At 40.6% G+C, this 127,911-nt stretch overlaps 5 protein-coding genes across 7 annotated transcripts; 3 read left to right on the plus strand and 2 right to left on the minus strand.

The window, feature by feature from the left end:
- The first annotated feature begins 1,567 nt into the window (after nt 1–1,567).
- Nucleotides 1,568–23,791, plus strand: tagapb (T cell activation RhoGTPase activating protein b). The gene is made up of 14 exons (XM_071467910.1): nt 1,568–1,797; nt 6,576–6,661; nt 12,577–12,747; nt 15,503–15,667; nt 17,526–17,567; nt 17,919–18,003; nt 18,130–18,183; nt 18,635–18,704; nt 18,966–19,120; nt 19,685–19,846; nt 20,292–20,401; nt 20,756–20,942; nt 21,193–21,274; nt 21,812–23,791. The coding sequence occupies exons 1-14, from the start codon at nt 1,723–1,725 to the stop codon at nt 22,978–22,980; spliced, it is 2,613 nt and encodes an 870-aa protein (XP_071324011.1). The 5' UTR covers nt 1,568–1,722; the 3' UTR covers nt 22,981–23,791.
- An 8,955-nt stretch (nt 23,792–32,746) lies between these two features.
- rsph3 (radial spoke head 3) lies at nt 32,747–36,836 on the plus strand. 2 transcript variants are annotated; one of them, XM_071468044.1, is made up of 8 exons: nt 32,747–32,988; nt 33,804–33,885; nt 33,986–34,127; nt 34,216–34,361; nt 34,870–35,073; nt 35,644–35,806; nt 36,013–36,099; nt 36,659–36,835. In XM_071468044.1, exons 1-8 carry the CDS (start codon nt 32,879–32,881, stop codon nt 36,736–36,738), a joined length of 1,014 nt encoding a protein of 337 aa, XP_071324145.1. In that variant the 5' UTR covers nt 32,747–32,878; the 3' UTR covers nt 36,739–36,835. The 2 variants fall into 2 exon arrangements, with proteins under 2 accessions (XP_071324145.1, XP_071324146.1); XM_071468045.1 differs by lacking the exon at nt 32,747–32,988 and adding an exon at nt 33,024–33,271 and having other exon boundaries at nt 36,659–36,836.
- Nucleotides 36,837–41,615: 4,779 nt separating this feature from the next.
- On the plus strand, nt 41,616–71,118 carry ezrb (ezrin b). The gene is made up of 13 exons (XM_071467658.1): nt 41,616–41,847; nt 48,847–48,930; nt 55,055–55,150; nt 57,468–57,742; nt 58,835–58,918; nt 59,069–59,215; nt 62,693–62,789; nt 63,362–63,525; nt 65,079–65,209; nt 66,272–66,432; nt 68,000–68,092; nt 68,403–68,642; nt 69,448–71,118. Exons 1-13 carry the CDS (start codon nt 41,836–41,838, stop codon nt 69,610–69,612), a joined length of 1,749 nt encoding a protein of 582 aa, XP_071323759.1. The 5' UTR covers nt 41,616–41,835; the 3' UTR covers nt 69,613–71,118.
- Nucleotides 71,119–73,703: 2,585 nt separating this feature from the next.
- On the minus strand, nt 73,704–80,469 carry sytl3 (synaptotagmin-like 3). Of its 2 annotated transcripts, XM_071467547.1 has the most exons (13): nt 80,283–80,469; nt 79,687–79,902; nt 78,367–78,434; nt 77,913–77,964; nt 77,733–77,799; nt 77,567–77,639; nt 77,100–77,227; nt 76,541–76,663; nt 76,139–76,308; nt 75,933–76,029; nt 75,619–75,789; nt 75,124–75,199; nt 73,704–73,849 (listed from the first exon to the last, which is right to left on the minus strand). In XM_071467547.1, the coding sequence occupies exons 1-13, from the start codon at nt 80,378–80,380 to the stop codon at nt 73,830–73,832; spliced, it is 1,359 nt and encodes a 452-aa protein (XP_071323648.1). In that variant the 5' UTR covers nt 80,381–80,469; the 3' UTR covers nt 73,704–73,829. The 2 variants fall into 2 exon arrangements, with proteins under 2 accessions (XP_071323648.1, XP_071323647.1); XM_071467546.1 differs by lacking the exon at nt 73,704–73,849 and having other exon boundaries at nt 74,728–75,199; nt 80,283–80,468.
- A 3,449-nt stretch (nt 80,470–83,918) lies between these two features.
- On the minus strand, nt 83,919–114,719 carry enpp1 (ectonucleotide pyrophosphatase/phosphodiesterase 1). Its single transcript, XM_071467545.1, has 23 exons — nt 114,441–114,719; nt 109,524–109,596; nt 105,659–105,719; nt 103,322–103,419; nt 103,160–103,239; nt 101,201–101,320; nt 99,717–99,826; nt 99,535–99,600; nt 99,353–99,425; nt 98,283–98,391; nt 97,114–97,245; nt 96,969–97,000; nt 96,703–96,830; nt 95,333–95,402; nt 93,213–93,300; nt 92,136–92,320; nt 91,392–91,431; nt 91,126–91,286; nt 89,215–89,350; nt 88,345–88,419; nt 87,003–87,135; nt 85,586–85,730; nt 83,919–85,423 (listed from the first exon to the last, which is right to left on the minus strand). The coding sequence occupies exons 1-23, from the start codon at nt 114,570–114,572 to the stop codon at nt 85,271–85,273; spliced, it is 2,400 nt and encodes a 799-aa protein (XP_071323646.1). The 5' UTR covers nt 114,573–114,719; the 3' UTR covers nt 83,919–85,270.
- Nucleotides 114,720–127,911: the final 13,192 nt, after the last annotated feature.

Below are 127,911 nucleotides of genomic sequence, written 5' to 3' on the forward strand. Positions count from 1 at the left end.
AGGTAATGGCACAATATTGAACAAAATTAAAATCCATGTGTGCTGAAGGCTGAGTAATTGTATTAGCAACAGTGGCGTTTAATTTACTCAAAGTACTGTACAATTCTGAGGTACTTGCACTTTGCTTGAGTATTTCCATTTTATGCTACTTTATACTTCCACTGTACTATATTTCAGAGAAAAATATTGTGCTTTTTACTGCACTACATATATTCCAGAGCTTTAACAAGCAAGATACTATAAGGATTGTAACACTTCAGTTCACTAAGGCGTGCATCTGCACTGTGCAGGGTGGCCCTTCACCCTGGAGAAAAAGTTGCCCACCCCCAACTGCCATAATATAATTCACACTCTGGCCCTGGCGATTATATGTGAAATCTGTCCTCTGAACTGAATCACCAGGTTAATGAGATATAAAATGTGTGAAGAAGGAGCTCAGATCCTCGAGGAATGTGTTTTCCTTTGTATTCTTAAAAAATATTTTTAGAGTAAAATTCATAAGAAAAACAACAAAGATAAGAAAAAACAAACAATTTTGTGTAGGAGAATTATGATTTCTACCTTTCTCTTTCGTTATTACTTGTCTTCACTTCGATTTATCTTGTGACCCTTTTGTGGTGTCCTGATCCCCGTCCTGAATTTGACTACTAGGAATGTAAATCCATCGATTTATGTGTCTAATTAATATAATTCCCACACATTCATGTCCTGATTGTGACTGGCCACTCTGGGTTAAAGATTTGAATTATTTCAATGTGCCAATTTACTCTTTTAGACTAATGGCGGCTCTCTGCCTCTGTCCAATGATACTATGTTTCACCAATGACTTGATTTCAGCTTTAAGGACACGTTTCATAACCACCAATGTTCAAGAGGCACAGAGAGACTCTCAAGTGTTAAACACTGACACCCCTTCTGTAATGACAATTGAAAGATGGATTTTTAATTAAATTCCTCTCTTTAAAGGTCACCACCACTGCTGAATTAAGCAGAGAGAAATATATTTTTAACATTTCACTCCAGAAAAACTCATTTTATTAATGAAATCACTCCTGTTTGTTGTTGTCAGTCAAACACTTGAAGTTTATGCCTGCAACACAAACCAGCCTTGGCTCAACTCTACGTAGTCTTACAAGCTCAACTCCAAAGGTACATCCCGGTATGTTTGTGTGTGTGCACCTATTCATGTATCTATGAGGGGGATGGGGCCGATCTGTGAGACCCTGTTTTTCGTATGCATTGGCACTGTCACGGCATCTCAGCCTCGTTAGCCTGGAAATGGGGACGAGGCGGCAGCCCCTGATGGGACGCACGGCGATCTCATTATGGGAGGAAGCAACCCAACTGGAGCGTAACAGGACAGGCCCGGTGTGAGGGGTGGATGGTGAGGGTTTTGAGAGGAGGGGCTGGCTCGGATCAGAGTGGCACTGCAGGTCCAGGTCAGGCACAAAAAAAACAAAAAAAAAAACAACCCCTCTCCTCTTTTGTGTGCCAGCCGGGCCTCCATTGTTCAAAGCCTCATTAGCACCAGTTAGAAGAAGTTGTTGTGCAGGACAGGAGGCGTCATTCTGTGGCTGCTCCCTCGCTCGTTCACAGCAGAGCCATCAAACTGAGACACAAACTTCTTTTCCTCTACTCCACAGAGTGAAAACACTGCCGACTGACTACACAAACTGCAGCACCGGACAGCAGGGGGTCGAGGGCTCACTCGGAGACGTCAGCATGGACACTCCAGATTATGGGATTGCAGCAATGAGGAGAGGAAGCTATGATGATGCTGCAGCTTCTCTGCGTCCTGTGAGTATTGATCCATCCTCTGAAGGCAAAGGTGAAAAAGGTCCTGTTGGCGACGACCGCTGAGTGTGACTCAGTATGAGATGCTGCTTTTTAATTGTTCCAGACTCATGAATCCGACATGTAAATCTACACTCTGTTGCACCTTGTTCATTAGGTGCTGTGTGTGTGTGAGAGATCTGAAGACTTGTTATATAAGACAGATGAGAAAGGGACATTAATCATCAAGAACAGGTGGAGAAACACATTTCCAGCCTATACGGTGTGAGAAAACTGATTGGCTGTCAGCCCTGAGCGAGGGTAGTTATTCAGTGGTACAATACAAACCAAAGAGAGCCAGTGTCATCCATACAGACGTGTGGCTTCTGTACGCGAAGACCAGACAATCAATCCTCTATGTGCTTTAAAAATACCAGCGAAAATATTTGGGAAAAAAATGTACAGTTTTCACCCGGGCCAAATTCTTCTTATTAATGACGCGTTTACTGACAGGTCATTCGAGACTGTCCTCACCAGAAAATGACACCTCAAATGGCCCACATGTTTCCCTGGCAACCAAACTCTATTGTAAAATAATGACTGAACTCTCTCAAAAGTAAAGGCACAAGAAGTACAAAATTGTTATGCTGTTGCAAAAACCTCTCAAGGTGGGGTCATATAAGCCTTCTGTCCGATGTGACCGCCAACAGTCAGCCCCAAAAATATCTGTGCGATTTTCTGTTGTTGTCTGTTTCCCCATTGATTTCAGCCAGCCCTCTGTGTGATACCTAACCGTGTACTAACCTCAGCCCAGATGCCAGCCAGTTATCTCTGTGACGCCTAACACCAATCTAACACAATCCAGACACTATTCAAAACAATAGTCTATGACAGAAGCTATCATGGGCGCCTCTGGTTCTGGAAGTAAAAGATCCATTCATTTTTCCCATAGACAGTGTTACGTGGCTCTGATCAGCATGAAACTCTCAAAATTGAATTAGTTCAAATGATTAACTGCATTAGAAAGTATTTGTGTGTGTAAAAAAAACAAACAAAAAAACAGGTAGAAAGCACAAGCTTGTTACATAAAATTCAGGAGTTGTTCAGGAAGGAAGGATACGAGGCACAAAATCTCCACCTCTGACACTGGAGTTCACGGCTCCCATTGTGTCTCCTGCCAAACTACTGTGTGACCACGATCTTTCCCTAACCCTAACCAAGTAGTTTTAGTTTATTAAACCAAATCTGACCCCAGAGCTGGCAGAGCAGGTGCCAAATGATATCATCTTACTGATCGTTCCCACAATGCTGATTAACCCTATCAGGGAAATCTCTGGAATCAGAGAGGAACCATACCTCCCCCTGAGGTAAATTTGTGCACCCAGGACTTAGAGGAGCCGTAGGTAGGTCACCCGGGCCCTTTGTGTCCTGGTCCTGGTCCATCACGAGTCAGTGGATGTTGCGCACCATCCCGGCTCTGGCTGCAGAGACAAAAGCCAGAAAGAGATGCTTTGTCAAGTGTTCCTGCCTTTGTTTGTTTTGTTTTGCTGTTTTTCCCTTCATCTTAAATTCTGCCTAACCCAGTTTCTCAGTTTGTCCAGCAATTAGAACACAAGAGAGGCCACAACGAGATGGAGAATCTGTTTGTTTTCTTTCACACTATTTAACAAAGCAGTGTTGATGTGAGTATGGACGATTGTTCCTGCTGGGAAATTGAAAGATAAATGAAAGTTTAGGATTGATAAAAGAAAGTTAGGTTTTGTTGTGCTAGCCAGGTGGTCCAGACTGAAATATCTCAGCAACTTTTCCATGGATTGTAATTAAATTCCTCTCCAGAGGATGAGTCCTAATGACTCTGGTGATGCCCTCACTTTTCTTCTTTTGCAAAACGAATGACAATCTCATATAGCATATATCATACAGCATGTTACCATGCTAAACTGAGCATTTCACAGTACGGTAAAGTTCAGTGTCACAAAGCCACCAGCATGGCCGTCAACTCCCAGTCTTCAGTGTTATATGATTACATTTTATATTTTCAAATGTCAATCATTTCTTATTGACATATAGTAAGACATAATTTTGACTGTAATTACATAATCAGAAGCTATGAAATACTTATAAACACTCTTTCCCAGCCTTTAAATTCCACTTTATTTATTTACCTTCTTCATCTGCACTGACAGCTTCTCATCATTTTAGAATTACTTCTCAAATTCTCTCCTAAGCCTCTTTTTTTTTTTTTTTTCAATTTACAATCTGATGTATGGCAGATCACACAAAAGCTTTTCCTGAAGTGTGTTGGCCTAGATGTTGCTAGGCAACATGTAATTGGCTGTCGGTCACGTCTGCACTGGCGAGATACTACCTAAACCATCAACAGCTGTATGTTCAGGGAATCAAAATCATATGCTGTTGGGACTCCCGGTGTTATTGTCCTGGCTTCAGGGCGAATCAACCGTAACCCTGTGACAATGTTGCTTGTATCCTCACAGCACAGTGAACACGATTTCAATTTCTGAATCTGTGTTGGTAAATGGAGCGAGCTGAGGCCTGGCGTTCTAAAACTGCGATATCTTTATTTATGGCTGTAATGCACATCCACAGCTGACGTCATCCGTAGCTTCCACTACTCTCAAAATTCAAGACACAACTCTGTGCCTCTGTTTTTTTTCTAAAGAAAATCAATGTGTGGACAACCTTTTGCTTTTGAAGGCACTCAGAAGACTTGTCTTCTCTTGTTTTTTTCTGGTCAACAGTCCCAAACCTAAAGATAATCAATTTACTGAGCTCAATTTACAAAACCGAATAAAGCAGCAAATCCTCCATTTTTTCATATTCATCATTTATTTATATCATTTATATAGACTGTCAATGAGCAGCTATCTCAAGTCATTTCACAGGTGGAATTTCTTATCTGTGTTTCAGTGTAGATTTGGTTGCTGTGCATGTAGTCAGGAATATAAATAATTTGCTTCAGTCATTCGCTTTATTTTTAGTCTGCTTTAAAGATAACCCAGATGTGTGGTTTCAGCATGGTTACTAGGTACAAGGTAGAAGGTACAATATGTCCCTGTTAGAATTTCCCATTACAGCAAAGCAGTTATTCTGTTGTTGTTTTTCCCCCTGACTGACATCTGTCTTGTTTAGTTGTACCCGATAGTCAGACAAACAGCGCAAAGAGCACGTTTTCCTCTTCTATGGCCAAAGAAGAGGAAAACATGGTCTCTCCACTGTAAGTGCTCTGTTCTTCATTGACTTGAGATCAGATCAATGACCTCTGGCATTTGGAAAAGGATCTGAGGACCAAATCAGTGAAAATCCAGTTCTGTATGTACCAGAGTAGAAGTACTTTTCTTCTTTCCATATGCTAAATGAAGTCTTCCCACAGTTTTTGCTTTGCTTGTAGCGGTCTGGAAAAACCATAGATTCATCAGCCTGGGAATGGAGCTGTAGCTGTAGTTTAGGCAGGCTCACCTGTTCCCACACCTTCCAGTCATACATGTCCACAACCTTTTTCTCATAATATGCAGCTGCTATAAAGGGTTGGAAATTTAATTGAAGCTGTATTTTAAGTTTGAATGATTCTTTTAAAATGTGCTCATATTTTAATGTTGGTATCTCAGGGTCTTGCCAGGAGGGTTTATGAGCTCAGGGACAGTGTGTGTTAAGCTTCCAGAAAACATATTGTTGTAAAAAAGAAATGACACTTTCTTCCGAAGAAAAACAACACCACCAGTCATTTCAGTGACTGCCCCGAAACAACATGTGTTTGTGTTCAAGTGACAAATCCCCTCTAGTGGTGACAGGTGCAAACAAGGAAATTGTACTATTACAGTGTGACAAAGACCAGGTGGATGGATGGTCTGACGGTTTCAGAAGGTGGGGGTGGGGGCACAATGAAGCTGAAATCATTTTTACAGATGTGTATTTGCATCTTTACTCCAAAGAGCACTGCAGGGCAACGTGTACCCGTTGGTTTCTCACTGTTGTTCCTTTTATTGTTACCACGACAACAAAGGTCCCTGAATCTTTGTGAAGAAGTAATTAAAAAAAACAAAAAAACATATTAGTGTTAAAACACACATGTTGCTCTGGAGGGCATGTACATGCATATTTTATCATTTCATATGGAGAACTGAATTTGTTACTTCAAGTGGATGAGTGACAGTTCTTCTTCTTTACATTTACATTTACATTTAGTCATTTAGCAGACGCTTTTATCCAAAGCGACTCTTCTTCACTCAGACAACAGGATGAACCCGTCCTGCATCTAGCTGGCTGTCACTGGTTTTGTGCGTCAAGTTTTTAACAAGAGAAACATAAAATCTTATCCTTCAAATCTATTTTCCAGATAAAATTCAGTTGCAAACAGTAGTTCAGTCGTTTGCAGCACCATGCTTGATGCAGTACCGTATACCAAGTTTCAGTAATTATGGCATTTCGGAGTTGGGAGAAGTGCTGCGTCGCATTATCGTCTAAATGTTCCCTCACTGGTTGTTTGCAGACCTGAATCTCACAGTGAAAACAGAGGGATGTGTAGGATGGATATGTGACGCTTTAAAGATCCTTCTGTGTATTATAACGCACCAAAACACTTTGAAATATGATTCATATATGCATATCATGAAAATCTGTGAAAAATAGTATGTGTGGCACAGCATGTGGTATAGCTTGAAGTGTTTGAACAGCTCAAACATTTACATCACATTAAAAAATGAATAATGAAAAGCCCCAGATACATAGGTAGACGTAGATATACTGTGTTTTGTTTCTATTACAAGTCCTCTGCTTTCTCACAGCACCTCAGACACTTGGCTCAGCGACGACGCTCTGCTCCATCACTTGTCTTTGGGAAAGCCTTGGGGATGCCATGGTCTCCTATCAGGTCTGTACATCATTATTTTAAATCTTTTCCCCCTCCAGTGAACATTTTATGAACCTATGTGTCTATTTTCTGTAATGCCCTGTGTCTTATTCATATACTCCCAAAGAGAGGGCTGTAAGTGCAATGACAATCTTTTTCAACTTTCTGCTGTTGACAGCTGAGTGGGCTGAAAGGAGTTGTTAGGCATCTCATCAGGGGGGCTGTTTGTGTTTGTTCACTTGAAGCATGTTATGTTTTCCCAAGCAGTCTAGAGATTGAAAGTGGTGGTGTGTGACTGGTGACTTCTTCATAGTTTTGGCAGGGATTACTTTTTTGATTGACTTGCAAAATGAAACTGGTACTTAACCGGTAATGGAGCCAATTACGATCGTAATGAGAGTCAGGATGTAATTTCCAGTTACAACCCATCAGTCATCACAAACAACATGAAGGATGAAGAGAAGAGATGAAGATAGCAAACATAAGAGAGCGAGAGGGGGAGGAAATGTAGAGATTATATAGGTTTATCAGTAGAATCCAAAAGTTTGATCTTTAGGAACATCAAAGAGGTTTAAGGTCGAACCTACTCTACGTCATACAGACTCAGATAAGGAAAATTTCCTCCAAGATGACGCAATGTCAGCGACCGTTACAGGTTGTTTCACCTTTTTTTTGTCCAGTTGTAATCGCATGTCCAACAATGTTTACTTCTAACCTGAAGACCTCGCTACGCTTCGCTAAGATTTAAAGAACTTATCGGCTACAAAAAATAACACAATTTAGTCAGACATTTCATTTGCTGTTGCTATATTCTTATGAGATACTGTATCGTTTTATCTCTACAGGCCTATTCAAATAATTCTTGGCTTCAAGTGCTCATAGTTCATAGAAAAATGTCACTGTTGACATTTTAATAACATTTTAATATTAAATTATTATTAAAAAATTTAAATTATTATATTTTTAATAATAATTTAAAAAATATTATTATAAATTAATCAGAAACTCTGGCAATCAATTTATCATTTGAATATTTTTTCTTCGGTTGCAGCTTCTATACTGTGATGATTTGCTGACTTGTATTGTCTTATGTGACAGTTGAATATCTTTGGGTTTTGTACTGTTTGCTGTAAAAAAAAAAAAAAAAAAAAACCCAAAAAAACAAAAACAATCATCATTTGAGGATGTCACGGTGAGCTTAGGGTAATGATGACAATATTTATTAGTTGCAGACCTGATTTAAAGAAACTATTAGATATAGTTACAGCTTTTTGTTTACATGCAAAGGAACATTTTTATGTAAACCCTTCTGGCAGGTTCACATTCTCCTCAGCCTACAGATGGCAGCACATAGAAAAACTATCTCAAATGATCCCTGTAACAGAGGAACATTTGGCAGATAAAGAAACAAAAACTTGTTTCCCCACCTTCTGACACGACCACGTGTTAAATGGTGACATGATAGCGTATCACTTGCCATGCGCAGGCCACGCAGCCCACTCGGTTCAGGCCACAAACACAGATGTCCCTGTGGGGGATTTACAGAGTGGAGTTTTCTAACGGTAACCTGCACATCAACTCAAACTCCTAAACCTCAGTCACAACCACACTGAGTGAGGACCAGGCTGACAGGCTGATATGGATCTGTCTTCCAATTCAAGTCATGAGCTGTAGAACTCCTGATTAACTGGTTATCGTGTTCAGCCCTGTACCATAAGGAAATTTGGCATGACCTTTTCAGATTGACTGTAATTGCCTGTTAGATAAATTTAAAAAGAGGTTGTCTTGTGAGCCTTTTACACAAACGACGCCAAACACCCCCAGCAGTTTTCATACAAGTACCTCAATATTTTATAAAGTAATAGAGAGACTACAACATCACAGAGCAACGCACACAAATTCCTACATTCACTAACAAACTTTATACATAAAAGTAGAATGGAATATATTTTTCCCTCTCAGATTGTGTCATTGCAGGGATTTTTAAAAGCCTAAAGATGTTAAAATATCTTGTATCTTAACAAGTAAAAAAGCAAGAAACAGAGAAAATCATAAAAAACATAAAAATAACACATTTTTTTTCTTTTTTAAAAACTCATCTTTCTGATGCTAAGCCATGACCTCCTGGTTAGGAACCACTACAGTACACTATGGTTAAAGCTAAAGAGATCAATCTGCCGCATGTTAAGTGGTATTTTCATCAATTATAATCATGATGATTATGAGACAGTTAGCTTTGTCGTTGTAAGGCCAGTTTTAATTTAGTCCAAACTGATTTTCATTTGCCCAGTATATTTGTTTCTGATGAAATACAGAACAAATAGCAATTCCCATCAGTCTAAGCTGTACTCTGTTTTTACTGCTAATTACCAAATGTTATGCTTACTGAATGCTAAGAAAACTAAACCAAGACGGTGAACATGGCAAACATTATACCTGCTCAACATCAGCAAGTTAGCATGGTGACGTTAGCATTCAGCTCAAAACATCGCAGTGACAAAATGCAGCCCTGCAGAGCTGCCGGCATGGGTGGAGCAAACACAACAGCTTTGTGGTCCTGATTTCAGCCATTGAACTGTTTTCTTAAGACCGAGATTCACACAAGTCTAAAAATGTTATGTTGTGTTCTACATTTTAAAATGATGCTTAGTATTATATCTGAACCTTTAATTTTGAAGCATCCAATATTAATCCACTGAATGTATGGAAAGTCCTTGAACTTGACTTGACCGAGCTTTCAGTACTTCATAAGATTTCAGGTTGTGGCTACCATTGAGAAAGCCGAGGTCATGTCCTCTGGGAGTTTAGGGAAATTTTACTTATAACTGAAACACTGTTGTCTGTATTTCATTGGCTGACACCAGTATTTTTTACACTCCCTATATTTGAATTGTAGTAGGGCAACAAAAGAAATTATTAAAAAAATAAAAAACAACTGTATTTCTCTATCAGAATGTAATTCCTACCAGTGGTGAGAAAGGTTTGAAACTGCATTTTGAGCCTCATCTGTGACATAATGTAACAGTTCACTTGATGAATAACAGCAGCAAAGTCCATATAATTACAAATATTATATATGGTCTCTGTTATTTATGTAGTTCGCAGGGTGGATCAATATTTCTAAAAATTCTTGCACCAATCCCTCAAAATTGCTTTAGCAGTTTGATCAAGAAACAGTTTGGCTGTTTGAAGTTTTATATTCCAAAAAACCCCAAAACATATTATCAACTGTGTGCATAGTTTAAATTTCTATTAAAAACTGTGACGAGATTACCAAAGGTCTGCGTCACCACAGAGCTCAGTTTATTTTTGAAAAACCACTGATAAACCTCCTTTGGAAATCTTTCGTCTCTAGAGAGACAGTTTGCTGGCCTAACTTATAGTTAACGCCCATAGAAAAAGAAAGTTCAGCCGTTGCTTCAGGTTAGAAGTTGTCACACCGTCACAGACGTCAAATAACACACCTACAGAACCTGTAGGTGTGTCAGTGTGGGCTCTTTAACCTTTTACAGTTGTCATCCAAATAGTCGCGCAAAGACCACCAGAGCACCCAGTGGGTGAGTCTACCAAAGCAAAAAAAATTAAAATGTCAGACACAACCCACTTTCACACTTCCACCAGTTGAGCGCTCAAACATTCACACATTATGCATTTCCTTGAGTGGGGGGAGTCATGGGTGTTAGTTTCACTATAGTGGGACTGCTGCTGACATAGACAGTATAGTAAAGGCAGTTAAGATTAGTGGCGGTGTTTCATGGCCATTTTATATTTCAGTTGTTTTATGTCATTTGCAGATACACAGAATGATAAACACCACTGGACTTTTCCCAGCTGTTTTATTTGCTGGTATTTTATGTGTCATCTTCTGTAGGCCAGAATGGTAACAGGGAAAGTACCTCTGTTGCAACCATTTGAATTTCTGCCCTGAGCCCACAGTCAGTGGGAAGAGCAGTGACCAAAACTGGTTTCACAGTCATTTAGAACAAACAACAACTCTTACTTGTCTCAGTTACACCTTAACTTGTTACGCTGAACACTTTGGAGACACAAAAAAGTTAAAACAACATGACCATATTGATTTTTTTTAAGAGATACAGATTATTTTATCATTTGACATAAAAAAAAAAAAAAAAATCAGTCAGGCAGTAAACAGGCATGGTGAAATATCATGTTAGGTGAGAGTTAATCCTTTTAATAATAAACAGCAGACAAACAACATCACTATTTTTTTTTTCTTGTTTCAGAGTAAACCTGTTTTGCCGCTGTCAGGTTTGTGGTCAAAGATGTCACAAAGCAGGTGTACAAATACAGAGAAGAGAGGAGTAACTTTCTTTTCTGTACAATGAAGCTATGTAAACAGCCAAGCTTGAATCAGTTAATACCAGTGCGGCACTCTGTGATGCCTACAGGATAAATAAATCGGATCAGTTTGTTTTATATTGATCCCTTAGGGTCGGTGATGCCTTCATACACTGACCTGACATTTTTGTTCATATTAAAACATTATTCCCCGCTCTCGGTGATATTTTTGCAAAGGATCATCGGTGTTGGACACCATTGATTAGAGCTGGTGAATGTGTTTATATTACAAAACAAGTGGGGTTTTTTTTTCAGATCACTCAATCTTGGCACAACAGCAGTAACACCTTGGGCTGGTTGCACATATCATTGCTGATGTTTGGTAGTTTCCAATATCACATCTAGTCATTTAGACCAGTGTTTCCCAATCTTTTTAACTTGTGCCTCATTTAAAGTCTACCTCTGACTCCACCAACAGGTCATAAAATGCAACTGAGAAATCCATGAGATGATCAATAAGAAAACAAAGAGGGAAAACAGCAAAGGCCTGCTATATAAATATGACTTTTTATCTTTAATATTAGATTTTCTGGGGTAAAACTAGATCATATGACCTGTTTGGGTCTTGAGCAATTATCTGAGTGTTATCAATTATCAGTCTGAGTGTTGGAGTTGAAATCTTGTGAATTTTGAGACACCAAATGTTGAAGGAGGACATAACATCATTGCTTTGAATTCAAATGAGTTATAATCTCTCCAGTCTTTTGTAACATTTCAATCATGAACAAATGTCTTTGAATATTAGTTTGGTGTTAAATTTGTTATGACGGCTACAAGGCAGTTTCATGAATACTAATTCAGTTCTTAAATATCTAGTCTCATTAGGTTCTCATGCAAAATGTATGCAATGTGTTACATATGTATTTGAGACTTCAAAGAAAATGTCGTCTCAGGAAATAGTTAATATTCATATTTTTGGTGGTGCGTGATTAGCTGTGAAACTATATGGTGTTCTCTGAAGTTATATGTCAGGTGTGACTCGCATCGTTTTCACATCATCATTTCTAAAATGGCAAAACATAAAGTTAAGCATGAATAATTTGATATGTTGTAAAGTATGCCACTGTCCATATGTAAAAAAAAAAAAAAAAACATTGTGGAAGATAATTTATGATTTATGTGTTTAGTTAAATATAATTATTTCACAACAATAACCACTGTATTAAAATTAGATGACAGTTTTCTTTAAATGATACACCTCCTTAAGACACTGTGATTGTTTACAACATAGTGTTAATTAATATCATACATCATAGTGATGTGCTGTATGTGTTGATGCTTTGGTTTTCAAATCCCACTGTCAACCAAGAAGTTGTTAAGTTTGGTGGTTTCTCATCAAATGTAAACCTTTGAGATTATATATGTCAGTTACTACATGTTTAATATGTAAAAAACTCTGTAGGAGGTAAGAAAAACTGCCTCTCTAAGTGGTAGAAATACATATTTTAAATACTCCAGCATGTAAACCTTCAACTTATCCATAATAGACATAATGTACAGTACTCACCAAAAGTAGACGGGTGTGGCTGTGGGAGGTCCTTGTTATCCACCCTTCTTGTGTGTGTCCACTGGCTCAGAGAGGAGACTTCCTGCTGGGTGTCCGTGGAGCAGAGTCCATTCGTCCTCGGCCTCACCAGCGAGAACGGAGAGCTGCTGCTGGACGAGTGTGTTCAGGTCACCGAGGGCACAAAGACCAGGGACAGACACCTGTTCCTCTTCAGTGATGTCATTGTCTTCGCCAAACTCAAGTAAGTAATGTAGATATTGATATATACTCAGAGGCAAAGATGGTGATCACCAGTTATTTCCAGTAAAAAGGTGAAGAAAATCAAATATATGAGCATGGAACAAAACATAACCAGTGGAAAACAACTGAATCAACTGACAGAAAATATAAAAACAAATATGGGAAATGCATTTTTAATGCTGATGTGGTATTTCTGAAACTTTCTGCTGAAAAATGACACATATTTGTACAGTTGGAATGGGAGAGTGAAAGAGGAAGTTGAAATAAATGTATTTTTGGACTGCACACACGGGCTTTTGGGGAATCTCCCAGCACACAGCCAGTTTGTGTTTAGTCACTTCAATAATAGAAGAAAGTGTGGTGGTTCCCACAGTCACGTGAGGGGAAACTCAAACGGTATTATTTTTATTATTATTATCAAAATATTTGAACACACCTTCAGCTGAAGTTCTCTTGTCTGAACAACAAACAAAATACATCAGTGAAATGCTGGTTCATAAGCGATAGCATCTTAAATCTAACACCATCAATCATGACACATAGAGGCATGACTTTATCATGGGATCATTATTCTAGGATCAAATATCCAGTTTTCATTACTTTCTTTGGCTTGTTATTTTTATTATCATTAGTGGGTATAATGAAAATCAACCTTTCCAATGTCCCATTTTCTCGCTTTACCTGATTTCAGCATAAACAAACGAATGTGAACAAGCTTGAAGTTGTTGCTCAGCTCCGTCTGATTCGAGCTGTTTGTCACAGCCGGTGGAAGTTTTATAGCTTTTGAGTGGGAGTAATCACACTCATCTCTACACTACAACCTGCCCACTGTTCCAGTAGGTAGCACAACTGGGACTACAATACAATACAGTAAACACAAATTAGAGTCCTCAGAGTCTATGCGTATGATCTTTCATTACTTCTAGAAATGAGTGTATATGGTGCTTTTCAGTGTTGTTGAGAAGCATTTAAAAGGCACCACGTCATCGAGTTCAGTTAACAAAGCTTTCTGGAAAAATATTCTTCACAGGGCTGGATTATCAACCAGAGGCCACAGAGCAAACTGGCGCTGGAAAGAGATATGTTAACAGCCTTAGAGGAATAGTTCAGCCTTTTGTTTTTGCTGAGAGTTTGATGACAAGATTGATTCCGCTGCCATGTCTGTACAATAAATATGAAGCTACAGGCAAAGAGCTGTCTCTCCTAGTTCAAAAGATGCCTATCAACCCCAGTAATTAACACCGTGCATGTTGTTTGTTTCATGAGCACACAAACAGAACGTGAAGTCATTTAAGTACAATCTTGGAACACACATCTGACTCTCGGCCAGAAACGGGGGAAACAGTTAGCCTGATTCGTTCCAGAGAAAAACAAATCTACCTCTAAAGCTAACTTATTAGCATTTTGTAGCTTTTTTGTTTAAGCTGTAGACAATTTACACGACTGAAAGTCTAGTCTTAGAGGTGGTAGTAGGAGCATTTTTGAACTTTAGAGAGAGCTGGGCTAGCTGTTTCCCCCTGTTTCCAGTCTTTATGCTAAGCTAGGCTAAAATGCAACCTGACTCCAGCCCAGATCAGAGATCCTCTCATCTTACTCTCAAAAATAACTCAAATAAGTGTATTTTCCAAAATGTTGACCTATTCCTTCAAGCAGTTGTTTTTACCTAAGTTTGTGGCCTTGTCTTGTATGTTACAAAATATAACTCTTTATTTGACACTATGCAGGCGGTAATGGTAAATGGTACATACAGCATTCCTAAATAAATGTATCTTTAATGAAGTAGCTATTCAATAGTAATAGTAATTGACCGACTTGCGTACAGGTAGTAGCCTATTCCAGTACTGTATTGTGTTGAGTATTGGCTGTAATCTGGAAATATGACAAAGCTATCCATAATCTCCACACTGTCTCATACAGGGCTCTCAGTTTGTATTGTTCAGTTCATAGCCCCAGTGTGTTAGTCCATCCGTGATTTTTTCTCACAGCCATATTCCATATTACCTCTGCCCTCTGCTTCAATTCTCTATTTCTGTACCGTAACACCCCCTGAATACCCAAGATCACTCCCTCTGCCTTCATCCCTCTATGACCCCCCCTATTTTTTGCCCCTCCAATCTATCAGCGCTCCAGGATACAGTCAGCACGCCTCTGCTGCAAACACGCAGAGGTCAGTGGGGTCACCCTCCAAATGCTGTTGGTACCTGAAGTGTGTCTTTATGGAGGTGTAGTGGGAAAAGATGGATTCCCCTTATTTACTTCACCAGTTACCTTTTGTGAAAGTTGTTTTTGAACCACTTATGAAAGCTATTCATCCACCACTGTTCAGGAGACGAAGAGCGAGGTCTTTGTCTCGTCATCCTTGATAATCAATGTTAGCATTACAAACTATTGTTGCCTGGCATGTTTTCATGTGTAGTAATCAATTTTCCGTTTAGGGGGGATTGTTATGTTTTTGTATGTATAGATGATTTCTTTACTATAGATTTTTTGAGAGTGCAGGTTCTTACATGGTAAATCAGGCCTCTTATTTCTATATTCAGCTCCAACTTTTTCACAAATAGGATAGACAGGTTTTACTTTTTTTATGACAGTATTCAGAATCAATAATGATTTTTTTTTTTTTTTTTTTGAGGGGGAAAATTATGGAACTGAAACCTTGAGCTTGAACTGTAATCTTGAAAAAAGGCAGTCAGAGAGGGAAACAGAACAGGACAATTAAAAGGACCGCTGCTTTTCTTTTTGCTTCTTTTCTACAGGTCGACTGCCAGCTACCGTCTGAAGCACAGAGTGAGCCTCGAGGACATCTGGCTGTACAGTTTTGAAGATGAAGCGGAGGAAGAAGAGGGATCAACGGGGGATATTGACCTCCGGGTGACCCTCATCTTGGCCTGGGCTTTCACGTTTTGTTTGGTGTGTTTTCGGTGAGCAGCCATGCAGCAGATGACTCACATACAAACAGCAGCACATAATGTGTTTTGATTCACCTGTGGACTGGATACATGCTGAGGAATGATCATGCATACGTGTTTCTTCACTTCATTTGATTAGTGATTAACTCTTGAAGATGTAAAGAAATAGTTTGACATTTTGGGAAAATCACTTATTAGTAGCGCTCTGTGTTTTCTTTCAAGGGTTGGAGAATGATTCACAATTTTAATCAAAATGTATTCTTTTAGTTTTTTCATGCACAAACAAGCAGGACCTGCACCACCAAGGCTGTCATCATAATGCAAACTGCCACACAGATTTTCCCATGAAGATACAATACTACAGACTGTCAGTACCACATACTTCAACTAAAAAGACCACACTTTAATTTGCTGTATAGTCTGCACACTATTTCATCTTCATGCTGTTTTTGTTTTTCCATGGTACTCTGATGTCAGCTGGCTAGCATCTGTTGTCGGTATTTATTCATGCCATTGTTTATAGGACTTTGGTTCTGACCAGAATAACATTAACTAAATTTAATTTAATGTAATTTTTTCTGGTTGTACAATAAGGATAGAAATAAGAGCGGTGGCAATCTTCACATCAAACTCTCAACAAGCTAATAACCAAAATAATTCCTTTAAAGGAAGTATTTGTAAGTTTTGCTACATAGTGAGCGTTAGCATTAACAGCTGTTTACCAGTCTAGATCCTCTGCTCACCAAGAGCTGTCTCCAGCAGTGGAAAACAGCCAATATTAACTCTTGTCTCTATTAAGTCTTTTCCTCTACTGAAGCTAGAGAAATAATACAAATACAAATAGCCCCTTTCAATGTGTTAACGTAAAACTGGTTCTCATATGAATGGAAGAACAGACACAGTGTGTCATTAATGTCATCACTGAAACCTGAGCCCATTCAAAAAATATTCACAAATGTTGCAAATCATCATTTGTGGCCTTCACTAAAATGGGGAAGCAGCAAAGAGAAAGTCCTCCTGACAGCATCACAAGACAAGAGGTTGCAAAATAGGAAATGCGAAGCTGGTTGTTAAACCAGTCCTCATGTGATGAGATCTACCTCAGCTGACTTTATCTAAAAGGACTGACTTTTACAGTAAAGATGAAATGCAGGAGGAAGGTCTCATGCTTTGCAAGTTATTTTTCTCTACAGTAAATGATATGTCATCAAAGACATTGAATTGCAACCAGTGGGGAAATGGCAGTCATTTTGTGTCAATCATTGACACCCACACTTCTTGCAAAGTAATCATACCATGAAGCCATTTTAAATATGTTATTATTCCAAGAAGATGATGAGTCCCTCAAGGGGTTTTGAGTTGTTTTGTCTGAAAATGAGATGCCACTGTCTGATTGGTTGTTTGGCTCTTGTAATGATTCAGTGTGTGAAAGTTTCATTCCTTCTCACTCACATGGAGGTGATCATGGACCCTACAAGAAACCGTGTGCTCACTTGTTGACACTTTTGTTGTAACCCATATGTTACTTCAAAGGTGCCAGGCATTAATGAGCGCACAGCATATTAAAGATGTTCAAAGAGGTTAAGCCTACAGGTGTATACGTAGACACGCGTATCTGTGTCGTCGTCATGTTTCCACTGATGGACACAAAGCCACAGCAAACCGAGTCTAGAAGGAAGTGGAAGGTGTCTGGTCGGGGGCACGCCGTGACGCAGCTTCCTGTTCCCATGACTGAGTTACAGTTTCCACCAGAGTTGTTAAAAGAGGCCGTGGGTGCACATTGCTTCTCATTCCTCCCTCTGAACCTGTTGGCCTGTTTGATTTTCTCTGTGGATTAGTAACTCGTACCATGCTGTTATTTTGCCCACAGTTCGCCTGAGGTGAAAGAACGCTGGTTAGATACTCTTCACAGGTAAGAAACAACATCATTATTTATGTCATTGTTTACACCGATAAACATAATAAGCATAATTGTAAGAGTTGGACAGTGCTTGACCTAGATTGTAAAGTCTTTTTGTTTGGCTTAGTAATGCTGCACAAATTCCAATCAAAATAAACTCTTTAGTCATGTTTTAAAGGATTTTTGTCTGTTATTTTTTTTTAAAGTGTGTAAGAGTGTTACATTGATCCACTGTAAGATTGATACACAGTAACTTCAAATAACTCACATTGTTTTTGGTTGTGTTACCCAAGCACAGAGCGCATAGAGTTGTGACAACAAAGTAAATCTATTATATGAATTTTATTTTTTTTCTTATCACAGAAAAATTAAAGACGCAAAAGAGAGGGCTGGTTGTGCTTTTTCACGTCCAGACGTCCTCATGAAGGTGTTGAGTGGCAGCATTGCAGTAAGTCTCTCATCCTGCCCACTCTACTATGTCCAATTGAAAACAAAATATAAATAAAAAAAAAGAAAAAAGAAAAAGAGCGATTACTAAATAACATCTCTCACTGTTCCTATTTCTCTTTTTTAGACTAAAACTCTAACAGGAGGTGGCATGGAGCAAATCATTGAGTTTCCACTAGATGTGAGTAAAACCCCTATTTCACTCGCTTCTTGAGATGAAAGATGTTCAAGTGAAACAGCTGTTGGCGAAAGACACCTGCACCTTTCCACACATGCTGAAAGGAGACAGCTTTTGCAGGATATGTATAGCTTTTGCAAAGTAATTTAGCTGCAAATCACACAGTTAAACTGCACAGTTCAAAGGAGCGTACACAGTGATGCTTAGAAAGGGTCTTAATGGTTGAGGACAATAAGTAATGGTAGATCCGATTGATCTCAGGCTGCTATTAGAGTCTTTTGTAGTCTGGTCATATTCACTCTGAGTCAATCACGTGTTGGTAGGCATGAAGAGTGAAGAGGTGCGGTGCATGGCAGTTGAGAATAAAGCCCCTTCCTACTTTCCTCTTCTTTGCATGCTCATGTTCCTCTTGCTTAATAATAACCACATCGCTTTTTGTTTATTTTGTTGCCAGGGCAATGCAAAGATTGCCGCTCCGTCAAAGCAGTTGAATAACCAAGAGGACAAGCAGTCACAGCCCACTGGTGAGTTTGAAAGTCGGCTTTGTTGGAAGGAGGGGCTCATTAATTGTGCCATGTGTAGAGATGAGACTAAAGAGAGCAACCGCAGGAACAGAGGAAGGAAGCCTAACTACTGATAAGAGTGAGCAAGTGAAAAAAGTGGCACTGTGGCCTTGACTCTTGCACTTGAGGTCTTGTTCTGCAATGTTGCAGAAGTATAAAATCATTCATTTCAATATAAAATGTTGAACCAGCTAATGGATAAAACATTTTTTCCTCCATCAGAAAAAAAGTGGAACCAAGTGGTGAAGAAGCTCAAAAAAGGCTCTAGTTTCATCAACAAAGGAAGCCGAACAGAAACAGGCACCAAAACTCAGCTGTTTGGACAGCCCCTTCGCAAGATATGCCCAGATGACTGCTCACTTCCCAAACCAGTCATGGTAAGCTGCCTTTCAAACCCAAATGTCAGATTTAATGTCAAGTTGTTTCCGTCTACCTTCCTGTCAAGTTGCTCTTTTGCAAGACCAAGAACAAAACAGCTTACATCCAGAAACAAGTGTCATTATTATTATTTATATTATTTATTAGTTCCTAGAGTTATGTCACTGTTTTGTTAGGGTTTCTTCTTATTTTAAACAATATAACTAACGAAGACTGAATGTAATCCTAACCCTGTTAAGACAGAATCTTCTGTGAGCATGAATAATAAACAAGCACCTACTTAGCTGGCATTTGAAAGCAGTTCTCAGAATTTTTAATGACAACAGGAAACCCTGCGAGTCTCTGAGGTGCACGTTGCTTAGTCTCAGCCCAAAAAACAGCAGCCTACACACACACACACACACGCACACACACACACACGCACACACACACACACACACACACACACACGCACACGCACACGCACACGCACACACACACACACCCACACCCACCCTGCCTATTTTTGTTTATTTACTATCAAAATCTCACCTCTCCTTTCCTCTGTCCCGTCCTCTCACCAGGATCTGCTGGTGTTGCTGAGGAAGAAAGGCCCGTCCACAGAGGGAGTGTTTCGGAAGCCGTGCAACAACAAGAACATGAAGGACATCAGAGAGCAGCTCAACAGCGGCGCGGAGGTGGACATGGAGGGCCAGCCGGTGGTTCTGCTCGTCGGGCTTCTCAAAGTACTTTCCCATACTTGTTCTGTGTGATCACCTCCTTAATGTATCAGACTATGTTAAAGCAGCATTTACTGCATCTTACTGTTAGCACCACTATTAATATTAAAACTATATTATAATCACTACTGCACCATTAGCATTACTTACAAAAAAACTATTACAAATGATTCACCTACTATGTTACTTCAACCATTCCCACTAGTACTGCCACAACCGCAACTACTGCCATACCACCACTACTGCAGCTGCTACTAGTCTACAGTATCTTTTATTTAAGTAAGAGAATCTACAGCTGTTCCAAACAAAATGGAAATGCTACAGTGAAACTGCAGTTAAACTCAGTACTTGATTAACTGTGCGAGACGCCACAGTTTGGTGTCACACCCAGCTATTTCTATTACTCACAACTCGTCACATCTCATCACCGTTCCTCTCCTATTGATTGCAGAGTTTTCTGAAGGAACTTCCTGGCAGCCTGCTGGCATCTGAACTTTATGACAGCTGGATGACGGCTCTGGGCAATGAGGACACTCAGCAGAGAGCTCTGGAAATCAGAAAGTAAGTAATCAATGCCTGCTAATTAGTCTAGAAAGTGCCATTTACCTGCAACGGTCACCTTCAGCTTGCATTTATATATGACATTTATATATAAAGAGAAATATGTTGTGGTATTTGAATGAAAACTTTTGTGGTTGGATTTAAATGGGCGGGTTTTTTTGAGGGGGGTTTTGCAGAGAATTCCCAATGTCCTCCGCCAGTAGGCTGAGTGCAAACACTTCTCTTTTTTTAATCAGTCTTCTGTTTAAAAAAAAGGAAGAAACTTCAACGCACAAAAAAAAAAAAAAAAGGCCGCCAAGCTAATCTTCCTGTTCTCATTTTTCTTCCTTCCCCTTTTTGCTACCTGCAAATTAGGGTGATAGATGAGCTCCCGGGGCACAACAAACTCCTCCTGCAGCATCTAGTTTGCGTCCTCCACCACATCCTTGAGAGTGCTGACTTCAACAAGATGGACGCCCACAACCTGGCGGTGTGCATTGCCCCCACGCTGCTGCAGTTCGACGACACCCCGCTGGATGAGCAGAAGGAAAAGATGGAGAAGGTAGAAAGTCTTGATATGAGTGCACTTTCTCACTTTGGTGCTTTGAAGCTCTGCGGTTCACAGAGCAGAAAACCTCAAAAGGTTTCAGAATCAAGGGTACACAGAGACGCTTGTTTGCTGTTTGTTTAGTCAGGTGCCACTAAGAAAATACACCATGTGGACAGAGTGAAGCGCTGAGCTGTGTGTGGAAAGTGTTTGTGCTGAATGTCTTACGATGACTTATCGTGTTTGTTTTTATGATTTGCTGCAGGTCACGGAGCTAACAGAGTTCCTGATCAAGCACTGTGAGCTACTTGGAGAGAATATCCCACATCTGCTCGATACTGATGAAGGTACATTTACACATCACTCAAATTTCTCTTATTATCTCCCTTATTATCTCCCTTTAGGGACATAATAGGAAGTTATTATATCTCCCTTAAGGAGATAGTAAACCTCAAGTCTAATATGTTTATGGAACATACATGCAATCATGATAATCATGATCAACTAGAAGAAAAAAGCCCTGCTATACAAACAGGTTCTGAAATCGGCAAAATGTGACCACATGATGTAATGATGTTTTTAAATTTAAAATTAAATTTGTATTTGTAGTAAATTCTGCAAATTAAATATAAAGATGGGGCATTGAAAAATTTATGATATTTTCTTGCTCTCCCAAAACTTTTAGACAACCCTCTCCTCAGCAAATAGATAAATAAATAAATAAATAAATAGGCCCTTTTTTGACTGCACCTCCCATCCTAATAATTTCTTACAGTCCCTTACTGGAGTTAAAATCAATTTGTATTTTCACAAATTGAGTAAGTAAGAATAATTATTGTAAAATTCAGAGATCCTAATCATGTCTTACTTTTCCCACTCTACAGACTCTCTGTCCTCTCAGCATCATGACTCTGCGTATGACAGCACCGACCCAGACGGAGATGGGGAGGCAGGGGAAAATACCAGCTCCACACTAGGAGGCTGTGGCTCATCTTCCTCTCTCACTCCCTCCACCACCGCCTCTTCCTGGGCGTCTGACGCTGCCTTCAACACAAAGACACCATTCAACCGTCGCTGCTCTGAGCCCATCATCCTCATCTCGCCTGATCTTGAGAACCTGTGTGGCCACGCCAGGAGCCACGAGGACTGCTCCTTGGAGAGGAGGGACTTTGTGGAGCAGCCCCTGAAAAAGCAGATCTCTGATGACTCCTTCTTGCTCAGGGGACGGGGGGAACCCAGGCCAATTCAGTCTTTTTCAAAACTGAGCAGCAGCGCCAACATGGACCCACTGTCCTATATGGATGGTAATCATGCCAAGGACTGCTCATGCTCTTCTCTAGAGAGCGCTGCCTCAAACCAATCAGAGGGCTCTGTTTTCACCAGCTCACCAGTGGGGTCACCAGCCTGCCCCAGGAGGGCAAACACCACCAGCCAGCCTTCAGTGGCTGCAAAAGCTCTACAGGACGTTGCCAGGCCGAGTTCAGATGAGAAGAAGCGTTCACAGTCCATGAGAGTAGCCAGTAAAGTCCTAATGAGGACCAGGAGTTTAGGAGCCTTCAGCAGGAGCAGCATGAAGAAAGACTCCCAGAAGGAAAACTCCTTCCCATGTGAAACGCTCCAGGAGGACTCTCAGAGTGAAGCTGATCCACCAGCTGAGCTTCACAAACCACGCCCCCTGTCGGCCATCGAGGTATTTAAACATGTGGACAGCAGGCTGCCCTGCAGGCCTCCATCATACGAGCAGGCAGTGCAGAATGCTGGTCCCCCTCCACAGTACGGAGTAATGACTGTACAAGACGCCATAGAGCGAGAGAGGAGATCCCGCCCATCCTCTGTAAATTATGACTTCCCGCCTACCTGCTCTGTCACACGGCACGTGGACGGTTTTGCTGAAGCAGCACAGGACAATGCCAGCGTCGTCATGCGGCATCAGCCTTTCCGCCAGAGAGCCATGTCTGAGTGTGTGTCTGCCGGCCGTCATGAGGCCCTGTTGCGGCGATGCAGCCAGCCTGTGTTTGAGGAGTTTTCTTACGCCAAGGAGTCTTATGTTTGATTTACCGTGCAACTCTTTCATAAACCGGATTATAGATATACAGACATTTCTTAAAGGCAGAACTGCAAGTTAGCGACTCACCAAGCTTCTTTTTCTTTAATTCTTTAATGCATGGTTGGCAAAGTTGACTTTCTAACCTTGAGAACTTAATATGTTGAGATTGTATGTTTAGATTTAATAGTAAGAATGCTTAGCTTTATAAAAGCAGCTACTTCCTACCTTAGTCCGCACCTTTATCTGTCCTGTGGTTGGTTAGACAGAGAAACTGTGTTTCACTGAACAACTCTGTGCCAGAGCAATGTTTGTATAAAGACGTCCAATCTATTCACTTTTCACTGTTTCACTTTGGATGAATGTCAGCTATGTGCTGCCTCTATGGTTGCACTGTCTACGTAGTACTGTTTAGAGTACAAATCTTATATGTTATCATGATAGATATTTAGTCTATCACAATGAAGCTATGAAAACACACTTTGCTGTGAATCAAATATGCTATGAGTTTCTATGTTTTGTTCGAAGATTTGTTGATATAGCGAGTATGTACAGTATAATACATTGAGCACACTTGTGTTTTATTTTTTGCTTTTTGTAAATCCTCTTCAATTTGCATGGTCTCCTTCTTCCACTACATTAAAGCACTTTTCTGATGATAAACTATGCTTTGTTGACTTGGATGCTAAAAATGTAAATAATGTGACATAGATATAGATTGGTAAACTTTACCAGGGGCTCTTCCAGAGTGTAAATGGCTTTAGGTAGAAAATGGAAGAAAAAGCATTTCAATAAAAGGAAATGAAGTTTTAAAAAAAAAGTGTCCTCTTTCTCTGTTTCTATTAGCCCCTTTTAGAAAGCTAATCTGGTTTAACTTCTCCGTGCTAGATGTGTTGCATAACAGAGGCTAGCAAGCGTCATTGAGAGAACAGCATGTTCTGGCACGTATGCTAAAACAGAAGGAAACCAGACGTGGTCACATGGACGGATTTGGTTTTTCTCTGAATTGCTGCTCTTGTCTCTCACTGCAGGATGAGCTGATGCCACCTTGTCTTCCTTCCTCTCTGAAGTATTTTAACACATTGTTTCCTTCCTCAACACACTGATTCAATTCATCCAAAGATTTCAACCAGACTGACTGAGTCTGATTTGGCAGCATTTTATGGTTGAAAGATAAAGACGAGTGTTACCAACAAACCCTGATAACACCTGTCTTAAGGAATCAATTACACATGGTAGACACAAAGACAGCAGCATCTAGGGGTGCCCCGGGGGCTCACCTGGTAGAGCGCGTACCATTAAAGCCTGGTCCTAACCACAGCGGCTCAGGCTTCGAATCTAACCCGTGGCCCTTTGCTGCATGTCATCCGCTCTCTCTCCTTACTTTCCTGTCTCTCTCTCACTGTACCTATAAATAAAGGCATAAAAAGCCAGAAAAATAATTTTTAAAAAAAGCAGCATCTACACCTAGAAACCCATTTCAGTAGGTCTGCTGGAATGACAGAGACGCTTGTTAAACTCTGTACTCACAAAAACAACAATTGTTGTTTTCTTCCCCAAAAGGGAAGAAAAAAACAGGAAGATCTTACAACATAATGTAAACACAGCACCACTACAAGCTTAATCAGTGCCTGTCTGATATGATGTCAGCAAAAATGTCAGTTCATACCTACCTATACTAAAGTTGCTATTCATTGCTCAAATATTGCTTTCATAATTTTCCACCGTCAGCAGCCTCTGACATTCATTACTGCATCACACTTGCAAACTTCTAAGTGAAGCGTAAAGGGAAACCAAAGATGTCACATGATTTTAATCATTAGCAGAAGTATGAGCCTGTAGCATCAGGTCAACAGCTTGCACTGCGGTCTGCTGTGATAGCACTGCCATAATTGTTCAAGTACCACATTTGCAAATCCTGTTTTCTTCTCTGGAAGAAAACAACATCACACCACTTATCATATCCAGCAGCAGATCTGAAGGAACTTGAGTCATCAGCTGTTATCTATGATCTATCTGACTTTGTGTATCTGTGAGGATAGCGCAGGTCGGGTTGCAGGTAATTTCCAAACTGCAACCTAAACTCTGAGAAAATCTGAACGTCAGTGTATTATGAGGATCCAAAAGATTTGTTAGCAAACTCCTGCGGAAACCAGACCTTTGAAAAATATTTTTAAATATTTAAATGTTCTTTTTCAAAAGATTCTGTATTATTCCACCATTTCTGGATTCACATCTCCTTCTAGATGCTTCAACAACTGAAGACCTTTTACGACTCCGTGGTGGCATCAACCATCTTTTACGGTGTGGTCTGCTGGCGCAGCAGCATCTCCACTGCTGACAGGAGGAGACTGAACAGGCTGATCAGGAAGGCCTGCTCTGTCCTGGGATGCCCCTTGGACTCAGTGGAGGTAGTGGGCGACAGGAGAATGGTGGCGAAGCTATCATCCCTGCTGGAGAACACCTCCCACCCCATGCGGGACACTCTGACGGCACTGAGCAGCTCCTTCAGTGACAGGCTGCTGCACCCACGGTGTGTGAAGGAGAGATACTGCAAGTCTTTCCTTCCAGCTGCTGTCAGACTTTACGACAAACACTGTGCTCAGTAACCACACACACACACACACACACCAGAAACGGACAACTCACCACCGTAACAACCTCAGGCATTAGCGACTGCTGTTGTAAATATGTAATTTTTTGTCTCTATATATTTAGTACATTGTTATGTTGTTATTATTTATCGTTCTAAATATCTGTTATTGCAGTTTCTGCAGCTTTCCTGTTCTCTGCACTGCCACTTTGCTGCTGTAACACTGTGAATTTCCCCACTGCGGGACTAATAAAGGCGATCTTATCTTATATTCAGCGTTTTTCTGACATTTTTTTCCATTACGATGATTGGACAGAATGTTCAAAACTTCCAGTTTCCACAACTTTTCATGCATTCTTCAACCCCTTCTACTCATTCATACTTTCAGCTAAAAACTCCATTCAAGACTCAAAATGTTCAGAAACTTCACTTTTGGTCATTTTTTGTATTCAACTTTGAAAGTGAATGGTGAGCTCATCCAAGTGGGCCAAAAGCTGGAAAACACTGGCAGTAGATTGTGTACTACGGCATGGATAACTCAGTCATGATGACCAACAAGAGTGTCCTGTGAAGCTAGTGCTTGGCCGATTGAGTCTGTGTCCACTGGGTTCATATTGGCCAGACTGGTCTGTAACGTTTGTTTTAAATATCTGGGCCCAGAAGTAGACACAGAAATAGTCACCGTAGAGCAGGTGAACTCTTTCAAGATGAAATATCAAACAGCTTTTTAATTTTCATTTTGAAATGGTCATAGAACACCCACATGAGTATTAAATAAATTAAATATTTACTTAAATAAATAAATGTGGGAAGTGGGGTCACTGGACTGCTGGGCTGAAGGGCAGCAGGTGTGCTGACTCCTGACTCACACTCCTGCTTTGCTCATATTCATTAAGTGTAATCCTAGAACATGTGTAAAAATTACATTTTCAAGTTTACATGATCATTTTAATAACAGTCCCCTCTAGGCTTCTTTAACATTTCGAATTTTAGTCTTATTTTTCTGCACAAGATGCTTTGAGGATGGAAACCCAATATTATAATCATGGATTACGGTGCATATAAAAGAGAACCTAACCCTTTTTAAGAATTCACATTGCAATGCAGCAATCTCCACTAAAGTTGGAAACCAAAGGGAGAACCTATGAAATGTATGACGTTCTATAAAAATGAATGGGGCTCTGGCGCTGTGAGGCTGTGATGTTTGTGTAATTTCTCACACCAAAATGAACGTTTCAAATCTTCAACTTTATATCTCATTTAAAATCCGGACGAGACCTGCTAGGAGGAACGTGACACAGCTACTATAGATGATGCGCCATGTTGAGCTTCCAGTGACCAGTATGAGAGAGTGTGAGAGCGATAACACCAAATTTAACACACCCATTCACACCTGAGACCTTGCAACACTAACGAGTCACATGACACCGGGGATGGAAGATTGCTAATTGGGCACAATTTGGACATTTTCACTATGGGGTGTACTCACTTTTGTTGCCAGTGGTTTAGACATTAATGGCTGTGTGTTGAGTTTTTTTGAGGGGACAGCATTTACATTGTTATACAAGCTGTACACTGACTACTTTACATTGTATCAAAGTGTCATATCTTCAGTGATATAATCGAATATTTACAAAAATGTGAGGGGTGTACTCACTTTTCAATTCAATTCAATTCAATTTTATTTGTATAGCGCCAAATCATAATATACATTATCTCAAGGCACTTTACAGGGTAAGGTCAAGACCTTACTTTGTTACAGAGAAAAACCCAACAGTTCCCACAACGAGCAAGCGCTTGGCGACAGGGGGGAGGAAAAACTCCCTTTTAACAGGAAGAAACCTCCAACAGAACCGGGCTCAGGGTGGGCGGCCGTCTGCCTCGACCGGTTGGGTTTAGGGGAAGATAGAAAGAGGGGGAGGGGGAGGAGAGGGGAGAGAAGAGAGAGAGACCAGGAACAGCTGTGTCGGTAATGGCGTTATTAATAATAAAGACAGGTAATAGTAATAGTAAAGATGAGTAGTGGTGGATCTGGATCCTGCTGCTCCCGAGGCAGAGATACCTGCAGAATGAGGACAGAGAGAGGGAGAGAGAGGAGAAGCACAAAACTACGGGAGAGAAAAAAAAAAACAAAGTTAATGGCATGAAGTCATTGAGAGAGAGCGGGGGAGAGAGACAGAAATAGGGAGAGAGCGCCCAGTGAATCATGGGAATCCCCCAGCAGTTTAGCTCTATAGCAGCATAGCTAAGGGATGGGTCAGGACATACCCGAGCCAGCCCTAACTATAAGCTTTACTAAACAAGACAGTTTTAAGCCTGATCTTAAAGGTAGAGAGGGTGTCTGCCTCCCGAACCCACACTGGGAGCTGGTTCCACAGGAGAGGAGCCTGATAGCTGAAGGCTCTGCCCCCCATTCTACTCTTACAAACTCTGGGAACCACAAGTTGACCTGCATTTAGAGAGCGAAGTGTCCTATTGGGAAAATAGGGAACTATAAGCTCTCCAAGGTACGATGGTGCCTGATCATTAATGGCTTTGTAGGTGAGGAGGAGGATTTTAAATTCTATCCTGGAGTTTACAGGGAGCCAATGCAGAGAAGCTAACACAGGAGAGACGTGATCTCGTTTCCTCGTTCCTGTCAGTACTCGTGCTGCCGCATTCTGGATCAATTGGAGGCTTTTTACTGAATTTTTGGGACATCCTGACAATAAAGAGTTACAGTAGTCCAGTCTTGAGGTAACAAATGCATGAACTAGTTTTTCAGCATCCTTTAGACATAGAATGGGTCTGATTTTAGCAATATTGCGCAGGTGGAAGAAGGCTGTCCTAGAGACTTGCTTTATATGTGAAGTAAAGGACAAGTCCTGGTCAAAAATGACACCAAGGTTTCTGACTGTAGCACTGGAGGCCAAGGTGATGTCATCCAGAGTCAGTATATTATCACATAGTGTATCTCTGAGGTGTTTTGGGCCAATTACAATAACTTCAGTTTTGTCTGAATTTAAGAGTAAGAAATTACTGGTCATCCAGATTTTTATGTCCTTAAGACACACCTGAAGCTTGGCTACCTGGTTAGTCTCACCTGGCTTCATGGATAAGTACAGCTGGGTGTCATCTGCGTAACAATGGAAATTCATCTGGTGCCTCCTAATAATGTTTCCCAGAGGAAGCATATATAGACTGAAGAGCATTGGTCCTAGCACAGAACCTTGTGGAACTCCATGACTGACTTCTGTGATGATAGAGGAGTCATTGTTAACAAAAACACTTTTGTGAGATACTGTATAATCTTTTCTAATATAATATTGTTTAAAAAGGCTGTTATTATTGGGATGTGGCACCTCTTCACATCATTTACTTGGGTATTAATATTTCCCCCAGGCTGTCAGATCTGCTTGGTCTCAACTTCAACCCCTTACTTAAAACAATAAATAATGACCTCCTTTGCTGGATGGACCTCCCACTATCCATTACAGGAAGAGTAGCCTCTGTGAAATTGACAGTCCTTCCCAAAATAAATGATCTATTCACCGTGATTCATGATTGCTAGCTAACTCGTTTTGTGTTTTTTATTTCTGAATACCCAAATTTGATATTTTTGAGCTGACATCCTATATCATATATGGCTGTAAAAGCACTATCATGTATGATGTTAAAATGGCTTCAATCATTCAGTCAGTCACTCAATTATGAAAAAACTACTTGATTAAACAACTATTTGAATTCTACTTTTAATGTCTGTCTTATTGTGTACTATGTATCTTAAAACGAGAGTCCTGAAGAACTACTGTGGGTTTACATTCATATATGTACAGTATATACTGTGGTCATCAACAAATATCCAGCCGATGATGGGCAGCATCTCTTTACCTGTTGTTTTTTTCATCCATCGCACATTGTTCCTGCTCAGCCCATTGTGACTACTCTGCTATTATGAGAGCGAGAGGATGCCAGCGTTTTCACTGTAAACAGCTCTTCAATAATCGCTACTTATTGTGAACTGATGTCACAGTACATGTGTCAGGTGTGGATTTATTAATAAAAGAGTATATTCACCTAAACAGTTGGAGGACATCATATAGGGGATGAATTCAATGACATGGACGCCTGTGCAGTACAATGTAGTATAATGTGTTACTTGCTTATAATCATTTCTGCTTTGTGTAGAAAGTGTTGTACAAGCACTGACTGAACATAGATGTCCTTAAAAAAGAACATCACAAACTTCTCACACTGACGTGAATGTTTACAGATCATTTACTGACATGCTTCCAGTAGAAGGGATGGGCAGACAAATTTCATTTTACTATTTTATTTATCTGAGGTCAGAGGTGTAGGTTTGGTATCAAAAGGGTAGACAACAAAGTAAAAAATCTAAAATATATGTTATATATCCTTAAATTCATCTATTATCTCCTCTTCTGCATGTTTCTCATATTTATTTCATCTGCATTTTTAGCTAGTTACACGTAAATCAATGAAAGGAAAACAGGAAATTTTGTTGGCTTAGTTTTTCAGAAGTTTTCAGCCTCATCTCATCAACCTCCCTAGCAGATGTTGTTTTCTCAGTTGTCATGGAGATAGTTTAGTTGTCATCACATGATCTACAGATGCAATTTCAGTTGCGTAATGGGACTCTTGACTTCAGTGAGCTTACCTGATTAAATGCTATACTGTATATTACCATAGACTTGAATTAACAGTCTCAGCAAAAACTTAGCATTATAAACTTCACAGAGGTACTTATTTAGGCCTGTTGCAATGGAGTCCTTTAACTGTCCGTGTTTTTGTGTCCACCCCAATAACATTGTACATTTCAACATGACTATGTTGCCAGTCCTGTATGTTGCTCTTGTCTGCAGTAATTGCCTCTGTTTCAACCTCGCTGCTTTAGCTCCTTTCACTACCACCTGTTTACCTCTTACTGTACATGTACATTAGTGCTTCACTAACAGCTACTTTTTTCCACTTGACTGTCTACGTTTATTACCACCCAGCTTCCTAACTGCATGAGTTGCCACCTGCTGTTTTTAAAAAGGCTGAGTGTGTGAGTCAGCATGATGACACACTGAGGAACTGTGTGATGTTTCCTCCTATACGCTTTGTTTCAATAAAGGTAGAAAAATACTTAAAACTATACCAATGAAGTTAGGGGATGGTGTAAAAGGGAATCGAGGCTACAAGTCTGCAATAAACCCACAAAAACAAAAAAAAAAACGTGGTGAGTATATTACTGCACTGAAGAAAAGATGAATGTGTGGAAGCATGCCCTGATGGTTGCATAATCTCATGGCTGGCAGTCAACACTAATGAGAAGAGGCTAACACAGTGGCAAGCTGAACAGTTTTCCCTTCAATAAAGAGTAATGATTTATGACAGCTCAAGCATAAACAATATAACATGCAGAGAGGAGAGCACATCCTAGCCCTTTATGACACAGAAACCCCTACACTCATCTGAATAGACATTAATTATTCCTTTTAAAAAAAGATCAGGAACACGTGACATAACTCCAGCAGGGGCTTCTCTACAACCATGGCTATATTTGGCTGTTTGTGTTATGAATAAAGAGTAGTTTTCATGGAAATGTTATATAATAATCCTTTGTTTGGCTATTTTAATAGCCAGTGGTGCCTTTTACATAACAAATCAAATACGCTAGTATGCAAAACTGTGGCACAATCATCTTATTAAAGGGTGGTAGTAGTAGCAGTAGTACTAATAGTGGTAGTAATAGTAGCAGTGGTAGCATTAGTAGTAGTGGTAGCCATAGTAACAGTGCAAGACCAATAGTAGTAGTAGTAGTAATGGTAGTGATGGTTGTATTAGAAGTAGTAGTAGTTGTAGTAGCAGAAGTAGTAGTGGAAGAGGTAGTCTCAATGGCACTAGCAGTGATAATAGTAGTAGCAGTAGGAGTAATAGCAGTAATAGTTGTAGTAGTGGTGGTGTGGTAGTACTAGTAGTATATCCGGTTGTTTGTGATGTGAATAAAGTATAGTTTTCGTGGAAATGTTATACAAGCATGCTTTGGTTATTTAAATAGAGCCATCTGTTATGTAACAAAACATGTAAATATGGAAAACTGGGGAACAATCATTGATATAAAATCTGTTATATGCAAACAACAAAGGTGCCTGTTCAGCCGTCACTCTGACCCCCGGGCCTTCACCTTTGTCTGTACAGACACAGTTCAGTGCAAATTCCGGTCCCCTGTTTTCTTCTGACGCTTCAGGCTTTTCGTAAAGAGATGAAAATGCTCTTTGTGGTTAACATCGTCTTCAGTTGAGTTTCAGCTTTCCTTTACTAAATGCCTCGTGCCACCCACATTTCAGCGTCGCCTGTGAGCGTACAAGCAAAACAAAACTGTGCCAGATTTGTTTTGCTGTTTAAGTGTGCAAAAGTGGCGAAGGTGTTAGCAGATGTCAGGCCTGCAGCACATCCCACAACAACAGTTTGACTTGTTACTTCTTGCTCTGCGATCAGCATGGTAGTAGTATCAGTAGAAAGTGTAAATGGAACATCAGCTTTTTAAGTTGTTGTTTTATCTTCGTCTTATGCTACGCTAGTGTTTGAAGAGCAACACATGGTAGACTTTGTCACCTTTTGACTTCTCTGTGCAGGAAGTGGCCTTTCCATCAATACTCAGACCTTCTCAGATGTGCTGTGACACAGAATGAGTTGCAAGAGATGGTGAAAGTTTTTTCAACAAAATCTAATAAGCTCCAGCACTCTTGTGATACTATATTACATGTCTGCTGATCTTTCTGGTTCTTGTACAGTTAAAAGGTTTGTGTGTTGTGTGTGTATTCATTTGTTTTGTCTGTTTTTTTTGAGAGTGAAAAGTCATTCTTGACTTTGGAAACAGCATTTGACAAAACAGGCTCATTACAAGGTCAATTAATAACTATCAAGTACTATTTACTATTAGTGGTGTTATAGCAATAGTGGTACTTAAACAGCAGTTGTAGTCGTGGTGGTAGTAGTAGTAGAGGTTGCCACTGGTAGGAGTAGCAGCATTAAGTACTTACAACATTACTCGTAGTAGTAGTAGTAGTAGTAGTAGTAGTAATAGTAGTAGAAGTGGTATTGAAAATACTGGTACCAGCGGTTCAATGGTCAGAGAAGAAATAAATGCTTTTACTGGTCAGTTTTTAAAGGAAGTGACGTAACGGCCGTTTTCTTACGTTACCTGGATACGGTTGCTACAACAGTTTGTTTCCCCCTTTCCCTTAACTTGCTAAAGCAGCTTGTCCGCCACCAAATATTAACGTTACCCATCTCAGCTACAGATGGTTTTCCGATAGTTTCCGACAGATGGCTTTTGTTTCGCAGAGCCACAGAGAACCAAACGGAACCTACACGTTCTCCAGCCGCCCCAGACCTGTCGAGAACCGCCCCAAGTACAGAGAACCTCCGCCGGAACAGTGAGTGCCGTCGTGGAGCCTGTGCTGTTAGCGTTAACACTGATATTGTTTTGGCTAAGTGCTAACGTTGCCTCGGTGGAAATAACTGCTGATAAACTCTTGCTAAACTTGAACATAACCCATCCAAACCTGTGTAATGTCTACAAGCAGCGACATGGCAAGAAAATATCAAGAAAATGGTGAAAATATTTCAAATTATCCAGCTGAAGAAATATTCAATGCAGTGGTGTAAAGTAACTGAGTGCATTTACTCCAGTACTACACTACACTACACAGTTCCCAGGTATTTATCCTTTACTTTAGTGGGCTACTTTCATGTATGTAAATTTAGTAGGGAAATATTGCACTTTTTACTCTATGATATTTATCTGACAGCTATTACCAATGAAATATGATGCACTGTTACAGTGTTTAAAGTAGTAGGTCAAAGTTAGCTCCACCAGCTCAGCCAGCTACATCACTGATAATTAACATAGAGTTTTACAATATATGATATATAAGACTGCATAACGAGTAGTTTGTTACTTTAAGTACAATTTCCTAATAACACTTTTGTACATTAGTACAATTTGAATGCAGGATATTTCACTTTAAATTGTGCATTTTTACAATGTGGGATCACTACTTTTACAGAGTATACTTAGTACATCTTCTACCTCCAGACAGAAGGAAAACCCCTGAAAAATATCAAAAATACTGCCTTGTTCAACAATCAAATACTGGCTTAACATGGAGAAGCATTTCACCTTTGAAGCTAACAAGTGTCAGGAACAGGTGCTACTGAGCTGACTTTTCTTTTTGTTTTGACAATGCAGAACACACAGTAATTATGGAAACATTATGTATGACCGTCGTGTTGTCAGAGGAAACACTTATGCTCAACACATCATACCAACTGTAAGTATGAAACATCCATTTCACTATGCTTTATTGCTGACAGGTTTGCCCATAAATACACTTAGTCCTTAAAATGTGTTTCATCATGCACTGTTGACAGACAGCCCACCCAGACCCTGCTGAAATACAAAGACAACAGGAGATCAGGAGAAGAGCCATTGCTCGAAGACGTGCCAGAGAGCAGCTCAGACCCAAAACTCCCGAAGCTCTGCAGGGCAGAAAACATATTGACGTACAAACAGGTCAAGAATTTCTCTTAACGACTTCAAAACTTTTACCTCTTTGCCTTTGGAAACCAGAAACACTTTTTTAAATACTCTTTATTTTCAGATCTTTATCTTGAAGAATTGAGTGATGTTATAGTGGCTACAGATATTGAATGCCAGACTGATGCTTTCCTGGACAAACCAGCGACTCCACTCTTCATACCTGCCAAATCTGGCAAAGACGTGGAAACACAGATAGAAGAGGGAGAGGTGGGTAATTCATATGGGAGGTCTGGCCACTTTACTTGAAGGGATTGCTCCACCAACTTCACACATAAAGCCAGTTTGTAGTTGCATAATAATCTCTTGTTGCTCGAGAGCTGCCACTACCAACCTACAGTAAGTGTTATTACATCATGAAGGTTATCGCAACTTGGGGAACTTTATAGTAAACAGAAACCCAGTGTTGTGGTGTTTTAAAGACATTGGTGATTACCAGGTGGAGAGTCTACAAAAGGATGTCACTTGTTTCATTATGGGACATGTTGGAGCCAGTGTATTTTACTTTGACCCATACAAGGAACTAAAAGTCAGAATATGTTAGCATCTACTGGTTTTATTCTGTCTCTTGCGAGTCCCCTAAATTTATGCAAGTGAAATACTAAATTGCTTTCAGATTAGTGTTGTCATGTAGGATATTAATGGAGAATAAAATGCAAAATGTTTGCAGATTTGATCAAATTTAATGTAATGTTTTAACGACTAGTATTCTCTGCAGTTGTTTGACTTTGACAGGGAGGTGCAGCCGGTGTTGGAGGTCCTGGTGGGTAAGACAATAGAGCAGTCTCTGCTGGAGGTGATGGAGGAGGAAGAGCTGGCCTGTCTGAGGGCCCAGCAGAGGGCTTTTGAGGAGCTCCGAAATAATGAGCTGGCAGAAGTGCACCGACTTCAGGAGCAGGAGAGACGCCACGTTGAAGAGAAAGTAGGCAAATTAGAAAAAATAGGAATAGGTCTTTATCAGTGTGGGAAAATCAGGAAAAAACAGTGATGCCATGAACACATCAGTCCGGAAGATGCAGCTGGGACTGGGCTTAAGCTTAATCTAAACCCAGTGGGCAATGATCTAGACGTGTAACCAGGCTACTGAAAACTCATGTCCTTAGATTCTTATTACAAGTCACATGACCCTTCGTGACCACACTGTTATCTGGCAAGGTTAGAAGTGTAATGGTTTTTTCACAAGAGAGATTTCTGTATTGATGTGTTTCCGCTGTGCACTGTGAAAAGCACTTCTTTCTGTGTGGGGAAAAAGGTCATATTAAGTGCATCAGTCAGACTTTAACAGTGAAAGAATCATAATGCGATAACAGTTGATAGGTTGGTTTGCTTATGTTGTCAGGAAGACAATGTCAACAATCAAATCTTATCTAACTGTGACTAGAGTATCTGCATTTTTGAGCATTTCATTCTTATTCATTTATAAGTAGGGAAGCTTTTTTGTGACTTCAAATGAGATTGTTGGTTATTTATTAACAAATATTTCATGTTACAGGAGCGTAGAATTGCCCAGCAGAAGGAGGTGCTGAAGAAAGAAAGAGAGACTGCAGAGAAGATTGCTGCACGGGCATATACTCAGCAGTACTTGGCTGATCTTTTACCTGCAGTCTTCACCTCACTGAGAAGCCATGGCTACTTCTATGACCCTGTGGAGAAAGGTCAGCCTCCCTTCACTGCATTGTTTTCCTGCACCGTTCAAACTCAGCTAGCCCTTTCTGACACGATGCATGTACAGTGACACTTCCTCCTGATAAAAACTGATCTGTGAATAGTAGCCTAATAGATACGCTCATTCATACTCTGTGTGTGAAAGTCTTGATATGAGTGTTTAACCTTTTTATCATATTTGTGGTTTGATTTCCAGATATTGAGACCAATTTCTTCCCGTGGCTGATGAATGAGGTTAACAACAGTTTGGAGAAGAGATACGCAGCAAGAGAACTGCTGGACAGTAAGGGAAGACAGTATAATATTTTAAAATTGAGGCACTTCTGTGTTCAATCTGAACAATTATCTAATTTTGAAAGCTGTATTTTTGAATGTTTGTTCCATTTTCTCACTGAGCAGTACACAAATCCAGTGCTGTCCACCAGCAAGCCGTCACACCAGGACAAACCATTATTGTTTGACGGCAAAATCCAAGATATGGGTCTCCACAAAATATAAACATCTCATCCTTATGTTAAAGAATATCTGTTTTAAGATTAAGCCAATCCATTTGTAGCCTCTAGAGAGTTCCTCCTAAAAAACAAGCATGAGATGTGTTAATATAACTTTCTTGTAAGTTGTTTCAAACTAATCAACACGTTCTAGTTGCTGATGCTTTTATCCTTGACAGCAAAAAGGTATTTCCCAAGTCCTCCTCCAGGGGTCATCAGGTCATAGACATTGTTGGAGTACCATCTAGTGGTTCTTTGCACACATTACAGAAGTTACCATTGTCAGACATGGAGTATTGTGCACAGAGCAGAATGTGACTGAAACATCTTCATCCTGTGTGTCTGTTTCAGCTATCATCCATGATGTTGCCCAGAAGAGACTGGGGGGGTACAAGGAGTTGGACACACAACCTGCCAAATCTGACATGTAGCACAGTGATAAAAAAAAAAATCACTGAGATAAGTCAATGGCATGAATGTATTATTAACAATAAATTTTTGCTGACAAAACTAAAAGTTGTTTCTTTGATAATATAATACCAGTGTGTGTGTGTGTATTTAGCTCAGGGTGAATCATTACAAAGACAATGTACATCAAGGACACCAGTGTAATGAGGATTATTCTGTGAGCTCAAGATATTTGCTCCAATCTTATAATCAGCAATATGATTGTAATGATTCAATGCTGCATTTTCTATATTTTCACTCCCTCTTGTGTATTGTGAATCAAGGATTTCAGTTTATACAATATGAAGAGTTTATATACATGTTCCTTGAAAGGTGACCTTGAGAGTTTCGTCAGTGTTTCAGTGTTTTCAGTTTTCTTCATTTTGCTGCACATGGATGAGTCATTAGGAGATAGTTTTTCTGAAAATTTCAGTCACATATTGCGGCCTACATTAGCTTTTGGAGATTTTTTTAATTAGTTGGTAGATATTTCATGGTTGTAATCAAACCAGAGCAATGCAATTATGAAATGAAATGAGGACATGTTTTATATCCTGAGCCATTCTTGGTAATCTTTAGAGTCTTTATCGTTTTCCTCATTTTTGTGATAGTCAGTCAAAACAGCCTGTTTTCTGTCAGTTGTACGTCTTACCGCTTATCAGAAGACAGTTCCTGCCTGTTACCGGGTTTTCAAAACACCAGCCAAAGAAAATCTGACCAAAAGAAGTTTTATCTTAAAAACGATAAGTCATAGAGCAGATGAGCAACAGTTTTTAAGGAACTCTAAATATTTGAAGGCCCATTCAAAGCGGCTTGCTGTCACTATCTATTTGCATCTGGCATTGCTCTGCAAACAGTTCATTCAGGTGCCCTAAAAGGCAAATTCAAGGGTATTTTGCATTGCTCAGACTTCAGACTTGCTTGTGTTATCATCTTCATGTTGTATTTATTACGGCCCACTAATATTGTTTGGTGTTTGTTTGGCCGTATTTTTATATTTTAAACATGATTTTAAATTAAATTGGCTTGATGATAAATGCAGTGGTTGACAATGGCCATGATGATAAACGTCATGGCTGTTAGGTAACACAAAGTGTTTAGGCGCGACTGTCACATCACTCTTTGCTTTCGTATTATGGTGTGAAGTAGGTCTCACCTCCGATATATACGACTCTATTTTAATCCTGTCTTCTCATTGGTCAGCTCACTTATGACGCCTCCCCTCTCACTTCCTTGGTTCAGCGAAGGGCGGATGACGCTCATTTCCCCAGTGAAATACTGTGCAACAAAAAAAAAAAGTTTCTGCAGCGATGCCACTGCAAAGAAAAAGTCTTTACACAGCGGATAGATGAGGATTAAATGTATTTATTCAGTATTATAGATTGTAACAGTCACTGCTCAAATAATTGTACTCACATTAATTTATTTTCCTCTGCTCAAGTGGCTTACACACATTTTTTCCCAACAGATTGTTGCCAGGTAAATACAGAAGCATACAAAATTGTCTTTTTGGTAAAAGAAAGTAAGTTCATAACACCCAAAAATACAATTATCTTTAAAGGTGTGATTCCTACACATGTAGAATATCTACAGTATGATATACGATTATTCTAGGGAGCAGGATATGTACATTATACCCCTGGCCTGCAAATTGTGTTATTGTATGTAATTTGAGTGTAATGTCATGTTATGGTTTATCATTAGTTGTGTGTTAAAATCAGAAAATAAGAATAACAATAATAAAAGGAATCAAACAATAAAATCCTTTGAACTACATAATGATAAACAAATATAATAAAGAAGTATTAAAATAATAATGGTCTAATAAATAAATAATGGGTTTATCCATTACACCGACAGTATGTAAATACAAATGAAAGAAAATAATACATGTCCATCATGTGTAATATACATCATTAATGTACATTAAACACAGTTTGATTTGTGTACCAGTGATTAATCATTGCCTTTATTAGCTTGAAACAGCAATGGTATGTTTTCATAATGGCAACCTCACAACTTGGGTTGCAACCTTAACCTCTTTATGAGTTTTATGGGCCCCTAAAACTATCTTCTAATGATGAGCTGACTTTCATTTTCCTGTTTTTTTTGTTTTTGTTTTTTTTTTGTAATTCAAATTTTTATTACTTTTATCTTGGGCAAAGGACAGTGCATTGTATCACGCTGCGAGAAAGTTCCTGTTGTGTACAGTTCCTGCTAACATCAGTGGTACAAATTAAAGCAATAAATACAAAATGAATAAAAGTCAACAGGATAAGGAACATTATTATGACTAGTAAGAATATCCATGCTGCATACAGTATATTAACTACTATCAGGGGCCAGTGTTCATACTACAGGCTTATTGGTGAGTGGGTTCTAGGTCCGAAACAGATCCCAAACTGGTGCCTTACTCTTGTTTCTGTCATCTATCTTGTTAAGCATCCACTGGAAGATGAAGCTGTTGTAACCATTGAGTCTTGGGTGTTTTCCAGTGTCTAGATATTATCCCAGCAGCCTCTGTGATGCATACCTCCATCTGATATGTTGTATTTTGGGTCCTGTCCCCTAATAAACTAATAAACGCAGCCTACTAACAGAGATAACAGCATTGCCCTTTCAATTGGTCAAATATATGAAACTTTTCTCTGGCGGGGGGGGGGTAATTGGCCATTCCAGTGTTTCAGGTTTGATTTTCATTTTTCCATGCCAACGACCCCCCACCCCCCCCAAAACATAATTCTCTGTTGTGGTCCTATTCAAAACAACAAAACCCTGCTGCAGGTCGGGGAAAGACCCTATTCAGTTCAAATGTCCCCTTCATAATTATGAAACCGTCTTAGGTGTGGTGGTAAACCCCCCCCAGGAGAATCCCCTGCGGGTCGGACCCTGGGGTTTTGCGCCCTCCAGCCTACCGGCGGCGGCAGGAACAGGCTCCGCAGTCGGATGTGTGAGCGCCATATTGCGCCTGGCTGAGCCGAGGGAGGGGAAACCTGCGGCTGCGACCTGAGGCCCGCGGCTCGACCATCACCTCTTCTCCCGGACCTCACCGGCTCCGGTAAGACTTCACGTATGTTGCTCCGACAGCTCGAAGCTCTGCAGAATAAACGCACTTTTCGCACTTTTTTTTTTTTTTTTTTTTTTTTTCCGCGCACTTTCTGCTGCTCTGCACAAAGGAGACAAATCTCACAACAGGTGTCTGTGGGATTACAGCGAGGATGTGGCTGACTGCAGCACGGAGCCGGCTCCTGCACGAAGGGCCCCCCCCCTGAGCTCTAAACCTTTTGTTTGTTTTTTTTTTTTAACAATTTAACGAGTTGTGTTATTGTGAAATCTTTGTCTGTGTCGTCCGAAGCTGGAAAGGTGGAATCGCTGGGCTCGACTCGTTTCCCCGTCGCTGTGGGTGTGAACTCATTTCACCCACGGAGGAAACACACACACACTGAAAATCATCACTTTGTTGCAGGTTCTTACACTGTAACAGCCTCTGGAGGTGACGGCGTCCTGGAAGTTACCTGTATTTTTTTTTTTTTTTTTTTTTAATTCAACGTTGTTTTCTGCATTTCTAAAAGCGACCTCATAAGCGACTCAGATAAATGTCTTCCGTTCACCTGACTCGGGGTGTGGGTCTGTTAGCGATGAAGACGTCAAAAGAAAAGGCCAAAACAGAGCAGGGTGGGGACTCCAACTTTATCATAGCTAGTGGGTGAGGCATGTTGAGTACCATATTTAACCTGCCTGGTGCCTGGATGTTCAACTATGTTAAGGTAGAATGAAAATGTAGGATTTCCGGTGTGAAATTTCACAATAAGATTATATAGACCCCCATATCAAAAACTATTAAAAGTGTATTGAACAACATTTGGGCCTCTCATCTCAAATGTAGGGATTTGATTTTTTGTTTTGTATAATAGTAAATTAAATATATCATTGTGTTTTTGAGTATTTGTCAGACGCTATTTGAAGACCCCACACTGGGTTCTGGAAAATTGTGACTGTTGCAGCTATAAAGCTATAAATGACTGAGTTGGGTCGAACAAAATACTGTTGTATTTATTTTGTTTTGAAGAAATGTCAAACAGAAAATGGGAAACAACGTGCACATACCTGAGCACTTTATTAGGAACACCTGCACGCCCGCATGTTCATGCAGTTATTCAATCGGCCAAACATGCTGCATTTCTGAAACCGCTGCTCTCCTGAGATTTCTATGTGCGACAGTCTGTAGAGTTAAATCAGGAGATGTGAAAAAACAAATTGCATCCAGTGAGTGGGAGTTCTGCAGACAGAAATGTTTTTTGATGAGAGAGGCCGGAGGAGACTGGTTGGTACTGACAAAAAAAAGGCTGTGGTTACTCAGATAACCACTCTTCTGAATCCAATAGGACACCTTTGGGATGTGATGAAACAGGCAGCATTAGTATGCAGCTGACAGACCTGCAGAAATGATGTGATGCAATCATGTCAACATGGAGCAAAACCGCAAAGGAATGTTTCCAACACCGTGTGGAGTTCATGCCATGAAAAACAGACTGTTTTGGAAACAAATGGAGACCTACCCCACTATTAGTATGGTGTTCCTAATAAAGTGCTTGCTGGGGGCATGTAAGCAAAACTGCAAGGAAGAACAAAGACAACAATACAATACAATGAAAATGATCAATGGCTCTCTTTTCCAGGAAGTCCATAAATGGTTCCCATATCTTTTCAAAGTGTTTAGTCGTAAGGAAGAACATGATGAGTTACTTCAGAGATTTTGAGAAGACGCCCTGACTGATCAGAATTGACCAGGCTCTTATTTTGAAGGTCGGCCGGGCGGACTTCCTGTGCTCGCTGCTGCCAGCTTGCTGGTGTGCGCGCTGATCCACCCTGATGACTGTCGCCTGCAGGAGTGCCGAGCTGCCCTCAGCCGGGTTTAAGTAACGCTGAAGTGGCTGAAACTCGTTTCTCCTCTTTCTCTGTTTTCAGAAAGACACAGCGAGAAGCAGAGCTACACGGAGCACAGGTCTCTTCTTCTTTGGAAACTTTTTTTTTTTTTAATTTAACAGCTCCTCGCACAGAGCCAGGAAAAGGACGGAAAAATGCCCAAAGCGGTAAGCAGCGTTTGGTTTACTGATATTTTCACTGACTGCTTGTTGTGCCACAGCTTTATAAGTTGCCAAGCTTGACTGAAACAAGACAGGGGGCGAGAATGGAGGGTTAGCTTCCTAAAGTCAAACGACTTAATCCTCTTTTTCCACATGAATCATCTTAGGTTGAAGAATACTTAGGTTTTTGTGAACTCTAATATGTGGCACAGTGAATGGTAACGTTAATATAATCTCATCACACTAATGCCAGAGTATTTCATTTTGTGTACACATGTCATAACTCTGTGAAAGCTCTGGCAGTCTTTGTTTCAAAAAGGATCTGTGAGGTGATACTTTATAGGATTTTAAATAATTTGACATTTGACACAAAATCTTAAATCACCTCTTGGCAGGGGCAGATTCAGTGTTGAAGGGGATGCTATGTTTGGTTAATTCCACTTACTTTAACAGGTGGCTTCTTTTAGACTTGAAATGAATGGGCCAGAACTGAAACGTGATTTAGAAATAAACCTTTTTATAGAGTGAATCAGAACCAGAGCTGTACCCCGTCACAGAAGGACATGTGATCCTGACATTGACACTAATAGTTACAGTAAGTCTCTGTTAAAGGGAAATGCCACTCAAATCACACACTCATCCTGTATCCTGGGGGTGGGGGGGGGGTGGGGGGGGGGGGGGGGGGGTGTGTCCCATATGTATGAGAACATCATCCAAGCAAAGGAACAAGAAACACACACAGATGAGCATCATTATCTTACACTTGTGCAGCATGACACGATAAACAACGGGGGTGGAAACTCTCTTGTTTGCATCGACAGGAGGTTGTGATGAATACAGGGTTGTCTCTTAGTCATCGGAGGTTGTTTTCCAGGCTGAAATTTGGGATTGCTCTCCACTCATAGTCATCTTGACTAGGAGACTTGCAAAAAAAATGTGAAAGAGTGACTTTGAGTCTTTATGACATCGGTAGCTTTTCATCATCAGAAAAACAAACAAACAAAAAAAAAAATTCATTATTTGATGAAATTGTCCAATATATTTGAGCATTTTGCTGCCTTCAGTTACTCTGGACTCATTATGCCCCACCCCAGTTATTACATACTGCACAGTGGCACATGGCACAGGTCCCTCCCTCAGCTCACTGTTTGGAAATTTCTGGTAGGCGTATAACAGCCTACGCATATATGTTTTACAGCATTAAGGAAAATATGATGGAAATTAATCACACATCACCACTTTTTTTTTAAATTTAGCACTAAATACAACTTTTTTTCTTCTATCCTCTGTTCTTTATTTTAAAAAAAAAAGCAGGACAGAAAGTCCAGAGACGCCTGAAACATACAACTGCTTTTAAAGTTTAATGAGCAACATATTTAAAATGGGGAACGATTTTTGTCATAAACAGACAAAAGCAGAGTCAGGAGTTGGCGCCCGGTCAGATCATGACAGAGACACGTTACTGTTGAACAGAGTAGCGTGTTGTGCTGACAGTGACTAAAGCCCCGGTCAGTGTCATAAAGTGTGTTGTTGGTTTGTTTAGAGTAGCCTCAGGGTTGTCATGAGCGTCGCCGTGGAAATGACATCACAACAGTCTGATAGCAGCTGCTCAGTTGCCACAAAACAGCCTTTTTAGATGGTAATGTCAGACTGTTTTCTTTTCCATGATATCAAGAACCCCCGAGCCTAAAGTTAGATTTTTTTTTTTTTTTTTTTTTTTAATCCTCCAGTTTACAGACTGTTCAGTATGTGGCCTCATGACCGACCCAGCTTTTTACAACATGGCATGAAGGATATGAATAGGACACTAAGTCTGTTTTAATGAAGTTATTCCTTCGATGCTGTTTGGACCAGAAAGTGGCGAGCCTCCTACTCTCAGATTAATCCTGCAAATGCAAAGTCTCACTTCTAGCATTGGCGAGATATGTAAATGAGGGTTTTATGTTTTGTCTTCGGTGAAAAGTGTGAAATTGGATTTCAAGTTTGAAGAGTGTCAGTGGCTCAAGCCTGTAGCCAGGAGTGGGGAAGGCAGGGGATGGTGGGGTGTCAGGAAACAACCCCCAAAAGCTACAGAGAGATGAGCCTCATGTTACACACGTCCTGCAGCTAATGATTATATTCATTATGGCAGAAATAGTTCATCAGGCAAACACACCCAAAGATATTAAGTTTACTGTCACGTATGACAAAGAGAACCAAATTCTCACATGAACCAGAAAAATTGTTGAGCATTTTGGCTTGAAAAACGATTAATTGATTATCAAAATAGTTTCCTGTTGATCGATAAGTCAATAAATTGAATAAGTGTTCCAGCCCCAGTTTAATTCCCTTCTGATTTGTATAATGTTATGGTAAAGCATTATAAGTACGTGGAAGAGAGATGTTCAATAGACACATACAATTCAAGTGTTGCTTTCATGTCGTTTTTGTGCGGACATGCCCAGCGCCCCCTCATGAGTTCCAGTTTCCTTCTTACATTATCATAGTGATGTTAGTTTTTTATGTCACTTTACATCTTTTAATTGTAAATGATATTTTAATACCAAAGAAGCAAATCAAGGACAAAACAGTGTAGAATACAAAAAATGTGTAGAATAAAAAAATGAAAACTAAATCTCTTTAAAAAAACTCCGCTCAAGTTGATTATTCTGAAAACACATCAAATGTGACAATACTATATCCACAGAGGAGTTGATGTGATATTGATGGGTTTGAACTCAGCATCCTCATCCTACACCTTCTCTCCTGAACTTTTCTGTCATCCTCAAATGCCAGCTCTCGTCTAATACACTGCAAAATGCCCCTAAAAAAATGTTAACACCTTTAACAGCTGCCTCACATCAGACTGCTGTAGCACGGTTGAGAGATTTTATTGTGAAGTCACAGACAATTATTAGTAAAGTAACTGTAGTCAGCCTTGTTATCAAAGATCAAAGAGGGTAAAAGTGTTAACTTGAATTATTACAGTTCAGATACTTGGCATGATATCAAATATTCCAACCTGGTGTGTCTGGAAAAGAGAAACTGGTTTTACTCCAGAGGAGCGAGACGCCCAGCGGCAGGAGGTTGGACCAGATTTGAGGAGCAGTGAAGACTACTGTACCGGTGCTTCTGTGACTCATGTTTCACTTATCTGAATGACACATCGTCAGAAGTGAAGGATAATGCTTCTTAGCTCTCCCAGAATCCTGTTTCCTTGCAGGTCACAGCCCCACGACACAAACCCTTTCAAGGCGTGGTCACAGTCAACATGGATGGGTGTTTTCCTTTTTCATGTCCAGTTCTATTGTTAGTATTTCTTTCTTTAAATAATTGATAACTCAATCATACTTGGAACGCCCGCCAGTCCTGATTGACCGATCCCAAAAAGATCACAAGTCCTTTAACTGTCATCCATCTGTTACATGTGTTTAATGTTTACAGAGCCTGTGAAAAAAAACCAACACAATATATATCACTTTCTAAAGCCAAAATGAAAGACACAATGGGCCTTTTCTCTCCATCCTTGTTATGCTACTGCTCTACACTCAAATGGTAGCAATTCATTTATGGCTATATTGCTTTCAGACCATTTTCAGCGGAGTCCCCATGGCAACTCCCTCTGCAAAAAAGCTCCTCTAAAGCCATGCAAACTATGCAGAGGGTTAAATATTGAATGGTCATCACTGAAGAATGCAGTGCAACCTATTCACATTTTAACCACTGAAGTGATGACCGCCTCAGTTCTTTAACTTGACCCAGAGCAGCTCCTTAACCTCACCATTGAAAAGGCTGATGGAAAGCTATTTGGTTTATGATCACATATAGGGAAGGGTGTGTACTTCCACTTTGTGGACTGAAACTAGGAAATATGTGGCATTCTTGGCGAATGGCTTGATTGATTAAATTGCAGAATAGTACCCTTTTCTGTCAATGAATCAATGGATCGTCTCAGCTCGAGCCATCAGTCGAAACCTCTGTGGGCTTTCTCTTGTGAAAATCTTTGGGTTTTACACAGTTTGTCAGACAAAGAAGGGATTTTTAAGAGGTAACTGTTGGCTTTAGGAAGCTGTATTTTTTTGGGGGGGGGGGGGGGGACATTAACAATACAATTCTTTCACATTTTAAAGACAAAATGATTAATTGAGAAAATAATCACCAGATTAATCAACGATTAAATTACTGGTTAGTTGCAGGCTTAGTTTATTCATATTTGGAAACCTTTTGCTAAGATTAGGACAGAGATCCCACATGAGTGAGTTGGATATAAACATGTAGGTGTTTTATTTTATTGAAAGTGGTTCTTGAGGGAGGGAGAGGAAATGGAAACATTTTTTCTCTGTGGATTTGCTTTTTTATGTTTCTAACTATTAGTTAGAATATATAATCACATGAAGAGGAAACAAAAAGGTAAAAAGATTAATATAATCTGACTTTTTTTTTGTATGAATACAGTAAACTGGTCTGTCTAGCGTTGTGAAGCTTGATACTACTCTCTGTGTAGTAAATATGTAGCTAGAGCCAGCAGCAGGTTAGCTTAGCTTTAGTTACCTGTAGACAGAGCCATGCTAGCTGCTGCCTGTTTTTATGCTAAACTAAGCTAAGCTAATTCACTTCATTTTTACCACACATACACAAGAGAGCATTTATTTCTATCTTTCTTTTAAAAGGACGGTGTATAGCTCAAACCTAAAGGATGCTGTGTGATTGTAGCTACAAGCTAATTTGCACCTGAGAAGTTGAAGCAATTTCCGTGTTAAACTGAGTCCCGCACATTGTTGATCACCTGTATTTGGGTTACATTATTTTAGTTTTTCCTCCGCTTTGCCTGCGTTACCATAGAGCTTGTGTTATTGTTGTTATTGTTACTTGGTTACCAAAGTTTTGTACCCTCCACCAAGAGTGTGAAAGTGTGTCTATGTGTCATTCTAGCAGGTGAGGTTTGGGCTCCAATGCCCCTCAAGCCGAAATGATTGAGTCACTTACTACAGTCATGACTTGTGAAGCAGGGATTTATATGGTTAAAATGAACGCCTGTACTTTCCTCTGACTAAAATCGCTCATTGTGGAACTCTGGGTCCTTGCCCAGTATATTTTTAGCATATGTGTCATGTTTTCTTTACCTCTGTGAATGGTCTCAGTTTATTGTGAGTTTCTGTTGGAGGACCTCTCTTTGAGATCAGATATCACTCACTCAGTGGTTTCTGTTGGCTTGTCTGCTCCACACATTCACATGTTCCATTCTCTGCCTGTTAGGGTGTGTTTTATTTTCTCCTAGGTGCTCCATCTGTAACTGCTGTAAAATATAGAAGCATCCCAAACTGTCAGAGCCGCCTCTACCAATTCACAGAATCCCCTTTTTAAACAAGGGAAGTCTCAAAATATCACTTCTGCCTCAGTTTTGTGGTTGTTTTTTGGTAATCTGGCTCCTCTGGGATGTCGATGATGATAGCGAGGGACTGCTCAGGCGCTGCAGCTGAAAGGGGAGCTTTGTTTTGCTGTGTAAAGTAAATGCAGTGTTTCCCCCCTCCTTCCCCTGCTTTCTAGCTGTGAGTTGAAGCTGGTATAAGTCGCTCTGTTCCAAAAGTTTAAAATTGTATGCACCATGTGGCACTGTAGCAGCGCTACAAATCCTGAGCTACACACCCTGAGGCTCTGAGGGTTTCATTATTTTGATTTCTGTTAGTAAAGTAAAAGTTTGCTGTGCCACGGATCCTGGGCTTGAATTCCCAGTGAGTCATCTCAGCTACTTAACAGCAGCAGACACATGGATGAAAAAAATGGGACATCCTTGAAAATCCACTGTCTAGACTACTTCTGGACATTACAGCGGTGAGGTGCTTTCCATCCAATGCTGTGATAGGATTTACCTTCTCTGCAGCAGGATTTAAATCTGTCAGTTAGTTGTTCAGCCTGTGTAGCTTCACAAGAGTCGATGCGGCTCTGACTCACCAGACGAGTCACTACTGCAGCTCAGACATCCCTTTTGCCGTGGGCATCATTGAATTTGTTCACCGCTGAGGCTCAGCGCTGCTCACAATGGGCTGGAGTTGAAAGATGTCACTGGAGGCTTGTGTTAGTGGGCTTTCTCTGTCTTCACTCTGTGTCCACTAACCTCTTTGTATCATTTTCACTGAGCGCTAATAAGTTCAGTCTTTTCATAACCCCACGCAAATACCAGAGACATTTGACATTATACTCACAGAAAAGAGATTCAGTATCTGCATTACCTCAAAGCAGCTATTGTAAATATTTGTGCATTGTTGCGTGGCCTTTGTATGAAATTCAGATGCCATTTGTTGTTTACAGACCAAACCTACAATACAGAATATTGTTTCTCCTCATTATGGGACGCAGTTGACGTCAGTTGTCATTATTCTGCATCAGTCATGCTATGTGTAATGGTTTTGAAATTGTGCATTAATCACTGGGGTGGATCCCTGGAAGTGGACATTAAATTGTCTACCCATAAGACAGGTTTCAGTGCGATGGACTGCCTCTTTGTGTATGCACAGGTCATTCTGATCAATCATTAAACTGAGAACTGAATGACGTGCCTTTTTTTATTTTCCTGTGAATGGCGGTGAGTGACTGAAAGAGCTGCTGTATTCAGTCCCTTCACTTTGTCTATCCAGAATAACGCGCGTGGTGCCTCTTAGTTGCTTGTGGAAGTAGTGTCAGATATGCCTCTTTTTTTTTCGTTTATATGGCGATGCCTTATTTCCTTTATGTACATGTGTTTTAGACCCAGCACTTCATATTACATCCAAAACACCAAAGATTTTGAGCTCCCTTCAATCAGCCCGTCTGTTTCTGAGAAAGCAGAGATAAACATAGAGCCCTGTGTGTTTACTCTGCAAATACACCCTCTACCAAACACACACACACACACACATACACACACACACACACACATACACTGAAGCAGGGCTCTGCAGTACTACATATTGGTGCTTTCACCTATAAGAGCCTCCCTGTTGCTCTGGGTCAGCTTTTCAACACTTGCTCTCTCATGTTTTTCCACAGGTCAATGTTCGCGTCACCACCATGGACGCTGAGCTGGAGTTTGCCATCCAGCCCAGCACCACCGGCAAGCAGCTGTTTGACCAGGTACAGTGGACATCAGTTTGGTCCTGACCTCCAGCATCATTGGCGCTGACGCAGAAATAATGTTATCACTGTCACAGCGTGGAATGAAAGTTTATGTATAAAGTCACTTTTACAGAGACAATCAATACAAATCAGCCTTGTTGTGGTATTGATTAAAGCAGATATAAATGATATGTACAAGTGTAAAAACAACAAATTGTGATTTTATGGGGGTTAAGGTAATGGGAAATTATTCATTAAACAAACAAGGTATAATGTGTTAATTAGTGAGTTTAGTGGGGCTGTAAGTGGATGTTGTTACTTTCAGGTAGAGCAAGGTAGGTTAGTGGTTTCCTTCTGTTTCCTGTCTATATGATAAGATAAGCTAAGCTAAGCAGCTGCTGGGTCCAGCCACATAATTAAAATAACCATGTTTCCCAGAAATGTGGAGCAATTCCTACAAATGCTTTTTTTTTTTTCTTTAAATTTAACCCAGCACCTGTCTTTAAAGATTTTGTGCTCTCCAATAACAAAGAGAATTTACGTGTTTCAAAATAGAATTAAATTAGTTGGAATCTGTGTTCAAAGTCCAGCTATACTTTGCTGTTGCTTTGAATTTCCGCCGTCATCACTACAAACTACTCACAAACCGCTGCAGCCTTCGTCATCGTGTCAGTTAACTGGACTGACGTCACTGAGAAAGATCTGCGTTAGGGGAAAGTGACTGCCCTTATTATCATCCCCCCAAAGCTCTTTCCATTCGTTACATCCAGGTCTGAAAAGTTATCTCCTACAGACGAGATTACAGGAGCTTTTGGCCTCAAGAGTCCTTATCAGTGTGTGTCTTCCCGGTGAGAGGCAGAGAGGTTAATGGTTTCTGGTGGTTCATAAAGAGAACGGTGCAGACCTGCTCTGAATGAGAAGTGCCTTAAGACAACTTCTGTGGTGATTTGGTGCTGTATACATAAAAATGGACTTGACTGGTGGTTAATAACGTCAGGTTAACATAACCGGAGTGAACAAACAGAACCTGGCATTTATTGAACTAATGATTAATGACATTAGTGATTTTCCTGAATGAAGCCAGTGAGGAAGTGAAAGGCTGAACATTTCTCTTGTGGTTGTTGCTCTCAAGTATAGGAAACTTTTTTTTTTTTTTTTTACCATGGATTAAACTAATTTATTTTCAGGAGATAGTGATCCCCTTGTTCTTATGGTGTTTGGCACCATGTTAGAAAACCTCACTCACATTTTCTTGTTATACTTTATTCCGTGTGCTCATTTAGAGGACAGCTTGTTGTCTTATGTATATTTAAATATTTTGGTAAATGAACGCTGGTATCATTTGACCTTTAATTGTCACCAGGTGTGTGCAACTGTGAATTTTGAAGTCAGTTTACTAATATTTGCCTATTACAGCGGATGTGGTTATGTAATAACAAGAAGTATGTCTCTCTGTATTCATTTGCATATTAATATTGCAATTGCAGTATCGTCAAGCAGGCAGTTTTCTTTTAATTTGCACTGTTCCTCTTGTTGTGCAAAGCTGCTGTGAAGCTCAGTGCCTAAAATCCAAATGTCACTCACATGTCATCAGCGTCAGCTCTCATGAGGCTGTATGACAGCACTGGGTGAGGAAAGGCATTGTTTTAGCCACTTCCTGTATAACTCGTTTTTCAATAGCAAGTTTAGCTGACTGTGTGGCTGCCTGTCAGAGGATTCATCCCTTCATGTCTGCGGCTCTGTAGAGAACGTTTTAGTCAAAGAATACGTGAAAAGAATCATGCCAATCATAATATCCATAAAAACCCACCAGGCTTAATCAGATATTGGTGATATGAATCTTTTGAATCTTTTGGGTAGTTGGGTAGGAATCAGTGTTTAGGAAGAGTTACAGCAGAGCTACTGTTTAAATGTGTAGAGCTTTTAATGTGTGGTTTTGTTAAAGGAAGGAAGAGCTATCACCTGTGACATCTCTATCTATTTATGGGTGTTGGTGAATTCCCCAGCCTACTTGTTAGAATGGCTCTCAGTGAGGTGTGCCACAGATAATCACTCACTCCCTCTATTTCAGTGCAAACATGAAATTTAATAATCTGAGCATGGGAAGCTGTCTACGAAGCTTCACACCCGAGCTGCCGGCCGCAGGTTAATGCTGCTGACATTGAGCTTGACTGGCCCGAATGTGTCTGTCAGCAGCCTGGTTTCTTTTCAAATCGGCAGCAGACACACTGGGTCACAGTGTGTTCGACAGCTTCTGTGGAAATGCTGAGTAACAGCAGTGAGCTCACTCTCGAGGCGAGCGTGAGGTCTGGCATGGCCCCTGTGGTCAGCGCTGATCATAGCCTTAGTCCCTGTCATGGCGCTCTCAAAGAGAAACGCCTGCCACTCCCCAACACACCCTCGTTCAGTTTCACTTCCATATGACTGAGCTGCTGCTCATTTCATTTTTTGAGCTGGGTCCTCTTAACTAATCATTTGTATTATTGTGGCTTCAACAAGCTTTCAGTGTCAGCTGGAGAATGCTTTGGATTGGTTAGAAGCTGGAGGAGGGTTTTTAAAAAAAACAAAAAAACATGGCAACAGTTAATCTATGTCTTGAACTAAATCCAAGTCCAAGTTATGTGGCTGACAAGTGCCAGGAGCAAAATATGAAACTAGTTCACTTAGACACCCAACCCACATGTCAAAGCCACACACCAAAAAAAAAAAAAAAAAAAAAAAATTAGCTGCTAAGTGAAGAGAGGGAACATGCTGCACGATGGCTTTTCTTGTTAGCTGTAGTATTTTAGCTGAACTCTCCTGGCTTTGTAACACTCCCTTTAGTGTTCGCTTCAGTCACAATGAATGTGTGGTCTGACAGCAAGAGACCAGTTTCCTTTGGGGCAGTGCCCACTGCCCCCACCCCCGTCCGGCACACTCCTTCATCTTTGTGCCGGTAGGTCCCTATTTGGGGCCTGACTGGGCGAACCCCTCCCTTCCCCTCCTCAGCCGCTGGAGGACTCCACATTACACAGCCCAGAGGATGCAGTGAGTAATGCTGTTTCAGCCCCGCGGCATTCCTCTCGCTCACCGCAGGGCCCGAGCTCCCCTAAACCAAGACGGGAAACTTTCACTCTCTGACAGAGGAGTGTGAGACGAGGCTGCAGACTGAAGTCATGCTAACTGACTTTTGCCCCTTCAGCCGCTGACACAGAATCTGTAAAGGTTTAGCCTCTTCAACCCGGCTGCAAATGTTTCACTGAGTTTACAGTTTTTTAATCATTGCCAGTATGAAGTTAGACTTGTGCTTCTGCTTATTACAGCTCATAAAAAGCTGCTCTCGAGGAGTTTGGCCTCCAGATTTGATATATATGGGATTATTTTTTCCAAGGCTGGATACAGTCGCTAAGAGATTTTGCAAACAACTGCCCGCAGCTCACATGGTATCTGCAGGTCCTGAGAAGTCTGCGTGAGAAGTGCCTTTGACTGCAAGGTCTTGCAAAGTGTTACATTTAACTTGGTGATCCCTGCAAAAACCCTTTGCATGGGAGAGTAATCTTACGTAGAACAAATATCTGAGGTGTTAATAGCTCTTGACGTACATTGGAGCAAACTAGTGACCCATTAAAGTCGAGGCAGCCAGCCAAACCAGCCTGCTGTGATGTCACTTTACTGAACCTGTGTCCCCAGATTCAGATTTAATCCGCCTCTAATGAAATGTATTATTTTCACTATCCTTTGTCAGCAAGTGTTCATAACGTGCACCGCACCTTATTGAAGGTAGTTTATCTATTTGTCAAGTGAAGTGCAACATTGTTGAAGGTTGGCGAGCTCGTGCAGGAAATTGGTTGCCTCTCAGACAGCGCCAACGTGGTAGAGAAGCCTCTCTCAACATTCATTCATTTAGGTCTCCCTGTGGTCGCCCGCTCTGTCTCTCTGCCTCCCACTCTGAGGACCCCAGAGCGAAAAAGCCACCATGAAAAGGCCGATTGTTTTCAGAGGCCTTATGAGTTTCACTACAGGTGAGATGCAGCCTGAAGTGCTCTCTCATTTCAGGCTCCATTCTACTGCTTGTTGTTGTTGCCCTAAATACAGTCCATCAGAAAAGCCATTCATCTTCACTCCCACAGGTCAGCCTGCCCTGTATTTTGTGTCACCCACTAAGAGAGAGAGAGACAGAGAGAGAGAGACAGAGAGAGAGAGAGGAGGGGGTTTTGATTTTAATTTCAACCTTGGCTAGAGCTTATCATTGGGAATGGGGCTTGGCCGGAGTACCAAAGTGTTGACTCACAGTTTATCCAGGCAACTTAGCACCTCACCTGGTGACTGGGTGGGGAATGTGGCAGGGATGCATTCAGAAAGGGCCCCGGCGCAGAGATTGTACAACTTAATAACACACACACACACACACACAAAAAGATGAATTCCTGCACGATGCTGCTGGAAAATTGCTCTCCCGCTCTGAAGGCCATAAAGAGCCTCTGGTCATTGAGGTTTCTCTCAGAAGCCAGTGGAAAATGGCAGCTCCTCCTGCAGCACAAGTGATTATTCCAGATCTATAACTGGGTTTTCACTCTCTGCCTCGGCTACACAGTCGAAAAAACTGGTTGAAGAACTCTCCAAAGTTGCTGATGTGAAGACATTCTTCCAAGGTTAGATGTTTCCAGTGTGGTTGAAATTAAAACTGCGTTCGTAATCTGCCTTTTAGACGTTAATAATAATGAGGAGTTCTGGCTGGTGCTGTTTGGCCAGAGAGTAAATGGCCTTGTAAGATGGAGCAGACTCCCCTCTCCTCCTCCTCCTCCTCCTCCTCTCCTTCCCCCTCTCTCCAGCCTTCTTAGTGTGTTCCTGGAGTCGAGGACAGGATGCTAGTCATTCAACATACAGTATCACTCCCCCTCGCTGCTCAAACAATGGCACCACTTTGTTTGAGACCTGTTTGCATCAGCTTGCTTTAAATATAAAAGTTAATTTAGCAGAATGTTACAGGGGAATCTGAGCAGCACCAGGAGCCGCTCTGAATGAAATGTGATGATATGGTTTTAATTTAGTTACAGATATGTTGACTTCCTCACTAGATGATCCTCATAATCAAAGCCTTCAGTCTCACATAGCTGAATTTTTTTTATTAATGGTTTAGATGCCAGTTGGAGCTGATGATTAATCATTCATTTGATCCACAGAAGATAAATCTGCAGCTGTTGTTTTGTTCGTGCCATTTTTTAAGCGCTAATGCAACAAACTCATCAGGATTTACTCCTTTTCTTTGTCCTATGTGATAGAAAACTGAAGTGGTTTTTGGGGATTTTGGTCAGAAGCATTTTGAACACCTCACTTTGGGATGTAGGAAATTGTGAAATACATTATTTCCTCTATAATTTTCTTGCATTTTATAGACCAAACAATTCACCAATGAATCAAGAAATAATGAGCAGATTTATCAGTAATGAAAATAAATAGCAGTCTCAGTGACAGTGGTAGCCATCACCTCGCTGTCCAGAGTCTCATCATCTTTAGCTGACTTGCTGCCGACAAGTGCACTTTGTTTATCCTGACAGCAGTTTGTATCATTACCTTGCCAAGTCCATACTCAGGTGTGGGAATGTGTAATACTATGAGGGTAGCTCAGTATTTCACCTTAAACTTAGCTGCTTCAGGCCTCGCCAGCGTCTGTAAAGCCCTCAAAGGCCGTTTTCACAGCTCTTGCTGGAAGAAAACCATCAATGATTCATTTACATTTATTAGAAAATGACCTCATTGAACTTTGTTGGTGAAGGCATGGTTTCTTTCTGTTAACACCTGCGGTTACGTCATCATCCTCTCGTGATCTTTTTCCCTGGAAGAGCAGGGTGTGAGTTCTTTGGGTCATATAATCTTAAATCTGTTGTGAAAAACTGCCTCAGTGTCCAGCTTCTCAAACGTGAGGATTTGCTGCCTCTCGTCATCGTATATCATAGTAAACTGAAAACCTTTTGATCAGAGACAACCAGATATTTGAAGATGTCACCTTGGGCTCTGGGAAGTTGTGATTGACATTTTTTCACTATATCATAGACCAAACTATCAATGGATTAAACTACAGATTAATTGATAATGAAAATAATCTTTTGTTGCAGGCCTACTGTGTTTTAAGACTTTAAGCCTTTTTTTTTCTTCTGTGCAGGTGGTGAAAACCATCGGCTTACGTGAGGTCTGGTACTTCGGACTCCAGTATATGGACAGCAAAGGTTACTACACTTGGCTGAAACTGGACAAAAAGGTAAGATCCAGCTGAAATGAGATGTTTGCTGTTATTTTCGGTTTTGTCTGATAATCCTCCAGTCTTATAAAAGCTCAAATTGTTAAGGCAGGTGTTAAGGCATTTGGGTTGAAGGAAAAAAACTATGACACTCCTTCATCAATCAGTCTTGAATATACTTTCAAAAATCAGACCAGATGATGTTATTTGTTCTTTGAAGCTAGTTATTCAACAGTTACTCAACGAGACTTGTTGATGTCATTAATCTATCGTTACATATCATGACACGTTCTACCTACATACCTCTTGGTTATTTTCTTCAGTGTATTAAGTCCCAACCACCCAGCTTTTGCAACACCACTCTCTGTGGAGGACTGTGGAGTAATAGAGAAAGAATGCATTCTTCTGAAGGGACGATACAATCAGACCTCCACTGTTTGCCTTTCAGTCAATCAGTAGCCACCATATTACAGTATGTACATATTCACATACTGTATTGAGGTTCCACTTCGGACATGGCATCTGATTCTGAATCCCTGTTCTGGTTTCTGTCTGTGCTGCAGGGGTTAGAGCTCGGCATGTAATCAGCTGGAGGTGGATTATTGGACGAGAGTGTGACCTCTCTGTGAACCAGAACTGCTTCTGCTCTTCTGTGTTTTCTCTGAGTAAACACAGATTACCTGGACTTCACTAACTGTTAGTCCTGAGTTAGTCACACTCTAACTAGTCCAAACTGTGTCATGATAAGCAAAGAAGAATAAAGCAATTGGGGGTTGTTTTGGTATCACAGTTTCTATATGATCAGCCTGCGCCTTTTTAGACCAGTTGGTTCTGTGCTAATAATGTCTTAAAGGGGAACAGGTTTTGGAGACGTAAAGCCTGTTGTGTCTCCAGAGGGGAGCTGCATGGAAAAATTGCCTCGCATGATGTCACTTGAGTCGGCGTCGGTTTGGGCTGAAGAAGTTTGAAAATGAAAAAAATCTGGAGGTGTGGAGTTAGAAAGAAATAAAGTCAACACACCTCTGTAGCCTGGCTGAATCTTTGACAGAACTGTCAGTGGTCGAGTTGCATTGTGGGTATTGTAGGTGCAAGGTTTTGACAAAGCTCTAGTGCATTGATTTGATCCCTTCTTTTTTTTTTTCTTTTACTGTCCAACGTGAGTCTGACAGTGTTATAGGACTGCAGTGCCAAATCAGTGGAGTACTTTTCAAAGTATACATCTGACAGACTGTAAATAATGTAGTGTCTAGATCGAGACTGTTTCTGTCTGAAGAGAAATCTTCTGCTGAATGCCTTCCTGACTGAAACAAACGTAGGAAACCATGTTCATCTGTCTAGAGAAACTTCCAAATTGCCTCTTTGCATTTTCTAATAATAAACGAGGTTCACAGAGGGAGAGAAAAGGTTATGCTTGCCTCAGTCAGCAGCAGTAAACTGTACACTGTGTGCTGACACTGCGCTGCAGCTCATCAGCACAATGCAAAGCTCAAACTGGAATATTCCCGGTCGTTCACAGCCCCATTCTCTCTATCAAGACCGCTTGGTTCCTGCTTTGAAATTAGAGGAAGAGGCACATTGTGTAAACACGTACTGTAGCTGGGAGTTGTTAAAGTGTATTTCCACTGAGCGAGAATGGTAGATCCCCTTTTGGAGAGGGCAGGGCACCTATGAAACTGCAGAACTTATTGTTTCCTACTTGGAGAGTGTTGACACACGGTATTTATGCTGCTGATGGTGATTCTATAGTCGCCGATGATACAATGCACAGGTTTAAAAAGAGGACATTACTCATACTTTTTACTTCAGTAATTATATTTTACAGCATCATGACTCTCAGCATCATCCAGACTTTTAGTTTGACATTAAAATAATAGTTTGAGAATAGTCTTGGGTAATACACGTATTCGCTTTCTTTCTAACAGTTAGATGAGAAGATCAGTGCCACTCTCTGATGCAGCGTCATTTGTGGTGGTAAATAAATAGCTGGGGCCAACAGCTGGCTATCTTAGCTTAGCATAAAGACTGGAAACTAGCCTGGCTTTGTGCAATGGAGACAGCTGCCAAACGACCATCTGAGTCTTTAAGAAGTCATTGCTCATGGGCAAGAAATAGCCTAACCCTAACCCAATACAGCAACTTGTCATTTTTTTTACACTTTCTAATTTAAACAATTTTGTGCTGATTACACAACCGAGATATAACGTGTAATGCCAGGCTAGCTGTTTTCCCCTGACTTCATCTTAAGCTAAGCTAAGCTAACAAGCCGCTGTAACCAGGTATAAATGCACCAACTCTCATCTCACTCTCAGCATGAAATGTTGTTGTGATTCATCTCCAGGTGTCGTCCCAGGACGTGAAGAAAGAGAACCCCCTCCAGTTTAAGTTTCGGGCCAAGTTCTTCCCAGAGGACGTGGCAGAGGAGCTGATCCAGGACATCACCCAGAAGCTCTTCTTCCTGCAGGTGAAGGAGGGCATCCTGAGCGACGAGGTCTACTGTCCACCAGAGACTGCCGTGCTGCTCGCCTCCTACTCTGTTCAGGCCAAGTTCGGAGACTATAACAAAGAAGTCCACCGGCCTGGATACCTGCTCTCTGAGCGTCTGCTGCCACACAGGTGCAGGAAAACAAATCAAACGTTGTTGTACTATCATCTAGATCAAAAAGAGAGGCTGTAATATTCTTATTAGACTGAAGCCACTTGGTACCGGCAGAAAATAATTTAGTGGCATAAGGTGGCGTTTGAATAAATGTAAATTCTTTAACCCTCCATAAACAAAATAGGATGTTTATGCAACAAAAAAGAATAATCTGTTTGTTGTTGTTTTTTTTTTTTCAAGCCTCTGGTACAGACAAGCATACATATGCATGTTCAAATTTAAAAAGGGAGAAAACAAAGACAACAAAGTAGCTCATTGCTCAGAGCATTCGAGAGTGAGATCGAAGCTTCATTACATCATTAATCATAGCACAGGATACAAGTGTGCCAAGATATTGGAGGCATTTGTTATTGTCTGTGATTCATTGAACTTGGAGAAGAGAGTGTGGACCTGCTGCTCCTGATGCAAAACTATACGACCTGTCAGGAACAAGCAGAGAGTTCACATTTCCAAATATGTCAGAAATCTGGGGGTCATTGCACTTTCTCATGTGGACCGTGTCTGTCCAGAGGTTGTCCCCATCTCCAGCGTCACTGTTGATCTGCACAAACTAAGAAACCCTTTAGAATAAAGAAGCCTAAATAGTTAATTTGATGTACTGAAGAGGACATTCTTAAAGTGGCTGCATCAGCTAGGACAACCTTTATGCTTCCTTTTGCAAGATGCTAATAATCTAAAGATCATAGCTTTATTGTCATAGATAGTTTTGTTTTTGAGTGTGCATGTAGAAGTATCTAAAACAGGATCAAAAAACATTTCTATCTTGACACTGAATTCCAGTGGCACACCCCCTATTGTGCTTTTCCTCCCACTGTGGTGCATGACAAGTAACCAAAATACCAAACTAGTGCAGACAAGGAAAACACTACACCTCTGGGAAATTACCGCTTTGCTGACATAAAGACGTGCTTTGCATAATGAGCTTGTATGAAAATAGTCCATCATGTTGCTTAACACATCAAAGATATCTGTCTTGTCTGTTGGTGGTTTGTGTGGTGGTCGAGCTGATCTTTGTCGTTTTTTTTTTTCCCCTCTCCATCCGTCTGTAGAGTCCTGGAGCAGCACAAGTTATCCAGAGAACAGTGGGAGGAGAGGATTCAGGTGTGGCATGAGGAGCACGGTGGGATGTTGAAGTGAGTGTCACTGATTAATGCACTACCGCAACGCATTTAAACAACAACTGTGTGTTATGCTGTCAAGATACTCCTAAATCCTGCAGTATTAGTAGGAATGCGGTGGGTTGACCGTGCCACTCGTTTCCTGACCTCTGTCCATTCTTGCAGGGAGGACGCCATGCTGGAGTACCTGAAGATCGCCCAGGACCTGGAAATGTACGGAGTCAACTACTTTGACATCAAGAATAAGAAGGGAACAGAGCTGTGGCTCGGAGTGGACGCCCTGGGACTCAACATTTACGAGAAGGACGACAAGTAAGCCTTGTACTGTGACAGACCCCTGAAGTAAACAGGCCTGTTGTGGGTGTCTGCTCTGGCTCTTGTTTTGTGCGTGTTGCTAGCTGCAGCCCTGTGACACAGGGCTAAACTGGCTGGGCCAGGTCCATGTCTGCACTTAATCACTGTTCCTGTTTCTCAGCAGACAGTATGACAGGAATAACAATGAAGGCCAAATGGATACAGCCTTTTGGAGGATTAGTAGAATCAAACTCAGCAGTTTGCTTTAATCACTTATTTCTTCTTATTATCTAAGATCTGCATATTATTTTTTGCACATTCCCTGAGCTGAAATCATCAGTTTTTATCTTAATGTTTTTAGGTTTTTGGACATGAATTTGTCACTTAATATAGTTTATGATTTCTGCCCCTGCTTCGAGTGAGTGTGTGACAGTCTCTTGTGGGATATATAGGGTGTATTTTGTTCACACCTCTGTTTATATTGGTGCAGTTCTACTCTACACACAGCTGAATGATTAAAAACTACCTCCACAGGCACATACTATATGTTTGTGTGCCATTTACACTACAGATACTTGACATAAAATCTGTGCTGTGCTTTTGCAGACTTAAGTTTTTTCTTAATTTTCAACTTATTGCTGAGGCCAACCTCAGACCAAGAACCACATGCTGAGTTAGCTCCATGTCTGTAGTTAATCACTAGCTGTTCCTCTGTGTATCCACACACAGTATGGCAGAAAAAAACGAATTTTTTACATTTGTATTTGTTTGTTTAGATGATTTTTATTATTTTTTTCAGCATTGTAATCGAATGGAAACCTACTTTTTGAGACCTGGCAGGGTTTTAGCAGTGTCCAGCCCAGTCTGGGTTATGATTGCCACTTTGTTTATAGGACAAGACAGTTGGGGAGGTAATCACCCTCTATTTGGTGAAATGAGTTTTGAGATCTCCTGTGGCTGGTGGCCCGGTCTGTGGGGTTACTGGAGTGAAGTACACTGTGTTAAAGGAACAATTCATCCCAGGTGACTTGCCTTTCAGTCACTGACCCTGTGCTGGAAATCCCTCCAGCTGTCCCCTGGCTAAGTTGTGTTGTTCGCTGCCAGATTGTTGCTCTTCCCGTATTAAAGTGGCTGCACTGTGTCAGCTTTCATGCCAGCTTCTGTTGAAAGCAGTTTGGTCTACTTTGTCTGCCTTAGTGGAAGAAATGAATGCAGTTAGTTGGTGGCAGGGTAATGACAAGGTTTAGCAAGTCAGCTGCCCCATGAGGCCTCTAATTGAACCTTTAATGGAAGAGTCTTTGTCTTATATGAGCACAGGAGGTTCTTTTCAAGTCTAAATGATTTAATTACTCAAACTGCTTTTGTGTGAAAGTTCATCTAGTGTCTCATTTGTCCCGACTGTAATTTAACGGTGGTATGAGCCCTCAGACAAGAGTGGGAAACACATTGTTAAGGAACATACAGGGTTCTTGTGTGAGGCTGTCTCTTTCTGTGCTCCCTGGGATCAGCAAAGAAATGCCTCTCCTCCACGGTGCCCTCTGCTGTAACCATGACTACGCCGACTGGTTTTTCAAGCTGTGCGGCACTTAAGAATGTGAGGCTAACCTACAACATTGCCTCTCCAATGAGAGCAGCCGGCCCACAATGCAGTAGTGCAGTCAAGGCTTTGCCAAGGCGCAGTCTGGTGCTGGTTTAACTCCTTATGCTCTGCTGCATGTCTAACCACAGCGCTGCTCATTTTCTAGGACAAAGTTTCTGGAGGTTTTCTTGAGCCCAGTTTTTTCTTCTTAGCAAAGATGCAGCATTTCAGATTTGCTTGTTCAAATGCTGGATTTACATTTTAGCAATTAAAATGAATCAAACAAAAGTGCATTAGTAATCAATACGATACAACAAAATCTGACTCCAAAAATGTTTTATTTGTCTATTTTGACACAACCATTTAGAGCAGAACGAGTTTAGTAGATTGTCAAAAACAAAAATCTTTTAATTGCAGAAAACATGTAAATAAGCATTAGTTGTCATTTTTCTGGAAAACATTTTAAAGAAAAAGGACCAAACATTGTCTGGTTTCTGCTTCTCAGTGTGAGGATTTGTCACTTTTTTCTGTTTTATATTGCAAACTGACTGTTTTGGGATTTTGAACAGTTGATAGGACAAAATAAGTAATTTAAAGATGTCTCCATGGTCTTAAGAAACAGACATTTTCCAATACGTTTGAAATTTTGTAGAACAAACCAATCAGCAGATGAATCTATTAGCAGCTATCTTAAGTGAAGTGTTTTACTCAGGTATTTAGCCAGACTGAAACAGTACCTGAACCTGAAAAATACCTATTTTAATGCATTTTGACATATTGGTTCCACTAGCCATTGCTATCAAGAGCCTTTACAATACATTATTCTTATACACTAGGGATCTTTAACACAGAAAGTCAGAGGCTTAGTAATGAAGCTACATTTTACACCAACCATAGTCTCTACTTTCTAACCCGAGCTTGAAGCTAAGAGCTACAGTGATATCTTGTAACATGAATCCAAGGATTTACAGCAGCTCAATAAACCACAAGACTCCGATAGAAATGTTCAATCGCTACAATAACTTCCACATTGTTTTCTCAATTCCACAAGCATGTGTCAGGGTGAAATTCCTGTCAGGCAGTACGGTTTCGCAGCAGAGTTTCGCTGCGAGGTGGATGGCTGCTGTTCTAGATTACAACACTATCGACCGTTCAGTGTTTACAGTACTACTTTGTATTGTGTTGAATGAGACTGGCATCCGTTCAGTTCGTCTGGCACAATGGAACGGTGAGCCACACCCCAGATTCATCCCTCGTACTTGAACAGTGGATATACAGAAATCCATGCTCACAGTCAGCCTTTATTCTCTGAAAGGATTCAATTTACTGTCACGTACGGCAAAGAAAAGCAGCAAATCCTCTCAATGAGAAGCCGAAACCAGAGACAATTTGGCATTTTTGCTTGGAAAAAAACCTGAAGTGATGAATTGACATATACAAGTAGCTTGAAGTGCTTGAGTTGAGTCTTAAGATGTGTTTTTTCTTTGTCTTAACTACCGGTCACGGAAGAGAGAGTCGGCTGAGTGGTGCCAAACCATTTAAACCTTTTAAAAACCAGTAATAAAATTTTGAAATCGATATCAAACGAGACAGGGAGCCAGTGCAAACACGCTGAAATGGGTGTGAACTTTTGCTTGTTGGCAGATGTATTTTGTTCACGCCGAAGACAGTGCACTGACTGTTTTGGGTTAATCAGTTAAAAGAGCATTGTAATAGTCCATACAAGAGAAAACAAGAGAATTCACCTTTTTTTTTTTTCTTTTTTTTTTTTATTGGAAAGAGCAAGATATGGTCCAACTCTTACAATAATTATAAATAAGTGTAAAAATGCACTTTTACTGACACCATCATCTGTTTTGTTAGAGTCTGTATCTGTATCACAGGATAACGTTTATGTTCATGTGGTCACTCCTCAGGTTGACCCCAAAGATCGGCTTCCCCTGGAGTGAGATCAGAAACATTTCCTTCAACGATAAGAAATTCATCATCAAGCCCATTGACAAAAAATCTCCGGTGAGTTTGACCTGTGCTGACATTTCTAAAAAAAAAAAAAAAAAAAGACCTCCCTCTTCTTAAATGTTTCCTTTTCTTTGACGGTCTCTTCCAGTTTAGCAGTTCCTGTTCCTCTTTAGGTAGAATTCAGCTTTTTAGAGCCTGTTAAGTCTATATTAAATCTCTCTGCTTCCTGTTCTACCTGCGGTATCATGTTTCTCTGTGGTGGAGAGAGGAACCATTAGACATATCCTCCTCAGTCCAATCTAGCACGCACATTAGCCAGGGCTTGTTTCCAGGTAGTGCTATTAGTGATGGGCCCCAAACACACACACAGAAGTAAGTGGTATGTCTTGGTTCCCCAGGCTGCTTTACCTTTCACTAAAGTGTAAGTGGAGCAGTCTGAGTAGAAGTGATTTTAGCAGTAATCTGTACTGTGTTAAACGTTTCCCTGCACCTCCTCAGTCACCACCAGATTCTTTGTCCTTTATCAGCAAAGCGCAATGGACAGGGAGCAGGAGGTTTATTTAGGCCGGCGTTCACTTCTCGCCCTCTTCCTCACTCCTCCTGTTTGTTTCTTCTCCCAATTTCAGGACTTTGTGTTTTATGCTCCGAGACTGCGCATAAACAAGCGCATCCTGCAGCTGTGCATGGGCAACCACGAGCTGTACATGCGCCGCCGCAAGCCTGACACGATTGAGGTGCAGCAGATGAAGGCCCAGGCCCGAGAGGAGAAGCAGCAGAAACAGATGGAGAGGTACGCAGATGTCTGGAAGTGGAGTTCACTCAGAGGATATCACAAAATATTTACTGACATGGATATAAACCATATTTAAAATTATGATTGGAGCTGCCTGGAGGTTTTTTGACTACAATTGGACAGTAATTCTGTTTCATTGTTTACTGAATTTCAGTTTATTTCAGCTGCCTTTATAGTCAGTCTGATTATTTTCAAATTTAACAAAATAATAAGGAAATGTCAAAAACAACAATATCCAGCATAAAATGTCCAGCAGTGTTTTTGACATTGAATCTCTGAATATTTGCACTAACAAGAGTTTAAGAGCTGCAACTAACAATGATGTTTGTTACCTATAAATTTGCAGAGTGTTTTCTTAATTAATCAATTGATTATTGGGTCTGTAAAATGTGTAAAGTGAAACTTCCATCCACTGGGTAATAATGCAGCATTCCTTTTCAAGTGTGGGAAATGCACTTCCTGAACTGCCTGAACTGAAAGTGAATGGATGTTGACCCTGGTCTCAGCTACAGCTGTCGGCCCACTGTCTGTCCCGTACAGCTGTTCAAACATGGTGATGTAACGGCAAGCAGACAACACAGTAAATACCAGTGGGAGAGCCATTAGATCACCAGGCCGCAGCACAGAGAGTTAGGGTTCACACACAGTAGCTCCCAGTGGTCAGTGCCTGTGGAAGAGGCCGTGTCCAAACACAGTGACAAGACGGTGTCAGATAAGGCTCTAACTCAAATGTGATGAAACTCTTGGGGAGATATCAGCTGCAGCAAAAGTAATGACAGAGACTAAAATAAGTAAAAAAAATACAGTAATAATAAGTAAATTATGTCGAGATATGCACTAAATACAAGGCTAGAAGGTCACAATTGAAGTGCTGTACATAAGACATTAAAAGACATTAAGACATTAAAGAAACAAAAGGTAGTATAAAAAGATTCATGTAAATTGGACGAAATGGATAGAAATCTGATAAGATTTCATTAAACTGAATAAACAGGAGAATAAAAGTCATATTATTTTAAACAAGATTACATCCTTGGTCTTTGGATGAGACATAATTATTAGACAAAAATAATCATTCAACAACAATTTTTATAATTGTGTAATTGACTAATGGTTTAAGAAAAGATTAGCAGATTAATCAATAATTACACAATAGTTGCAGCCATAATTTGAGTAAGAATCTGTCCCTGTTAGCGATGACTGGGCTCACATCTCACAGCTGCAGCTCCAGTAGCTGTTGTCCTGCCACCTTTTTATGGGATCTTGTAAACGGAGGGTAATCACAGGTAATTGTGTTGCCAAATGCTCGTGAATGTGGTGCAGTTTGAAACTGCTCGGCCTCAGCTGCAAATCATCAACTGTACGTGACCATGACAGCAGCAGAGTTAGTGGTGCAAGTGATAATAGAGCAGTTTGTGCTAAATCTCATTTCGTGTGTGTGTGCAAATGTGTGTCGCGGGGCTCACAGACTGTCGTCCGTCAGTGGTAGCTCTGTATCAAGTATGTCAGCTCTCTTTGTTGGCTCACCGGCAGCTGTGTGTTATCTGCAGGGCCCAGCTGGAGAACGAGAAGAAGAAGAGAGAGGCCATCGAGAAAGAGAAGGAGCAGATGGAGCGAGAGAAGCAGGATCTGATGATGAGGCTCTACCAGTTTGAGGAGAAGACCAAGAAGGCAGAGAAAGGTGAGGTGGGGGAGGGGGCCTCAGGGACCTTCAGTGGCTCATCCATCACTTCAACCTGTGAATAGAAAAGTGTGTGTGTGCAAATAATTAGAACATGTGCAATTATGCAGGTATCTGAATGCGAAGCTAACAGGTTTTGTCATCTGGATGATGAAATCTAGTTTTAAATTACACAACTATCAGTAACTTCAGCAGTAATGTAATCAGTATTTTTCTTATTTTTCTGTTTTTATTTTGTCCAAACCAGAAAAAAAAAGCATGTGAGGTTTGACACTTCACTTCTAGTTATACCAGTTTCTGCTGGTGAAAATCTTGTCTACCTGCATTTAAGCAGAAAGATGCACTGCTGTGTTTTTTTTAACTCAGGAAGTAGGTCACTTACTATTGAAGAAATGACAGAGGGAAAGTTATCACACTAGTTATTAAGTGACTATGAGTGGGTTCACTTCCCTGCTCATAAATTAGTTCAAAATGATTCACAGTGTCTGTTTTTAAATGCTTTACATACCAGCTGATTATGGTTTGACACCCTGAAGAATCCCAGTAACAGAAGGTTGACATGTACATGACAGAGAGTTTTGTGGTGTGGGGTGTTGTACTTATCTAAAACCTCAGCTAACCAAAGTATCATCTTCTGTCTCGCTACAGTATCTCTGTTTTCATGGAATTAGATGCATTCACTTTGTGCAGCCTGTAAAGACACATCAACGCAAGCAAGGATCAGGAACCAGTGTTATTTATAGGGTTGTATCTAAAACACGAGCAAAGTCATGGAGCACCATGGGTTTGGTGAAAAGGAGGGGGCAGGGAAATAAAGGAATAAATGGAATTTTTCATGACATTACTTGGTAATCAATAGAGCTGATTAGTTTATTAATTGTTAGTTGATTGACAGAACATTCACTGACAACAACTTTAATGACTGATGAACTGTTTGAACAAGCAATATGATTAATCAAGATAATTCTTAGATAAATCGTAAATAAACATTGGCTGCATAGTTTCGTGGTTTTCCTGTGAGCAGCAGCTGAGCATCGGTCTCATGTATCTTGTGTATTTCAGATCTGCAGGACCAGCTGCAGAGAGCCATGATGCTGGAGCAGGAGCGGAGGAGAGCCGAGGACGAGGCGGCTCGTCTGGAGGCCGAGCGTCAGGCTGCCCTGCTGGCTAAAGAGGACCTCGCCCGCCACGCTGAGGAGCAGAAGAAGAGTCAGGAGCAGCTGGTCAGTATTTCAATGACGGTGCAATTCAAATTTTCCAACTGCTTTGACTTTGCTTATTAATTTAAACTTAAACAACGGTAAAGAGCCTCCAGCAGTAACACAACTGAAACGAGGAAGAAAGCCCTCACAGGTTCATCGACAAAATCTCAAGTAAGATAAATGAAAACCGTCTTTCTCTCTTTACATTTAGCTGTTAATTTGTCCAGGTCTGTACCAGGCTCATTGCAGGGTGGTGTATTCAGCAGTGCCTGGCTACTGCAGCCCCAGACAAAACCACTTTGTAGAGTCCAGCTGGACCACACCCTGTTACTTCAGACTAACCGCCCCCCCTCGCTCCGAGCTGCTCGGCTGTAGACCACCCACAGGAGCGTGTGTTTTCACTTTAAGAGCCCTGAGAGTAAAGCTCTGGTTCCTGTGACACACTGTGGACATTGACTGTTGCACTGTGTCTGACAGACACTTGCTGTGACACCCTTTATACTTAAACCTTACTAAGAAGCTTGTGCAATGGATTAACTTCCACTGAGTGTGATCAAAAAAGACATGAGGGAGTTGTGTCGCCAACATGTTTGAAAGCACAAACAGTAACCCATCAACCATGTCCTTGTGTTTTCACTGAGCGACCAGCCCAAGACCTTTCACATTCAGTGTCTTTACAACTCACACACACACTGAACAACTACAGCAGGTGCAGCGTTCAAACACTGAGCCTCTGGTTAGTTCAGTCTGGTGAAAGAAAAGCTGTTCACATTGTTGTGGTGGTCAGGAGGAACGTACCACAATGCCCTCAGGGGCTGCGCACAGTCGGGTTACATTTCATTGGTAGGCTCTACTCATAACACTCACTTCCTTCTTCTCCTTCATATTCACATTTTTGTGCTTTTTCTGATGGGATTGAAAGGCCACAAAGCTTTTTAAAGCTAAAAACACTGTACTTTCAAATTTAAAATAATTTAAACCACAATTTAACTACAGTGATTGTTAAGCTCAGCTTGGCTTTTTAGCTTTTAAAAATCACTTAAAGTCACAGCCTTGAATGACAGAAATTACAGTCACACAAAGCAACCAAAGCAAATAATTTATCGTTCACTTCAACACTGATTCATACTTATCATTAGAGCAGAAATGTACATATTAATGTTTGACTTAAATGATGCTTGTTTTAAGGTGTTTTGTACATAGATAATAATTTGAAACCTAACCCTAACCCTTATATCGGGATAAAAATGAGTGTTCACATATAAATAGATTTTTAAAAAGTTGCAAAATATGATATCAGCTTTGTTTGCTGCATAAATCAGATGTCACTCACCTGCTGAGCGAGGCGTTTGACACGGCCAAGGTTTCCATAAACATGACATTAAAAATATAGACTAAGAGGAAAGTTCTGCATAGGAAGAAAATGAAGACCATCTCGTGCTATTAGTTAATTTGTTCTTTCCTAGTGCAGTGAAACAGATCAAAAATCACATCGACGCAAAAAAATCAAGCATTCTTGTCATCTTTTTCCACCTGTGTGTATTAAATCTGAACGCTTTAATAATTGTCTCCTGTTGTTTCGTATCAGGCTGCAGAGCTGGCAGAGCACACAGCCAAGATCAGCCTGCTGGAGGAGGCCAAGAAACGCAAGGAGGAGGAGGCTAACACATGGCAGCTCAGGGTGAGAGCTTTAACTGAGTTTACAGAATACTGGGAGTCTTTTCTGCCTGGTTGGAAAATCACAGACAGTCATTTACAGTAGATAATCACACAACATTATAACCACAGGGATGGAAATTAGGTTAGTTTAGATTCTTTCTCTGCTATCAAATTCCCTAACCTGCCAAAACTGTCCAAGAATTAAGGCAGTTGTCAGTCAATTTGTTCTTGCTGAAGAGTTCTTGTAATTGAGGCTCTAAAACAAACACAACTCAGATTTACTACAGAGCGTGACTGGCCTTCTCTGTTACTCATCCCACTGCTCTCACCAGGCCAGGGAGGCCCAGGACGACCTGATCAAGACTAAAGAGGAGCTGCACATGGTGATGACGGCACCCCCGCCCCCTCCCCCTCCTCCCATTTACGACCAACTGGACGACAACAGCGACAGCGAGGAGAACGCCAGCACGCACAGCGCTGACCTGCAGACCGAAGGCATCAACGACCACCGCCAAGAGGAGGACCGCCTGACTGAGGCTGAGAAGAACGAGCGCGTCCAGAAACAGCTGAAGGTGAGGACAGAGCCGTCTGAACCGGAGATAATTAACACCTCACACCATCCACAAGGGGCAAATACAGTATAGAACAGTACATTTATTCCACGTGAATGAAAGAATGAGGACCTGGATGCAGCATTGTGAGATATTAGGCTTAGAAACTAACGGAGATGAGGCGGTCTCACTCCGGTTTTTTAGGTTGATTGACTGTCACACCAGCTCAAAAAAAACAGTTTTAAACTGTGGTTTGTGAACAGTTTAAAACTGCTCTGATCCAGTTAGCTGCAAAAAAAAAACTGCTTCAAACTGATTTTAACTCAAAATCTCACAGAAGCAGTACCTTACATGTATTCGCCCAAAGTCAAATAGTTGTGACTGTCACAACCTAAGTCACGCTGAGTTTAAGGAAGAGTAAACTAAACTAAACCAAAGCAGCAGCAAAAGCTGGAACAGGCCTGTTGCCTAAATTCTGAGTGTGAAATCTCAAAATTTCCTGGAGTGAAAAAATTACTTTCAGTTAACAATCTCACATCTTATAGATGCAAAAATTACAGCAGTTAATGATCGTGCAAAATGAAAATCATTCACAAGTGTCCAAACTCTCAATTCATTAATCACTTTAAAGTAAACTGCCGAGTGTGGGAAGAAGTGAATGAGTGAACAAGGTAGTGATTTAAGCCCTTCAGACACAGTGGAGGGGCGTCGCAGTGTCATGGCAGCACCGCTGGGGTCTGCTTTAATGCTGGAACTGTAGAAGCAGCAGCGTTGTTGGTGTCGTTTGTCCTCTCACCTCATGCTTCTCCTCCTCCTGTGCCCTCAGGCCCTGACCTCAGAGCTGGCTCAGGCGCGTGACGAGTCCAAGAATACCCAGAACGACCTTCTTCACAGTGAGAACGTCCGGGCCGGCCGAGACAAATACAAAACCCTGCGACAGATCAGGCAGGGCAACACCAAGCAGAGGATCGACGAGTTCGAAGCATTATAAGATGCCCTCGGCCCTCAGACACGTACCCTTTCTGAATGGTCACCACATCTCGCTCCTTGGCTGACACATATCAACACACACTCAACACACTCAAACGACTCTCTCTCTCTCTCTCTCACTCACTCACACACACACACACACACACACACACACACACACACACAAGTTGCAGACTTAACTGGAGCAGTATAAGCACAGCAGAGAGCAGAAGCATCACTTACAGAGAGATGAACGCCTGTCATGGGTTCGTCTTGCAGTATGCAGGGCTTTGCAAATCCTTTGAAGAAAACTTAGTGCCAAAACCCCCTCTCTTCTTAGTGTTTCAGATATTATTTGTGTATTTGATTGTGTAATCTGATCAGTTCAGACCAAATCATTACTGTTTTTAACTAGAGGTGTGATGAAGTAGTGGGACTAGCCAAATTTTATTATTATTATTATCATTATTATTGTTATTATTATTTCATGATGTGCACATAGGATATATGTAATCCCAGCCTGGCTTCTTTTTGATGTCTGCCATTTGTTGTGTAGGAAGAAAAGGACAGTTTGTCGTTTATGGCGACCACTCGGAAAGGGGAAAACAGTATACGCAGAAAAATGTATGTTTGTTTTTGTTTTCCATTATATTTGAACACTTCCATTTATGTTTAATATTGCTATACAGTAGTTTAAATCATTCCTAGTTAGATATTTATACTGTATATGGGACATTAAAAAGGGTATTTCCTCTTGGTTTGTATATTTTTGCTATTTTGCTATCCACTAATAATGAAAACATTTAATATGTTTCAAAGGTTTTATATATTGACCAAAATAATAGCAGTCTTATGTTCCATATATTTCCTTTAGATCACTAAATTAAAGAGATTTAATTGTAAATTATTATTATTTTTTACTATAGGAATTATCCAGCTGCATGCCATTTAATCAGTTAAGGAGATTGCTATATATCTAGGTACTTTAGATTCCTTTTTTTTGCCATGTAGTTCACAGCATGCTGAGGAATGTCTTTATCTTCAGAGCACTGACTGGGACACTTAGGTTTAATATATTTTATTTTTGTCTGTTGTCATGTTGCTGTTGAGTGAGAGATGAGCACGTGTTGTGTGCTTTCACCCTCCTAAGTGGCCTTTCTCTCTGGCGGTGCCTCTGCAGGGTGCAGTCCCAGACAGTTGGTCTTTACTTCTTAGCCAAAGTGCATCGTCACAAAAATTATGGATGTAGCTTTGGAAAAACTTTTTTTTTTTAGTGTTAGACCTCCGCTGAGGTTCAGTGAAGGTTGAGGTGAACGTTACAAAGAGTTTTTATTTTGCAGCTTGGTCACAAAGGACTGACCCAGACAGTTTAACACCACATCTCACTCTCCTCTTTCTGGACATGGACTAGAGTAGCATCTACTTACACTGTAATGGAAACACACAGCTCTGCTGGCCTTTGTATATGAACAGGATTTTATAATGAGGTGTTCATCTTATTGGCAATAAAAAAAAATCTATGATTCCACATCAGAGTGTATTTACTTTGTTCAGTTTGTGGCCATCTCTGTCCTCATAGTTTGTTTTTTTTAAACTTTATTTTTATGGGTTTTCATGAATTTTGGAACAAACAATCATAAACAAACAACAACAAAGACAGACATAAATTGGGTCCATAAATACTAATCCTCTTTAACTTACACTTATTGTGAAAAAGCAAGAAGTCTAGGGTTGCTCTGTCAATCTCTGTGCTCACAGTTTTTGATTGTTTTTATGGTTTGGATAAGGCTCCTAGTTCCAGTAACAAAATAGGTTTGCTGTTCTTCTGTATCATTGCCATGCTAGTGACGTGGCTCTAAGGATGGTAATGTCTGTCAGCTAGTCAGTGTACCACTTTCCAGACTTCAGGTCCAGACTACAATTGCCTTTAGATTTTGTACAGCTAAAGTCTGTAGACTTCATTGTCTGGGCACCATGAATGTCTTGATCCCCCGACTTTTCCTGTAGTGACACCAGGAGCTACACACTTGTGGTTTTGAATCAAATATCTCAACAACCACTGGATGGATTGCCATTAAGTTCAGTATACACATTCATGTTCCCTGCAGGATGTACTAAAAATGCATTTCAACTCGTCATATATGACAAGTATTTACGTATTTAATATTTATGACTTGCTGTACATTGTATTTACACCTTCGTGGACCTTAGTTGCAGATCATACCCCAGATATCCCCGCGTGTTCCCTGTCGGCCTCCTCAATGTTGATTCAACGTTGAGGATCAACTGGTCAACTGCTGGGGGAGGATTTTCCACAACCTTGCAACAAAAAAGTTGCTCTTATCACTAAAATGACGTTAATAAAACCATCATAAACAGCTTATAAAGCCTCTATAAATGATGTCATATGATGATGTCAGAAGGTGGTATCCAACAATCACATTAAGTCTGGGTGTCCACATACTTATGACCATGTAGTGACTTTTAAAAGCTTCAAACCTAAACAATTTTAATGCTTAAGTGATTCAGTTTGACAGGGAACTACATTAAAACTTATTTCTGTACATTATAACGTAGCCTATAGTATGAGTTTATTAAAAAAAAAAAAAAAAAACATTAATCACAAAGACAGTTATTGCAATAAATAAATACTGTACTGCAAAAACACATGATAAAGTTAAAGTGCGGAGACTGTCGATGGGCAGAGGCGTTCACTGTCGTCACGTTTTTCCGGATGTCCTGACGCCACTTGTTGGTCATCCGCGAACCCGGTTACCATGGAGACTCTGGAGAAGAGAATTCCAGGTCAGTGACATCACCGTTCCTTCTTCTTCTCCTCCTCCTCCTTCTTCCTCTTCTTCTTCTTCTTCTTCACGGCGCTGTGAAACCGGAGACCGAGCATGTCTTTCACACGCTGCTCGGACCGAGACAAGAAAGGCTTCATTGTGCAGGAGGAAACGCTGGATGGCTCCTTCACTGATGGAGCTCCGAGCTTCCTGTGACGGGCGGGCGTGGCTTCAAGTCTCATTTGTCAGAAACATTTTCCCCGGTAGTTATATTTGCATGGATGTTTAGCTGCTTGACTCCTCTGATGGGACATCACATTAAAAACTGAGTGGAAAGACGCCTTGAATGCAGCAGAAATATTGTTTAAACCGAAGTGGTAACAACTTCACACTTTTACAAGTAAGACTGGCTACTGTATATTCACATAAAAAAATGTTTATAACACAAAAATGTAGTTGTAAGTACATTTAAGTATTAAAGGATTTCTCGGCAATTATAATTTCTACTATGAAGCACTCAGCACTTCATAGTAGAACAGTATAGTTAATAAATGATTCAGGTATCTGTAATTATATTTAAAAGGAACACTTCAATAATCTGGGAAACAAGCTTATTCCTTTCCTTGCAGAGAATTAGATGTGGATTGATGCCACTCTCATGTCTGGACAGCAGTCCTCCAACAAAGTCAAACTAAATAATTTATGGTTATTCACAATTTTACATTGTAAGAAGTTGTGTTAGGAGTTAGTGGAGCTGGCGAATGAAGCATTTAGCAGGTTAAGAGCCAGATATTCACCTCAGGAGATGGTAGAGATCAGAAAAGAGCTAAAAGAGTGTGAATACTGGATTGACGTTCATTAGCGTGGCCTGAAATAAGACTCCAAATGAATGAATTTGCAACTGTTTGCTAACACATTGCAAGTGGAACAAAAATGTCTTAACTCCAGGTCTGATAACTCGATTTCCCACAGAGATTTCAGCAGCATGTCATGGCCTTCATTAGGGGATTGAATTTGCTCAAGCATCATTGAGAGTCAAGTATTTATAAATAAATATTTTATTAATAAATAAAATTGACAAATGAAATAAATAAACACATAATATTTCACGTTCCAAAGCATACAAAGACATAGTCGCACTTATTTTATAATGTAATCATTCATTAACTGTTACAAGTGCTTCACAGGAGGAGTTGTAGGTGTTGGCAAATATATTGCTAATCCCAAAAGATTATATCTGCTTACAAATAAGTTATAGTATAAAGGAAATCTTTGCTGTTACCAGGGTCTCTTTGAGCCCCTCCCAGGAGTCTCTCAGAGAGGAGGAAGGGGGGGGGCTTTGGCCGCAAGGGTCAAGGTGCGGAGCGCCATCCTGGAGACCCTGTCAAACAGCAGCTGGTGAGATGCCTGGTCTCACCCTCAGAAATGGGTGTCATCTGGACGAGCTCTCTGCCTACTCCCAGAGTAAGACACCTAAACACAACACACACACACACACAAATATCTATATAAACACACCCTCAGGCTTACTAAACACTTACACTCTTTAATGCATTCTCAAGCACACACCAGAACACACATAACACACCTCTGCAGACACTGAAATGCGAAAAACAAAGAGACACACAAGGCCACAATGAGGTTTATTTACACTCTGACGCAGGCGCTCTGACTTGTGTTTGCATTAATGGGAAGGTGTTTGGCACCTTTGATAAGGACAGTCGATCATTGCCGTGTAGCTCAGTGTTCACCTCTGACTGTCATGGAAGCGTCCAAAAGAGACGTTCTCCTGACCTCTAGTGCTTTAGTTACAGAACCAAGAGCTGATGTTGCTGACACATGGTGTGTTTTATTCCTTCGAAACACTCTTTTCCTTCATGTCCTTTAAAAGCGTCGTTTATAGTGTGAGTGTTTATTTTTTTGTCTTTTTATCGGTAAAGTTTATCTTAAGATCTTCTCTTTTGAAAAGTGATGAGAAGTTGAATAGCTCTTCTTGAATTGTTGGTTATCACATGTAGCACAACTGTAACACATTAAACCACATGATAACCACACCAGAAAACACTGTATAATCTACTATAATGATACTGGAGTTTAGGAGACTCTAGAGCCAATGCTATACTTCTTGTTTATAAGACAAGATGTATGTGGAATTCTTGAGTGAATTCTTATTGTTTGTCATAAATAATATGACACTGGTGGAGGATGAAAACTGTGCAACTCAAGTTTAAATCAAGTTTATTTGTACAGCCTAATATCAAACATAATGTATCAGTGGGCTTTATAAGACCAAGACATGGAGTCAGTGGATCCAAACCCTGCCCAGGCTCTCTGAAAAAGACATTAAAAAGTAGCTTTTTGTGATATTTATTTTTTATTTGAGATTAAAGATTTAATGCTTCGTATGGTTTGATAAAGTATGGGTAAAAAATAAATAAACAAACAAATAAATAAATAAATAACAAGAAAAGCAAGTTACACATAAGGCTGTTGTCATTTCTCCGTAAAATCTGACATAAGGTGATGTTTTTGTCCTTATCCACAATTGCACAATCACCCATTTGCAAAAATTTGGTGCAAACCTCAGGATGATCAACAACATTTTTACTGGGTGAAAACGGAGATAAGTTCTTAAATTATTCGATTAAATTAAATTACAATAAAATCATATTATCTAATCTGGCAAACAGTCAGATACATGTCTTTTTCTTGGAGACATTTAAGGGAGCTGAGCCGCAGGAGCTCACCCTGGCTGCTGGAGCTGAACTTGACCAGCAGATCTCCTCTGTCCTGCTCCATGGCGCCTCCGTCTGGACTCTCAGCCTGAGTGACAGAAATTGAGGAAGAGGAAGGATTATGAGACAACTTCAGTATTAATGTTTTTAATGATCTTAATGTTCAGTATTAATGGTTACAAAATTACACTATGAAATCATATTAATTATGAATAGAATGAATAATTATAGACAAAATTTATGCGATCATGAAATTATGAAATAATTTTAGGGCAAAGAAAATTATTGGGGTGGGAACGGGGGCTGAAGAAAACAAACCAAGACCATCCAGCGTTATTTATATTTTCTTTGGACTCCTCTATATCTTATGACATTGGTCATGAAACAAACTAGTGGACAAATGAAAATCCTGACTTGATGATAGCACTGGAGGAAAGGCTAAGATATAATCAGAGCCTATGGTTAGGCCCATTACATGTTTTTTACGGTGTGATTCAATGGCTGTACCTTTGGACACAGCGGGTACCAGTTGAAGCACTGGGAAGCTTCGTCCTCAAATCTCCAGCCGTCCAGTGGAATAAGGACCTCACCTAGAAACACCTTCCTTCTCAGGGTTCCTGAATGCCACACAGAGGCCTGCAGCCTCTTTCCAAACAGCAGGTGTCGCTCTATTTGATACTGTCAAAAAAATAAAATAAAATATATATATATATATATATATATATATATATATGAAATATATATAATTTGGCTAAATCAAATATTACACAAGACCAATCTGAGAATCAGATTAGGTGGGTAAAGCATCTGTGTTTTTTTACCTTCAAAAGCTCATTATAAATCGGATCAGTCGTGTTTCTCTTCACGGCCGTCTTCATTTTGCCGCTCTTTTCCGGCAGCACGTAGAGTTTGACATATCTGCACATAGACATAACACATGCAGGATCCTGAGATTGTGATAGAGAATCTCACAGTAAAATGGGGTCATACTGTAGGTGATGCATAACGCCATATTTATTATCCTTACGGGTGACACTTCCTCTTCTTGGTGTCTCCATAAGCCAGGTTTCTACAGCCGCCAACCGTGATCTCCAGACAGGAGGTGCTGGTGTTGTAGGCCAGAGCCAGTTCCAGCTCTCCTGACACGCTGACGCCCTCAAAGAGGCCGCAGTCTGTGCTGATGCTGCTGTTACTGCCCTGAGGGGGGGGGGGGTAATACAGGCTGTAACTTAATATTTCATGTTTAAGAGGAAAGACAGACACAATATGACAGACTTCAATTCAATTAAAGATGTACAGAACGTACAGAGGAAGGGGATTTTTTACATGAGCTAGGACGCTGAAGTGATCGCAATCTGTGATTTGATATTTCAACCACAGGATGTTGTTTGGGGATTTTTTTTTTCTCTCATTATCAGATTCTACTCACTCTCTTTCCTCCAGAGTACTCAGAACCGAAGGATGTTTCTTCTTCTGCCCCGGTGGAGGAGCCTTCCTGGTCACTGTCTTTGCTTTTCTTGAACAGGTTTGGAAGACTTGGGACTTTGAAGAGCTGCAAAAAGAAGAGAGATCGTTTTCTTTACTGTGCTTTTACCCACCAGTACAATAGAACCTGTCATAGGGTTGATAAACAATACTAACTACGTTATCACTTAGACAGGTGCTGGCATTTGTGGTGCAAAAAAATCACAGACTGCGACAGACTTGAAGTTGTTATTCCTTCTTACCACCAGTAGGGGCCACTAAAGGTCTTAGATTACTACTTAGAACAGCCTTGTTCAGTGATGTTGTCGCCTTGATGGTGAAATTTCTCGAAAAAAGTAACGAGTGAGGAGGGAGAGTCAGGCAGCCTATGTGTGGCTGTGTCTGTTGCAAATGGCAGGACTTCACAAGGGTGGTGGTGGTGGTGGTGGTGGTGGTGGTGGGGGCTGTGCTCTCACAGCTTCTTGATTTAGGTTGGAGTGTATGAAGTGTTGTAGCTGACTTACACGGGAAGACTTGTTGATGTCGGTGTCAGATAGGCTCTTTTGGGTGGTGTAGATGAAGCATGACCCCTTGCGGCCGTTGTCAACGTTCAGCAAGTCTCCTCGCACGTCGTTTTGAGAAGTCGAAATCTCTGTGTTGAGAAAAGAGTGAGACTTCAAATCTCAGAACATGTAAATAAAAGACAAGTCATGCCCATTATCTAACAACTTCTCCTTGTGATGGCAGTGTTATGAGATCAGAGGGGACTTTTTTTATTGCGTCATGTTATTACAGGCAAGCTTCCTTTGTGGTTATTACTCTGCATGTATTCAGCTCATTGAGCGAGATCAGATTATGATAACCATGACATCCAGAGGAAGTGATGTTTCTCAAACACGCTAACACGTCTTGGTGTTTATTATCGCGCTATTCAGGAGAGTAATCCCTCACAAATGTTGACAATTTATCTGATGTTTTCATGACAACTTACTTCTGATATGACTGGTGAACGAAACCATTAGATCTTCCACAGATTTGGTGAAGGGTTTTGCATTTTTCAAATCCTGCAGAACAAAACACAAGATTATTGGCACTCACTTCATACATTTCTACACTTCTACCACAAAATAATGCTGGAATCATATCAGACACTTTACCCCAGATCTGCTCAAAAAGTGATAATCCATATGTGGTGGAGGAGTGGGTGGCACAACTGATATATGACTGTGAGAAAACAAGAACAAACAAGTTACTCTATGTTTCATTTTGATGGATTGAATCGAATGAATCAGAACAGCTCCACACACTTAAAAACAACATTCAAAGATGCATCATACCTCAGCACATTGTAGGTCTGTAAAAGCCTCTCCCCAACTGTTTCATATTTGTCTGTGAAGAAGGGGCATACGATGAATGTCACGCAGCAGAACGTGTGAAAGCCAAATGAGCAGGGTGAAGTCTAGGGTGTTAGGACGACTTTTATTGCAAATTGACGCTAAGAGCAAATATATTTCACATGTGACCATCCAAACAAACTGAAAGTGATTGTACTCACTTATGTGGCCAATTTTGACGCATAAAAGCATTTAAATGTTCCTATAGGTAAAAGACCGCCAGTGTGTCTCTTATACTTCCACACTGGCAAATGGTCATAGTGAATAATTCAGCAACTTAAACAAACAACTTGGATCATCCATATTTTATTATTCAATGTTTTTAACTGGGTGATAGCAAGGGAGTATTAATAATAAATAACAGTCAATATGAACAGTCCAACTATTGTCAACACACCTGTGATGACTGGAAATTTCTTTGCCTTCTCCTCTAAGAACCACTCTCCAGACCTGATCTTCACCTCCCTGTGAAGAGGAGAAACATGGTGGTGAGGAGTGTACTCATACTGAAAAAGAAGAGGTAGCAAGTACAACTATTCTCGGTACTGTAACTGCAACTTATTTTAGCTTATACCGTCTTTCTTAAGTTGATAGTTGATAGACAGAAACTATCTTTCACACGCTTTAGTTTCCAAAGAGAGTAAAGACAGAGGCAGAAGCCAGACATAGAGAGTCAAAAGTCAGAGGCAGCTTTTCAGCAAGTCGCCGATACCAACTTGTCAATCCCCTCAGACCGCAAACTGTAGTACTAAAATAGGCCGGAAGTTCTGAATGTAACCTGACCACATCATTATTTTTAGGTAATGCTATTCTTCTTGATGCCTCTTTTTACTATACTGTAAGTTTTATTTCTTATTATAGATATTTCAAGTCTTATTTTGGAAGAAGGAATGTGTGAAACCTGCACTAACTGATTTTTAGGCATTTAGACGTAGCAGAAACAAGCTGTATGACATGTCATCATTTTTTGTGTTGACATAGTGAAGCTGTAAGAAAACAGCTGCATATTTCCACATCAAGCAGTTACAGAAAAACATTAGCTTTCATGTGGAGCCAAGTTTCTGGATTCCTACTGAATGAAAGTCCAATTTTTAGCTCTGTTTTTGGTCTCAACCAACTCCTCAAAGATATATTTGGATTTTTAGGTGCCAGATGCTCCACTAGTCGCTAACTGTGTCTCTCCGCTGCTTGGTGCTGAGCAAGCTCAGTGGGTTTTAGAGCCTGAGAACATCTGCCCACAGCGGCAGAAAGCCACACCATGAGAATGCTCAGAGTACATCTGCAACAAACCACATCATAACATCCAAAAACCAAGGTGAGGTCCCCAAATTTTAGAAGCTGGAACAAAAGATTTTCCCATCAGCTTGATCAACTGTTGCAGCTCTGAGTGAGAGTGAACCAAAACAGTAAATTTGGTGGACTGGATAAAAACGATGAGCCGAAATTTGCGGTGAAGCTGAGGGGAGCTGCAGATTCAGGTGATAATTCCTGCCCTTTCCCATTATTTTCAAATTGTCATTTGATATCTTGTTACGATAAAAAGAGAGTAAAATCCAAAAACTGATCTTCAAGAGTCACAAACTGCAAAGTTAGAAGTTACAGTACAGGTCACTAACTGTCAACCTCGTGTTTCAGATACTCTACAGTCATTTTGTGCTGTCTCACAAGCTTCAGGTCTGTTTGCATGAAGCAGGGGGTTTAAACACTGTTCCTGTACCTGTAGGCGTGGCAGACTGTGCACTTCCAGTCTGTTGATCCCACACCTACGCGGCACCTGCTGCAGATGCGGTGGCTGCAGCCGCGGCAGACTGCACCCGAGTTCCAGAACTTTCCCAGAGGCCTCTGGCAGCGGGCGCAGGTCCGCTCGCCGTACTGCCGGGTGAAACTCTTGGCACCTCTCCTGCGAAGCTCCTGGAGCTCGTACTTCATCCTCCTGAGATGAGAGAAGAGGCACCTTTAACTGCCAGTGTTAAAATAAAAAAAAAACCTTCAGCGCTGTCAGTACTGAGGTGTGAAACCTTACTTAGGGCAGCGCACAGAGAGGGAGATGAACTAGTTTCCGTTTTATTTTCTTTTTTTGCATCTCAGGCGAATTAAAATCTTATTCACACATCTAAAAATATTAGAAACTAAACTCACATAGGTTTTGGTGACAGAGGAAAACAATATGATCACTTTCTGTTTACATTATTGGCTGCTTTCTCATTGTGAGAGCATGATCGCTGAGAGCAGGTAGTTCAGCCTCCTTTCAGCATCATTAAGACAGAAGAAAATTTGTCAGAGGGCATATGAAAGAGGTGTGAAATGACTCACCTGATCCTGTCCTCTTCAATAATACGCAGCTGCTTGTCTCTCCGGAGAACCTCCAGGACTCTTTCTTTCTCCAGAGCTTGAAGCAAATTTAAATCCATTTTTTTCTTTGTCTCTGATGATCTGTCGCTATCACTGCTTCTGTTCTCTCTGTCTGTCCTCTCTGCTTCACTGTCTCCTTTTTGTTCCTGTCTCCTCCCCTCTTTAAACCCTCCCCCTTCCTGGGCTCAGGCTCAGACCTCCTCTTTAGTCCTCTGGAGCTGAAAAAAAAAAAAAAAAAAGATAGTGATGATTATTCGACATGCTGCTAAGGCAAGATCCCCTGTCCTGATTGTGATCTCCTCAGAGTCTCTACCTGCGTCAGAGCAGGATGTAGACCTCCTGAGCAGATATACATGTAGTTGTTAGTATTTCCACTTGAATGATGAAGCCTCACTCTTCCCCAGCAGCCGTGGAAATGCCCTCTTTTAACATTCGTTTCTCTAAAGGCAAGTGAGGAGCTACAAACCTGCCACCTGATGAGGCAGATGGTTAGTCAGCCGCAGTCACGGTGGACCCAGGATCTGATCACATTTGCAATATTTTAACCTCTTTTCCCACAGCTTTTCTCACGCTACCCATATGTCATCATCTTCCTCTCCTCTGTCACTGTCTCAAAAAAACACCACTTCCTCAACTGCAGGAAGAGCAGTGATGCTTCACTGAAGGCACTGCTGCAAAACAAACCAAATGCCAACCCTTGCATTATTGATGGCTGACGTGCGTCTGTGTTCTAGTCCCTCCACCCCCCCCCCCTTTTTTTTTTTGAAGGTCAGTAGACATACTTCTAAATAAGTCTATTATTTATTCATAAATCTTATTCAAATGACTAACAATCCATTGTGAAAAAAAGAAAAATGAATATGGTGAAACTCATCATTCTGTGAATAAAGAGGAATGAATGTCTCCATCCATCCATTATCTACATTGCTCATCCAAAACGGAGCCAATCCCAGCTGACACTGGGCGAGGGCGGGGTACACCCTGGACAGGCGCCACTCTATCACAGGGCTGACATGTGGGGACAAACAACCAACCATTCACGCTCACATTCACACCTACAGCAGTTCAGTCAGCAATTAACCTAATGTGCATGTGGGAGGAAGCCGCAGCACCCAGAGGGAACCCACGCAGACACAGGGAGAACATGGAAACTCCACACAGGAACGCCCTGCGGCTTGGACCCAGAACCTCCTCGCTGTGAGGTCACAGTGTTAACCACTGCGGGGGGGGGGCAGTGTTAACCACTGCTGGAATGAAGTTCTGGTCTCTAAAATGCAAACACCGTACAGACTGATAAGCTAAGCTTTATTTTAAAGGAATAGCTCAACATTTTTGGAAAATTAGCTTAGAATGAGATGAGAAGGTCGATGCAAAGTCTGTACAGTAAGTATGAAGCTACAGCCAGCAGGTGGTTAGCTTAGCTTAGCATAAAGACTGGAAACAGGGGCAAACTTGGCTCTGTCCAAAGGGAATAAAATTCACCTACAACTGCCTCCAAAGCTTGCAAATGAACACGTTGCATCTCATTTGTTTAATCTCTGCACCAACTGTGTTTGTGGCCAGGTGCAGTGACCTCCTGTCTAAGAGGTCAAGTGTTTCATGAGCAAGATGAAGACTGCGGAGTGTGCGCCTGTGTGTTTGCGGTCAGCTTCTGACTGAACTGAGAACTCAGATCAGGAAACAAATCAAATCCCTAAAAATGTCAAACTATTCCTTTAAGTTCCCATTCAACCTATAACTGGGTCCCATTTCTAAATAGTGCACATCTTAGTCCTAATCTTAACGAAGCACTGGGAGTACAGAGGAACTGGGCTGTTGAATAGCTGAATGCCAGCCTGTGTTGGTAGATAAGAGCCTGTCCTCGTCACTATCTAGAGGCTGCCAGGAGGCCGGACAAAACAATCAGCTGTAATTAGGCCTCACAGGGGGACAGGGCTGTTATCCGTCCTCTGCTGACGTGCACCATGCCCCAGGGGATTCTTGTATCAATGAGGCGAGCTGTGAAATATGCTACTAGAAGAATGTTGTGATGCAAGGGGCATTTCTTCACACTTGTCTGTGATTTGATGTATCGTTTGATGACTAATAGCCCTCCGGCTGACAGTTTGATAGGAGGCTGATCATCATTTCAGCAATGCAAACACAGTCATTTCACACTCGCCTCTACTATGCAAAGGACCATAATGATTCAGGCTGTCCATGGTTTAGTGGTGAGTGTGAGTTAACATCCGAGAAGGGATGGTGGGAGCCCATATCAGCCCACCACAGCAGTGACAGTAAAGGACACCTGATTGATTACACAGGGACCCAAATATGGTGTCTGAATGGCTTATGAAAGACCGAAACAGTCACACGGCCTCTGACATGTTTCCCACCCAGAGCAGCATTTCCTGGAAGACCGTGTACCTTGAGTCAGCTAAGACTGATCACCACAGGCAGATTTCAACTAAAAACCCATGTCACGACCACACACACACACACGCACTGCCATGGAAGCTGTGGGTCTTTTATTTTAAAAACAATGACCTGTTCCTGCCAAACCTGATGAGGTCATGCAAACCATGCAATGAACTAAAAACCTCCAAGAATACTTTGTAGAAATTCATCTGTGCCGCATTGGTGGTGGTTTCCATATAGTTTTGAGCAGCGTGAAGTTCTATATAGTATTTCTGTAATTTAACGTCAATTTAAAAAAAAAAAAAAACACTGCAAAGTTGGAGATACAAGGAAACTCCCTTGTGACATATATGCATTTCATTTTCACTGTACTGCTCTGAGACACCTGCTTTCAAACACTGAAGTGCAAAAGAAAATAATAATTGAAGTATGTTAAACACGTGAACTGAAGTTATGAATGTTATCACGTTTTCTTCCACGTGTACAGACTTATAAACGCTCTTGTCACGTGACACAAGGACGCAGGATGTCACTGCCCCTTTTGCAGCCAGCACAATGCATAGGGAAGCAAAGAGTAAAGAAATTTTCCTCTTAAACATTGCAAATATACATTGCAAAAAAAAAAAAAAAAAAAAAAAAGACTTCAGGATTTCTCCTTTGTCAATGTGTGATGTGATTACCAAACATTTTACTCAACTCCCCTCCTTCATTGCTACATCTGAAAATGTGACAATGGAGCCCCTTACAACAGCGTCAAAAAGAAAGCAAGCTCTGGTTTGTGACATGAGAACTAGGTCACTGCAAAGATAAGAGGTGCACAGCGAAAAGCTGCAAGGTCTTACCTCCAGGCTCACTGCACCGCCGGTTTGGTCAGCCTGAGGAAGTTGCTGCTGCATATACTGAAGGTAATGTACAGAGCTCAGTTTCCTTCCTCGTTGCGTTCACACATACTGTTGCAGTCTGGAGACGGCCAACATTGCAACTGCTGGTTGTTTATATCTCAGAATTTGCTCTCGTCTGAGAGATTTCCTCCGCTTTGTGCGTGAACAGTGTGAACAAGTGTGTGTCTGCAGTCCTAATCTGCATGTATAATGTTATAAACAAAGAACTGAAGCCACAGAGTCAGTGTAGAAGAGTTTTTATATGAAAGTGTGTATTTGTCAATAGCTACCACTTTTTTTTTGGGGGGGGGGGGGGGGGGGGGGGTGGGGGGACTAACACATACTAGAAATATCTAAATCTGTTGAATTTTTCATTTTCTACAAATAATTTGCCAACTTCGACTTTCAGGCAGTGGCCGTGAAGTGGAAAATCAAAGACCGAACAAAGAAGTGTGTTGATCCCACAAATAATAACGACAAACACACATTTGCACACACAGTCATGGACAGATTACTGAACAGGCCTTGGTGGGCACAGACAACCTCTCTTCATCTCCAGCTACACACGAACACCTGAGAGTCCTGCTTCATCTGCACAATGTCACTGAAACAGACTAACACAATGAGGAGATGCAGAGCGACTCCAAAACGACCACAAGGAGACACAAACCACCACAGAGGCAAAATGACAACAAAGCTCAAAAGCACTACAAACAGAAGTGAATGTCAAAATGAGTAAAATGACAACAAATGAGTCAAGCTGTTTGTAGTCATGTTGTGTCTCTTTCAGTCTGGGGGGGGGGTTTTACATGTCTGTGCCCAATTTATCATATAATCCATCCATACATATAGTATACACACACACACACACACACACACACACACACTCGACTGAACAATTTTCTCGTATTAAATGTCATTAACCAAAGCAAAATTTACAAAATACGAAAAACAACATTAGTGCTGTATAAAGGAAATACAACAATAACAACCATGGAAATGCAATGTCAACACTTGGCAGGTGAAAACTTGAAAACATTTTCTTTTGTTTTCTTTTTTTTTCTTAAATTCTCACGTTGGGTGTTTGTCCTGCAGCTGCAATCAGTTCTCCAGATGTGCGGCAGGATTCCCACAAAATAAAAAAAGTTTTTAAAAAAAACAGCAGATGTAGATGTTTCCAGATCATCACGGTGTTTCCTGAAATGCTCCCAACCAATAAAAGCATCTGTGGTATAAATACTTCTTCCATCGATAAGTGTTCCCTTTCCCCCGTTTCGTTTTAGTCCCTGCTTTGGACTGAGGAGAGACGTTCAGCAGATGTGGTGGCGTCTTTGGTTCGAAGCCTCATTTATAAAAACACCTTCTGACCTTTCTCTGTACAGCTGTCTTTAAAAACACAATCAAAAACTAATGCATGGTTTTCACACTTTAAACAATTGTAAAATTTGTTTTGGAATCAGACATTTTACAAAATTTCTCTCTTAAAAAAAAATTTAAAAAAAAATGGATGGGATTAACGTGGTCTGAAAACAGGAAACGTTTATGAGTGAGGCACCTGTTAAACCCGCTGAACGCAGGGTAACTGTGTGTCCACGTGGACAGAGACCTGCAGTGCAGACCAATATGGCTTCCTTTCGAGATTAAAAACTTTATTTGATGATGTCTCTGATTCTAAGCAATGTGTAGAAACGTCTTGAGCTGTAGCGTCTCTTCCACTGATAACCTATCGTGGTAGAAGCTCATTCCAGTCAGGAGTTCGATGTCTCGGACCCGAGCGGTGTGAAAGTGTAGCCATTCCTCCACCCACGTCAAGTCTGACCCAGTCTGAAGAGAAATGAAAAGAGGAAGAGAAATTAAGAACAAAGAAAAATCTATTAATGTGGGTGATCTATTTAGAAACTTATCAGCTCTGGTCATGTTTTCCATTGTGGGATTTGACAACCGGTCTCTACAGAAGTAGACTGACGTGGTTGTGGTGTTACTCACAGCACAGCTCTCTGTGTGGTCAGGCCTGTGGGGCAGGATGAAGGACTTAGCCTGCAGTGGGCCCTGGCAGTTAACAGGGCTGAAGGTCACGTTGCCACAACTGGTCAGAATCACATAGAAATGTGTTGGGATGGGAGCCTCGTTCCTGTAGAGACGAGAGATCACAGTGTTATCTCTTTTCTAGAAAGCAATTTTGACTTGTGGTGAGTGCAGAATGTACAGCTATAAATACAGCATTGATAAAACCTAAGCCGATGGTGAAGTGGTCGAAACTGTAGGTCTCAAACCGATGGTTATGATAAAGCTGCTGATAATGTGGTTTCGAATGAAGTGTTTTGTGATACAATCAAATCTTAAAAAAACCCCTTAGGTATAATGACATCATCATCATCATTTTTCCAACGAAGTCCCACCCATTTCGAACAGCAGAGAAAAATTCAGGCAGAACAAAAATTACAGAGAACTTACGGGTGAAATAACTGAAACTGGTCCAACTTTGGCAGAAAAGTGTTCGTTCATGTAGGAACTCACTGTTCAAAGTAAGAAGCTGACTGAGGAAATACATTTCCAGGGCCTTTAAGGGATCAGAGTGGACAGTGTAAATGCAGCATAAAACAGAAATATAATGGCCTAGTTTAATTCATCGTACAAGTGAATACGTCTGAGAAGTTTACTGAGTTCATGACACAATACTAAGTAGACCTCAGATCTTGAGAAATTAAGGCTTCTTACACTTCAGCATTGAGTATTTTCGAAAAAATAATATCTTGACAAAATCCTCCATTTCCAAATGTGTACGTGTGTGTACGTGTGTGTGTGTGTGTGTGTGTGTGTGTGTGTGTGTGTGTGTGTGTGTGTGTGTGGTCTATTTGATGTCATCATAAACTCTGAGATTGAAGCGTTCATGGGAGACTGAAACCTGGAAGAAGTTTCATTATCAACCACAATTTACTGAAGACAGACGACTTAAGATTCCTCTTTCCTCTCCAACCCAGACCTTCCACATCAAAGCATTTTCAAAGGACAGAAGATGCTGGGCTACATTTGCAAAATAAATGTTAACTAATATTGCTGATTGATCATCATAAGGGCAATGAACTGCAGACCAGATAGCAACTGAAAAAAATAATCAGCAATTACCTGCAAAAGAGCAAATATTAACTGTACCTGGCTTCTTAAAAGTCAGAATTAGAAACTTTTTCTTTTTTATATATGATACTAAACTGAATATATGTGGCTTTTGTATAGGTAGTTGAAGAGAAATAATTTCAACATGTCACCTTGGGGTCTGATGGTCATTTTTTGAAAAAGTTATCATTATTAAATCAAGAAAATATCCGACAGATTCACTGACAAATGAAAGTGATCGTTGGTTGCACCTTTCATCGACTGCCTGGAGCGTGTGCCGCTGACTTACTGTGAGATTGTTTTAAATGCATCAACGTTTCCGTCAAAGTCTTCATCAAATATCGGCCCACTCATGACGTTGACTCCGTTCAGCTGTTTTGAATATCCTGGAAGCAGGACCTCATGGAAATGGGTCCAAACATCTGTGGTTAGAAAGAATACACAAAAAAAAACTTAAAAACTCTAATAAAGTTTTCATGCTATAGAGCAGCCACTGACTTAAATTTAGAAATAAAAGGAAAATATATTTCAATATGGAAATCTTCATTGCTGTGTATAAAAAGTGATGTGCCACCAGGGGGCAGCATCTGTTAGCTGATTGAATATTTAGGCTTCTAACACAACTTTCAGCACTTGGAGGAGTTTTTCTTCCAGTGCTCACTCATACAAGTGAGAAAGAGTTTCCATTTGCAGCATGTGTGGCTCCACTGGAAACACAACCAGAGCTGTGTTGGCTGAAACTCCTAAATGAATCAACCCCCCCCCCCCCCCAACACAATCAACAAGTTTCAACAAACGCATGGCTCAGTCATGCAGCTTATGCAGGCCACAACATTATCATGTTGAACCTGCAAATTCTTTCACAAATGACACAGGTAGTTTTGTAATGGTGCGTAACACTGAGAGTGCAGGTACAGACACAATCCTCAGGGGAGTTAAGGCAGAATTAAGCACTTACATGTGAATGAGCAAAAGCACAAAGATCAAGAGTGAACCCACGTTCATCCCAGTCCAAGTCACCTAGATCCAGTCTACTGTGCTGCTCTAGCAGAGTTTGGTGAGTCAGCTCAGCCACATTACAAACTAAACCACCTTTAAACTGGATCTTATTGTGAAGAAAACTGCGGTGGCTGCAGCAGCATGGCAGCAGGATTAACTCTGGAAAAGATCCTCTGACTAAACCTTTAATTGTACTTTACAGAAAGCGCTTAACTAAATTAAAGTACAGTAGTCCCATATAATCACAGCGGTTAGATCTTTGGACTCCTGTTATGTATATTTAAGAACCAATTGGACTAAAATATAGCCTGTTTTTAGAAAATCAGCTTTGTAAAGTATAATATTGAGCAATAAAAATTGGCTCACGAGAGCAGGCAAACCTCAGTACCTGCTCTCGGAAAACTTGAGTGTTTAACGATTTCACAAAACAAAGCGTGATGTCATGTCTAGTTAGCATCCACAGTATCACTTCAGTTCATTATTTAATTGTTCGGCTCAAAAGCTCTTTCACTCAGCTGGCAGGTGAACGGTTCTGACAACCCTGGAATTTAATTTTAAGTAATGCATCACCAGGACTCACATTTACAGCTTTGGCTGCAGCCAGAAAAACCAGCAGACAATAACTGACTCACCTTTAAAAGCGGGGAACATTGGTGCCATGTTACTTGTCAGCAGAGAGTCAGTCTCAGGTCCGTTGACGCTCAGATCTACGAAATGAGAGATGGAGTAAAAGAGAACATGTTAGCTACTTGGAGATGGATGCAAAAACAGATGGCATGTTGCAAAAGCCTGCTGTGGAAATAAAGAATAAAAAGTTGCTGGCTAAAAGCTTAACATGTTTGTGGAACTTAATAGAAAGAGGTAAAGTCAGTCGGGCTGTTTATCTTTGTGATTGATTAATCTGCTTATTATTTTCTGGATTAATCAATTAATTGTTTTGTCTAAAAAATGTCAGAAAATACTGAAAAACATCCATCACATTTCACTCCCATGTCTTCAAATGTCTTGTTTTGCCAATTAACAGTTCAAACCCAAAGATATTCTGTTTACAATAAATTATAACAAAGAAAAGCTGGAGTCACAGACTTGTTTGGTGTTTTGGTGTCAACTACTAACAGCATCACTGAACTGCACAAATCACACTCAACCAGAGTGACGATCAAAATAAAATGTCTGATTTTGGTGAGTGTGACTTTCAGACGGCTGTAAGGGAGCTTTTACTTCTCTCTTCCACTGCACTCTCACTTCCTCCTGAGGAGCCACCTTTAACCAGAATATCATTAAAATTACATTATATCTACAGTGTCTCAATTATGGGGGATGGGACTCCTCCTCTGCTGCAGCCCTACAGCACGGGTGCATTTTTACATGAGAATGTGGCTCTGAAAACATGTCAACTTGGATTCAACACCCAGCTGGGGATGAAGAGCCGTGACCTCCACTACCACACGCATACACACACACACACACACACACACACACACACACACACACACACTCACAGGGGGGATGCAGCAGGCCATAAGACAGATCTGAGTTGTTTCTATAGCGAAGACACAGCTGGCTGGCGGCCGGTGGGATGCGGACGTCAGCACGAACACACGCCTCCAACTCTGGGCTCAGGGGTCGGACTCTGGTCTGAGAGAGAGGATCAGTCAGTGATGGACAGTGTGGAGTGGGACTTCAGGCCAGCACTCTGGGCGTTGTGTAAGATCACTTGGCCTGATTTGGCTTCGCCTGTGTATGTGGGTCAGCAAGGGCATTGCACTTTCTGTTTGCAGAGCTCTCTAACAATAATAATCTCATCTCACTCCTCTTACAAGAGAAAATGTTGAATTTTTTTTGGAATAAAATGTAACACTTGTGAATTCAGTGACACTAAGGAGGTGATTCGGTAGCAAAAGGAAATCCAGAGTGTGACATGTGGCTTCATTCATTCATTTTAAAAAACAATATAGCTGTTTATTCAATATTGCAGATTTTAAAGCGGCTGTTTGTTTTTTCTCTGCTGCCGGATGTAGTTTCTTGCCGGCGTTGCTTTGCACCGCTGGAGACAGCTCTTGGCGAATAAAGGAATAAAGTTTGATGGTGAACTCCCAACTCCCGCTTCTTCTAGACTGTTGTCATTCGATCTGCACTTGATCTAACGCTAATGTTAGCAATAGCAAAACTTACAAAAAGGTACTTTAAGGAACACCATTTCACATGAGCCCTAAACATTCACAGAAACAACAGGACAGAGAGGACTGAATGATGTGGAGGTTTTTTGACAGCAGAGATAACAGAATAAAATTCTGGAAAGTGACTTTAGAAGAGAGTGTCGCGGAGGATTTATGGATATGGAAGAAACCAAACTATCATGATGTAAGTATCCGCACTGCCTCGCTGATCAATTTTCATGGCAGCTAACAAATTAACTGTTGTAACTTTATTCAAACCATGACGGTTTCTGACAGCAAGTGCTGTAGTTGATGCAGGTGTGAGAAATCCACCGTTCTTTCGGAAAGGCAGATGAATGAAAAGGTGAATGAGGAAATGCATTATGTCACAGAGGCAAGCCTGGACATTCAACTTACTGTGACAAATGAATGATGAAGGACTATTCATTTTTTGCAACTAAACTTTATTATAAAAAAATGTCTTTCCAGAAGGAAAATATTTGGAAAATATTTGGAAAATATTTGGAAATTATTTGAAAATGACAGATTGGTACAATAAAACCTTGTCAAATTTTCTGTCCCTGATTACAGGCAGAAAAACAATGGAGCATTTACAGCTATGCATATTTCAAACATCCTGCACGTACAAGAACAGAAATACAAGCTTGTTCTGAGGGCAGATCAGCAGCACGGCCTCACGCTTTTCATTGATTAACTGGTTTTGTAGTAGGCCAACTAGCTTGAAGCAAGATTTATATGGAGATGTTAACTTCGACAAGCTGTGAAATGGAAGTTTTCTGTGGGTGTACAAGTGGGCTCAGCTAAATACTGTATGTTATAAAACAAAACACAATCTAAACCATGGCTCTTCCAAGCCAAAATGAATACACTACAAGCCATATTTAGCTCGCACTGTATTTGAATAGAGCTTGAATAAAAACAAATCTACATTCTCACTTACTCTATCATTCTGACAGTAAAGTACAACAGTGTAAGCTCTCCCGGGAATGTATCCCTCTGCCTGAGGTCATGATTTACGCTAAAGTTCAACCACGTAATGAGAAAGACAAGAGCTGCTTGAGCCAACATGAGCACAGAGGATGAGTAACAGCTGCTTAGAGAAAGGTTTCAGATCCTAAACAAACTCCTCCAATCTGCTGCCAAACCCGGACCACAGAAGAAATATAGCTGGGACAACTCAAATGAATGGGCTATGTTTAGAGAAAGAAGACAGCTCCCAGCAAGCAGACTCACCGGAGGCTGGATTGTGTACGACACCCACAGGGGCATGAGGCGGTCTTTGCTGTATCCGCTGAGGTAGTCAGAGTGGTGCAGGAGACAAAAGGTGGCGTCTGCTTGGACGACCCGAGGGGTGCCGAAAGGGTGGTGGAGACGACGCAAGCTGACTTTAGTGCCTAAAGGGAAAATGTATATATATGTGTCACACAAAAGTTTCTCTAAAAAAAAATAAAAAAAAAAAAACATTAAAAATGCAAGGAAAAGTAAAAAAATATTCTCACTGGAACTGGTTGTCATGAAACGTCTGTTCCATTCTTTCTCCTGAAAAGAAACACACACACTTCTTGTTAATGGTTTTGTCTTTGCACTTTTACCTCTTATTCATGAACACCTGCCCCTTTGGCAGATATCACAGGTTAAAACAACTTTTTGTAGCCAGCGAACAGTCTTTCTCTTCTGCACGCAGTTTTAGATTTCATCGATGTTCAGGTGAGAGGACTGCGAGAGCTGTCCCAAACGCTTCACCGTGGTGGACTGTGAGGTTTGCTGTTGCAGAAGTCGGGCTCTGCAGGACATTTGCCTCCAGAATCTGCTGATATTTAGTGGAATCCATTCTTCCCTTGCTCTGTGCAATGTATCCTGTGCCACATCACCCCAAAAGCTGAATATTTCCACACTCAAGCTTAACAGTTGGCAAAGTGTTCCCTCATCAAATGCTTTTTTCTCTCTGGTGATTGTGGCTCACATTTAACTTTATCTGTCCACAGCACTTGTTTCCAAAATGACTCTGGCTTATCCAGACTTCAGAAGTTGACTTTTGTGATGAGGTTGCAGGTAGGGTTTCCCTCTAATGACTCTTCATGGCAATCCATCCAAAATTGGTTGAGACCTTCTACTCTGCAAACTAGTAGTTGAGATTTTTCTCAAAAAATGGTGGACTGACCAACCGACACTGAATCCCTGGACCTGTGAAGCTGGTGTGATGAAAAATAAACGCGTGACCTCAATAACTTGTTAGCACATACCACTGCCTTGGTTTTGGATGCACAGGTGCACTGCAGGTCGTCAGCAGGGCTGGGGTCACTGGCCTCACAGGGGGTTTCATGGGAGAGCTGCGCTGGGTGAACTGGAAGGTGGACTGGATGCTGCAGGAGGTGGTTCAGACTGCCGTGAGTCCCGTTGTTTGGAGCGGGACGGATACCGAGGAGATCTGGAGGAAGACGAGAGTTAAAAAGAGGGGATACATTTCAGACACTACAAAGGGACGGTAATACAGCCCGTCAGTACATTTACTGTAAAAAATAAAAGTTTTGAAACCTTTTATTATCAATTTCTCAGTTAAAACAAGGCTTTATTCACTAACATGAGTTTCAAACTATTCAAGCAAAGGAAAAGGAAGGAACAGGTTCTGCTGGTGGCCTTTTTATCAAGTCTCTTGAAATCCTTTAGAGTCTTAAGAGGCGAGCACTTACTCATTTCCTTCTTATGTTTTTCTTTTTATTAAATCATTAACGACAGTCCACTGAACACACACACGTTTCGGTGCCAGCCTTGCGCAGTGTGTATGTCTGTGTGCACATGTCCTAGTGTTGGCTGTAGACTGGCCCTGTGTGTTCTCACCCTACATGTGAATTTATACTATTTTACCATAAAACCTACAGAAGTTATATGGAAGTAAAAAGAAGAACAATGATCTTTGCATCTTTGATCTTTTAACTTTGTTGTAAACAATTCTATGTCCTACTCTACTTACTGTAGTTGTGCGCAGGTCTAAGTAGATTTTCTACGTAACGTGATTCAAATTATCTGAATTTCAATACATTTTGACATTTTTTTATGCTTAAATCTGGTTAATGTGGTGCCCTGTTTTGCTGCAAGCACCAAACTGAAATTTAGTTCAGTTCAGTTCAGTTTTCATGACTGAGAATAATAGCACAGCTAAAACTACATACATTGTGAACAGCGATGTCGTGGGCGTCATTTGGTGATGAGCTTTGCGTGGGTTAGGGCTGTGTTAATATATCTGATGCTATACACTTTGTTTAGTTTGTTTGAATAGAAATGAACAACAAAGGCAAAATGCTCTAAACAAAGCAACTTACCACACATGACGTTATATAGTTCAATGTTTTCAAAAGGGGGGACAACAGTTTTGTTTTTAAAACCGGGACCATAGCCAATGAAGATCGCCTGGAAAAATCAAATACACATTAATATACTGACACTCATTCATGTATGAGAGAGGACAGCAAAGTATTCAAACGACATTGCTCAACAGTTGTGAACTGTGAACTGGAAACCTTTAACTTTAAACAGCAGGACGTCAAACACTCAATACCATGATTAGGCTGTGTGCAAATATTTGAAATGAACTGAAGCAGTAAAATGACCTCACGTAACCTTGAATTACGGCTTTATAATCTAGAATAGTCACTGGTTGGGTGGGACCCGGAGATATTTTCAGGTGAGTAAACTGTCTATTTTAAACCCACTTTGCTGTGCGTGAGCAGGGTGAAAGCAGTTGACTTTCCTCACTCAGACACATTTTTTTTATGTCAGCTAATTATACCAAGTCAAATTCTGGTGTGAACCACATCCGGAGACATACACAGACTTATTGTAATGACTAACAGGAGGGTGGCAGACAGACGCACACAAACAAACTCAATCCAAAGCCGAGACTGTGGAGGTGGAGAGTGACTTCCCACGAGTGTAATCACTGTACTTGAGCAGCGTTTTAGAACTGCACAGTATTTGGTTTGTTTGTGTTTAGGTGTTTTTGCTCTTATGGTTTCATTTGCAGACCTTAGACAGCAAACGATATATATTGCCTTTACACTCAAACATTCATTCCTAAATCTAGAGACAAGACCAATCAACTTATTTTGATACAGATTTTGAAGCATTCAGAAAATGTCACTGCTGTATCCACCAGTAAGAAACCCAGATAAATAAAATCTATAAACTGGGGATTTATATAGAACCGTGAAAAATGTGAAGAAACAAACATTAAAGAGTAAAACTGATTTAAATCCTGGAACTGTGTGGTAAAATGCAAATGAAACTAAGTGAATTAAAAGTGCTCTTCTTTGTTCCTCAGCTACCAAGAAGCTGCTCTCAGGCAAATCCCTTAACCCCACGCTGAGCCTCTGAACGTAGCAGCTGACAGCGGAGACCTGTTGTTGAACCTGTGAGCTCAAATATATGAATGACTGAAGCAGTAGTGATGTAATTGAGAAGTTACTAAATGTACTCAGCAGACCTTCTCTACATTAAAACATATCAATGGTTTCTCTTTGCAGGAATTTACCCTTTAGTTGAATTTTTGAAGCGGAATTGGGAAAATTATTCCTTTTCCCTTTAGTGATGGAAACAGCTGCTAAAACTTTCTCATGCCTCGGGGAATGGCTTACACAACTGGTTCAGAGTTTTCCCTAATATTTGCTTTGTTCTTGTGGAATCCTGGATAGTTTTGCCTCTTCAGCCCAAACTCAAACTTAACAACCAGGAAAAGGAAAACATCTCTTTAGTGAGACTGCACACAGGTCAAACACATTACAAACCCGTGATGGGGGTGACAAGTCCACTTTGCTTGCCCAAATGGATCACAGGAGTTCTGTTCCTATGCGTGAGAGAACATTGTGGCCAAGTGGCCGTGCAAAGTCTCCTGCTGGATTCTAGCTTTCAGCTCAGCCAGTCAGAAAAATGACAGGCTGGAAGGTGTGTGGAGCAAAATCTATTTATAAACAGCTCATTAACATTTACTGCTGCAGATTTCTAATAAAGATGGAGAAACCCATGGCCCTTTACTAACATTTATAAGTGCAGATCTAATGATTTATTAGTGAGTGAGAAGCAGTTACTGGGTGCCTGCTGGGGATGCAAAACGAAGCAGGATTTTGGAGCTGCACAGCAAATCTGTCACCTGCAATTACTCCGAACTGATTTTATTTTCAGACAGTTTAGGACTTTGTCTGCACTTTGTCAGAATAAATATTTTTTCTGACACTTCCTTCCTTTCTCTGGCTTGGATGCCAATGAAGATGTTATCTGAGCCGTGGAATCCACCTAAATATTTTTCTTGATGGGTCAATGACCTATGACACTTCTTTTCTTCTTTTTATACATAAACAGGATATAGTTATATAGCATTTATAACTGCTAACACACATACACACACACACACACACACACACACACACACACCCTTCCTTCCTCTGACCTGCATGCTGCTGAAGACGTTATCTGAGCCGTGGAATCCACCACTGCAGTACTTCACATTGCCACTCTCACTGAGGAGATCAGAAAAAAATATTTTAGCTTAAGAACCAAAATCAACACACAGACATAAAGATGAAGGGTGAAAGTCATTAACGCACCACTATGGTAAATATCAACATTGACATTGTCAATCATCTTATTTTGATGGAAATTTAATCTCAAATAATGTCAGTTTTAGGTTCTGTTTAATTCTGTATAACCCACAGTAAACACGTGTCGTATTACGGTGCAGCTACACTCTGATGTTTTTTCTGTCCGTTATGAAGCAATTTGAAACCGAAGAATTTAGTTGCTTTCTTTGCAAGATCAGCACCAATATCACATCTGTACACTAAATAAGAAGTTAGATTTGCTAATTACATGCTCGCTGTAGCTGCATATTTAGCACACAATGGTTTTGGTCTTCTCATTTAAATCCTTCAAACAAGCGAATGAATGTATTTCCCAAACATATTTCACTATTCTTTAAAAAAAAATCTATTAAGTTAAAGGATACAAAAGACACTAGCTATTTTGACATTATGGCTGCTACAAAGAATTACTGGGAAATAGCTAGGAGATGCTAACTCCAGTAGCCAAAACAAGGAGAGCTGCTGAGGTTGCTTTCAACTTGCCAGCCAATTACAGAGCTTGTTTTACTTGCCTGCCCCTCCCACAACCTCCTCCATTCAATTATCAAGTCTAGTATTTGTTTTTGGAAACAGCTGAATCCTACAATAAAATAGCATATTACATTAGCTGTCAGCTTACTGGTCCACAGTGTTGTCTTCTGACTGCCTTTTATTCTGACACATATAATTTGAAGAATACATAAGGACTTATGAAGCCTTTTAAAGACTCTTTGGGTGTTTGGTGGCTCTAAAAACTCAAATGTGTTTGGTTGCCATCATTTCCATTTTTGACTGAACCTTGCCTTTAACAGGCTTACAACAATACAACAATACAATTCCCTGACACCACTGAAATTGACAAGTCGTCCTCTCTCCATCGTCTTTCTTCCCTTCTTGCACAGAGGTAATATTAAGGATAATGGCAGTTTATCACAGCAGCTTGGGTCTTATTTTTGTAGTTTTGGCTTTCAGTTTTATCAGTTAGCAATTGACCTTTATTTTCTTTTCCAATTGAGTTTGGCTCCTGCAGGGTTTGTTAAAAAGCAGTGATGTTACTGCGCTGCCAGAATTTCTTTAGGTAAAAATGATTTATTACTACCAAACAGGAACGATGGCAAAACTACAGAAACACACTGTTCAGACCGCAGCTGTAATGAACCAGAATTATGGTTTGAAGACAGTAAACTGGTCCTTCACTTACAGTGCTGCCTGCCAGCCCAGCTTCATGTAGAGATGTCCTCTCTCAATGCGTTTGTTGTTAGCAAAGTGCATCCTTTTGGGGAGGTTTTCTTTGAGGTACGGCCTCATTGGCTGGTTAGGGGCCCTGCACTTCAGATCAGACACAGAAGAGGAGAATCAACACGCCGCAGAGCGAGGAATGGCTTTGTTTGACGTGAAGCTAAGCAAGCAGATAATTTTTCATTCTTCTTATCAATACAAGAGTCGCATTTGGAATACTTTGCATACCGACAGGTTCTTCACCAGGCCATCGTAGTCGACTGCAGGAAAGAAACAGGGCGGGATTAGCCACACTGGTTACAAACAAACTGACACTGAGTGATACTGCAACTCCGGGAAGAAGGGAAGTTGGATGTTATCAACAGGAACTCACAGGAGAAGTACTCCTCTGGGAGGCGAGTGGGTCTGATGCGAGCAGCGGGGCCTGGGATGACAGTGAAGTCATCAGTTTTTTCCTGGTAGGATGACACATAGGCTGCCTTGGTACAGGAAGCCTCCTCCATGCCTGTTAGGAAAGAAAATATTCTCAATTTATATTTGAATTTGTAAAGACTTTGAAAATGTGGCCACGGTAGCATTAAAAGGTGGAGTTTGTGCACCAGCAGTAAACTTTTTTTTAAAAATCCATGGCTGTGTGTGATGATTTCTCCTGTCTTTGTCTCTTGCTGTTGTTGCTTAACTTCTTTCCCCGCAGTGTTACAAAGTTTTATCTTCTTAGAAATGTGCCTGAAGACGTGAGCACTTACATTGTCATTTCCAATATTCCCCCAACTCTTCAAATTTACTACACATGGGAAGATTTGTACATTTGTATTTAGTAAAATATTTGTCATCACTGTCTTGCACATGGCCCGATCCATGACGAATCCTTCTTTCAGCTACCAACAAATAACCAGCACAGTACATCAAATTCCTCTCCTGGAAATGATGCCGATGTCTTTGATGAGGACAGCTGGGCCACTCCCATTTTCTCCCGCGCCTTAATCTTAAATATAGCAAATTACAAGCCTAAACATCAGGTCTCCAGATGTCCACTGGATCTCCAGATGTCTCCTTACAAAATGTCCTCCTCACACACAACTGAGAACAGTAACTCCCAGATAACAGACTAATTTTTCATCAGATTGCTCTCTGGCATGGTCCTGCAGTTTCCCCTGCAACAGGTGCAGTGACTCAACCAAGTCAAACATTTGAAGCTGACACTAAGCCTCCAAAGTCTCCCTCAGTGGCACACAGGCTCCAAAACGATGCCATGTCTTACTACTGTGATACCACAGTGATTTAGGACGGAGGCACCAGGTTTGTTTGTAAGCCAATAAACAGCTTTTAATGAAACCCAGAGAAAAAGACAAAGAAAGGAGCAAAATAATATTTATACTGGTAAAAGTTTTCATTTCTTTTTCACTGTAGTTTTTAAAGACTGTTTGTTGATGTAATTTTAAGCTTTTCGAACAGTATTCCCTCCTCCACTATTTATCTTTTGGCTCATTTCTTTAGTAAAATTATACCACAAACTGGATCACAGCTATGTGGATGTCTCACCGTGGTCAGAGATGATTAGCAAGTTGACACATTGGTGCAGGTTTCTTTCTGTCAGGCCATCCATCAGCCGGCCCAGAATCCTGTCCACTTTCTCCAAGGCCTGAACAACCTGAAGACACAACGGCAGATGAAGTTAATATGTCACTGTGGCAGGAAAACAATGTTCCACCTTGCTTCAGCAAATAAATAATTAGCAAATATTGTGAAATAAAATGACTTTGTCAGCGCTGCTCATAATGTTGACTTTATTAAACAGCCTTTGGTTTAAAATTGGGAGTGGAGGCAGCACGCTATATGAAAAAAAAAAAAAAACTGTCTGCAAATGCTCAAACTACCATTCAATATGAAATGTAATTATTACATTAAAGAGATCACAGAGTTAGTTGTTCATAACTTAGATGTTTATTTAAATGGTTGCATTGATATATAGAGCTGGAACTATAAGTCGATTAGCTCATCAACAGAAACTTGAAGATAATCGATTCATCATTTAACACATTTTGAAGCAGAAATTAGCCCTCAGATGTAAAGATTTGCATTTTTCTTTGTCTAATGTGACAGTAAACTGAATATCTTTATATTTCATTACTGATGAACAAACAAAACAAGCAAACTGAAGATGTCAACTTGGGCATGAGGAAATTCTAACGATCATTTTCTAGACTAACCTGCTGAAAATAATCTGTGGAATAGTCAGTAATGAACATCCTCGTCATATCATACAGAATTTTACTTTGACAAAATACTCCGAACTCAGTAGACTTCACTAACTTCTGAAATGAGCTGTCTTATCATATGACTAAAGGTTCGCACTTAATGTGATATTAGGAAAAACAAACTCCGTCTGCTGACGAACACTGTGGTATCGCCTACACTGTGAGGGCGCTGGAAAAAGCAACACTGTGAGATGAGATTATTTTAAAAGTCAAAGTTAATTTTACTCTTAAGACTCTCACTTGTTCCATCTGGTCTGCTGTTCTTTTGGGTAATGAACAAACTGACACTCATAGCTTAGCTTATATATACTACAAGCTTTTAGTCGCAGATTCATTGTTTAGTCAGTAACTAACCTGAATGCTTCCTGGCCCGTAACGATGTCCTGCCGAGTCAGGTTCATCCAGGTACAAAGTGTAGAAGTCAGGTCTTAAAAATGACAAAGGCAACAGTTTAAGTGTGATGTTCAGTATTTTTTGATGCTGACTCGCAACATGTTCTTTGTAATGATAAAAATAAATAAATAAATAAATAATACCTTTCTCCCTGAGGTAAACTGAGCCACTCAAACAACTTCGACACTCTGTTCTCGAATGAAATGCTCCTGTGCGCCAAAAAGACACCATGTGATTTATAAGCACGTCGATACACCACAGTGTTACGACGGGAAATTTCTTGTCATGAACTTAAAAGTATGCAACATAATGGCATCGTTCTTACTTGTCATATGTCACGTAGAAATTTGGGTAGGTGCCATTGATGGCTACATCTGAGCCCGGCCAGAAAAAGGTTCCTGTTTTCAGTTTTTGACGCATGGCAGTGATCCAGACCTGAGGAGAGGAGAGGAGAGGAGAGGAGAGGAGAGGAGAAGAAAGGAAAAAGAAATAGAAGAAAAGGAAAAAGAAGGAGATAAGAGAAGCAAAGAAAAGGAGAGGAGATGAGTGTCATCTTTTGGCTCATGATTAATTCATACAGACTAAACTGTAGCGGAGTAATAGCTAACTCATTTGTTACAGTGTTCAGTCCATTAGGAGAAAAGTGTAATTCATCACAGCCCAGTCAAGTCTGATGGAGTCTAACTGCACATTTTTATGCTGAATCGATACCTATTAGACTGATCATATGTGTTTTGTATTCATGCAGCAGGCCTATAAGCATATTTTGGCAGATGCACTTAGTTGTATTGGATCAAATGTCATTACGTAGGAATGCATTCTCTCAGTATAAATCACCCAGCGGGGATCATCTATTTCTCCTTCATTCCATTTCTCCATCACATAGACCGCTGCACGGTGCATTTTCAAGAGGAGCAGCCTGTCACGCAGTTGAGGGATGAGATTTAAGAGGCCTCCCATTTAAACGGAAACCCAAAAGCGTCTAAACAAGCACAACTCGCAGCCCTCACAAGCTGTCATTTGCAGCACAAGCAGAATCCATAATTATAATCAAGAAGCTCATTACGGGGAGAGCTGATTCTCGACTCTCGCGCCGTTCATAGACAGCAAATTATAGCATGATTTGAGAATGATCCATCATATTTCTTACACAGAATCAGGGTGTGTTAACTTTCACAAGTTGAAAGTGGCTCAGAATCTAAGATGTGTGTGTCATGCCTCAGCTGGATAGCTGAGTTCTTTTTTGTTTCCCCCAGTGTTCTTTGTCTTGTACTTCCTGTTTTATTCTGATACTCACCTCTTATCTCGTTTCAGGTTCTTCACTTCCTGCCCTCATGTGTCTTCCCCTTGTGTGATTACCTGCCCTGCCCTAATGTGTTGCACCTGTGTCTCACTGTCTTCCCTCTCCCAGAGTATTTAGTCTCAGTGTTCCCTTCCTTCTGTGCCAGTTCGTCTTGTTCCTTGTGACTACGTTCCAGCCTTTTTTCCCCGTGAGCCTGATTAGTTCCTTGTCTTGTTTTTGGTTGTTGACCCTGCCTTTGCCTGCCGATTTGGATACCTTTGCTTTGCTGACTGATCACCCGTGTACCTACTTTGCCTTTATTAAAGGACTTATTGTGAACTTGCAAACTGTGTCTGTCTGCATCTGAGTCCGAGCCATGGTTCAGACCTGACAGTGTGGAGGAAATGTTATGAAATTACTGTCCTGGGTGGCCTTTCGCAGCATGGACTAAAGTCTCCTGACGTGGTTCAAACCATTTTTACTAGGTCTTGATTTTGGGCTTTGTAGGTTTGCACCGATTCACTTACCGGCTCTCCTTGGTACCATCTTGGGTTAAATTTCTCATCAGATTTCAAGCTGAAGACAGCGTTTTGGGTCACATCGTACATCTTGTTGTCCACGATGCCGTGAGACTCGGGATAAAGACCCTGCAGGAAGCGGAGGTAAAACAAACACACAGTCGAGGTGAGCTGCTTTGATACTGTGGCTGCAGGGATTTACTGTGATTACCTCCTCTCTTCGATCTTCCTAACCTAAATATTACTGGTAACCACAGCAGTTCATTTTAATTGAAGGGTCTGTTTTCAACCAACAGAGGTGAAATCTGTGCAAGCGGCCCCCCTCCCTCCCTAGTTCTGCTGCGGTTCATTTCACAAGCACATGTTAGCAATTAGGCCTCAATGAAGACAAAGTGAATACACAATCACACGCAAAAGCCTCCACATATAGAAGTTCACTATTGAGCTGCTGTCTACTCACAGTAATGGTGGAAAGTAGTAATTACATTTACTCAAGTAAAGTGTACTGGGCTTTAGTAGAATTTTGAGGTATTTTTACTTGGATAATGTATTTGTAACCCTACCATACATATTTCACAGCTTTAGTTACCAGTTACTTTTTAGGTTAGTTTGAAAAAAAAAAACAAAAAAAAAAAACAAGATATTATTAGAAATACAAATTTGTTTCACAGAACTTTGTTTTTTCTTCTTTCTTAACCTGTTAAAGCTACAATATGAAACTTATCTGCATTAAAATGTATAAAAATGACTAGACCTGTCTTATATATTTTGTTGAGTTGTTGACATTATCTCAAATATTTCCATCAATTTTCAAATCTTTAATTTTAATCATTGTAGAGGTCTGTTTTATTTGGTTGCCTGTCAGTGGCGTTGTATCCCTTTTGCGCATTCATCAGTGCTGTGGTTTGCAGCCAGAAGCAGTCAAAATTGACTTTTTATCCAGTTTTAAACCAGATTCTTACCAAAACTTTTTTTTAGATCTGGTCGTTTTTAGCCATATATTTTAACTGGATGAAGGATTTTAGTCATCGGACGTCTGGATCATAAGTTATCAGAGAAACAAGCCGAGCAAACATTAGCAGCATCTTGGCTCCCAGCCCCTCTGAGACAGTTTTTAACAATAACCTGCTTTATTCAGTGTTTTTACTAGTTCAATCACCTGGTGCGTTTGTTTTGGAGAGGAGGAGACCTTGGATAATTTGGATTCTTGTAAAAACCTCCTGAACGATTGAGGCTGAAGGAATCCTAGCTGAGAGCAGCTGACTGCAATCAAGACACCAACTCCCATGATCTCATGCTACGTCATGACATTGCTTACTCCATCTTTTGTTATTGTTTTGATTGAAAGACTCTTAGCAGCAGCAGCCACATATTGTGCGTTTAATCATCTCATGACCCCTCAGATTTATTCTGTGGTTGTTTAGAGGGAGCCTGACCCCGAGGCTGAGAACTAAGCCGGACCAATTTCAGATGTCTATGAGTATTCAGCAGCTCCATAAAAGAGACGTTTCCCTCCTAAACGTTTCCAATGGCTTCATTTAAATAACTGTCCAAAGAAGTAAAATTAGATTTGAGTCAGAAAATAAACACAAATGTGTAAAGTTGAATCATCTCATGACCCCTGAGATTAATCTTGTGACCTGTTGAGGGGGCCTGAGCCGCAAGATGGGAACCACCACTAGCTCCACCTCAACCAGCTACGACAGTAATATTGCTTATGTTGCTGCATCAATATAAACTATAAATACCACTTTCATTATGTTATATATAATTATAATATATAATATATATCAGCAACGTGGGCCATTTCTCTTTGACTTTTACTTGTGATGGAGTATTTTTACATTATTGTATTGGTACTAGTACAATGAATTGTTGTCTCACCACTAGCAAAACAAGTCAGACAGTCTGGCCATTTGTACCCAATAAATCAACCTCTGGCTCTGTCAACAGAGCAGACAAACTTACAGTCACAATGCTGTAGTGGTTTGGGAAGGTCTTTGTGGGATAAACAGGCCTCATGTATGGTGTTGTTGCTCCAGCATTTCCTGCAACACAGTAACGTTCAGTCACACCAGGACGCCTTGTAAACCGTAAAGAGCTGAGGAGTCAACAGTGTCGGCGACTTACGTAACTTGGTGATGATAGGAATGTGGCTCCCGTGATCTTTCAGATATTCCGCTCTGAAACCGTCCAAGGACACCAGGATGAGAGGGGGCTTGGAAAAACTGGGCGGGAAGACAGAGGGAAAGAGTGACACGTTGAGGGGACACTGAGGTGTGTCTGCGAGTGGGGAATTACCCAGCAGGAGACACGACTATCTCTGGCACCAGCAGTGCAGAGGTCATTTTGTACAGTAAGTCTGTGTGTCAGAGAATACAAAGCAGCTCTTTGTCTCAGCACTAAAAGAGGAGAAATGAAATCAAAAAAGAGACCACACAGACGCACAGAGGAGGAGAAGAGGAACAGAAATGTGACTCTGCTGATAATGAATAAAGACAAAGAGTTCTGACAGTATCAGCGGATTTCTTTGTTACCTGGGGTGACACAAAGTTCGTTCAGTGGGAGTATTACATTAATCATATCTGTTCTGCCACCCTTTTCTCTTCATGCAAGAGTTACAGGTTATTGCAACATTACCCATGATTATTTGTACACTTATATATACAGCATCATAGCAACATACAGCACTGACCAAACAGTGTCAAGTATCCAAAGCTGACACTGAATGCTTGGTCATATTCTTAGACTTAGACTCATCTAAACCACATATTGTAACTTTAGACTATATATTACTTTTTGGCATAAAGAGTAGAAAGTAGAAACAAGAAAGTATTGCTTTGGTATCAGTGCAGAAATTCAGGTAACATATCAGCACCAGTATTTTAAATTGTCAAACAATACCCAGGCCTATAGTTTAATTATGTTGTTCAAGACACAACAGGTAAAGCAGATTTTTTTGGGGTCATTTGGGAGCATAAGAACAAACTTAAACACCAACAATGACATGTTAACACCACCAACAGTTGCCTATTTACACTTTCAGCAGACACAGAGTAATGTATCATTCAGCTGGAGTCATGTTTCTGCCCAACATTCACTCTCTTTAAACTCTGTTTTGGGTTCCACCAACTTCCGAGAAGAATATCTGACTCTTTAGCAGCTCAGTGCTTCACTATGTTCACCAGCTAGTTGCTAATTTAATATATAAATACTGATTAGTGCAGATTTTATAATATTGCAGCCATCAAGTGGAGGAAGTGTCATGTAAAGTATTCCATTAATAGATATCTAATTGTACTATAGAAACAGTTATTAATAAAATATTTTACCTAAGAATTCATCTATAAATAATTCATTCATATTTACTCATTAATTGATCTTGGAATAGAAAGAGAAGAATGAGAGAATTTATAACAGATTAATCCATAAACAAATAGGTCAAATAAAAAGGTATTTACAAAAAACAACTATCAACTAAACCACTATCAATAGATACATCATGTAAAAGTAGATGAATGAAAACCTAAATAAATAGAAGAATTTACAAATCAATTTGAAAATGCAGTTAAATCACTGAATTCAACTGAATTAACAGTAAAAGTTTTAATTTGGAAATTGGAAGGACAATTCTATTTTCCATTTGCTTTTACTTTTACTAGTTTTCCATTTTGTGTTGTCATTTACAATTCATGTGACACTTTGGTCCTTCCCAAATAATCTGTATATTTAAAAAATTAACACACAAAAAAAAAAAAGTTTGCTATCAGCATTTTCCAGATGAGCTTCCTCTTTGCACATAGAGACCAAACCACAATTCAAAATAAAAGTGTGGTTTACCAACAGAAACAATATAAACAAACCCAAGAGAATGAATAACTTTGATATAAAAAAAAATACAGACAACATTCATTTCTCTAAATATATTTTCAAACCAAAAATAGCTTCATTTGGAGCCAGGGGTTTTCTTTTCCATAGTCTAATGAATGTGTCTGGGGTTACTCCCTTACCAAAGCAGAAACACACACACAGATATGACCACACTCACAACACTCACCAACACATGCCTGATTACTCAGAGTTATTAGCCCATTTTCCATAGGAACAGTTTACTTTCGTTCCACAAACCATCACCGTCATCAAAAACAAGACTCATGTGTTTGGGTTGTTTATGCGTTTCTAAAAAAAAGTCAGATGAAGAGACTGAACCGCCAGACTGTGACTTTACGTTTCTCTGTAGTCACAGTTTAATTTCCAAGAACTGTCTCCTGGCAACAATGTCCCAACTCAGGGTTCAGTGTTTGCGACACATCTGAATAGCTGCCTTTTGCTGAATGATATCACACAAAGAGGAGGACAGGAGCTGTTGTTAGCCAAACTGGGCCAGTCAAGTTTTGAGGTTATCATTTTCTTTTAAAACATCATTAAAGTTCACATTACAGCAGTGAAACGAGAGCATTGCATTACCCAGGCGGACACTGGAGCTGTTGGATTTCCTCAGGGCCCCCGTGCAGCCAGATATCCCCTTCTGCAGGAAAACAAAAAAAAAAAAAGCTACATTAACAATACAACTGTCAGAGCTAATGTGTGAAAACTGTGCTCAGAAACATTTGAAGTGAAAGGGTTTGCTTGTAATGACGAACCAGTTAAAGAACTATCACAGGAATTCATGGAGCTTTACAGATTTTTTTAGCTGTCTTCCTGCAACACCTGTTCTCGTGGTGTTGTTTCTGACTGCAGGAGGCAGCTGTTTTCAGCGCCCTAAAAAAAAAAATCACACTGTACACTACCTACTCATCACCAAACAGCAGGCACACACTGCTTCGTCAAGGACTGTGTGAGTGTAGTTAGACAAGATTTTATAGATTGTTCTGGCAACATAACCAAACAACGCCACACTCTTTAATTCTCTTGTTCAGCTTTCACTGGTGCGTAAAAATACATGACATCACCTTTTTTTCCAAACAGTGGGAAAAAACCTGTTATGACCCTAGGGGCAAAAAGGTTTTCAGGGCCTTAACAGTCAAATGAAATGGGATTGTTAAATGATCTGGCGTAAAACAGGATGTGAAAGTGCGCAACTGCACAGGAAGGCAACTTTGCCATCCACATATACGTACAGATAACAGAAGACAGAAAGAGGCTGAAGGTTTCCGGAGTTTCCCGACCAGTGAGCATAACTCTGTGAACCACATGGGTGTGTTGCATGAAGGCACAAGTGGATAACAGCGCAGAAAGACCCCATAAACAAAGAGAAAACACTCAACCATCAAATTCCTACACCAGATTTTCTGCTGAACCGCGACAGAAACCATCTGGACTTTGTTCTCATGGAAACAAAGCACAGAGATAAAAACAGTTTTTTTTTTTGTTTGTTTTTTTTTTTTAAAGAGGTGTGATCATTTAATTTGTGACCATCTCACAGACTCATTTCATTTACTAAATCTGAGATGATGAAAGTGAAATTAAGGAGACTAAAGCATCAAACAACATGTGCAGATTTTTTTTAAACCTACATTAACAGTTTTGGTAAAATGGGGCCGATGCAGCCAGCTGTGAACACAACACTGACATTTGTTATGATGAATATCTCAGCAAAAACAGTTGCTTATTCACATTTTTGTGTCCAACAACTCATCAGGGAAAATATCCACATAATAATATTTAGCAGCTAAATGCTCCACTTTGTTCACAAGCCCTTACCAATTTTGGTGCACACACACACAAAATCTTGCCGGCTGTCAGCCAACACTGGCGAATAACAGCCAGAATCAGCCCATATGTGGACAAAGCATTTAACGATCATGGTGCGTAGGTGGGTCAGACTCAAGGCAATGACTGAGGTGCATATTGGGCCAAAAGAAACACAAATATGTAGCCAGAATAATGTTGCTTTCTGGGTTGGTTCTGGGTAAATAGTGTACAGTAGGCGCGTTGGAGCTTTTTCACTGAAAACTGCTGCCTGCAGCTGGAAGTGATGGTGATGAAGAAAGAGTGAATTAAAAAAGGGAAGTTCGCTAAAAGACACTCAAACACTCACTCTGTGATCCATTCTAAATATAAAAATATTGATTATGGCAGCTTTAAGACAAAACCCTCCACAGAATACAGGATGTAAACTGGTCAACATGTTTTTGGGGAGAAGTGATTGTCTCATTTTTGTGTTGCAATGAAATGCATGTTGAAACTAAATCTAACTATTTGTCAAACACTGTAAGTTGGGTTGGGGCTATTGACACAACATCTAAAACAAATAGAATACATCCTCTATTGAAACTCTATTGGAGCATTTGAAGAAAACTGCGTTTTGCTAGAGGACTTTCCCACGGACAAGGTAGCTTCATCCAGGAAGCTTCAGGCCACCTCTTTCACCTTTCAAGCTGCTGCCTTCCCATCACATCTGTCAAGTCTGCTGTTGACTGGACACATGACAGAGGGAGTCTTAGCGTGTCGGTGAGAAAGCCCCTCCTTGCTGCCTCTCGAGGCCAGCAGTTGTGGTTTGGACCGAACACGGGGATGCTCCGTCTCAGGAGACAAGTTGCTGTGGTCTGTAATCCACGGGAAAACCCGCTCTCAGCATTTTACACTACACTCTGTTGGCCTTGAGGAAGAAGTCGAGCCCTGGGTTATTTTCATTTCTTTTAATCTGTTTCCAAAGACTTTACCAAGAAAGCAGCATTATGAAAGATGCAGAGGTTCCAGCAGCGCTGCACAGATGTGAATAACACCAAGTCTGGGTCAGTGAAAAACTCAAAATTTATTCTTCCCATATGGCTTTCATGTTGAAAGGGGAGGGAATATAAGTTAAAGGGGAAATGCCACAGCAGAGAGAGAGAAAGAGCACCCCACCCAGACTTGGGACGGCTGCCCACACTCCCCACTTCTGCCACCGAAATGGAAGAAGGGTGTTTTAGCATGGCGGTTTGCAGCAAAGTGCACACTGACGCCACTGCCCACGTCTATAGCTGGAGAAAACATGCCAACCCTGGGTGAACATTCCTGTCTCACTCAAATGTGTGTTTATGACATGTTTGGCAACAGTGGGCAAAAAAAAAAAAAAAAAAAAAGTCATACTGCACCAGGCTGAGAGAAACATATCCTGTGAATAAATGCAGGCTCAGAGGTTACCATTCACCTCTCTGTCTCACTTTCACTCTCACCTCTTTTTCTAGTAGGTGGTTGGTAACTTGAGCCTCCTCCTGAACCTCACCGCTGCTCTGAATACTCCCACTTTAGAGTTTCTGAAGGAGCTGCTGTGGGACGTTAGCGGGCTCTACATTAGCTACATGTAGACTTTCTGGGAGCCTGGACAGCAGATTTGTAGCCTCACAGTAGCGGCATACAGGCTTGTTTGTTCCTCAGCCCGCTGATGCTTTGCAGTGTGTATTTTCACCAGCCTTTACTGAATAAGTCTTCTACAATGTAATCTGAGATGGTTATTTCTGTCTGTCTCTCGCTGCTGCTGCAGCCAAAGTATCTTGATTCTCTGTCAACAGTGTGTTGAGGAGTGAAATCCATACCTCACAAAAACTACATCCGAAAAGCAGTATGTGGTATCTCTTGCAGTACATTTACCCGTGAGTGAAAGGATGTGAAGCTTGCTATTTTGACATCTGTGTAAGGACTGTTGCATCACAGTTTCCCTTGTTTTCACATTTCATGTACACGCACTACACAGCTTTTCCAACTTAAAGCACCTGTTTGTAAGTTTTTCCTATGTTATTATCTTTCAACTTAGTTTGATGGCATACGTTTTTTTTTCTTGCAGAAAAATGAGACAATCCCAGTGCACTGAATACTCAAGTTGACAGGTTTTCTGGGGGTATTTTATGCTTTAAAGGTACACTGTCGAGGGACCACTAGTAGTGCACTGGAGCAGTGTTTATAAGAGTGGGTCAGCGAGTATTTTGAGTATGTCAACAACGACACATGCAAGCTGGTGACTTGTTTCATAGTCCTGCCGATAGTTTCACACTATTCCTCAGAGTAGCCAAAACACACTGTTTGTGTTAGTTAGTTAATATTAGAGAGGTGACAGGAAACTATAGGAGAGAGATGGAGAGTCGGGCCTGTCTGGATTACATGTTCAGCACCTACTTCCCTAGAACACCGGGGCGCTTTAATAATGTATGTAATCTTCATTGATATTTAATTTCCTTTATACAAAATGACAGCCTAACTCAAATGAGTACTCACTGTCCTCATACAGCTGGAGACTGTGGCGATTGACTGAAACAAGGTGTCAAAACTTTCAGGAAACACACTATAGCTGTAAAATGAACACACAAAGAAATACTGAACTGCACATAGGTTAATTAAGAGTGATGCCCACCTCTTCCATTACTGCTTTTTCTCAGAGATAACACCACAGCCAGGATGACCGCCAGCACGCACAGCAGCAGAACCTGAAGTCCAGAGACCAAATGTTAGGATATTTCTTTTTTAAAGTTACTGAAGATAAAACACATACAACAAACATGACTGAGGTGTTTAGTTTGATCGGCTCTGGCGGAAAGAAGGTAAAAGCAGCAAGAGGTAAGAAACTGCACTATTGCGACAAACGGTGACAGTAACTAGTGTAGCTTCAAATTTTCATGTAATGTAAGTGAAAAGGGAACAGAAAAGAAAGAAATTTCAACATGTTGATATTGTGGTGAAAATATCCTTTAATTTGAAGCGCAATCTAGTGGTACTCCAGGCATACTTCAGTGTCAGCTACATGCCTTTGCAACCATAATATAAACATACTGCAACAGACTTCTGGCTCCTTGAGAGAAACGCCATCAATCAGGACATTCAGCAGAGCCATAAAGACTTCCTTCAATCAATACAACAGAATGTGTGCTGTAACTACACTTCAGACAGACTGTTTTCATCCGTGGCAGCAGCCTTGGCTCTATGGATGGTAATGACGGTTGGTTGGTTGGTCCACCATTTTGGTCCTGAAATATCTCAACAACTGTTTGTAATTTCTGTAGACTTTCATGCTCCCCAGCGGTTGAATCCAAAAAACTTTAGTGATCTCCACTGGCAACACCACAAGCTTCACGTTATAGGTTTTTAGTGAAGTGTCTTGACAAGCATTGGCTGCATTGGCATGAAATTTGGTACAGATATCCATGGTGCCCAGGGGAATCCTAATGACTTTCCTGATCCCCTTACTTTTTCTCTAAAATCACCAGCAGGCCAATCCTTTCACTAACCCACTAAAATATTTCAGCATTTACTGGATGCATTGACTTAAAATGCTGCATAGACATTCATTGTCCTGAGAGAAAGAACTGTACTGACCTTGGTGATCCCTGACCTCTGCCACCATGAGGTCGGCTCTTGTGGTTTACGAGGTAAAACGTCTCGTCAACTATGAGATGGATTGTCATGATACACATTCATGTTCCCCTCAGGATGAACTGCAGCAACTTTGGGGATTTTTTGACTTTTCACTGGAAAAACGAATGACACTCCCATTGGCATTTCGCTCAAAGCACTGCTGTGCATGACAGAGCTACCACCCTGGTTGAAGCCTATTAGTCTTATCATTTGTTTATTCATCCAGTCTTTGATCTACTCTATTTTTTTTAAAAACTTGAATCTTTATTTATGATGGGATCAAGGTCTTGCAGTGCTGCGCGAAGGGGGACTGTTATTTATTCTTCAAACCTGACTCTAATCATTTCCACCTTCCCTCATATACCATCACCAACTGTCCAAATGTTGATCTTGGCCCTCTGTAATTGAAAAGTTAAACGAGGACGGAGGCCTGCTTTCTTCTTTATCTGCTGCTCGTATCTATGATAGCATATGACTGGGGGTGAGGGCTTTGTAATTAGAGGGGCATTTTCAATGAAATCTGAATAGGGCTGGGTGATATTTTAAACTATTTTTTATGGTCAGAAGACGACAAACACTGGGTAAACAGCAGAACACGTCAAAAATCTGAGGTAAGATAAAATCTAATCTAGGTAAAGGTGGAAAATTATACCGTGATAATTACTGTTATCGTTTTATATCGTCTGGCCCGAAATCTGAATGTTTATTTAGACATGGGGTTATTCAGAAGTCTTATCATTGCTGCTTATTTTTCACCCACACCAGGCCTGCAGTGGTTATCATGGTTGTTTAATTATAATGGAGTATGAGAGCTGGTTTGAAACCTTGATTTAAAGTGTGCTGAGTGTTTTAAACACTCTGTAGTCCTGTAACTCAGTACTTTTCAAACTTTTTGGCTTGTGACACTTAAACTTGTCAGTTTATTGAAGATCGATTTTATTTTTATCATTTTAAACCATATTGTGACGCCTGATCTGGGGACCACTTGCTCCTGGTGACCACTGTTTGACATGAAACCTTAAATGCTCTCACCACAGGACACAGACATCCACTACTGAAAGAAATAATTTAAGAGTGAGCCTCTAAAAGAAACATTAACTTACTCTGCAAAAAAAAAAAAAAAAAGCTTCCTGCTTCTGGCAGAATCCCATTTCTTCACACAGGTCATAAGATTTTAATCTTATCTCACAGTTAGGGAGTAGCAAGAACCATTCAAGTTTCATCTTATTTATCTTTAAATTTATCGGTTTTCAAAAAAGTGGGGAAAACCTTCTGACAAATCTGACAAAAACATATTTAGAGGAGGCTTTTTAAACCATGTTGATATAGACAGGGGGCAAAATTAAGTTCCCGGTGATAATATTATTTTTTAAAACAAATAAAATCATATGACTCAGCACTAGTCTAGATATTTTCCATGCTTTAGTCATTCATTCCCTCTAATTATTCCCTACTCGGAGCGCTGTAGTAGTGTGCAGTTAAGTCTCAAAAGTGCTAGGAAATGTGGGAATCATCCACCACAAGTAATCCATTTAGTGTGATTCACATACACAAGACTTGGAATTCCTAGACAGGTATGAAAATATGCTGCTGTGTGTGCACGGCGTCTGGGTATGTGCGCTTACTTTCTCCAGCTATAGGTGAAAACAGAGGTGAGAGAGAGAGAGGGGCAGACGGAGAGAGGGGGGGGGGGGGGGGGGGGGGGGGGAGAGACCTGGCTTCTTGGGAAAGCCTTTAGACGTGGTCTTTGTGGGCTGTAAAAGTAAACAGTCTGTCTGGTAGAAGCCTACTCGTCTGACTTTGAAAACAAACCCTATTACTATTGTCTACATAGTAAAAATCTGATTAGACTGCTGGGAGTCAAACTAGGCAGCACGAGCTGAGGCCACAAACATAAACACGTCTTCTCAGGGACTCAGGGACTATTAATCTGAAAAACTCATGAGTAAAGCTCATATTAGAGTAAAAATAGCCCCGCTTTTTGTCTTTAGTCTTTAAATAACACAGCAGTGTGACAAGTACCAATGTTACAACTACTAGCAGATGTATAGTGGCTGATATATGACAGGACACAGCATATTGTTGTCTAGACAGCGACACATGTGCATCTAATCAGTGCCAAGCAGACAGCAGCTGAAAATGCCGCTTCATGTGGTTTTAACTGGCAAAAGTAAATAGTTTGAAAGGTGTGTATACTGAGAGATGATTTTCCCATCTGCACTGTTTTATTTCACATAATCTTAACCCATCACTTGCCATTTACTGTAACAAACATCATCGTTTTCTGACGAATACCTGACCACAGTTACAGAAACGCAGTATTTAAAACATACAATCACATTTTTCCGAGCAATTCTTTCAACTATGATTTTAGTCTTCATGTAAATCCCAAAATGTGCCCCAGATTTAGCCGCCATCTAGAAGATGTGTGGTTAGTCTCAATGCCACTTGGAAATGTGAACAATAAAAGCTGCTGTTCTTTTCTGAGACTTTCCCTCTGTGGTGAGAATACAATTCTGGGTGGGATACAAAGGGAATAATCATTCAAATGTCCAAACAGAATCTCATTCAGGTCATAAAATGGCTAGAGGTAGTAAATCAGAGGGTAACTGGGCTTGTTTTTTGGCCTTTACGTGGCACAAAATAGAGATGTTCAGCAGATTTCAGTCCAAAAGCAGCTGTATTTGCCTTTAAAACCCCACTAACTACAAGATAAACAGGATACGTTTCATATGAGAGGACAAGCTTGCCGTGCAAATATACCTTCAACTCAAATATGTCAAATAAAGAAATCGTTGAATGATAGAGAAGTAATCTGCAACTATTATTCAGACAAAAATAACAAACATTTCACGGTTCCAGGTTCTCAAACTTGACGAAATGTATAAAACGTGTTATTTTCATGCGTGTGTTTGGGATTGTTGGTCACACAAAACAATCTATTTGAAGATTGTTCTCCAGGGTAATGACAACTCCATTTTTCATTGTCCCAGTCAGCATTATGGTCCTGTGTGTGCTTTATACCAGCAACTGTAGATCATCCCCACCTGTAGAGACACCTCTGGCCTCTGTGACTTTGCATTGGAGTGAAAACATGTAGTCTCCACTTTCACACCACTGGTCACGGCTGTGTGTCAGCCGTGGACTCATGGTGCTCAGAGTAAACAGTGTAGAAATCCAGACTGAGATTAGGTGAGATACAGTCACGCGGGCTGCAGATCGTGGTTACATAATCGTGGTTATTGATTCATCTGCTGATTATCCTCAAGATTATTTGTTTATTTTTATATATTTGTCGTTTAGTATGTGAAATGACAAAGAAATCGAGATAACGTGGTCATCGAAACTTCACAGAGCCCAAAGTGACATCTTCAGTTGTCTTATTTTGTTCGACCAAAAGTCCTGAAATGAGAGACATTCAGTTTTCAGTCAGATTTGACAAAGTAAAGCAGCAAATCATCTCAGTGGAGAAGCTGGACCCAGAGCATGTTTGGCATTTTTTCACTGTTTCTGCTTGAAAATGACTGAATCTATGAACTGATTATTAAAACAGTTGCAGATTATCTTTTCATTTTTCAGTCACTATAGACTCAATATCTAAGCAAGTTTGGACACTTTTCAATGACTAGACACATTTTAAGGTCCCACAGGAACATTACACAGACATATAAATACGCAGAAGATAAAAAAAAAAATGATATTAAGGTCACTAAATAGAGTCTAGTGAGAGACCAACTACTGTGGAGAATTTTACAGGAATGTTTTGTGTTGTTCACTGCGCAGCAAGACCCATTTAGTTTCAGTTAAAACGGGATAAAGGCGCAATGACACATACACACACTGCTTGTTTTGTTGAGTCAGAGAGGAGTTAGGTGGTCAGATGCAGGGGCAGGTGAAGTATTAGTGCCTTCAAACATACCACAGCAATGATTACACACTGGTTGCTCCACGTCTTTCTGCGTCTGGTGTTTCTCCCCTCACTCTGCAGCTCTGTCCCAAATAAAGTGGCAGCCTGTTCATTCGACCGCTCCTCTCCTTTGCTTACTTCCATGCTGCTGGACGCCAAAAAATAAAAATAAAAAAATAAAATAAAAGAAATACTCCGGCCTCTGTTTTTTTAGCAGCAGGGACTGAGTGAGAGACAGGGCTCCGCCGCTGAGGAATAAACCCTCCGCTCCAGTGAAGCACCGCCTCGTTTCCTCGACGTCCGCAGGTTTTGTGAGGCAGCGGCGTGAGGTTGACCTGAGAGAGAAGGAGGCGGCGGACCTCGGCTCTCCGGCGCAGGAGTCACTTTCCACCCGAGGTCTGCTCATCTGTAAATATCTGCAGCCACTTTAGAGACGGAGGTGCAATTTTGAAATGTAAAAAAAAAAAAAAAAAAACTTACCCTGAGTGTTTGTCCTGCGCGTCTGAAAAGTGTTTATCGGGTCTAACTTTTCTCAGCTGCAAGACAGTGATAAACTACCAGTCAAAGCAGCTGTTGAGGAGCTGAAAGGAGTCCAGGGTGAGGGGACTGAGCGCTGCCGCCATCTTGTGGCCAGACTGCAATGGTGCGGAATGACAAACCTCTGCAGCCTGTTTACTTTTGCACTAATATTCATTGTGTGTTTTGAATCACTTACAAGTAGATCTCTGCGTCGGGCTTTATGAATTGTGGCCCTTTAATACAAAAATTAATGCAATATTGAGTGTTATGTTTCTGATAGTTCAAGATAACCATGCTAGATAGATGAACGTCCCATTGTGAGAAATAAGATTCATTTGATTATTGTTTAAATCTCACCCAGATATATAGTTGTTTTTTTTTTTTTAAATATTTTTTAAATGAATGATCTCAGTGCAAGGATTTCTTGAAAGCAGTAGTAGCTAAAACATAAAACAAACAAAAAAACATATATTTTTTAATTTAATGAATTGCATTTTGACATGATGTGTGAAATTTTGGTGGTTAAATGTAATTTCATTTTCTATTTTTCCATCAACTAAACCAGCGTGAAACTGGCCTATTATTGAACCCACCACAAGATGGTAATGTTGCGACATTTTTACTGTACTGCGGGGAACAGTGACGCTTCCTCCCTGCAGGAGAGATGTTGCCATGTCACTTAAAGAAGTGTCATCATTATAATTTAATGCTGCCCCTCATCCCTGACAGCCCTAACACAGGCATATTTCAGCTCTGTGAGGTCCAGGTTTCCTTCAGTTCCAGTATTTTCCCGCAGTGTGATAATGGAGAGCGCATGTGGCTGGAACTCCTGACCTTTGACCTCCTGCCTTGCACTCATAAACAGCCCAGGGTGAACTATTCTCACTGCTTGTTTAACTTTGTCTCCAAGTGTATGTGTGTGTTTCTGTGGACATATGTGTGTACTATACACAGTGTATATGTGCATGCCTGAGTATGAAACTTAAACTGGTGACACTATGAGGGTGTCTCTGCATGTCTGAGTGTGTTTTTTCTGGTTGTGGGTAATGTGTGTGTGTGTGTGAGAGAGAGTGTGTGTGTGTGTGTCCTGCTCAGTGAACTGTGTGTCTCTCAGCAGAGTGTCTCCCTACAGCTGTCCCCAACCCAGCTGGACATTACAGTATGACCTTTAATGTTGAGCTACACATGTAGCACATACTGCCCTCATGTTCTTGCCTGTTTCTTTCGGTCTTTTCAAGGCACTTATTTACAGTACATGATGCTCCTAAAACTCTGGCAAAATCATCCAAGTGCACCTGTTTCTTTGGTTTGTCATTACAGCAACATTGCAACAGCGAGGCATGATACAACAAATATTCCCTACACATCTTCTTATATTTGAATTTTCAGCATACAGTATGTATTTTATTGTTTCAAAGATTTTATTTTTGGAACAAGTGTAAAAAAAAAAAAAAGAATATGCTACGTTTGTGACAAAAAAGTGTTTTATCAAACTTAAAAGCTGCTGTATATAAAGTAGCAACACCTTCAACTCTGTTTTCTCCATCGAGCTTCAAAGGTAGAAAAAAAGCATTATTTTTTTCCTGCACTGTATATGACGGCGGCAGATATACTGCATATTCTGCATCTCTGTTTGTTCCAACACTTCACTGAAAACGGTATATCATGCTAACATCCATTGAAAATACTAACATATGCAGTTTTTATGGCTGCACTTCCACATCAAATGGAGACCTGCTGAGCATGACTCTAAACAATGAGATGAATCTGTGGGGGGTTGAACAGACAAAGGAAACATTTGCTGAAATAATTGAGAACATTCAAGTTTAAGAAGTTGAATATTGTAAAAACATGAACGGCTTTTAGATTTATATTGTATTTTATAGCGTGGTGCATAATTTAGTTTTTAGCGGTTCTTTTGTTGTTCTTGAAACACTTGCATTTTTTTGCATTTGCATTATTTATTTACTGTGTATTCAAAAATACACACACTAGTGATAATATTGCCCATAACAAACATAAAAAGTTAACTGTTCTCATCCATCTGCAACAAGCGATAGCAACAAGTGCTGCAGCGATTCTCAGTTTTTCAGTCTCTGCCTTCTGAAACTGTAAAATCAATCGAAGACGTCACTGTTGGAACAATTCAAAGCCGCCGGCAACACTTACAGTGAAGTGGAGAGGCTTGAGCCCAGAGTGAGCCGTGACTTATGTATAATACATCAGGGAAGAGCAGCAGTAGGTGTGCTTAAAGAATTCATCAGCTGATAGTTATGGGCACATCTTCCCCATGAGATTTACTGTAGGCGCTTGTAAATCTGCCATGAATTATTCATTCAACATGACACAGTCCTCAGCACATTATTTTGAAAGCTTCTGTCTTCTCAGACGTATCTGTCACTGACTACCTGTCAGCCAGGGTTTACAGACCATCTGAGTGTCTTAGGTCTGCTGTTTGCTTTGTTGTTGTCCTGAAATAATGAGCACCTTTCAAAGGTTTTAATATATATACTCACCCACAACTGGAACATGAAATAGTGCGGCCCACCCACTGACTTTCTGTGTGTATATGTTGATTTATTTTCACCGTTTCTGATGCTGATTGAGCTCTTGATAGAAGGACTGACAGCATGTGACAGTAAAACAAGAGTCTTACATGTGTTTCTTACAAAGGTGTGTTTTACTTTTCTTTTTTTTTTACATTTTAAACAAATTTACCTGTATGTTTAATATTTTTCACACAGTTACTGTGAAACAGGCGAAAATGTCACCGCAAAGAAGCTTTTTTTATTCAAGCCGACATCAGCCTGTCTGTCAAGAACATAATGGAGGAGTGACTGCTGGTGCTTACAGTTTACAGCTCTGTGCTGAAGCCTCTGTGAGCTTTGCTCTTGCTAATGATGCTTTGGATATGCTGAGGTGGCGTGATGCTTAAAAAAAAAAAGACAAAGCTGTGGAGATGCTGCTCTTTTTGACCGTGAGAGCTTTTACCAGAATTAGACCGAGCAGTTTGATGCCAAAAATATTTTTAGTTAATTTTACCACTAGCTAGCAGCATGGCTTCATTTCTAATATCTTATTATTAGAATTAGAATTTTATTTTACATAAAGCAATGGTGAGAGCACAACTTGAAACTAACAGCGATGAAACAGAAACCAAGAGCTCCGGCTGTTCGGGTGGACTCGATTCTGTCCATAAGGAGTCAAATAGAACAGAATAGAATAGAGGATAGAATTCTACAAATGCTACAAAAGGGGAACAAAGCACATTATCTGCAGGCTAAACTGTTCTTCCCTGTGGTTAAACAGTTATACACTGATATGTATGCACAATATATTTTTGTAATATGTATGTTTCTGCAGGTATGTTATTATGACAGGATGAAAACCAAACAGAACCATCCCCTGCCCAGTTGGAGAAAAATGTTACAAGGTGAATGTCACTAGAGTTTTCTATCACAGCACAAGATATATTTTTGGAAATGCACCCCAGTGCAGAGAACAGCAGGACGCCACATCTGCCCAGTGCAAAGTGACAGTGTGCGACACCGACTAACAGACAGGGGCGAGCCAGCATCTCTCCACACATAAACGTATCTGTGTTTGGAGTCGTGGTCAGTGTCTGCAGCTGCAAACATTTTCAGCCCAGGATTAAATTTTGTCATATGGCCTGCCAACCCTGCTCAGGAGTTGTTTTTTTTTTTTACACTTGATACCAGTCACCCTCAATGTTCCCTTTCTTCCAGCAGCTTTTTTCAGTGCTCTGGCTTCTGAACCGCAAGACGATTTCTTCCGACCCACCGGTGATCATCAGAGAAGTGCAGCTACAGTACTTTTTTTGTTGAAACACAGTTTTTTTTTTGAGTGAGAAAGTCAAATGTTCAACCTCCGAACATTTGGTGACGCCATTAAACAAAAAAAAAAACGAGATGTGTTGAACTTGCCTGCCATGAGGGGGAATAGGACAGCAGTGCGATCAATAGCAGACAGCAATCAAGGCCAACAAGTGTGACTCACTCACACAGTCCCTCATGACCATGTGCATGTGAGACTTTATAAAATACAGACCACGCAATATGATTGACAGCCAGACTGTGGGAAGAGAGGTCAGGGCAACCAGCCATGAAACACAAAGCAGTAAGGCGAGGAGAGATGACTGAACATCCAGATTTGTTGATTAAAAATTGACTATAAATCATACAATACGGTGGAGTTTGTTATTATGGGCATATTATTACATAGGACTGAATTGATCATGATCATTTTGATAATTGTTAGTTATTTGCTGTTTGGACAGTGCATTCATGTTTTAAAATATGATATACTGAGACTGTTACTGCTCCTGTGCAGTTAAGAAAGATAACCCACGGTGCTGGTAAAAAAAAAAAAACATGACTAAACAGTTTAGATAAGAAATGTCAGCTAAACTAAGAGTTGCGTAAAAGAAGTTTTTGGCTGCCTAAAGTCCAACATGTAACAAGAACAGGTCAGATACTGTATTTCCACATGTTCCCTTTCTGAGAGAAGCTCAGTAGATGTAAATGTAAAAATTAAATTGGATGCAGAAGATGTAAATAAACCTTTAGATGATTGGCTTGCCGCCTTTCTTCGGAGTTGCAGTTGTGATTAACTTAACAAGAGTATAAGTCAAAATGCTCTACCACAGGGGTTTTTGATTTAGCCTAAGTTTTATTTTAAATTTTCCTTAGGATCTTAGGGGTTATTGCCCTGAATTGCCTGACCCCGCCAGTAGATCTTTTTCTTAAACCTTGTTGGAAGCAGCACTGCAGGGTTTGTTGAGCCACAATCACGATTACTTGTCACGCTAATGCTAACCACCCAGTTCTTCAAATCTATTTTAAGCAGGTTTTGCTGCCGTTGGAAAATTACGACAATCATTTTTTTGTGCGACTGGCTGAGACAGTGGTTGTGACAGATTCTTTTTTCTACAGGATTATAAGAGAAGGAAAGGTCAGTATCGTTATGCAAAGATCGACAAAGTGAAATGGGGAAATGATAACTGCCAGTGACAGAGATAACTAAACAGCTCACTCAGCACAGTGTTGGAAACAGTGACAAGCGGAACATATACTGTTCAACTGTTAGATCCTTAGTTTTTCTCTGAGGGATTTACAGAAATGATTAAAAAGCAAAAGATAAATTATAATAACTTAGATTTAAGATTTTTACCTGGAGAAACTGGGCGTATACTGTGTTGTGAACACTGTCATGACCAGGTTCTGGTTTCAAACAGAGACCTCTTGTTGAAAATGTGTCGCTCTGCACTGTGGTCCATGTACAAAGAACACAACACTTTGAAATCAGTCATTTAAATCAGCCTTCTCCACCTTTTTTCAATTGAGGGGTCACTAAATTAGTCATAAATTTACTTTACTATCAGATGCTACAGATGTAAACTAGCTTGTTGGGTAATTGGTACCTTTACAGCTGTGTTGATTGTGTTTTCTGGTCCTGATAAGTAAACCAATGAATAAACTGATGCATAATTCAAGCAGTTATCCTGATCAACTCTGTATTCAAAGGTTTATATCTGCAGACATTTTCTGTTCTTGTCAGATAAGAGAACCAGACAAGAGCAGAATTACTGATCTAAATCTTTTCTATCAGGCAAACACTTCAAGCCACTTCTTTGTGGGAAATATTTGCAAACAGTGAAGAAAAGGAGACTACTCTAATTTGAGTCAGCAGCAGCTGGATAAAAGGTAAACTTTAAAGTGCAGGATGGTGGTTGTGTGTCATCTTACTCTGGTGTTTAAAGTACACTGTAAACTGTAGATTGTGGTTATAACCTCTTGACAAAAACAAAGTGGAAGAGGAAACACAGAGAAGGACATTTTTGGTTTTCAAGTGAAGGATAATGACCTGACACGCAGACAGTCCTGTGTCCAGTCCAGGGGAAGCCCAGCTGGAAATCTAAAGAGCTGTTAAGTGTCTCGTTACCATGTGTCAGGAGTGTCACTCTGCAGGAAGCCGAGCTACGGCAACAACCCCAAGTTTATTCTCTCAATCATTAGAGTCCATCAATATTACAGTAGGGGCTCAGCTGATCAAACACTGTAACCTCGAATACTCCCTGAGATGGCTGCTGCTTATTCCTTTGTGCTCTGATCATTTTGATTACATTTCACGATATCAGCCTTGAACGCTTAATGTAGAAACTAGAGGGTGTTTTGAAACGGACTGGTTTGAAACTGAAATCCAGACTGAGACTCAGACTTCTGGACCCCACTATATGTAAATAACTTTCCCTTTCAATGACATCAAAGGTGAAATAGGCCAATAACAATCGCACCTGCTGTAATATCAATTGTCATCATTTACATCTAATTGCATGATAAGCAAAGTTAATTTTAGCATTTTCATATCACTCACATTTTTTCCCCCCTGATCATTCCTGAAGAGTTCCTGGTGTCCTCATTTGCTGATGATTTATAAATGTATCCCTGGTATTTTGTGTGTCATCGATCCATTTTGAGTTCAATCAATAACTCAGAGCCGATACGTGACCTTTATCACTTGGGTTTAATGAGGGTCGCGCCGTCAGTGTTTATTGTCGATCTATGGGAAGAAAAAGCTGGTGACAGAGTGGGTAATCGCCGCTGAAATAATCATATAGAGAGACAAGTGTTATATAATGACACAAAAGACATGTGACAGAGTTCATTAGAGTGGAGGCTGGTGATGCAGGCAGCAGTTATGACTTGTTAGGAAGGACAGACTGTGGGATGGCAGGCCAGCGGACGTATTCATATATATCTGTATAAAACAAGTGTCTCCTAAGAGCAGCAGGGGAACTGTGGGTGCTGACAGAGAATTAATTGGCAATTTCTGAGCAAATATTCTCTACTTACAGCTTTTGTAGATGTGGGGATTCGCTGCTTCTTTTTTCAGTTATGTGATAATAAAATGAACATCTTTCGGTTTTAGATTGTTGGTTGGACAAAACAAGCAATTTTGGGCTCTGGGAGACTGTGAGAGGTGTTTTTACCATGTGTACTAATGATACAATCCATTATGTAAATCACAGGTCAGGTAGGCTACATGTGCTTTTGTTTATATATGTTGAAAATATTTATTTATTTTATTGTATGCTAATGTCATACTGTGCTATGTCAATTGTAGCCTGACCACACTTCAGACTTTGATCAAGAAAAAGACAGCGTGCATACTACAGTGCATCGGTTTTTGAGTATGATGTTGATGGACTGGCTGGAAAAAACTGTTGAAATCACATGTCTGCTAATGGCTCAGAAATGTAATACATCCTTTAACGCTGCACAGATTTTACAACTCTGCACAGTTGTTACTAAATTGTATGTTGAAATCAGTGGATAAAAGTAGTGAACATTTTTTCTTTATATTGACTTAAAATGTTGTATGAAACTGGGGGTATAGTGGTAGTTTGTTGTCTGGCATCCACATTTTGACAAGTCAATAAATCATCCAACTCAATCAATTCTGAAACTGGTCAGTTTCATGCATAACGATTTTAGGTTTAACTCAGAATTGCATGGTCTGGAGGTTCACCTCAACCATAACAAAATATGCAAAGGTCTTTAGGTCAAAGGTGAGGACACATGATGCGTGTCTGCTGCTCTCCTACTTTCCCAGGGACTGTCACCCTGTTGAGCAGCACAGGTGTATCTTATTCATTGAGGGGCAAAGGCTAATGAATAGATTCACCTCTAATTGGAGGGATGTTTGGAATAATTATCAAATGGCAGTGGGAGCAGCAGCACAGTCATGGAGGCGGAGCAAATGATGGGAAAATGAAAGACTTTAATTGAATGTCAGCAGGAAGCTGCAGGCCACGTTGAACCTCATGTAATGAGATGTAGGCAGCTGAAGGGCACCCCTCCTAGGATGCTTTGCTGGCAGGGAGGAGGAGGCCGGGGTGCAGAGTTGGGGGTGGGAGGTGGGTGTGTCGTGGGTGTGTGTGGGTGAGTGTGTGTGTGTGTGGGGGGGGGGGGGGGGTTGCTCCTGTCTCCCTGGCATCGCCTTAATGATGTGCTCATATCATTGCATTATGTAATGTGCTCTCCAGTAATGTTTAGTCAGGCTTATACACTCTGAGCCCTGCCAACTTGTGCAACTGTTAACATCAAGCTGTGCGTATGTGTGTGTGTGTGTGTGGAAGTGCACATATGTTGTTAAGAGAGTTGAAGTTATTTTTGCCTGGATGGCCTCAAAATCAATGTGCATTATTTCTCCAGGAGGTATGGATTTTCTTTTACCTCAGAGTTTATCAGTTTGCCAATAAAGCACTAAAAAAAGTGAGCTGGGAATTTGTGACGGACAGAAAACAGAAAACTGATCATTTGTCAGTGACTGGTTTTAAAGATGTTGCAACATTCTGCGTCGACTTAGTTCGTACATATTATTCACCTCTGTGTTTTCACTGACTGCATGCAAAGACAAATTATTCTCTCTTTATTCATGAGTGTTAGACAAACAATTCAATTTTATTTTACAGCAAATCAAGTCATCTGTATTCACAAAGCCCAAAATCACAAATTCACCTTTACAGGGCTTTAAAGTCTCTATATACAACACCCTATATCATTAAAAGTCCCATATTCTAGAAATGCCCAATGTTTTACTTGAAGTCTTGATATCTGTAAGGAGATTTATTGTGGTTTTAAGTACTAAAAATCAATATAGTCAATATATTCAATATAGCTTTACATCTCTCTGTCTTCAGATTCCTTTTTTTATGACCTACAGTCCAAAACCCAAATGCAAATGCAAAACCGCGCCACCATGAAGAGGCAACTGTTGATTGATTGGTCCGTTGGACAGAAAATCATGTCATAACTGCAAATTACTATTCGTGCGAAATGTGTTTACCTTGCAGGCCACCTTGGTGGCCTATGGGTTAAAATGCTAACTGTGATCTCCAGTGACCATGCCATAGTACAGCAGATACCCTCTGTTGCATGTCATTCCTCATCTCACTCTCCCTTTGTTTCCTGTTTACTCTCAGCTATATAATGAAGGCATAAAATGCACAAGAAATAGTAATAATAAAATCACTGGTTTAATCAAAAATGACGGGATACGTGGTGTAAAGAGAGGAAGAAGCTCAGAGGAGGCCCAGAGCTAATTTCTGCCTGGGGCCACCAAGCAGGTCAATCCAGCCATGTTGGTGTGAAGACCATGTTTTCTATAGTTTGACCATCAGCATAAAGACACCTTACAGTCACGCTTCATAGTGCAGACTGTAATATACAGCATGTGGATTCTGTGAGTCTCTTTTTGACACATGCATTTAAAGGATCTCATCAGGTCTCAGAAACCCAGGAGCACAGTGTCGTGTAAAGTGAAGATGAGACTTACTAACTTTACTGTGAGGACACACTTGTTCCTGCAGCTCAGTCGGAGTCACACATGGCGCCCGGTGACCTGCCCGTGTCTACTGTTCGCTCCCTCTAAACTTTGTGCGGAGCGCATTCAGATGATGTGAGTGTCTTTGCATATCACAGGCCTGTTCATGTGTGTGTGTGTGTGTGTGTGTGTGTGTGTGTGTGTGTGTGGGGGGGGGGGGGGGGGGGGGGGGGGTGAATCACAGCTAAATCACAGTTTAGAGATGCACAGCAAATACAGCGTGACACTTATCACGGATGCTGGGTTTTCCTAATGTAGTCTTACATTAAAGTCTCAATAACTTTAGAGGAGATTAAATAAATATTGCAAAGGGTTTTTATCTTTGCAATTAGTAAATGCCACTTTGCAGCACATTTACAGCGTGCACTCTGGAGATTCCCTCCACAGTCGAGTCATTAAAAATTAATGTTTCGTTTTCAGACCCTGTTTAAAGCATAAGAGCATAAATAAAACAACAATAACATCAATACCTAACTTTCTTAATCATTATGTTTTTCTCAGTGGATACTTGCCATTGGGATCTTCAGTCAGTCAGCAGTGTGCTTTTTTTGGGGGGGAGGGGGGTTTTGAAGTACATCAAAGCTCTGACTTCAGTGTGGACTTTGCAGCTTCTCCAAAATTGAAGTAATGAGGGTCCAGGCTCGATCCCCTGCTCAGACAGCCTTGGGTCAGAACCTGCCACTGGAAGATTTTGTCTGATGGGTCAGTGGCTGCAGGAAGTGCTCGGGCTCATGAGGATGTATTGGTGATTACGCAGTGGAGGAGATGCAGAGAGCTGACCGGCCTAAAGCTGAAACCCCGCAGGTCTGCAGGACTCTACAGCTGAGACTGATTGTCTTATTTCAGATAGGGACCCAGGGCCAACCTGGGAAAAATAAATAACACACACACACACACACACACACACACACACACACACACACACACACACACACACACACACACACACACACACACACACACACACAACAGAACACCATATTAAAAACATTTTTTTGCTGGTCTGGCAGATTGTAAAGTGGTCTCTTATTTCTTTTTGATCACCTCGGTCTAGCAGGAAAGCTTGATTCTCCTTGTATTAATACCTCCCCTGCAGGCACACAGCTGGCCACCTATTTCATTGGCATTTGGTTGACTGTAGGTTGTGACGTCAGGTGACCAAACCTGAATGTCAGAACTATGTCTAATACCAATGTCAATATGACGTAGAATATTAATATTTTGTTTTTAAGTTGTGTTGTTCAGTAATCAAAATCCAACATCTTCCTAACATGTCAATCCTATCGTGAAATGTAAAACACCAACATCCCAAACCAACAATAAATTGATCCCACTAACATGTATTGCCTGTGCTGTCAAAGACGAATATGTCTTACACTTCTGTGCCACAGAGCTCCACTGTTGTCTTTACACTGGGCAACACTGTGCTTTATAACAATGAACATTTGCACTGTACTTGATTTTGAGTTGATCCCCTGTACACTGTCCTGCTGAAATACTCTCAAGAGCACAAAATGTGTATTCACCCGCAGCTGAAAATAGTCCTTAATAAATGCATAAGTATATAAGGATATATTCATATTCATGACCTCTTTTTTTTTTTTCTTAAAGATTTATGACTTCAGGAGGAACCATATAGTGCTTGGGGCAGAGAGCCACAGACTGGCAGGGGAGGCTGGAAAGTTCTGAGAGACTGACTAAAGCATGGTCGGTTTTGGTCTTTTCATTTGTTGACAAAAAACTAAAATATGGAATATAACTTAAACCCTTTTCCTTTAACAATGCATTTATAATTATTACTTGTATTTATGCTTTGTTTGATTTTATTATTGACCTCTATATCTCCATGGTTCAGTGATAGGAGCATCACTTTCTGTATTGAGCTAACAAATGTTTATCATTTCTGTAATAATTCCTCTCATACCATGTGATTTAAAAAAAAAAAAATATTGCATGAATGGAAAAATCTTTGTAGATGTGAGAAGAAGGATGGATGCTTTATTCATCATGTCTTTCTTCTTTACCTTCCAAAGAGCATTTTTTGAAAAGCCACGTTTTTGATCAAAGTGTTATGGATTAATTGATGTATTGATCGGGCCGAGGCCTGCAGCACTTCAGTTTGTGAGGGTAGGATTTATGCAGGCTCAGTCACGGTTGACTTGACTGACCTGGTTATTGAAGCCAGAGCTATTTTTGGCTGGGCTCACGGTGTGGAACTTAAGATTGGCCAGGATCTATCAGTCAGTGATAGAGCCAGTGAGGTGCAGTACGAATGTCATAGTCTGTCACTGTTTGGTAGACGTACGGCTATAGATACGTTTTAGCTTGTGAGGATGCTCTGTGTGATTCGTCTGTAACGGCACATTGGGGAATTAACATCTAAGCTCGTACTCAGATGGAAATATACAGTTTTATCACTCAAAATGAGAAAATAAAAGCATTTTATTGCGGAAACATTACCCATGAAAAGGAACTTTTCATGGGTAATGTTTCCGCAGAACAACAAAACCATGGAAAATGTATGTGTGTGTGTGCAAAAGAAAGCATGCATTTGAGAAAAATAGCAATAATGAAGAACTTAAAAGCAATGAAACCTTAGCGGGATTGCCTTGACCTCGTCACAGTGTCCTCCCCAGACAGTGTCTCCATCTCCTGCTGACGTACAACACATCAGGGAACCACTGACTGGAAACCAGTGACACTGAAGGTCATCAAATTTGGACCGGGATAGACTTTCACTTGACATTTTGTCTCTCTGCGTCAAATCCTCATCATCACGTGTTCAGCTTAAACACACTTCAGATTCTCTCCTCACACTGTTCTTGCTGCTGACCTGCCAGAGTCAGTGTAAACAAACAATATTTTAACAAGATTGGAAACTTTCGTATCAGGTTTATTTTCTCTCAAGTTTGAAAAATTGCTTCTCGTATTGCCTCGCTGTACTGGGGGAATGCTAAGGTCAAAGAGTGGACATTGGAGTTTTCCTTGGATCCAAAGTTAACAGCTGGATTTTTTAGAAATTTTGTGGTGAGTCATGTGGAGAGTATCCCTCATAGATGGAGAAGTTTCCTTTCAGATAAACAAAAAAAAAACAAAAAACAAAAAAAGCCCACTCACAGCAGATAATGTGAATGAAGAACGGGGCTTTTTACCCCCAGCTGCTCTGCTGAAGTAGCTCAGTGGTTGTCAGAACAAGGCTGCTATAGTCCACATAGCCTCGGAGGAATTTATATGATTTCCGCCCAAAATAAATATTTTTATATTACATCCACTGAAAAGTAGCCACCTCAACGATGTAATACTTTGTTTGGTTAGGTTTCTGGGAGTTACAGTTAGTTCAAAGTCAGTGATAGGAAAAAGTCCCTAAATCCCTGAAGTCAAGCTGACACTTCAAATTGCTGCTTTTGATAGGAAGACATAGACATGATTAATTATCAAAATAGTTGCCTTAAATTGGAATTTTAAGTCACAAAACTCAAGGAAGTTATCAGGATTTAACCTGGATTAAAACCAACTTGTCTTCAGTTTTCAAAAGTATGGATGGAGCTCGAAATGCAAT

The sequence above is a fragment of the Trachinotus anak genome, unplaced genomic scaffold (assembly GCF_046630095.1).
Source record: "Trachinotus anak isolate AG129_WGS33_773 ecotype Australia unplaced genomic scaffold, CSIRO_AGI_Tana_v1 ptg000031l, whole genome shotgun sequence".
Lineage (NCBI taxonomy): Eukaryota > Metazoa > Chordata > Actinopteri > Carangiformes > Carangidae > Trachinotus > Trachinotus anak.

Excerpts from the sequence above, each read along its gene's own strand:
- tagapb (XM_071467910.1), top strand. The coding sequence starts at position 1,723 with ATGGACACTCCAGATTATGGGATTGCAGCAATGAGGAGAGGAAGCTAT. Across the intron at positions 18,004-18,129 it reads TGTTGAGTGGCAGCATTGCA|ACTAAAACTCTAACAGGAGG; the intron begins GTAAGTCTCTCA and ends TCTCTTTTTTAG. Across the intron at positions 18,184-18,634 it reads TCATTGAGTTTCCACTAGAT|GGCAATGCAAAGATTGCCGC; the intron begins GTGAGTAAAACC and ends TTTTGTTGCCAG.
- rsph3 (XM_071468044.1), top strand. The coding sequence starts at position 32,879 with ATGGCTTTTGTTTCGCAGAGCCACAGAGAACCAAACGGAACCTACACG. Across the intron at positions 32,989-33,803 it reads AGAGAACCTCCGCCGGAACA|AACACACAGTAATTATGGAA; the intron begins GTGAGTGCCGTC and ends TTGACAATGCAG. Across the intron at positions 34,128-34,215 it reads ACATATTGACGTACAAACAG|ATCTTTATCTTGAAGAATTG; the intron begins GTCAAGAATTTC and ends CTTTATTTTCAG.
- ezrb (XM_071467658.1), top strand. Across the intron at positions 59,216-62,692 it reads ATTTACGAGAAGGACGACAA|GTTGACCCCAAAGATCGGCT; the intron begins GTAAGCCTTGTA and ends GTCACTCCTCAG. Across the intron at positions 66,433-67,999 it reads AGAAGAGTCAGGAGCAGCTG|GCTGCAGAGCTGGCAGAGCA; the intron begins GTCAGTATTTCA and ends GTTTCGTATCAG.
- sytl3 (XM_071467546.1), bottom strand. The coding sequence starts at position 80,380 with ATGGATTTAAATTTGCTTCAAGCTCTGGAGAAAGAAAGAGTCCTGGAG. Across the intron at positions 77,800-77,912 it reads CAGACCTACAATGTGCTGAG|TCATATATCAGTTGTGCCAC; the intron begins GTATGATGCATC and ends GTTTTCTCACAG. Across the intron at positions 76,030-76,138 it reads AAGAAGAGGAAGTGTCACCC|ATATGTCAAACTCTACGTGC; the intron begins GTAAGGATAATA and ends GTCTATGTGCAG.
- enpp1 (XM_071467545.1), bottom strand. The coding sequence starts at position 114,572 with ATGGAAGTAAGCAAAGGAGAGGAGCGGTCGAATGAACAGGCTGCCACT. Across the intron at positions 91,287-91,391 it reads TTTCATGACAACCAGTTCCA|GCACTAAAGTCAGCTTGCGT; the intron begins GTGAGAATATTT and ends TTTTCCCTTTAG. Across the intron at positions 85,731-87,002 it reads GCATTTAAAACAATCTCACA|GAACGAGGCTCCCATCCCAA; the intron begins GTAAGTCAGCGG and ends TCGTCTCTACAG.